At 64.6% G+C, this 136,371-nt stretch overlaps 3 protein-coding genes across 12 annotated transcripts in view; all 3 read left to right on the top strand.

Annotated features, from left to right (window-relative positions):
• The window catches only part of CLN8 (CLN8 transmembrane ER and ERGIC protein), a 19,318-nt gene extending 5,064 nt beyond the window's left edge, over positions 1 to 14,254 (top strand). Inside the window, exons 1-3 of one of the 3 annotated variants that reach the window (XM_084878363.1) lie at positions 3,639 to 3,788; positions 10,495 to 11,160; positions 12,790 to 14,254. In XM_084878363.1, coding sequence (XP_084734489.1) covers positions 10,618 to 11,160; positions 12,790 to 13,119 — 873 coding nt within the window. In that variant the 5' untranslated portion in view covers positions 3,639 to 3,788; positions 10,495 to 10,617 and the 3' untranslated portion in view covers positions 13,120 to 14,254. Of the gene's footprint in view, positions 1 to 3,638; positions 3,789 to 5,326; positions 5,459 to 10,494; positions 11,161 to 12,789 lie in introns of those variants that run through there. The other 2 variants (XM_084878362.1, XM_084878364.1) reach the window with 2 other exon arrangements.
• A 3,544-nt stretch (positions 14,255 to 17,798) lies between these two features.
• ARHGEF10 (Rho guanine nucleotide exchange factor 10) lies at positions 17,799 to 78,748 on the top strand. 7 transcript variants are annotated; one of them, XM_084878325.1, is made up of 29 exons: positions 17,799 to 17,819; positions 35,910 to 36,021; positions 40,822 to 40,977; positions 41,444 to 41,731; positions 42,722 to 42,785; positions 43,363 to 43,439; positions 44,312 to 44,368; positions 48,455 to 48,618; positions 50,439 to 50,555; positions 54,599 to 54,713; positions 55,164 to 55,270; positions 56,455 to 56,532; positions 57,220 to 57,399; positions 58,480 to 58,596; positions 59,566 to 59,658; positions 60,611 to 60,781; positions 61,638 to 61,783; positions 63,213 to 63,373; positions 65,044 to 65,159; positions 66,003 to 66,130; positions 66,586 to 66,686; positions 67,509 to 67,630; positions 67,994 to 68,080; positions 69,690 to 69,922; positions 70,601 to 70,758; positions 72,999 to 73,141; positions 74,997 to 75,171; positions 75,960 to 76,082; positions 77,811 to 78,748. In XM_084878325.1, exons 2-29 carry the CDS (start codon positions 35,949 to 35,951, stop codon positions 78,284 to 78,286), a joined length of 4,026 nt encoding a protein of 1,341 aa, XP_084734451.1. In that variant the 5' UTR covers positions 17,799 to 17,819; positions 35,910 to 35,948; the 3' UTR covers positions 78,287 to 78,748. The 7 variants fall into 7 exon arrangements, with proteins under 7 accessions (XP_084734451.1, XP_084734450.1, XP_084734449.1 ...); XM_084878324.1 differs by lacking the exon at positions 17,799 to 17,819 and adding an exon at positions 20,177 to 20,237; XM_084878323.1 differs by lacking the exon at positions 17,799 to 17,819 and adding an exon at positions 20,516 to 20,602 and having other exon boundaries at positions 57,223 to 57,399.
• A 5,716-nt stretch (positions 78,749 to 84,464) lies between these two features.
• Positions 84,465 to 134,385, top strand: MYOM2 (myomesin 2). 2 transcript variants are annotated; one of them, XM_084878319.1, is made up of 37 exons: positions 84,465 to 85,131; positions 89,312 to 89,430; positions 91,605 to 91,787; positions 94,514 to 94,676; positions 94,783 to 94,940; positions 95,029 to 95,121; positions 104,182 to 104,270; positions 104,376 to 104,426; positions 107,666 to 107,830; positions 108,348 to 108,509; positions 109,372 to 109,513; positions 110,601 to 110,800; positions 112,211 to 112,264; positions 112,964 to 113,091; positions 114,426 to 114,609; positions 116,158 to 116,332; positions 117,049 to 117,170; positions 118,512 to 118,699; positions 119,360 to 119,486; positions 120,282 to 120,460; positions 121,082 to 121,196; positions 122,147 to 122,303; positions 122,406 to 122,512; positions 123,022 to 123,066; positions 123,478 to 123,614; positions 124,195 to 124,339; positions 124,425 to 124,484; positions 125,998 to 126,065; positions 126,677 to 126,790; positions 127,294 to 127,381; positions 127,850 to 127,888; positions 129,475 to 129,580; positions 130,698 to 130,861; positions 131,331 to 131,367; positions 132,166 to 132,188; positions 133,122 to 133,177; positions 133,776 to 134,385. In XM_084878319.1, the coding sequence occupies exons 2-37, from the start codon at positions 89,324 to 89,326 to the stop codon at positions 134,091 to 134,093; spliced, it is 4,449 nt and encodes a 1,482-aa protein (XP_084734445.1). In that variant the 5' UTR covers positions 84,465 to 85,131; positions 89,312 to 89,323; the 3' UTR covers positions 134,094 to 134,385. The 2 variants fall into 2 exon arrangements, with proteins under 2 accessions (XP_084734445.1, XP_084734446.1); XM_084878320.1 differs by lacking the exons at positions 84,465 to 85,131; positions 89,312 to 89,430; positions 91,605 to 91,787; ... (1 more) ...; positions 94,783 to 94,940; positions 95,029 to 95,121 and adding an exon at positions 95,128 to 95,283.
• The last annotated feature ends 1,986 nt before the right edge of the window (positions 134,386 to 136,371 follow it).

Below are 136,371 nucleotides of genomic sequence, written 5' to 3'. Positions count from 1 at the left end.
AAATGGAGGATAGAGGATAGGGGATAGGGGATAGGGGATGGAGGAGGGAGGAGGGAGGAGGGAGGATGGAGAATGTGGAGGATAGGGGTTGGAGGAAGGAGGATAGAGGATGGAGGATAGAGGATAGGGGATGGAGGAGGGAGGAAGGAGGATGGAGGATGGAGAAGGGAGGATAGAGGATAGGGGATGGAGGAGGGAGGAGGGAGGAGGGAGTAGGGAGGATGGAGGATAGAGGATAGGGGATGGAGGATAGGGGATAGGGGATGGAGAAGGGAGGAGGGAGAAGGGAGGATGGAAAATGGAGGATAGAGGATAGGGGATAGGGGATAGGGGATGGAGGAGGGAGGAGGGAGGAGGGAGGATGGAGAATGTGGAGGATAGGGGTTGGAGGAAGGAGGATAGAGGATGGAGGATAGAGGATAGGGGATGGAGGAGGGAGGAAGGAGGATGGAGGATGGAGAAGGGAGGATAGAGGATAGGGGATGGAGGAGGGAGGAGGGAGGATGGAGTAGGGAGGATGGAGGATAGAGGATAGGGGATAGGGGATAGGGGATGGAGGATAGGGGATAGGGGATGGAGGATAGGGGATAGGGGATGGAGAAGGGAGGAGGGAGAAGGGAGGATGGAAAATGGAGGATAGAGGATAGGGGATAGGGGATAGGGGATGGAGGAGGGAGGAGGGAGGAGGGAGAAGGGAGAATGGAAAATGGAGGTTAGAGGATAGGGGATGGAGGAGGGAGGAGGGAGGATGGAGTAGGGAGGATGGAGGATGGAGGATAGGGGATAGGGGATGGAGGAGGGAGGAGGGAGGAGGGAGGAGGGAGGAGGGAGGCTGGAGAATGGAGGAGGCTGGCAGGTCACACACCTGGTGCTCACAGGAGGGAGGCGTGGGTGGGAGTCAGGCCTCCCGCTGCACCTGGGCGTTCGTCACCGGTGACCGTGGTGTGTCAGGTGGTGACTGTTGTCATGGCTGTAACCAGGGCAGCGTGCAGAGACAGCCTGCCCGATGACTCCCGGCCAGGGAGTCACCACATGTCTGACTGGAGGGCTCCTGGCTCTCCGCTCAGCACCTGACTGGGCCGACCTACCGCACCCTGCACAGCGGGGAGAGGCGGCGGGAACCTGCCCGCGCCCGCACGGAACAGCACCGTGGCATCCTGCGTGCGTGTGCGTGTGTGTGTGTGTGTGTGTGTGTGTGTGTGTACCGTGGCATCCTGTGTGTGTGTGTGTGTGTGTGTGTGAGTGTGTGTGGGCCAGAGCGGGTCTGCCATGGCGGCCGGTCCCGTGTGGGCTGTTGACTGTGTGCAGGAGGGATTCCGAGGTTCGAGTCCAGGTGATGTGAGGGCACGTTTGTGACGGCTGGGACAGCGAGACAGCGGAAAGGCAGCGCAGGCTCGGTGTTGTCATTGGGGGTGTTGTCATTGGGTGTTGTCATTGGGGTGTTGTCATTGGAAGGCCAGCATGGAAGGTCAGTCGAGGGTGGGTGGGCAGGCTCAACACCCGTCTCAGATGGTGGTTTAAGAAAACGGAATTTATTTAAGGGAAGTGTGTGTGTGGGGGGATATGCATGGGAAGGGCTGCCCAGCACCGGCCAGGGGGATGGGGCGGGGGAGGGACAGAAGCACCAGCAGAGCCTGGCGGCTGCTGTCCGCTCACCGAGGGTCAGAGAAAAGGGGGCTGGGGGTGGGCTCAGGGGTGAGCCTGGAGGAGCTGCCACTGCCCTGCCTGTGGCTCCCCCGTGGCTGGCTCCCGGGGCCCCTCAGTGAAAGGAGATGCCAGAAGCAGGGGAGATCTGGGGAGCCCAGGAGGGAGAAAGCGGGATGGGCTGGGCTGTCACAGGACGGGGATCCATCGAGCAATGCTCGGAGCACTCCGAGTCACCCGGTATTCGCCGGGGGCTCAGCGAACATGGATTCAAATTCTGAGCAGAGCTACAAGCAGAACTTCCCTCCTTAGAGAGCCAGCCCCGCGTGTGCTCAGTGGTTATCGCGCTGAAGCTGCTGGCCTTGAAAACAACACAGCTCTATCCAATTAAAACACACCAGGCGTGCGAGCGTGGGCGTGCCTAATCTCCGGCCTACAAGGTCAGAAGGCTAGTTTATCTTCCTTGTGATTCCAGCAGGCTAGAGCAGCTGGAAAGCAAAGTTATTTATTCGTTTGTTTGTTTGTTTGTTTGTTTATAGAATAGAGGCCGTCTAAAAAAACAGCAGCGAATTCCAAACAGAAGTTTTACAAAATAGGGGTTGGCCTTCCAGGGCTTTTAGGGGCGATCTTAGGGCCGGAAGCCCGGAGGGGCCCGTCTTAGTGGATTGGTCAGCGCCAGTCATTGCAGCTGGGGCAGGGGGTGGCGCCCTCACCCCTTCTCCCCGCCACCTCTTCCCCACCTCTTGTGGCTCTTCTGGGCCTGGAGTGGAAATGCAGAGCAGGCTCGGTGTTGTCATTGGGGTGTTGTTATTGGGGTGTTGTTATTGGGGGTGTTGTTATTGGGGTGTTGTATTGGGGTGTTGTCGATGAGGTGTTGTTGTTGGGTGTGTATTGGGGTGTTGTATTGGAGTGTTGTCATTGGGGTGTTGTTATTGGAGTGTTGTATTGGGGTGTTGTCATTGGGGTGTTGTCGTTGGGGTGTTGTCGTTGGGTGTTGTTATTGGGGTGTTATTGGGGGTGTTGTTATTGGGGTGTTGTATTGGGGTGTGTATTGGGGTGTTGTCGATGGGGTGTTGTTATTGGGGTGTTGTATTGGGGTGTTGTATTGGAGTGTTGTCATTGGGGTGTTGTCATTGGGGTGTTGTTATTGGGGTGTTGTATTGGGGTGTTGTGTGTGGAAGGCCAGGCCAGAGTGGAAGGTCAGCATGGGGGTGGGCGGGCAGGCTCATAAGCAGTCTCAGATGGTGGATAAAGAAAAACGGAATTTATTTAAGGGAAGGGGTGGGGGTGGGATATGCAAAGGAAGGGCTGCCTGGACTGAAATGAGGGAAATGGGGGAAGTGAGGGAGGCGAGGGGGCAGCCTGGGGCAGCCCCGGGCGCTGGGGCTCCATCCTCAAGTGCAGTCCCGGGCAGAAGCCATCAGGGTGGGTCTGGGCCGAGCTGGGCTGGGCTGCGGGGGAAGGGGGGGCGGGGCGGGGGCTCAGGTGCCTTCAGGGGTCCAGTCCTCCTGTGGCCTAACGCCTGTGTCCAGTGAGCTTTCCCGGTCCTGTCCTCCTGAGGGGAAGCCTGCATGAGGCCTGAGGGTGGAACTGCCCGCGGGCCTCACAGTTACCTCCAGGGAGGAAAGGTCAGGAGGAGGTCAAACCGCAGGAGGGGTGACAGGCCGGGGAGGACAGGCCCCCGGGGCCGTCCATCCCAGTTCCCCATTCCCCTTGCCGAGGACTTTCCCAGTTTAGGGTCGGGTGCCAGCCGGACCAGCGGCCACCGAGCAGCGTCTCGGTGAGAACGGGCTCCCCACCCCGAGGGCGGGTCATCCTAAGCCTCTTATCTGTCCCCTCGGTGTCCTGGAGCCAGGCTATCACCAGCCCCAGGGAGGGCCCGCCCTGGCCTCCGGGTCTGGCCGGTCTTCCATCCCAGCCTCAGGGGGCCCCCGGGGTGGTGACGGCCTTAAAGACGAGAGGCTTGGGTGACAATCTTGGCCCGGGCGCTGCTCAGGCACCGGGGGGTCCCTCCCGGCCAGCGGGGCATCCGAGCCCCACCCCGGGGAGTCCACACGGATCAGTGGGGTGCCGCGGTCCCAGCACAGCTCCCGCCTCAGCGCTGAGCCAGGTCTGACTCCAAAGCCAGTTTTCTCTGCCAGAAGGTGAGGCTGCGGGCTCCCCCAGGCCTGGCCAGGCACCTGCCCTCAGCCCAGCTCCAGGCCCCGGGCCGGCCCCGCTGTGGCTGCCTTTGTGCGGGAAGGGGGTGCAGACCGGCAAAACTCTGCTCTGTGCACAGAGCTCAGCTCACGGGGGCGGGGGGGGGGGGGTGTGTGCACCCGCCTTATAAACCTGGCTCACCCCGTATCTCAGATCAATTCCTCTTTAAATTAAGTGATAGGCGCTGAATTCCCACCTGAGGGCTGCTGTCCCCTCAGGGCAGTGCTCTGCGCGGGCACCTGCACTCTCCAGGGGACCTGGGCTCTGAGAGGTGGGGGCTGACAGGTGGGGGGCTGACAGGTGGGGCAGGGCTGACAGGCGCGGCGCTGCTGCAGATGCCTCTGTGCGGGATGAAGTGATGCAGTGGCTGGAAACCTCAGGCCCAGGGACCAGGGGGCATACTCGGGTTAACTGCCTTCTCCAGGGCCCTCCTGGGAGGGGCGCTGTGCTGGGCTGAGCTGGGCTGGGCCAGGCTGGGCAGGGCGGGTTCACTCTGTTAACAAAAAAAATATTGAAACCTATAAAGAATTTTTGTGAGTTTATTTGAGCCAAATTGTCGACACAGGCCAGGAAGCAGAATCTCAACGGATTGAGATAATGCTCCGAAGAATGGCGGGTTATATTTCTCTATTTATACACAGAAATCAAAGGAGGGACAGAGGTGGGTTACATGAAATTCATTGGTGATGGGTTAGGGAGGCGGAGAAAGCAAAGCGGTGGGAAACTCCTGGGATTGGATAAAAAGTAAAATGACGGACGTGTACTCAGGTGAGTGCAGGAACAATTAACATGATAAAGAAGGAATTTGAGGCATCTGTCCTGGTGCTCACCACATTTGGTTTTGCCCTGAGGGGTCTGGGGTAAAAGGAAGTTACAAACCCAGACATCTCACAGATATGTTATCTCAGAGGCGGGGAGGCAGATGGGCTCAGTAAAGATTTAAATTGATCTTTGTCAGGTGAAATATCTGGGACGTGACTACCCATTATAACCTGTTAGATATTTAATTTCCAAGCCATCTTTTGTGGTGATCTTAGGTCTCTGGGTTTGCAAGACTGCCACGCAGCCTCCCTGAGCTGCCAGGGCAGCGTGCGGCTCTCTTCGTTCACAGCGGAGCGGCGGGAGGACCGGGTCACTGCAGGTCACGGTCACGGGTCCAGGTCGGAAGTGAAACTGCAGCGTCAGGCTCTCCCAGGGCTGGTGGGGCGGCCCCATCGCCGCGCTCCGGTCTCCAGGGACTTGAGCAGCGGGGGCGGCTTCAGTGGGAGAGTCCATGCGTGGCGCCGGGAGCTCAGGGGTCACCGGGGCTCCCCGGGGACTCGGGGGGCGCGACTGGGGTGCTAGTGGGGTCCGCCCGGAGGAGCCCTCCGCGCAGAGCCCGTCCCCCAAGGGCCCCCCGCCCCGCCCGTGGTTCCGCCCTCTCTCCCCCCTGCCCCGAGAGCCAGTGGTTCCGCCCAGCCCCGCCCACCGCTCAGGCCCCGCCCACCGGCCTGCGCATGCGCGCCCGCGCCTGCCCCGGGGTCGCGATGGCGGGCGGGGAGGGCGGGGCGGCGCGCGCGGGTGACCGGCGCCGGGAGCGCAGCGGTGCGCGGGGTCCGCGCGGGGCGGCGCGCAGGTGAGGGCGCGGGGCCGGCGGGGAGGGCGCGGGGCCGGGCTCCGGGTGCCAGGGCGGAGGGCGGGGAGGCCCAGCGGCCCGGGCTCCGGGTCCGGTTCTGCTGGGGTCCGGGCCGCGGGCTCCCGGGCAGCGGGTCGGTGGTCCCGGGATAGGGGGTGCGGGGGTGCGGGGGCCGGGAAGGCCGCGGTGCAGCGGGTCCTCGCTGGGCATCGGCCTGGACTTGGGGGACTTGGGGGTGACAGGCGGCGGGGGGGCGGGTGCGGGGTGCCGGGGCGCTGTCTGAGTCACCCCCAGGGCCCCCGGGGGCTGGCCTTCCCCCCCCCCCACATCCAGGCAGCCCCTCCGGCCTTTCCGGGCAGTGGGAGCTGACGTTGAGCCCCAGTGAGCCCGCAGGCACCCGGCCCGGGCTGCTGAGAGCTGGGCGTCACGGCGTCACGCCCGGTCTGGTGTCTGAGTTTCCTCCATGGAGCCGGGATCTCCGGTCTGGGAGGAAACTCTGTTGCAATCTGTTAACGTTAAGGCTCGGGATGTTGCAAACAATTCCTGTGGCTGCGGGGAGCTCCTGCGGGCTGGCTGAGCCCATGGCGGGAGGAGGGAGCCCTGCGACCACTGGGTGAGGCCGGGCAGTGGGTGCGGGGTGAGGGCACCTGCGGGGAGCAGCCTCCGGGGGCAGCCTGGCGGGGAGCAGCGGGGTGTCTCGGGCAGGAACGCCCGCCCCTGGTCCTGTCCTGCAGGTCAGCCTCTGCTCCGCAGGCTGAGGTTGGCGGGCCCTGGCCAGTCCCGTGGCCCTCGGGGCTTGTTACTCAATAGTCCAGCGGGACATGGCACCGGCCTTTCTGTCCTGTTTTTTACTTCATTTCCAAGGGTGGGGTCCGTGTGCTCACCACTCACAAGTGCCGGGCGGTGTCCACAGCGATCGGGCGCCCTGTGCACCCACAGGTGTGTCCGGGACCCACAGGGCCTGCCCGTCTCATTTATTAAACATGCCCGGAGCGGCGGCCGCCGGGCCTGCAGAGAAAGGAGGCGCCATGGCTGTGGACAGGCTCTCCCGCCGAAATGAAGCTGCGGAGTCAGCTGCTTTCGCGTCTTCACTTCCCTCTGGGCTGCGGCTCCTCTACATTCCTTCAGTCCCAGAGCGGCTGCTGTGGAGGGGCTGGGCTTGATCCAAAGAGCGGGGTGATGCCTGCTGTGGGGTCCCCAGTGTCCCCTGGGAGGGGAACAGTTATCTGTAGGCCTACAGGGAGAAGCCCTACGTTGGGGCCTGGGTGAGGCGGGCATGCGGGCCCTGTCCCCTGTGCCGCCTAAGGTGAGGGATGTGGTCAGTGAGCAGCCAGAAAGGACACTCGGGGGCTCTGCGGCTCCAGGATGGCCGGGCGGGCCAGGGCGGGTCCAGCAGGGGCATGGGCGGCTCCGCTGGCCTGGCTGGGTCCCTGCGGATCCCCACAGCCTGGCCTCGTCCTGTGGCTCAGGCGCTTCCCTGGCCTGGGCATCGCTGCAGGTGCTCACAGCCCAGAAACCAGTGCGCGCAGCTGTGCAGACGCGGGAGGTCCTGAGCAAGGGTCAGCGAGGGAGAGGTTAGGGACTGAGAGGGGCAATAGGACTTGTAGCGAGTTGTGTCTGCAGCGAGTTGTACTGGTTGTGTCTGTGGGAGCTGTGTATGTGTGGCGCTGTGTGTGTCTGTAATGAGCACCATCTTCAGAGGGGCACCTACAGGCCGGACGCCAGTCTGGGGTTTCTCAGGGTGTGACCTGGAAGGACAGTGTATTCCTGGACTCCCAGTCCTTGGAGCCAGCTCCGTTCCCCCCTGGGGTGCTGGCCCCACCCCTGCCTTCCCCTGCCCTCCCTGCCTTCCCTGCCCTCGGTGTGGGCCTCTCACTGCCCTGGCACCTCCCATCCTGTCACAGGCATTGCACCATCAGACAGTCCAGCTTGTGGTTCAGAAACACGAGGGCCCCGTGCTGGGGTCCGTGTGCCGGCCCCTCCCGAGTCCTAGGCAGTCGGGGCAGCTGGTGAGTGGTCCCTTGTCTTACAGCCTTTGCTCTTGCAGTTTCCCTCGCCCGGCAGTCCACTTTGGCCACCTTCCCTGACCCCTGCTCTTGTCCCAGGGTCCACTGTGCTGTAGATGGGGGCTGGGGAGTCGGAGGAGGGGGCAGGAAGGAAAGGGAAGGGGGCAGCAGGGAGGAGGGGGCAGCAGGGGGACTGGGGAGGTCTGTTCGGAGCTCAGGACGGCCAGGCTTGGTGTGCTTGGTGCGTAGCTCACAGCGAGAGCCGCCACAGCAGGAGGAGACCCTTTGCCATCGTTTGGTTCTCTCACGGAGGAAGGGAGAAGCTGAGCTGTCCCCCTTGGGTCATAGGGCTTCACCCCAGGCGGCACTGGAGACCATGCCAGCTCCGTGGTCTACACCTGCCTGTGGGCACCGGGGGAGCCGTGGGCACTGCAGGAAGGCAGGCAGAGCTGAGTGCTGGCGCAGGGCCGGCATGGTCCTCAGGCACGGGCACAGAAAGCCGCAGCCTGGGCGGCCTCAGCGGCCCCAGGCGGTCCCTCATCCCTGGTCCCGCCCCTGCGGAGCCTGTGACTCGGGCCATCACCGTCACCAGCCTGTGCGTCTGAGAGCTGGGACCTGGTGCTCCGTGCTGAGCGGTGGGCAGTTGAACACGCTGGCGCGTAGCAGGTGCTGCATGTTAGAAATGGGCCCCCCAGCCTGCCTGTGTCTGTGTTTCTCATTCCCTGGCAGCCCTGACCCGGTGTGGGAGGAAATGTGTTCTTAGCTCCTGGACAGCAGAACCAAGGTTCGAACCCACTGAGCGGCTGCTCTTGGCTCCTTGGTCCCAGTGCCCTGGCGCCCTCATCCCGCCCCCACCAACAGCCCTGCTCTGGCACTTCCGAGGGGACCGGGTCGCGGTCAGCCTCCGGGCTCGGCCAAGGGCACGGTCACGCAACCGCGCAAAACGGGAACCAGCCCTCTCTGACCGTCAGGGAGAAGCCCGAGGAGAAGCTGAGGGCGCCGGGCGGAGCTCTGGGTGCGGGCAGGCAGCCCCTCGGGGTCACGAGGGTCCCCTGGGGGAGGGCTCCTCCCCACCCAGCACTCAGAGCCCCGCCCCGAGCTCACCTTCCCCAGCCTGCGCCCTGGGACCGCCTGGTGCTCGCCCTGCCTGGTGGGCGGGGGACGGATGTGCTGCACAGGCAGCTGTGCTCTCTGAGGTCCGCCAGGGCAGCACGGAGAGGCCGGCCACTACACGCGGGTCCCAGACAAGCACCTCATGGGGAGACTCGGGGGGTCGGGGGGTAGGGGGGGAGGTGGCAGGAGAGGGGAAGGTCGAGGCCAGGCCCTTTGGGGCTTTCCCGGGAGGGGCAGGTGGGCAGGGGACACGCGGGTGGCTGGATTGAGCAGTTGGGGGCCTGGGGCTGTCGGCGTGGCCCTGGTTGCCTGGCACCTGGCCTGGCCTCAGGTCTGGATGGCTGAGGGGGGGGCGGTCCCAGGCTGCCCAGGCGTGCTCCTGGCTGTGCTGGGGGATGCATCTCTCTAGCCAGGGAGGCGAACATCAGAGCCGGCGGGAAAACCCCACACCCACACCCAGAGCCGAGTGCTCCTGCCGCCTCTTAGCCCGGAGTCGCACCAGGTCTGTGTACAGAACAACTTTGTTTTATGTCAAACACGTTTTATTTCACGAGGTCACGTCCTGGGGCATGTGTCCACTCTGTACCTGACTGCTCCCCCGGCGGCTTCGCCAGGGCCACCTGCCTCCTGGTGGGTCCCGCGGGCGGATCCCCGAAGCAGGCGCGGCCGGAGCAGGTGGATTCGCAGGTGCCTTCAGGGTCACAGACGTCCCGTGTGCAGCCGGGACATGCAGAGCTGAGCCTGTCGCACTCCGCCGTGCCCGGGCGTCTGCGCTGCCCGCGGTGGGCCCCGAGGCGGAGGCTGTCCAGGCTGGCCGGGGGTCAGCACAGGGCAGCGTGAGCACGCTGGAGCCTCCGCTGGGGACGGTGGCCGGTGGGAGCTTGTAGGATGGCCCTTCCCAGCCCAGCGCAGCCCTGGCCTGGGAGGGCCTGGGGGAGGAGGTGGCAGCTGGGCCTGAGGGCGGGGAGGGGAGTGGGGACCCGTTAGGTCCAGGCTGGGGCCAGGAGAGCCCGTGTTTTCAGAAACTGGAGGTTCACTGAGCAGCAGCGGGGGAGGTGCAGGAGGCCGGGGGCCTGGGGCTCCAAGGTCAGGCGGTCAGGCTCTGACCTGCTGTCCTCACACAGGCTAGGCAGCCTCGGGCCTGCTGGGACCTCTGTGCCTCAGAGCCCGGCTCAGTGATCTCTGTCCGTCAAACCCAGGTCACTGAGAAGCGACGGTGTGAGGGCAGCATCGCAGGGCCGTGCGGGGCGGCCTGTGTCTGCCGAGGAGAGAAGCTGGTGCCGGGGAAGCCTGCGCACGGCACTCCCCTCCGTACCCTGCGGCCGCAGGAGGAAGTGCCTGAGCCGGGGCCGTGAACTCTCCCCGCGGTCCTCGTGATGCTCGGTTTAGCTAGGGGTGTTTCCCGGTTAGGTTAGAAGGAGGACCTGCTGTTCCTCTGTCCACGGGGTCACGGGGGCACCGACACCTACTGTGCGCCAGACCGGCTGGGTCCCCGGACGCAGCACCTCCGCGGTGCTCTCCGCAGAGCTGCCCGCTGGACGGCGGCTCCAGGACCTGGGCCGCTGGGCCTGCCCCAGGCGAGCCGGCTCTGTCCCTCCGCCCGGGGCCTGAGCTGGGAATGGGCCCGCAGACGGGGGAGCTGCTTGTAGGCCGGCCTTCCCCGCCAGGTAAGACGAGAGGCTGCATCCAGGGTAATGCCTGGGGTCTGGCCTGGGATGGCCTCCGAGAGGGGGCGGGGGCGGCCTGTCCCCGCTGGGCCTCCCGTCCTCGTGTGACTTCCTTTCTCATGCGTGACCGGGGGGCGTCTCCGTGCTGTGCCAGGGCCGCAGGCAGGCGTGAGGGTGAGGCGAGGCGGACCTGAGCCGTGTTGTCCCGCTTCCGGTCAGCCGACGTCAGGCCCTTGTCTCTCTTCCTCAGGCGGAGGGCGGATACATGAGGACCCCAGCGGCCGCGCTCCGGCCCTTCGTGTTGGATGAGACTCGGCGTGGGGCCCGGCGGCCCTGAGCTGACCGCGGGCGCCGCGACCGGGGACTCGGGACCATGAGTCTCGCGGGCGAGCAGGGCGCGTCCGAGAGCGTCTTCGACCTGGACTACGCCTCCTGGCCGGTCCGCGCCGCGCTGGTGGCCGCCGGCTTCGCCTTCTACCTGGGCGTCTTCGTGGTGTGCCACCAGCTGTCCTCCTCCCTGAATGCCACGTACCACGCCCTGGTGGCCAAGGAGAAGGTCTTCTGGAACCTGGCGGCCACGCGGGCCGTGTTCGGCGTGCAGAGCTCGGCCGCGGGCCTGTGGACGCTGCTGGCGGACCCGGTGCTGGCGGCCGACAAGGTGCACGCCCAGCAGAGCTGGTCCTGGTTCCACGTGGCCACGGCCACCGGCTTCTTCGGCTTCGAGAACGCGGCCCTGCACCTGTCGAACGCGCGCTTCCGCACCTTCGACCCCTTCCTGGCGCTGCACCACCTCTTCGCCTTCCTGGGCTTCCTGGGGCTGCTGGCCAACCTGCAGGCCGGCCACTACCTGGCCATGGCCACGCTGCTGCTGGAGGTCAGCACGCCCTTCACCTGCGTGTCCTGGATGCTGCTGAAGGTGAGCGCCCCCCGGGGGGCGTCAGGCGGCGCGACTGCAGGCGGCACCAGCAAGAGCTGTTTTTGGCTGAATTTAATTTAATTTAATTTAAAATTTGTTTATTGATTTCAGAGAGGAAGGGAGAGAGATAGAAACATCAATAATGAGAGAGAATCACGGATCGGCTGCCTCCTGCACACCCACTACCGGGGATCAGGCCCGCAGCCCGGGCACGTGCCCTGAGCAGGATCAGATCCGGGACTTTTCAGTCTGCAGGCCGATGTTCTGTCCACAGAGCCACACCAGCCAGGGCAAATTCTGTTCCTGTTAAAGAAGTGGTTTAAATGGGGCTGGGGAGCCTGCAGCTGCGGTGCAGCCCTTGACTGAGACAGACCCTCAGGTGTGCTGGACACAGAGGTGTCCAACGCTGTGTGACGGACACGGGCTGACCATGTGACAGTCACCTGCGGGGCCGTGGAGTGCTGCCTCCCCGTGCACACGCCTCCCCGTGCACACGCCTCCCCGTGCACACGCCTCCCCGTGCACACGCCTCCCCGTGCACACGCATTGGAGCGGTCCAGGTGGCAGCGGGTGAGGCTGAACAGGAGCCACGGAGCCCACTTCCCCTGGAGGCCACAGATGGGGTGCCGGGTCGGGTCCCAGTTCTGCTTTTGGAAGATGAAACCTCACACTTTCCCACTGCGGCTGCTCGGTGCTCATTCCCACGCCCCTCAGCACTGCCCTCCTCCTCCGGGGCCATCTGGCAGGGGGAGGCCCGTCTCGCTGGTCTGGAGGGCTTTCCTGACAGCCAGCGGCATCCGCGCTCTCTCACAGCTGTCATCGCTGTCCCCGTTTGTCTGGAAAACCCCTCTGCCCGGAGCCCGCTTTTCACCGATTCCTCCCTTTAGACTGTTAGCGGGATGGCTCTTCATCCGCTGAGACTGTCTCACCGGGTCCGTGGCCGACAGCCGTGCGCCGCCACCTCCGGCCTCCTCTCTGCTGGCTGTCCCTTTGTGAGGGGCCCGGCCGCCAGCAGCTGGCCTGTGCCTTTTATATCTGACGTTTCTGTGTTATGTACAGAGCTAGCACCTGTCAGAGGCAGATGGAGGTCTTGAGTGCCCCTTCTCGGAGGGTCACTGAGTGTGACTTAGCGAAGCCACGTCCACGCGCTGACGGGAACACTGGCGCACACGCAGGGCCGCACTCCCGGTCAGACCGTGGCCGGCTGAGCAGCCGCGCCAGAAGGAGCGCCCTGGCCGAGTGTCCTCGGAGGCTCCCGCGGAGTCGCTGGGGACCCGTCTGCTCTCTCTGCTGCTGTTGCCTACAGTCTGGGGTCAGAGGCCAGAAGTCCTGGCTGAGACCAGCATGAGAAGGGACCCTTAGCAGGCTGGCTCTGTGGTTTGGCTGCAGCCCTGAAAGCGAGGTGTCCTGTGAATAGAATGACCTCGGCAGGGTCACTCTGGCTCAGTCCCAGGGCATTGAGGTCAAATACACAAAAGCCCGTGGGCCAGGAACTGACCTTGCCCTGAGCGGCTCCTGGGCTGTCCCCCGGGGAGGGCTGTCCCTCTGGGCTGGGCACGGGGGTGGGGGAGGCCTGGGCAGGACACGTGTCCGTGCACGGCCGTGCTGACCGCTGTTGTGTCCCCGCAGGCTGGCTGGGCCGACTCGCCGCTCTGGAAGGCGAACCAGTGGCTGATGGTCCACATGTTCCACTGCCGCATGGTGCTCACCTACCACATGTGGTGGGTGTGCCTGCAGCACTGGGAGGGCCTGCGGGACACCCTGGACCCGCCGCACCTGGCGCTCTTCCTGCTGGGCCTGAGCCTCCTCACGCTGGTGCTCAACCCCTACTGGACCCACAAGAAGACGCAGCAGCTGCTCAGCCCCGTGGACTGGAACTTCGTGGCGCCCCCGCCGCCGCCCCGGTACCCCGCCCCGCCCCGGGCCAACGGCCAGCTGCCCCTCAAGAAGGGGCTGTAGCTGGGAGCCCCGCCTCCCACGCCTGGCGCTGCTCCCGAGGGACCGCTTGGTGTGGGTTAGTGTTAATTCCCAGGTCGCCACCAAGCCCTCCGAGTGATGGCCTCCCGTCCGCCGTCCGTCACGGTTCCTTCCCGGGAGCCCAGCCTGGGGGCGCGCTGCTCACAGAAGGTTCCGGGGAGGCGGGCTGGGTTCCGGTGCAGGCGGCGGCTTTCTCGCCCTCGCCTCGCTGGGCCGCACAGACGTGGCGTTTTCTCCAGCCGAGGGCCGGTCTCCCGGTCGGTCTCCACCGGCAGGAAGGTGGGAGCCGCGGTGCTGCCTGCTCACCTGTTGCTGTGGCCGAGCCCAGCCCCGCCTGCGAGGCTGCCTGGCTGACAGTCTACGGGAAATGCACGCACCGGGCTCCGCAGCCTGCACCTGCTGTCCCAGCCGGGCCTGTTCCCTGGGAGGAATGGCCCTGAGGGAGAAGCCTTGTCACCAGTTCCCCTGACTGTCCAGCGGGTGCAGCAGCGCCCTCTGGGGCCCATGCTGCAGCGGCACCGTGTGGGAGCACCCAGCCCCCTGGTGTGTTTGACAGGAGCCTCGCAGATTTTTTATCAAGAAGTTACAGGAAACCAGCATTATGTGTTCCCATGGAATCGCGCAGTTGATGAAATGAGGAAGATATTGAATCATCAGAACTGTCTAGATTTCAAAGACATCCCCATTTGACTAGGTTGCCAGCAGGTGCCGGAATGAGACCTGGTTCCTTGGCTCTTTTCTCTGGGTTTCACGACAAGGGGTGACGGCCCCCTGCGGGCTGCGGGCTCCCTGCTTCCTGGCTGCCTGGGGCCCGCCCAGGACGTCCGGCCCCTGCCGTGCCCGGCACCGGCACCCCCCGCCCCAGCAGTGTCCCCCCGAGAGGCCCCGGCTTCTGTGCTTGTCACAGTTGCCGTCCCATCGGAGGGACTGTATGGAAGCACACTTCTCAGAGGGAGCCTTGATTCCGGCGCTCTGACTTTATTGATCACGTCCCTATTTATCGCCCCTAAGAAGTGAGTTAAATCTAACAGCACACGAATCATGCCCGTGACTGACCGGTGCCCTGCGGGGCTGCGGCAGCCGGACGTCTAACGGTAATAAAGCAGCCGGTGTTTGCCGCGCCCGAGGGGTGACTCCTTTCTCAGCGCGCCCTCCCCTGAGGGTCTGTCACACCGCGTGACGGGGACCTTCGTGTTCACGGCCCCGTGTTTATCGATCTCCGCCGGGACTTCCTGTCTCAGTGAAGGCGCTGGGGCGCAGACGGCAGGCCCAGAGCAGGTGAGGGGTGGGGCCCTCCGCTCCCGGTGCTCCGTCCTGACCCCACTTCTGTCGTGAGGACCCCCACCCTCCTGGTTTGTATTGCTCCCAGGTGGTACCCCGAAATCCGGGCCCCTCCCCCGGCCCAGGTTCCCGCCGGCTGTGCCCTGGCTGAGCTGAGGGCCTCGGGCGACGGAGAGATGCCTGCGGGCTCAGGTGACATCCGCCATCCCCATGACACCGGCCCGAGGACGCTGCTTGTGTGACACGTCCGTGGAGAGAGCAGAGCTATGCGGGGGGTTCTGCTAACGATCAGAAGCGCTGGGTCTCCGGAAGATCGGGGGATCGGGCTGCGTCCCTCTTCGCGCCGAGGGTTCTGAGCGTTCCTGCTCCTCTCATTCGCCGGGTGCACCCTGAGGCCCGACACCTCCCCGCCTGTCACGTGGTCAGGTCAGCTGCAGCCCCTGCCAGGACGGCTGTGGGTTAGAGATGCTCCCACGTGCACATGGCTCCTCCTCACCCCACTGCTCCAGCAGCAAGTATGGGGGCAGGCCCTCGCAGGGTTCTGGCTGGGCGGGGGTCAGGCCTCACCTGGGAGGAGTGAGGAGCGGGCTCTGCCTCAGGTGGGCAGGTGGCGGGGGCTCCGATGGAAGGGCCCCGTGGGTGGAGCATCGGGGAGCCTGGTTAGTTAGGTCCGGGGGAGACTGCCTTCTCCTGACCAAAGTGGGGCGGGTCCCCACCCCCAGTCCTGCTCCACTGGGCGGGGCCGGCTGGGGAAGCCTGCCTCCTGCACACACCGCCCTCGGAGAGGCGCGAGGCTCCCGGGCTGACTGTGACAGTCACACACCGGCCGCACAGCCAGGCCGACAGCATCCGGTCAGTGAGTCAGTGAGGCGCTGCCTCCGCCCGCGCAGCCTCAGGGCAGCCCCAGGGCCCCCCATTCCCATTCCCACCGACACTGGGTCCCTGCCCCCCCCTCCTCTGCACCGCGGCGTCCCCACCGGCCATTTGGCAGGGACTGGTGGGCAGGTAGGCAGACGGGCAGAGCAAGCACGAGGGGCCGGGGCCAGCGGGACGAAAGCCGGGTGCCTGGCTAAGGACATTGTGGGGGAGGGGCCCGCCCCGGGTGACCTCTCCTCCCCCAGCACACCCCTGTCCTGTGTGTGCACCCCCGACCGTTCCCCCGGGAGACAGCGTCAGGGCCCAGAAAAGAGCAAAACCAGCCAGTGACCCCGTGGCTGCTGCAGGGCCGGCTGCATGGCCAGTGACCCTGCCCGGGCACCGGCCAGCCAGTCCATGAGACCCAGCCTGGAAGGACACACTGGCAGCCGACTGTTCTCCTGAGACCCCCCCCCCCCCCCGACCCCCCAAAGCCCTCCACCCGGACGGCCCTCGGGACCGAGGGCCAGCTCCCTCCCACCTCCACTCCCAAGTAGGGAGGAGTTTGGAAAACTAGACAACTGGGAAACAGTCATGTCATTTGGGGTGAGGGGTCACCGGTGTCCCACCTCGGGCCTGACTGGACGCCAGCGTGGCCAGCGTGCCCAGCCCCGAGACGGGTTTTCTCAGGGGAGTGCCCCTCCCAGAGGGGGAGCCTGTGCCTGTCGCCCAGAGGAGGTTTCAGGTGAGGCTGACTCTGTCAGCTGGTGTGGCTCAGTGGTGGAGCATCAGCCTGTGAAAATAGCTCTGTCAGCCTCTTCAGCCTGGGAACTGGAGGTGAGTCTGGGGGTTCACTGGCAAAGAAACAAAACGCATTTCCCCGCGGGGAGAAGGTCTGGGCGGGGAGAAGGGGTCTGGGGCGGGGACGGGCCCCAGCGGCTGCCTTGGTGCGGCCCAGGCTCCGGCCTCGGCCTGCTGAGCTCACTTCTCCGTGCTCGGGTTTTACCTCACCATAAAAAGCCAAAGCCAAGGTCGGACCCGTGCAGGGTAATCTCCGTGGGAAATTATTTTCGGAATTCTTTATGAGGCCAACAGAAAATTACTGTTTTGAAAAGTATTTTCTATTATTCCCGTTTCTGAACATCAGAGAAACGCACGCGGGTCCCGCAGTAAGCCAGGGGCTGTCCGTGCCTCCCCCCGGGCGCAGTGCAGGCCTCCGGCCCGGCCCACAGTCACGGCCGTCCGCATGTCCGCAGCGGCAGGTCTGCCCAGACCCCGGGGAAGCCATGGGCCTTCGGGCTTAGAGGCTCGCGAGTCCTCAGCCTCTCCGATTGCCGTGGCCCCTGCGGCTCGCGCTCCGCGTGCGCTGCCCCGGCCGGTTCCAGCCCGGGGGCCAGGCGTGGTGCAGCCCAGGGACCGCCCCAGTCACCACCTCCGCTCAGCCTGCGGCTGCCCCACAGCCCCAGGTGGCGGGGCGGGCCGAGCGTGTGCGGAAATGGCCGAAGGTTTAGGAAAGAGCCCAGGGCCAGGGAGGGCAGAGGCCGGCCGCGGGGAGGGCGGGGCCTCTGGAGGGCGGGGCCTCTGGAGGGCGGGGCCTCTGGAGGGCGGGGCCTCTGGAGGGCGGGGCCTCTGGAGGGCGGGGCCTCTGGAGGGCGGGGCCTCTGGAGGGCGGGGCCTCTGGAGGGCGGGGCCTCTGGAGGGCGGGGCCTCTGGAGGGCGGGGCCTCTGGAGGGCGGGGCCGCGGGGAGGGCGGGGCCGCGGGGAGGGCGGGGCCGCGGGGAGGGCGGGGCCGCGGGGAGGGCGGGGCCGCGGGGAGGGCGGGGCCGCGGGGAGGGCGGGGCCGCGGGGAGGGCGGGGCCGCGGGGAGGGCGGGCATGGTAGGTCCGGCCGGTCCCCTGCACCCGGAGCCGCCCCGCCCGCGGCCACCCCGGGAACCCTTGGGGACCGGACTGCCTTGAGGACCCGGCCGCCCGGCCTGAGCGCGGCGCCCAGACCCGCTCGGTCCCGCAGCCCCGGGAGGCCGGTGTGTCCGGGACGGCGCCCCCGCTGCAGGCGGCTGGCGGCCGGCCGGATCCCCACTGCGCCGGGCGGGCGTGTGCACCCGGGCCGGGCAGGAGGGAGTCGGGCGGGGTCTGTCCAGGCCTATGCCCATCCCCTAAGCTCCGGGCCGGACCCGCCGCGCCCAGGACCTCCCAGCGGGGCCCCAGCCCGGGCGCCCCCACTTCACCCGTTCCCACCTGCGCCTCCCCGGCACACCCCCGAGGCCGCGGCTCCGGAGGGCGGGCAGAGCCCAGTGGGCAGTGAGCCCAGGCAGCCCGGGCCGCCCCCGGGCTGGGACGGCGCTGACCTGTCCGAGCGGGTGACCACCCCAGCGAGGACCGCAGCCCGACCGCCAGGCTCCCGCTCCCCCGCCCGCCCAGAGCTGCCAGCGGGCTGGCCGCGGGGCTGACCGCAGGGCTGACGCTGGACCGGGCAGCTCTCCGGGGAAGACAACAGCGACCCCAAGGCCACGGACACCAGGCCCAGCCATTCAGAGCCAGGCCCAGGTGGACTGCATTCCGCCGCATAAGAACGGCAGATGGGGAACCGAGGGCTTCGGGGTCTACGGGCTGGGCCCTGGAGTCACAGCACCTCCTGCTCAGTGGCAGGAGGCTCCACGCCAGAAAGTACGGAAATTAGAGCTTGTGGCCCAGGCAGGGAAGAACCTTCTAGGTCACCCAGGAGTCCTGGTTCTCTGTCCCTTTGACATTTATTCCCAGACTTCCTTCTGCCAGAGGCTTGGTACCAGGGGAGGAGGAGGGAGGGAGGGAGGGAGGGACAGGGAGGGACATGGTGGGAGAGAGGGTGGGAGGAGGGACAGGAAAGGAGGGAGGGACTAGGAGGGAGGGGCAGGAAGAAAGGGAGGGAAGGAGGGAGGGAGGGACAAGGAGGGAGTGGCGTCCTGCGGTCCAGCCCTGGTGAGACAGACAGCCCTCTGGTCGCCCTCCATCCTCCGCGCTCAGCCTGCTGGGCCCCAGAGGAGCCCACACCCCATCATTCAGCTCAGGCCTTGACCTCCGCCGCTCCCTGCCTGGGGCCTGGTCTCTGGGTCCCGCTGCCTTCCTCTGAGAGCCCCCTCCTCCGCCCACGGAGAGGGACCGAGGGGAAAACAGGCCCATTGTTGTCCCGTGCCCGGCACAAAGGGACGCTGTGCGGGCTGGGAATCCCCTGCCCCCACTGGGCTGGGCGGCTGCCCATCTGACCGCTGGGTGCTGGCTGCCCGGCCAGGCCTCCTCTCCTCTTATCTCTCCCTTCCCTCCCCTCGCCCTGTGGCCTGCTCTCCCGCCTTTGTTATCGGGACAGGAATGTTCCAGTGAGCACAGCAGCCCCTGTGCTAGGACCTGGGGTGACCCCGCCCCGCCCCTGCTCCCCGGTGACCCTCTCCCCATCGGCCTCTGGTTCAGTCCGGGACCTGGGCTGAGGGTGCCTGCACAGACACCGCGGTCACCAGCCCTGGGGAGAGATGAGGTGCTGGGGTTTCCCAGGAGCCCCCGTCCTGGCGGGGACCACGGCCGGGGTAGTGAAGGGGGCAGGCTGACCGGGTGACGGGGTGCTTACCTGCCTGCCTGTTCCCTGTCTCCCACGTTCCCCTTCTGCAGGTGCTCCCCTCGGTGGCTGAGTCTGCACTGAGTGCTCTCTCTGCTGTCACCTGGTTCCAGTGACGAGGCTGTGGCTGTGGCCTCCAGCCAGGGGCATAGAGAAATGCAGCCCCTAGGAGACCGGGAGACTCATTGCTTATATGATACTTTATTTCCTTTTTCTATTTACTTATTTTAATATAGATTTTTTTTGTATTGATTTCAGAGAGGAAGGGAAAGGGAGAGGTAGAAACACCTATATATATATATATAAAAGGCTAATATGCAAAGTGTCCCTGTAGGCGTTCTACCCAGAGACTGGGAGTTCAATTGCTTGCTATGATGTGTGCTGACCACCAGGGGGCGATGCAGAACGAAGGAAGGTCCCAGCCAGCAGCTGGAAGGCCCTGATGGGCACTAGGCCTAGGGACCCTCCCTGTTTATGAATTTCATGCACTGGGCCTCTGGTCCATGATGAGAGAGAATCACTCACCAGCTGCCTCTGCAGGCCCCACACCAGGGATCCAGCCCACAACCTGGGCCCGAGCCCTGACCAGGAATCAAACCCTGACCTCCTGGCTCATAGGTGGGTGCTCAAGCACTGAGCCACACTGGCCGGTTCAGTTTCCTTTTTAATCGTAAACTAATAAAGGCTCTGGGCACAGACCAGCGGCCTCCTGAGCTTCCCCCTGGACCACTGCCCCGGCCTGCACCTGCTCAGGGTCCCACACCCACCGGGGCGGCACTAGGTTTGCAGGCCCCCGTGGCCTGCGCCCTGCGGGAGGGCAGAGGGGGCAGCCAGCGGGAAGGGGAGCATGCCTCCACCACCTCCCAGCAGCTCTTCCCGGCCACGGAATGCGGCCACTGCTCCCGGGAAGTCCCGGGAAATAGCTTGCGGCTCCGGAGCCTGAGCAACCCCTGGGGATTGTGTGAACCTGCACTCCCAGCCCGGGCTTGGCGGTCTGACCTCCCCGCAGCCGGCCGCCGGGGGCAGGGGGCAGGGGGCTGGGGCAGGGGGAGGGGCAGGGCGGGTCTGGGCGGGAGGGGCGGTGCTCCGGGGTCTGCTCCGGGGTCTCCCGCGCCCCCCGCCCCCGCGGGCGCCGCCGGGCGGGGCGCGGGCTCCGGGCCGCGGGCGGGGCGCGGGGGCCACGTGGCCGCTCAGGAATGCGCTGGCGCGGGGGCGGGGCGCGGACAGAGAACGGGCAGGCACCTCAGCCAATAGGCTCTCGGTGCCGCCCGGGCCTGCCAATCAGGACGCGGGGGCGGAGCTGCCTCCCCGTGGGCGGGGCCGGAGAGCATCCCCGGGCGGCGGGCAGAGGGGCGCCGGAGGGACAGCGGGTCCGGCGGGTGAGTGCGGCCCGGCGTGGGTTCCCTGTTTGGGGTCGCGGGCTGGGCGTCCCCCGGCGTGGGCGGGGTGCCCGCTGTCCCGCCGCAGGCCGCGCGGTTAACGGCCGCGGGCCGAGCCCGACTCCAGCCGGCGGCCCCGACGGCGGGCGGCGTGCGGGGAGCGGTCCCCCCGGAGCCGACCCCGTTTCCGGGGAGCCCTCCTCCCGGGCGCGGTGGGGGGCGGGGGGCCCCGGGCGGGGCGGGGCGTGGGGTGTGGGGGTGCGGGGGGAAGCCCGGGGGCCCGCGGGAAGCTGCGCGGGATGCGCGGAGGCGTTCGGGGCGCAGCCCTCGGGGTGTCGGCGGAGGCTGAGTCCGTGGCCGCGGAGGTGACAGCGTCACTGGGAGCAGCCCAGGTGGGTGCGGGTCCCGCCGGGAACGGCCCTGCGGCCCCGCGGCCCTGCCCGGTCCCCAGGCCGGTGCCTGCCCACCTGCCGCCCCTCCCTCCGGGGCTGCGTGCGGGGCGGGGCTGGCGGAGCGGAGCCCTGGCTTCTCCTGGGAGGTGGGATCCGGGGGCAGCGCAGGCAGTGCACAGCGGGGTGCACAGCGGGGTGCACGGCGGGGTGCACAGCGGGGTGCACGGCGGGGCGCACGGTCCTGCGGGAGCAGAAGGCTCTCCCCGGTCAGGCAAAGGGCGTCCTGCTTCCCTGCGCTGGGCCCACAGCCTACGGTCCTGCAGGAGCCACTCCCTGTCCCTCCAGGAAGGCCGCTGTCCACACAGCGCTTAAGTGCACGGCCTGGAAGATAACTCTTTTTTTCTGAAAAGTATATTTTATTGATTTTTTAGAGAGGAAGGAAGAGAGAGAGTTAGAAACATCGATGAGAGAGAACATCGATCAGCTGTCTCCTGCACACCCCCCACTGGGGACGTGCACGCAAGACACACGCCCTTGACCGGGATCGAACCCGGGACCCTTCACTGACACTCTGTCCACTGAGCCACACCGGCCAGGGCTGGGGGATGACTCTTATTGGGAAAGACCATTGAGAGGAACCCGTGTATGCTTCGCAGTGTGATGGCCGCCGAGCTCTGACTGTGGCTGGCCGGGGCCTGGGACGTGGTGAGTGGCCGTCCCTGGTCAGCACAGACGACCGATTGTGGTCAGCAGGAAGGTGGTGGTGGCAGATGCTGCTCATAATCAATCGGGGCGTGTAGCCAGGCTTTTTATCTGATAAGAGGGAAGGCTGACTTTCTGGTTTGCCCAACTTCACGTGCTGCTATTTTGAGAGGCAGTTCCCTCAGGAGGTATTTCTGCGGAGCGGTTAGAGGGGGTGAGGTTAGAGGGGACGCTGTGGGCATTGTGGGCAGAGGCGCCCTGTGGGGCTGGGGACTGCTGCCCTCCCGTCCGGGCATCTCAGACCCCCGCTTACCCCCAGCATGGCCGGAGGGCAGGCGTGTGAACGTGCTTCGCACAGCTAGAGCGCAGGGAGGTGCAGTGATTCCGGCTCACTCCTCTGTCAGTGACAGTTTGGAAAACATGCTACAGGCACCAGGAGCCTGCTGGGTGCGAGGTTGTTCTATTGCACAGGGGGCGTGGGGCTGCCGCCAAAATACTCACAGTGCTTCTTTAGGTGTGAAGCATTCCTCTTCCATGAACCGCTTCTGATACTAGACATGGCTTTTTATTTTTTTAAAAATATATTTTATTGATTTTTTTTTTTACAAGAGGAAGGGAGAGGGATAGAGAGTTAGAAACATCGATGAGAGAGAAACATCAATCAGCTGCCTCCTGCACACCCCCTGCTAGGGATGTGCCCGCAACCATGGTACATGCCCTTGACCGGAATGGAACCCGAGACCTTTCAGTCCCCAGGCTGACACTCTATCTGCTGAGCCACACCGGTTATGGCTAGATGCGGCTTTTTAAAGTAAAATACAGCGTCCCCGCTGCCATGCTGTGTAGTGGCGGTGGTGAGAGGGGGCGTGGGAAGGCCGAGCTTTCAGTCCCGCTCAGAGCGACTCCCTGGGAGCTGAGCCCGTGCTCCCTCCGGGGCTGCCACCCGGGGGGCACAGCCGCAGCCTCAGCCCTCCGCTCAGAGTCTCCTGGGAATTCCTGCACAAAACAGGACTGGCACCCTGCCCCCCGGCCCCATGCAGCGAGGCCTCCGGGGCACAGGCTGTGCTTTTAAAAAGTTTATTTAAATACATTTTTATGGATGTCAGAGAGGAAGGGGGAGGGAGAGAGACAGCAGCATCCATGAGGAGAGAGAATCATGGACTGGCTGCCTCCTGTACGCCCCCCCCCGGGGATGGAGCCCACAACCCGGGCCTGTGCCCTGACCGGGAATTGAACGGTGACCTCCTGGTTCCTAGGTCGGTGCCCAACCACAAGCCACGCCGGCCGGGCAGGCTGTGCTTCTGAGGGCGGGAGGCTGCTGTCTGGCCTTGGGGACGGGGCCCTCACAGGTGGATGTGGAAGCCCCTTCACGTCCCGCGTGGTTCAGGGTTCCGGTTCAGGGTCCGGGTACTGGAGAAGGCTGCCCACAAATGGAAAGAGACTTGTGAGAAGCATTAATTTGGGAGATGGGGGCCGGGATGGGAGGATACTCCTCGCTCTGACTTTCCCATCCCTTTTATTAAGATTAAAGTAATAGGATACACCCGTTTCCCCTGGGCGGGAAACTCCAATCACAGCCAGCCGGTGAATTTAGGACTAACCGGTGGGGGCTGCTTCAACTACCAATGTCTAGTGATTAGCTCTGACCCTTCAGAGCAACTATGGTGGACCAGCCCTGCGGACTCCCTGTCCACAGCTCTCTGCTATTAAAACAATCATCTGCTTCCGGCAGTGGTCATCATTATTATCTTATTATTTTATTATTTTATTTTTTATTTTTTTATAAATCTTTATTGTTCATATTATTACATGTGTTCCTCATTTTTTCCCCTCCATTGCTCCCCTCCACCAGGTTTCCACCCCACCCTCTGCCCTTTCCCCACCCCCCATTGTCCTCATCCATAGGTGCACAGTTTATGTTCAGTCTCTTCCCGCACCCCCCCTCCCCTTTTCCCTGAGAATCGTCAGTTCACTCCCCTTCCATACCTCTGATTCTATTATATTCACCAGTTAATATTGTTCATCAGATTTTTTTTAAATTCCCTTGGTTTTTAGATTCACTTGTTGATAGTTACATATTTGTTGTTCATAATTTTTTTTTAAATTTATTTTATTGATTTTGTACAGAGAGGAAGAGAGAGGGATAGAGAGTTAGAAACATCGATGAGAGAGAATCATCGATCAGCTGCCTCTTGCACACCCCCTACTAGGGATGTGCCCGCAACCAAGGTACATGCCCTTAACCGGAATCAAACCCGGGACCTTTCAGTCCGCAGGCCGACGCTCTATCCACTGAGCCAAACCGGTCCTGGCTGTTGTTCATAATTTTTATCTTTATCTTCTTCCTCTTCCTAAATACCCCCCTTCAGCAATTCATATAATTCTGGTTTGGCGGTGATGAACTCCTTTAGCTTTTTTTTTTTATTAGTGAAGCTCTTTATCTGGCCTTCAATTCTGAGTGATAGCTTGCTGGGTAGAATATTTTGGGCTGTAGGTTCTTGCTATTCATCACCTTGAATATTTCTTGCCATTCCCGTCTGGCCTGCATGGTTTCTGTTGAGAAATCAGCTGACAATTGTATGGGTGCTCCTTTATAGGTAACTACCTGCTTTGCTCTTGCTGCTTTTAATATTCTCTCTTTCTCTTTTGCTCTTGGAATTTTAATTATGATGTGTCTTGGTGTGGTCCTCTTTGGATTCCTTTTGTTTGGGGTTCTGTGCGCTTCCTGGACTTGTAAGTCTAATTCTTTCACCAGGTGGGGGAAGTTTTCTGTCACTATTTCTTCCAGTATGTTTTCATTATCTTGCTCTCTCTCTTCTTCTGGGACCCCCATAATTCTGATGTTGGTTTGCTTGAAGTTGTCCCAGAGGTTTCTTACATTATCTTCAACTTTCTGGATTCTCTTGTCTTCTTGCTTCTGCGGAGGAGTGTCTTCTGGCTCTTTAAGTTCCAAATCTTTGACTTGATTCTTGCGATCTTCCATTCTGTTCTTAGGACTCTGTATAATATTATTTCAGACAATGTATTCTTTATTTCTAGTTGATCCCTTATTATTTCTACTTGATTCCTTATTATTTCTAGTTGATCCCTTTTCATATCTTCATAGGTCTTGTTTATTTTATCAGCCTTTTCTAGGAAAGTCTTGAAAAACTTTATAAGTGTGGTTTTGAACTCTATATCCAGTCTCTTTTTGTCCTCCATTTCTTTTGTTTGTGATCTCTTTCCTTGTCTTGGCATTTTCACAGCTTCCCTGAGTTGGTAGCCTTAAAAGTCTCTGTGTTCAGCTTGGATGGGGCGGAGTTTCAGGGTGGAGCCTACAGCCTTGGCATCCAGTCAGCCATGCCCCATGAGGCTCCTGAGTCTCAGTGTTTCTCAGGGTCCTTTGGTACTCACTGCAAGCACCTCTGAGAGAAAGGTGCCCTTGAGTTTCGCCTTCTACCAAACAGTCTAGGTTTTCCCCCAATGAGCCCGGAACTGGGGTTCAGTTCAGTTGGAAGTGGAGTTCTGGAGCTTTTGTCTCCTTCCTGCTAGGGCAATCCAGCAGCACAGTAAACTGTCCGTTCTCTGCGTGCAATGTGTGCGCCTCTGGAACTTCCTTTCACTGCTCCCCTGAGTTTCCGCCTTACAGCCCAGACTCCCTCCGTATGAGCCTGGGTCCCCAGGGTCTGGCCTAGAACTGGGGTTCAGTGCAGTTGGAACTGGGGCTCAGCACAATCCGGAGCTTTTATCTCCTTCCCACTAGGGAACGCCATCCAGGCACTCAGCTTCCCCCTTCTCTCTGGCTCCGTCCTCTCCACGTGCGCACCGTGTCTCCGTACCTTGGGCTTTTACAGCTCCTCTGCTTTTCCTTCTGGTTTTCTCTTTCCTTCTCGTTGTAGAATTTCCAGTCAGTCGACTTTCCTGTAGTTCTGGGTAATGTCCATTTTGTATTTTAGTTGTATTTTATTGAAATTGTTGTGTGAGGCTGCTGTAAGGTGTTTACCTGTGCCGCCATCTTGGTTTCTCCTCCATCATTATTATTTTAAAGAACGCAGCGTGGACGGTCGGACCCCAGAGCCAGGTGTATGCGTGAGTTTTGCGCTCTGATCCCTCGCTGGGATGGACAGGAGCCGGCTGACAGGAGCGGCCGGAAGGGCGTCCGGACGGAAGTGCCAGTGCCGCTGCTGTCTCAGCCTGTGGACTGCCTTCGGGCTCGGATGGGGAAGCAGTGTGGCTTCAGCCGGTCCGGGCTCAGGACCCCGAGGCAGCGGCTGGAAGGGGTGTTTACCTCACGTGGGACTCGAGCCCATTGGAGAGGACCCTTCCGGCTGGTTGGACGGCTCTGTCTCTGGGGCCGCTTGGTGGGACCCCAATCCGCCATCTTCTTCCTTCCTTCCGCCCGGTGTCCCAGTGGCCTGAGCGCGTAGGGCACCCCCCGATCGGAGCCCTGGGGTCAGTGAGGCCTGTGAGCTGTCAGGACCTCAGTCCCGGGGTCAGTGAGGCCTGTGAGCTGTCAGGACCTGAGCCCCGGGGGTCAGTGAGGCCTGTGAGCTGTCAGGATCAGAGCCTGGGGTCAGTGAGGCCTGTGAGCTGTCAGGACCTGAGCCCCAGGCGTCAGTGAGGCCTGTGAGCTGTCAGGACCTGAGCCCCAGGGGTCAGTATGGCCTGTGAGCTGTCAGGACCTCAGTCCCGGGGTCAGTGAGGCCTGTGAGCTGTCAGGACCTCAGTCCCGGGGTCAGTGAGGCCTGTGAGTTGTCAGGATCGGAGCCCGGGGTCAGTGAGGCCTGTGAGCTGTCAGGACCTGAGCCCCAGGGTCAGTGAGGCCTGTGATCTGTCAGGACCTGAGCCCCAGGATCAGTGAGGCCTGTGAGCTGTCAGGACCTCAGTCCCGGGGTCAGTGAGGCCTGTGAGTTGTCAGGATCGGAGCCCGGGGTCAGTGAGGCCTGTGAGCTGTCAGGACCTCAGTCCCGGGGTCAGTGAGGCCTGTGAGCTGTCAGGACCTCAGTCCCGGGGTCAGTGAGGCCTGTGAGCTGTCAGGACCTGAGCCACAGGGGTCAGTGAGGCCTGTGAGCTGTCAGGACCTGAGCCCCGGGGGTCAGTGAGGCCTGTGAGCTGTCAGGACCTCAGTCCCGGGGTCAGTGAGGCCTGTGAGCTGTCAGGACCTCAGTCCCGGGGTCAGTGAGGCCTGTGAGCTGTCAGGACCTGAGCCCCGGGGGTCAGTGAGGCCTGTGAGCTGTCAGGACCTGAGCCCCGGGGGTCAGTGAGGCCTGTGAGCTGTCAGGACTTGAGCCCTGGGGGTCAGTGAGGCCTGTGAGCTGTCAGGACCTCAGTCCCGGGGTCAGTGAGGCCTGTGAGCTGTCAGGACCTCAGTCCCGGGGTCAGTGAGGCCTGTGAGCTGTCAGGACCTGAGCCCCAGGGTCAGTGAGGCCTGTGAGCTGTCAGGACCTCAGTCCCGGGGTCAGTGAGGCCTGTGAGCTGTCAGGACCTCAGTCCCGGGGTCAGTGAGGCCTGTGAGCTGTCAGGACCTGAGCCCCAGGGTCAGTGAGGCCTGTGAGCTGTCAGGACCTCAGTCCCGGGGTCAGTGAGGCCTGTGAGCTGTCAGGACCTCAGTCCCGGGGTCAGTGAGGCCTGTGAGCTGTCAGGACCTCAGTCCCGGGGTCAGTGAGGCCTGTGAGTTGTCAGGATCGGAGCCCGGGGTCAGTGAGGCCTGTGAGCTGTCAGGACCTCAGTCCCGGGGTCAGTGAGGCCTGTGAGCTGTCAGGACCTCAGTCCCGGGGTCAGTGAGGCCTGTGAGCTGTCAGGACCTGAGCCCCAGGGGTCAGTGAGGCCTGTGAGCTGTCAGGACCTCAGTCCCGGGGTCAGTGAGGCCTGTGAGCTGTCAGGACCTCAGTCCCGGGGTCAGTGAGGCCTGTGAGCTGTCAGGACCTCAGTCCCGGGGTCAGTGAGGCCTGTGAGCTGTCAGGACCTGAGCCACAGGGGTCAGTGAGGCCTGTGAGCTGTCAGGACCTCAGTCCCGGGGTCAGTGAGGCCTGTGAGCTGTCAGGACCTCAGTCCCGGGGTCAGTGAGGCCTGTGAGCTGTCAGGACCTGAGCCCCAGGGGTCAGTGAGGCCTGTGAGCTGTCAGGACCTCAGTCCCGGGGTCAGTGAGGCCTGTGAGCTGTCAGGACCTCAGTCCCGGGGTCAGTGAGGCCTGTGAGCTGTCAGGACCTCAGTCCCGGGGTCAGTGAGGCCTGTGAGCTGTCAGGACCTGAGCCACAGGGGTCAGTGAGGCCTGTGAGCTGTCAGGACCTGAGCCCCGGGGGTCAGTGAGGCCTGTGAGCTGTCAGTCCCGGGGTCAGTGAGGCCTGTGAGCTGTCAGGACCTCAGTCCCGGGGTCAGTGAGGCCTGTGAGCTGTCAGGACCTGAGCCCCGGGGGTCAGTGAGGCCTGTGAGCTGTCAGGACCTGAGCCCCGGGGGTCAGTGAGGCCTGTGAGCTGTCAGGACTTGAGCCCTGGGAGTCAGTGAGGCCTGTGAGCTGTCAGGACCTCAGTCCCGGGGTCAGTGAGGCCTGTGAGCTGTCAGGACCTCAGTCCCGGGGTCAGTGAGGCCTGTGAGCTGTCAGGACCTCAGTCCCGGGGTCAGTGAGGCCTGTGAGCTGTCAGGACCTCAGTCCCGGGGTCAGTGAGGCCTGTGAGCTGTCAGGACCTCAGTCCCGGGGTCAGTGAGGCCTGTGAGCTGTCAGGACCTGAGCCCCAGGGGTCAGTGAGGCCTGTGAGCTGTCAGGACCTGAGCCCCGGGGGTCAGTGAGGCCTGTGAGCTGTCAGGACCTCAGTCCCGGGGTCAGTGAGGCCTGTGAGCTGTCAGGACCTCAGTCCCGGGGTCAGTGAGGCCTGTGAGCTGTCAGGACCTGAGCCCCGGGGGACAGTGAGGCCTGTGATCTGTCAGGACCTGAGCCCCAGGGTCAGTGAGGCCTGTGAGCTGTCAGGACCTCAGTCCCGGGGTCAGTGAGGCCTGTGAGCTGTCAGGACCTCAGTCCCGGGGTCAGTGAGGCCTGTGAGCTGTCAGGACCTGAGCCCCAGGGGACAGTGAGGCCTGTGATCTGTCAGGACCTGAGCCCCAGGGTCAGTGAGGCCTGTGAGCTGTCAGGACCTGAGCCCCGGGGGTCAGTGAGGCCTGTGAGCTGTCAGGACCTGAGCCCCGGGGGTCAGTGAGGCCTGTTAGCTGTCAGGACTTGAGCCCTGGGAGTCAGTGAGGCCTGTGAGCTGTCAGGACCTCAGTCCCGGGGTTAGTGAGGCCTGTGAGCTGTCAGGACCTCAGTCCCGGGGTCAGTGAGGCCTGTGAGCTGTCAGGACCTCAGTCCCGGGGTCAGTGAGGCCTGTGAGCTGTCAGGACCTCAGTCCCGGGGTCAGTGAGGCCTGTGAGCTGTCAGGACCTCAGTCCCGGGGTCAGTGAGGCCTGTGAGCTGTCAGGACCTGAGCCCCAGGGGTCAGTGAGGCCTGTGAGCTGTCAGGACCTGAGCCCCGGGGGTCAGTGAGGCCTGTGAGCTGTCAGGACCTCAGTCCCGGGGTCAGTGAGGCCTGTGAGCTGTCAGGACCTCAGTCCCGGGGTCAGTGAGGCCTGTGAGCTGTCAGGACCTGAGCCACAGGGGTCAGTGAGGCCTGTGAGCTGTCAGGACCTGAGCCCCAGGGGTCAGTGAGGCCTGTGAGCTGTCAGTCCCGGGGTCAGTGAGGCCTGTGAGCTGTCAGGACCTCAGTCCCGGGGTCAGTGAGGCCTGTGAGCTGTCAGGACCTGAGCCCCGGGGGTCAGTGAGGCCTGTGAGCTGTCAGGACCTGAGCCCCGGGGGTCAGTGAGGCCTGTGAGCTGTCAGGACTTGAGCCCTGGGGGTCAGTGAGGCCTGTGAGCTGTCAGGACCTCAGTCCCGGGGTCAGTGAGGCCTGTGAGCTGTCAGGACCTCAGTCCCGGGGTCAGTGAGGCCTGTGAGCTGTCAGGACCTGAGCCCCAGGGTCAGTGAGGCCTGTGAGCTGTCAGGACCTCAGTCCCGGGGTCAGTGAGGCCTGTGAGCTGTCAGGACCTCAGTCCCGGGGTCAGTGAGGCCTGTGAGCTGTCAGGACCTGAGCCCCGGGGGACAGTGAGGCCTGTGATCTGTCAGGACCTGAGCCCCAGGGTCAGTGAGGCCTGTGAGCTGTCAGGACCTCAGTCCCGGGGTCAGTGAGGCCTGTGAGCTGTCAGGACCTCAGTCCCGGGGTCAGTGAGGCCTGTGAGCTGTCAGGACCTCAGTCCCGGGGTCAGTGAGGCCTGTGAGTTGTCAGGATCGGAGTCCGGGGTCAGTGAGGCCTGTGAGCTGTCAGGACCTCAGTCCCGGGGTCAGTGAGGCCTGTGAGCTGTCAGGACCTCAGTCCCGGGGTCAGTGAGGCCTGTGAGCTGTCAGGACCTGAGCCCCAGGGGTCAGTGAGGCCTGTGAGCTGTCAGGACCTCAGTCCCGGGGTCAGTGAGGCCTGTGAGCTGTCAGGACCTCAGTCCCGGGGTCAGTGAGGCCTGTGAGCTGTCAGGACCTGAGCCCCGGAGGACAGTGAGGCCTGTGATCTGTCAGGACCTGAGCCCCAGGGTCAGTGAGGCCTGTGAGCTGTCAGGACCTCAGTCCCGGGGTCAGTGAGGCCTGTGAGCTGTCAGGACCTCAGTCCCGGGGTCAGTGAGGCCTGTGAGCTGTCAGGACCTGAGCCCCGGGGGACAGTGAGGCCTGTGATCTGTCAGGACCTGAGCCCCAGGGTCAGTGAGGCCTGTGAGCTGTCAGGACCTCAGTCCCGGGGTCAGTGAGGCCTGTGAGCTGTCAGGACCTCAGTCCCGGGGTCAGTGAGGCCTGTGAGCTGTCAGGACCTCAGTCCCGGGGTCAGTGAGGCCTGTGAGCTGTCAGGACCTGAGCTCCGGGGGACAGTGAGGCCTGTGAGCTGTCAGGACCTGAGCCCCAGGGGTCAGTGAGGCCTGTGAGCTGTCAGGACCTGAGCCCCGGGGGTCAGTGAGGCCTGTGAGCTGTCAGGACCTCAGTCCCGGGGTCAGTGAGGCCTGTGAGCTGTCAGGACCTCAGTCCCGGGGTCAGTGAGGCCTGTGAGCTGTCAGGACCTGAGCCACAGGCGTCAGTGAGGCCTGTGAGCTGTCAGGACCTGAGCCCCGGGGGTCAGTGAGGCCTGTGAGCTGTCAGTCCCGGGGTCAGTGAGGCCTGTGAGCTGTCAGGACCTCAGTCCCGGGGTCAGTGAGGCCTGTGAGCTGTCAGGACCTGAGCCACAGGGGTCAGTGAGGCCTGTGAGCTGTCAGGACCTGAGCCCCGGGGGTCAGTGAGGCCTGTGAGCTGTCAGGACTTGAGCCCTGGGGGTCAGTGAGGCCTGTGAGCTGTCAGGACCTCAGTCCCGGGGTCAGTGAGGCCTGTGAGCTGTCAGGACCTCAGTCCCGGGGTCAGTGAGGCCTGTGAGCTGTCAGGACCTGAGCCCCAGGGTCAGTGAGGCCTGTGAGCTGTCAGGACCTCAGTCCCGGGGTCAGTGAGGCCTGTGAGCTGTCAGGACCTCAGTCCCGGGGTCAGTGAGGCCTGTGAGCTGTCAGGACCTGAGCCCCGTGGGACAGTGAGGCCTGTGATCTGTCAGGAACTGAGCCCCAGGGTCAGTGAGGCCTGTGAGCTGTCAGGACCTCAGTCCCGGGGTCAGTGAGGCCTGTGAGCTGTCAGGCCCCCAGTCCCGGGGTCAGTGAGGCCTGTGAGCTGTCAGGACCTGAGCCCCGGGGGTCAGTGAGGCCTGTGAGCTGTCAGGACTTGAGCCCTGGGAGTCAGTGAGGCCTGTGAGCTGTCAGGACCTCAGTCCCGGGGTTAGTGAGGCCTGTGAGCTGTCAGGACCTCAGTCCCGGGGTCAGTGAGGCCTGTGAGCTGTCAGGACCTCAGTCCCGGGGTCAGTGAGGCCTGTGAGCTGTCAGGACCTCAGTCCCGGGGTCAGTGAGGCCTGTGAGCTGTCAGGACCTCAGTCCCGGGGTCAGTGAGGCCTGTGAGCTGTCAGGACCTGAGCCCCAGGGGTCAGTGAGGCCTGTGAGCTGTCAGGACCTGAGCCCCGGGGGTCAGTGAGGCCTGTGAGCTGTCAGGACCTCAGTCCCGGGGTCAGTGAGGCCTGTGAGCTGTCAGGACCTCAGTCCCGGGGTCAGTGAGGCCTGTGAGCTGTCAGGACCTGAGCCCCGGGGGACAGTGAGGCCTGTGATCTGTCAGGACCTGAGCCCCAGGGTCAGTGAGGCCTGTGAGCTGTCAGGACCTCAGTCCCGGGGTCAGTGAGGCCTGTGAGCTGTCAGGACCTCAGTCCCGGGGTCAGTGAGGCCTGTGAGCTGTCAGGACCTGAGCCCCAGGGGACAGTGAGGCCTGTGATCTGTCAGGACCTGAGCCCCAGGGTCAGTGAGGCCTGTGAGCTGTCAGGACCTGAGCCCCGGGGGTCAGTGAGGCCTGTGAGCTGTCAGGACCTGAGCCCCGGGGGTCAGTGAGGCCTGTTAGCTGTCAGGACTTGAGCCCTGGGAGTCAGTGAGGCCTGTGAGCTGTCAGGACCTCAGTCCCGGGGTTAGTGAGGCCTGTGAGCTGTCAGGACCTCAGTCCCGGGGTCAGTGAGGCCTGTGAGCTGTCAGGACCTCAGTCCCGGGGTCAGTGAGGCCTGTGAGCTGTCAGGACCTCAGTCCCGGGGTCAGTGAGGCCTGTGAGCTGTCAGGACCTCAGTCCCGGGGTCAGTGAGGCCTGTGAGCTGTCAGGACCTGAGCCCCAGGGGTCAGTGAGGCCTGTGAGCTGTCAGGACCTGAGCCCCGGGGGTCAGTGAGGCCTGTGAGCTGTCAGGACCTCAGTCCCGGGGTCAGTGAGGCCTGTGAGCTGTCAGGACCTCAGTCCCGGGGTCAGTGAGGCCTGTGAGCTGTCAGGACCTGAGCCACAGGGGTCAGTGAGGCCTGTGAGCTGTCAGGACCTGAGCCCCAGGGGTCAGTGAGGCCTGTGAGCTGTCAGTCCCGGGGTCAGTGAGGCCTGTGAGCTGTCAGGACCTCAGTCCCGGGGTCAGTGAGGCCTGTGAGCTGTCAGGACCTGAGCCCCGGGGGTCAGTGAGGCCTGTGAGCTGTCAGGACCTGAGCCCCGGGGGTCAGTGAGGCCTGTGAGCTGTCAGGACTTGAGCCCTGGGGGTCAGTGAGGCCTGTGAGCTGTCAGGACCTCAGTCCCGGGGTCAGTGAGGCCTGTGAGCTGTCAGGACCTCAGTCCCGGGGTCAGTGAGGCCTGTGAGCTGTCAGGACCTGAGCCCCAGGGTCAGTGAGGCCTGTGAGCTGTCAGGACCTCAGTCCCGGGGTCAGTGAGGCCTGTGAGCTGTCAGGACCTCAGTCCCGGGGTCAGTGAGGCCTGTGAGCTGTCAGGACCTGAGCCCCGGGGGACAGTGAGGCCTGTGATCTGTCAGGACCTGAGCCCCAGGGTCAGTGAGGCCTGTGAGCTGTCAGGACCTCAGTCCCGGGGTCAGTGAGGCCTGTGAGCTGTCAGGACCTCAGTCCCGGGGTCAGTGAGGCCTGTGAGCTGTCAGGACCTCAGTCCCGGGGTCAGTGAGGCCTGTGAGTTGTCAGGATCGGAGTCCGGGGTCAGTGAGGCCTGTGAGCTGTCAGGACCTCAGTCCCGGGGTCAGTGAGGCCTGTGAGCTGTCAGGACCTCAGTCCCGGGGTCAGTGAGGCCTGTGAGCTGTCAGGACCTGAGCCCCAGGGGTCAGTGAGGCCTGTGAGCTGTCAGGACCTCAGTCCCGGGGTCAGTGAGGCCTGTGAGCTGTCAGGACCTCAGTCCCGGGGTCAGTGAGGCCTGTGAGCTGTCAGGACCTGAGCCCCGGAGGACAGTGAGGCCTGTGATCTGTCAGGACCTGAGCCCCAGGGTCAGTGAGGCCTGTGAGCTGTCAGGACCTCAGTCCCGGGGTCAGTGAGGCCTGTGAGCTGTCAGGACCTCAGTCCCGGGGTCAGTGAGGCCTGTGAGCTGTCAGGACCTGAGCCCCGGGGGACAGTGAGGCCTGTGATCTGTCAGGACCTGAGCCCCAGGGTCAGTGAGGCCTGTGAGCTGTCAGGACCTCAGTCCCGGGGTCAGTGAGGCCTGTGAGCTGTCAGGACCTCAGTCCCGGGGTCAGTGAGGCCTGTGAGCTGTCAGGACCTCAGTCCCGGGGTCAGTGAGGCCTGTGAGCTGTCAGGACCTGAGCTCCGGGGGACAGTGAGGCCTGTGAGCTGTCAGGACCTGAGCCCCAGGGGTCAGTGAGGCCTGTGAGCTGTCAGGACCTGAGCCCCGGGGGTCAGTGAGGCCTGTGAGCTGTCAGGACCTCAGTCCCGGGGTCAGTGAGGCCTGTGAGCTGTCAGGACCTCAGTCCCGGGGTCAGTGAGGCCTGTGAGCTGTCAGGACCTGAGCCACAGGCGTCAGTGAGGCCTGTGAGCTGTCAGGACCTGAGCCCCGGGGGTCAGTGAGGCCTGTGAGCTGTCAGTCCCGGGGTCAGTGAGGCCTGTGAGCTGTCAGGACCTCAGTCCCGGGGTCAGTGAGGCCTGTGAGCTGTCAGGACCTGAGCCCCGGGGGTCAGTGAGGCCTGTGAGCTGTCAGGACCTGAGCCCCGGGGGTCAGTGAGGCCTGTGAGCTGTCAGGACTTGAGCCCTGGGGGTCAGTGAGGCCTGTGAGCTGTCAGGACCTCAGTCCCGGGGTCAGTGAGGCCTGTGAGCTGTCAGGACCTCAGTCCCGGGGTCAGTGAGGCCTGTGAGCTGTCAGGACCTGAGCCCCAGGGTCAGTGAGGCCTGTGAGCTGTCAGGACCTCAGTCCCGGGGTCAGTGAGGCCTGTGAGCTGTCAGGACCTCAGTCCCGGGGTCAGTGAGGCCTGTGAGCTGTCAGGACCTGAGCCCCGTGGGACAGTGAGGCCTGTGATCTGTCAGGAACTGAGCCCCAGGGTCAGTGAGGCCTGTGAGCTGTCAGGACCTCAGTCCCGGGGTCAGTGAGGCCTGTGAGCTGTCAGGACCCCAGTCCCGGGGTCAGTGAGGCCTGTGAGCTGTCAGGACCTCAGTCCCGGGGTCAGTGAGGCCTGTGAGCTGTCAGGACCTGAGCCCCGGGGGACAGTGAGGCCTGTGATCTGTCAGGACCTGAGCCCCAGGGTCAGTGAGGCCTGTGAGCTGTCAGGACCTCAGTCCCGGGGTCAGGATCGGAGCCCCGGGAAGGTCTCCCTGCGCTGTGCGGCCTCTGGAGCAGACTGTGCTAGAGCCAGGCAGGTGCAGGCAGGAGCCAGCCACGGGGAGCCGCTGCCTCCAAGGGGCCGCGAGGGACCGCCTTCTGATGCCACCGCTGCCACGCTCTGCTCAGACTCCATTCTCCTGCGGCTGTGGGGCAGCCAGAGATGCAGAAAGAGAAACAGGCCGCTTGCAGAGACTGCGTTACGGGAGCAGCAGCCTCAGTCTCAGACCTGGGCAACCGTTCTTCACTCAGAACCCGCAGTGGCCCTGGCTGGTGTGGTTCAGTGGATAGAGCGTCAGCCTGAGGACTGAAGGGTCCAGGATTCAATTCTGGTCAAGGGCACATGTCGGATTGCAGGCTCGATTCCCATTTGGGGGCATGCAAGAATCAGCTATGGTTCTCTCTTATCATTGATGCCTCTCTGTCTCTCTTTCTTCCTTTCTGAAGCCGATCCTATATAATAAAAGCCTAATATACTAAGTGTCTGGTTGTCTTGTAGTCTGTTTAACCAATCAAAGTGACATCTGCTAATAATATGCTAAAGCCGCTCAACCACTCACAATGATGTGCACTGACCACCAGGGGGCAGACGCTCCAGCTGGTCGGTTAGCTTGCTGGTGGGGTCTGGCCGATAGATTGGGACTGAGCAAAACTGGCCAGACATGCCCTGGAGCCCTCCCTCCGCCCCTCCCCAGCTGGCCGACCTCCCACTTCCCGCCTAAGCCCCAGTCATGCACTGGTCAGGTTCCTTGGCCTGGCCTGCACCCTCTCCCAATCCGGGACCCCTCAGGGGATGTTGGAGAGCCAGTTTGGGCTCCGTCCTACAGGCCAGGCCGAGGGACCCACTGATGCATGAATTCGTGCACCGGGCCTCTAGTAAAGATATATTAAACAGAACCACACCAAACCCCACAGTGCTGGCTGGAGGAGGAGGAAGCCACACTGCACCCCTTGGCCTGTGTCTGGAGGAGGAGGGGTTCTGGGGGTGCCCCGGGCTGGTGGGGAGCTCTGGGGGTGACCCGGGCCGGTGGGGAGCTCTGGGGGTGACCCGGGCCGGTGGGGAGCTCCGGGGTGACCCGGGCCGGTGGGGAGCTCCGGGGTGACCCGGGCCGGTGGGGAGCCCTGGGGTGACCCGGGGCGGTGGGGAGCTCTGGGGTGACCAGGGCCGGTGGGGAGCTCTGGGGGTGACCCGGGGCGGTGGGGAGCCCCGGCTGCCGCTGGGGCTGGGCAGGGTGGGGACAGGACCCTGGATTCCTCCGGGTGTTTCCGGAGGTTCTGTCCTGTGGCCTGTGACCGGCAGGGGCTGTGACTGACCCCCCATCCCTACTGGCGCTGGCGCTGGTGCTGGGCGCCTGTGGGCTAGGGCAGCTCGCACCCGCCCTGACGGCCTCTCTCCTCCCACAGGGCTGCCCAGGGCCAGGCCGGGCTGCGGAGCCGCACAGCATGGACCCCCCGGAGCCGGAGCGGGAGCCGGAGCGGGAGCCGGAGCCGCCTGCCCCCGCTGCCGCTGCGGAAGGTAAGGCTGGGCCTCCCCGGGGTCCTCGGAGACTGCGTTCTCGCTGCGGGGCCTCCTGGCAGGCGTCGGCCGTCAGGGCTGCCGGGCCGGGTCTGACTGTGGCTGTTGAACTGGGAATGAGGGGGACCAGTGCTGCTCCCACCACCGCCCTCGCAAACGGACGGCCACCCCCACCCCCAGCGTGCCCTCCTGCGGCCTCACCAGGGGGCCTTCCCCAAACCACAGCTCGGGGTGCGGGACCCCAGGATGCCGAGCTCTGAGCCCTGTGGGGGAGGGGAGGGACTGGGCGGGCAGTGAACAGCATTCACAGCTGCCCCAGCTGTTCCTGCCCTGGGCGGGGGTACCCGGAGGTGTCACACTGAGGGTTCACTTCTGGCTCCGGTTCTGTGTGTGTGGGGGGTCTGCGTGTCCGTGCTGGTGCGGGTGCCGGGCAGCGGCAGCCACGGGGACCTCCGCAGGGAGCTCAGACCTGGAGGACAGCTGGGGGTGGGGTGTGAGCCAGCCCGGGGGCGAGGGCGTTAGGGGGTGGCCGTGAGGGCCTGGCCTTGGTCTGGGGGACCTCCCCTTCAGCACAGGCTGTGCCGGTGCCCCCGCAGCGGCTGCCACCCGGTGCCACCCGCGGCCAGGAGGAGCGGAGGACTGCAGCCCCTGTGGGAGGCCCAGGCCGCTCCTCCTACAACACTCCTTTGTTTAAACAATGGAAGATTGAGCAACAAAGTAGCCTTCCCCAGACAGGAGAAACACTGCATCTTAGATGAAACTTTCCTGCTAGAATGAACTCTGCTCTTAGGCCTCAGGGCAAGGTGGATGACTTTTATCTCTTCTCTCCCTGGTCCTCTCTGTGCTGAGCTGGGGACTGGGCTGGGGGCTGGCCTGGGTGCTGGCCTGGGGGCTGGGCTGGGGGCTGGGCTGGGGGCGGGGCTGGGGCTGGGGGCTGGGCTGGGGGCTGGGCTGGGTGCTGGCCTGGGTGCGGGGCTGGGGCTGGGCTGGGGGCTGGGCTGGGGCTGGGCTGGGGGCTGGCCTGGGGGCTGGGCTGGGTGCTGGGGGCTGGCCTGGGGGCTGGGCTGGGGGCTGGGCTGGGTGCTGGCCTGGGGGCGGGGCTGGGGCTGGGCTGGGGGCTGGGCTGGGGCTGGGCTGGGGGCTGGCCTGGGGGCTGGGCTGGGTGCTGGGGGCTGGCCTGGGGGCTGGGCTGGGTGCTGGGTGCTGGCCTGGGGGCTGGGCTGGGTGCTGGGTGCTGGCCTGGGGGCTAGGCTGGGTGCTGGTCTGGGGGCTGGGCTGGGTGGGCAGTAAGGCTGTGAGTGGGCGGAGCCGCCTGGAGGGCTGTGGGCACAGGGGGTGGCCTGTCCCCGCGGAGCCCTGCTGTGGGCGCTTGCTGGGGGCCAGGCCTGTGTCACAGGCCAGAGGGGACACTGGAGCGTTGGCTGCGGGTCTGGCTGGCTCAGGCACGGGGCAGCTGGGCGGGCTCTGGCAGACGGATGCCCACGCCCTCCCCGGCTTTGGGCTGCCCAGAACCCTAACGGACTAGCACCCCTGGGATCGGAAACGTGGCATTTTCACTGTGTGACTCACCGTGGGAAGCAGAAACCTCTGTGCCACTGAACTATGCCACGGGGGCCGGCCGGTGTGGCTCAGTGGGTTGAGCGTCGCCCCTCACCAAGAGGTCGCTGTTGGGTTGCCAGTCGGGGTGCATGAGGTCCCCGCGAGCGAGTGAGTGAGGCACGGGCTGGGCCTGGGGTCCCCCCCCCAGGACAGGGATGCGGACAGCAGTGTGCTCTGGGGCAGCTGTGTGAGCTTCGTGCTCCGGGGGCGGACTGGGGGTGCAGCGGCCGCCCCACAGCTCCCGCCGTCCTCCGTGGGCAGGGACAGCGCCCGGCGTCCAGGCCCGGCCCCTCGGAGGCGCTGCGCGAGGCACGTGGTTTAAAGGAACTTAAACCTTCGGGGGAATTTCTTATCACTTTCATTCTGATTGGGATTCTACTTGGAGTTCTATTGGGGGGGAAATTAATGTTCGTGGTGGGAAGATATTTGAAACCACTCATCTGCTCCTCCTTCATTCACTCACTCATTCAGGCACTTGTCACTCTCTCGCTCATTCATTCACTCATTCATTCATTCACTCATTCATTCTTCATTCACGCACTCACTCACATATTCACTCACTTATTCACACATTCACTCAGTCACTCACTCACTCACTCACTCATTCACTCACTCACTCACTCATTCACTCATTCACTCACTCACTCATTCACTCACTCACTCATTCACTCACTCACTCACTCGCTCACTCACTCACTCACTCAGTCATTCACTCACTCAGTCACTCATTCACTCATTCACTCACTCACTCATTCACTCACTCACTCATTCACTCATTCACTCATTCACTCACTCACTCACTCACTCACTCCTTGCACAAGTGCCTGGGGAGTGAGCAGCCGGCAGTCCAGTCTCACCGGGAGCTGCGTGGCGAACAGGGCAGCTGTCCTCAGGTGTGACTCACAGAGGCGCTGCCTCCTGTTTGGGGGGGTGGTGAGCATCCCCACGTAGACCTGAGGACACGGGCACACACCGTCCCCTTCATGGGGGGTGCGTTTTAGGGCCCGAAGCTCACTCTTCCCTTCCTCCCTTCACAAGCGTTTAGGAGCGGTTTTGGGCCTCACCTTTCAAAGCTCCGTCTGTCTAAGAAAGTTTCCTAGGAACCACTTGGGGGTGTGACTGTGCTGGTACATGAGTGCGAAGAGACACATTACAAACGCGTTCTCGTAGCTCGTCAGGAGCACCCTCTGAGGTGCCAAGCACCTTCAGCTGCAGCTTTGTCGCCCATAGCAGCTCATTGCAGGTGTCCTAGCCCCGTGGTCGGCAAACTCGTTCGTCCACAGAGCCAAGTACCAGCAGCACAACGATTGAAATTTCTTTGGAGAGCCACATTTAAAAAAATATATATTTTATTGATTTTTTTACAGAGAGGAAGGGAGAGAGATAGAGAGCTAGACACATCGATGAGAGAAATACATTGACCAGCTGCCTCTTGCACACCCCCTACCGGGGATGTGCCCGCAACCAAGGACATGCCCTTGACCGGAATCGAACTTGGGACCTTTCGGTTGGCAGGCTGACGCTCTATCCACTGAGTCACACCGGTTTTGGCAAGAGCCACATTTTTTAAACAACTTCTTCTCACGCCACTTCTTCAAAATAGATTCCCCCAGGCCGTTGTGTTTTGTGGAAGAGCCACACTCAAGGGGCCAAAGAGCCGCGTGTGGCTCGTGGGCCGCAGTTTGACAACCACGGTCCCAGTTGGAAAGACCACCTTTCATCGTAAGACCTCCGGTTCTTCAAACCTGTCCCTGCACTCACGTCTCCTCACGACTCCAGCTGTTTCCCGGAGACGGTGCCCGGCGACGGCCACGGGGAGGGACGCGCACGGAAGGCTCTGGGGGGGGGGGGGGGGCGGCCGTGGGAGGCCGCACGCACACGCCTCTCGGACTGGGCCTTTCGGACCCCTGTCCCGTGTGTGTCGTCGTTGTAAAGCACGGGAAAGCGGGAGCGTGTTCTGGAATGTCCCGGGTCCTGTGTGCCTCGGACCGGTGGGGGGGGCCGCCCTGGGTCCCGGTCCCCTCCCCGGGGCAGGGAGGGCGGACTCTGCCCCCTCTCCCGGCGGACCTCCCTCCTCCGCCGGGAAGGAAGTGTCTGCTTCCTCCAACGCCGGGAGGGCCCTGCCTCCTCCAGCGGGAGCCTCCGGACGGTGCTCTTGCTGCTGTGTGTGTTTTCTTTATTTTTATTGATGTCGGAGAGGAAGGAGAGGGAGGGAGAAACATCCCTGTTGAGAGAATCGCTGGTCAGCCGCCTCCTGCACGCCCCACCCTGGCGATGGAGCCCACAACCCGGGCCTGTGCCCTGACCCGGGATCCAGCCGGGACCTCCTGGTTCCCAGGCCGATGCTCAGCCACGGAGCCACTCGGGCCGGCTGGAAGTTTGTACCTTTGGATGCCCTCACCCACTTCTTTTTAAAGAAAATACTTATACATTTAAAATATATATATATATTTTATTGATTTTTCACAGAGAGGAAGGGAGAGGGATAGAGAGTTAGAAACATCGATGAGAGAGAAACATGGATCAGCTGCCTCTTGCACACCCCCTACTGGGGATGTGCCCGCAACCAAGGTACATGCCCTTGACCGGAATCGAACCTGGGACCTTTCAGGCCGCAGGCCAATGCTCTATCCACTGAGCCAAACCGGTTTTGGCAATACTTATACATTTAATCTTAAGTGTTTTTACATGTTACACACAGAACACCGGTCACCATAGAGGCGTGCAATGCCACTGTGCCCCCTTTCAGTTCCAGGCATGCATTTCCCACAGGTTTTTAAAGAGCCCGCTCTGTGATCGGGATTGCGGCCACATAGTTCGTGGAACCTGTGGTTTGTGCTATAAAAGCTGGCACAGCCACAGGCCTTTGTCCCCCCGGCCCCACCGCCCCCCGGCCCCCCGGCCTCCCAGAAGAGCAGCCTGGACAGAGCTGCCGGGGGTGACAAAGCTCTTGGCCCAAGTTCCACCTGAGGGTCCTTGTGTCCCAGGGACGGGAACCAGGGAGGTAAACTGAGGAAAGTGCCCTTCCTCCTCCTCCCGCGGGGAGCTTGGGGCCCCTGAGAGGACGCCAGAGCGCCGACCCCCAAGCCCAGCCCGAAGGTCCCCCGCACAGGGCGGCCGGCACCTCGAACCCAGCCGTCTGTCCTGCTGGAAGGGGTTCTGCTGGAAACACCTGTGAACACGTCGTCTGTCAAACTGCAGGAAACGAAGTGAAACACGACACGAACAATAACGAGGAGGAGGAGGAGGGAGAGCAGTTCGACTTTGACAGCGGAGATGAGGTTCCGGAAGCGGACAGAGGGGCCCCGGGCGCCCCCGAGGCCGGGCCCATGGGAGCCGCCGCCCCCACCAGCTCCGGTGAGTGCCCGGGGACCCCGGACCCAGGCCGCCTGCCCCCTCCCTCCGGGGCAGGAAGGCCCGCTGGGCCGGGCCTGGAGCCAGGTGTGCCGTCTGGGATGTGGCTGGGCACTTGAACTCGCCGCTTGCAGACTGCCAGTCTCGGCGATGCCCGCTCCTCGAGGGAGGTCAGTGTTCCTGGCGTCCATGAGCCGGCCTCCCAGGTGCCGCTGCCCGCGGAGGGCGGTCCAGCTGCTGGGGGACCCGAGGCGGGACTTTGCCTGTTGGCACTGAGGGGCCTGGTCCGTCTGTGCCCGGTCCCAGCCTTGTGCTTCCCTGTCTGTAGCAGCCTCTCAGCGGCCACGGCCTCCTGCCCAGCGCTCACCTCCCGTCCGTCCGCCCAGAGGGCCCTCCAGAGCCCTGGCACTAGGAGGGGGCGGGGGGACACTGCTGCCCGGGTGCGGGCCTGACGCCGGGTTGCCTCCAGGCGGGGAAGACGGGACGGGCACCGACGTGGCCGCCCCTGTGGAACCGGCGAAGCCTGGGGCCCCAGCGAGAGTGAACCCCTACTCCGTCATCGACATCACGCCCTTCCAGGAAGAGCAGCCTGCGCCCCCGGAGCCCGAGGCCGAGGAGGAGGCCGGGAGCCCGCCCGTGCCCAGCGGGTACTCCGTGCCCGTGCCCTGCGGCTACGCCGTGCCCTCCAGCCTGCCCGCGCTCCTGCCCGCCTACTCCAGCCCCGTCATCGTGCGTGCCGCGTCCCCGGACGAGGAAGGTGGGCCCTGCCCCTGCCCCGTCCCCGCGCGGGACGGACTTCGTGTGCACACGCGTGTATGCATGTGTGTGTGTGTACGCGCGCGGTGTGCAAGCATGGGGGTGTGGCTGTCAGTGTGAGTTTGTGTAGGAGTGTGGAAATGTGTGTGTGCACGAGTATGTTTGTGCAGAGGTGTGTATGTGTGCATGCATATATGTGTGGTTGTGTGTGTGTGAATGTGTGTGTGCATGACTGTATATGGTATGTGGGAATGTGTGTGTGTGCACGTGTGTGTGGCTGTGTATGTGTGAGTGTGTGTGCATATGTGAGAGCAGGGACGGTTTGGTTGTCCACTATCACCAACTTAACACCCTGCAGGCCAGTAGTTTCATTGCCAGCTGTACCGAGTGGCCAGGTAAGTTTCTATCGAACGAGTACAAAAAACGTTTTACATACGTGTTAACGGCACGCTTTAAATTACATGCCGGATGCATTTTGAAGTTATTTGTTACATGTTCTTACAAGCTCACATCTCTTTAAAGTATGAGACTCGTACAGCACCGTGTGACGTGAAAACACGAGTGCTCTCGTGACCCGTCCGCAGTGTGAGCATTTCTGCCTGGGACTGAGGTCACACGCAGACACCCCCAATGCGCCCCCTCGTCATTCCCGTGGGATGTACGGAACGGAGGGCCTCATGTCCTGTGAGCGCCCTCCGGAGGAGCAGCTGGACAGGGGCCTGTGCCCCAGGGTCCGACACACACGCACACACCACGTTGGGTGTCCTTTTACTTCTGGCTGTGTCCGACGCCCCGGGCCATCGCTCTGCGTGTAACCCCACGTGGAAGACATTCCTAAAACCCAAAACCCCTCGAACCCATCACTCACCCACCTTCCTGCTAAGATACGCTGATGGTTGGTCAGAAACAAAGCAGGAAATCATTTTGGGGTGAAAATCAACTTGCATTTTTATCGGCCTCCGGCAACACAAGTACTTCTCTCTCTCGGCAGAGGCCCCCGAGGCGGTGGAGGACGGCCAGTGCAACTCCCTGAGTTCCGAGGAGCCAGCGAACAGGTACCCGACGGCCCTCCCGAGGGTCCCGAGCCACGACCGGCCCCTGGCGCCCAGACCGTGGGCCGGCGCAGGGAGGGGCCGGCCGCCCGGGCCCCGGGGTGCCTCACCGCTGTCCGTCAGCCTCTGCCCGCGCGCCGGGGCCCACGTGGTCCCCCTGAACACGGGACTGCGAGACGCCCGTGCCATTCCGTGTGGAGGCGAGCGGTGAGACCTCGGCCGAGGGAAGGAGCCGGGCCGGCCTGCCTCCTCGGCGAGGCGCCATGGGCCCGGTGTCGCAGAGGCTCAGAACCCTCGGGGGAAGAGAAGGGTTTTAACTTGTTTGAGCCAGATTTCACCGAGCCCTCCCAGCTGGTCCACTGACCGGCCTTCCTCTGCCCGGGGTGCCGGGAACCCTCCTGCGCAGACTCCTCTCGCCCCGCGGCCGGGCGGTCAGCGTGGGCAGCGCGCTCAGAGCCGGGGGCCGCGGGCCCGTCTGGGGAACGGGCCACGGGCACGCGGGTGACGCATGTGTACTTCGGGGACGCTCCGCGGCCGCGGGCGGGAGGACAGTCTGGGTGACATGCCGTCTGCTCTGCAGCGAGGACCGGGCCCAGGCCGAGGACAGCGCGCTCGCCCGCTGGGTGGCCGACCCCGCCAACACCGCCTGGATGGACAGTAAGCCGCCCGCCGCCCGCCAGGGCCGCCCGCGCCCCGGTCCTCGCCACTCCCCTGCTGTGCCAGGCTCAGCCCCTTAGCCTCGTGCCCTGCCTCGGGGCTAAAGGTTCTGACATCCGCCACTCACTCCGTCCTTCTGTCACTGGGAGCGCTCCCGGCAGCACGGCGCCCCCTGGTGTTTGTGAAATGGCTGGGGGTTCCTGCCCCAGGCCCCAGCCAGCAGCCCCACCAGACACTGAGACGGCCTCCTCCCGCCAGCTGGTGCCTCTCCCTGGGGGCGGGTGCAGCCACCACGGACCCACGGCGGCCAGGCCTGGCCACGTGTGGTTAGAGAGGGCAGCTGTTTTCGCTGGATTTACTTGTTGTTTTTCGTTTTTTATTAATCCTCACCTGAGGATAGTTTTCCATTGATTTCCAGGGAGAGTGGAAGGGAGAGGGAAAGACAGAGAGAAACACCGATGTGAGAGAGACTCACTGGTGGGCTGCCTCCAGCATGCACCCTGACCAGGGTCTGGGCCCGGGAGGAGCATGCCACTGAGGTACGTGCCCTTGACCGGAACCGAACCCAGGACCCTGTGGTCTGCAGGCCGGCGCTCTCCCCACTGAGCCAACCCGGCCAGGGTGATGCACTCGTTTTTAAATTGTTAAAGGAAACGCGAACTTGCTTTTCCAGCCGCCTCCTTCCCACCGGCTCATCGGCGGGGTGGTTTCCTTCAGCCCGAGCCCACGCCCTGCCCTCCCCACAGTGCTCACGCGTGGCAGGTGCGTGTGCCTGGCCGATGGCTGCGGGACGGCCAGCTCCCTGGGGACGGGCCCTGCCCCAGAACCTGTGCTCGGTGGTCAGCTGTCCTCACAGGCCCCTCTCCCTGCAGACGCCGAGGAAGCCGTTTACGACGACGTGCCCAGGGAGGAGTCGGACTCCGAGCCAGGTGGGCCCGTCTGCGCTGCGTGTCCGGAGACGGGGGCCGTCTCTCCCGGCGGGCAGATGCCGCCTGAATACACTCCTCTCTCTGCGTGCGCCTGTGTGTCAGTCCATGTTCTCTGTCTCACAGTGTCCCTGGATCCGTGTGGGGGGCGCACCTGTGTGTGTTCACAGCACAGCACTTCAGAGAGGGTCGTGTCTTCTTTAAATATATCTATAGTGATCTCAGAGATGGGAGCAGGAAACGTCAGTAAGGAGAGGATCATTGACCAGGTGCCTCCTTCACGCCCACACTGGGGATTGAGCCTGAAACCTTGGCTGTGCCTGCTTAGGCCTGATCGATCCCAAAGGGCCCACAGGGACCAGAGGACTTAACTTCAGGAATCGAACCTGGGATCCTTCAGCCCATAGACTGACGCTCTGACCACCTAGCAGCACTGGCTGGGACTAGAGGGTCATCTTAATTTCTCTAAAGAAGCAGAAGGAGTTGAAATGTGAGATGTATGAATGAAAAGGCGGGGAACATGTAGGTGAGATGCACCAGCGTACATCTAACAAATGAGAAAGTAGAAGACAGGACTAAGAACGCTCTAGAATTAAAGGAAGACACACGTTCCCGGATGGCAGGGCTGCGGCTTCGGAGTGGGCCACACCCGGGCCCGGCGGGTGATGCTGCAGCACCGTGTCCCGACGAGTCCCTAACAGGCCGCAGGCGGGCGGTGCCCCGGGAGCCGTGGTTGGGGGGGGGAGCCTCTCCCAGGAGCGATGGCGACGGAGCCCTCCCCGCCAGGCTCTGGAGAAACACCCGATGTCGTTCCGGTCCAAGGGAAGGGACGTGGAACACCAAGGGAAGCAGGAGGACGGTGAGCAGCTGAACCGGCAGACAGTGAGTCCTGGGAGCCGCACCGAGCCGGAGGGGAGCGGAGCCTCAGCGAGGCCCACCCGGATCCGCAGTCCGTGTCCGTGCGATGTTCCGGAGAAGCACGTAGACGCTGGCTTCTATGTGCCAGGCCAGGCCTGCCGTTGGTGGGCGCCGCTGAAAGGTCATAAAGAGAGGATTTACCTTCAGGATTGGTGGAGTGACACCCACCTGGCGCCAGCAAGAACACGTAAAGTGAGATGGCACGGCGAACGGCGTGGCAGGAAGATGGCAGAGTGAGCCCAGCGTATTGCTACTCACAGCAAATACCAGAGGCCCGGGGCCCGGTGCATGAAAATGGTGTAAGAGTAGGCCTTCAGCACCAGCTTCCCCCTGGGACGCAGGACTGGGCTTCCCTCCGCCCGCTTGTCTGGAAGGACGTCTGGTCTAATTAGCATATTGCCCTTTTATTAGTCTAGAGCACATGTGTCAAACACAGGGCCCGCGGGCCAAATCCAGCCCGCCAGGCCTTGCAATGTGGCCCGCACCGCGCTGTCATCACTGCACTCCGCTGTCAGTTTATGACATTGTCAGTTTATGACTGTTCAGTAAACCATTCGGCCCGCGATTTAGGCTGGATTTTAGATTTTGGCCCCTTCTCTGATTGAGTTCGACACCCCTAGTATAGATGATTGGGCTCCAGTCACCAGGAACAGAGGTTCCTGGGTTGGATAACATAGCAAAGCCAGACACGTTATGAGAACTATGTAAGGACACAGGACATTTGTACGGAAAAAGGAATATAAGCCAATGCTCACGACTACACAGCCAGTACTACTGGATAATATATGGTGTGTTAGCGATAAAACATGGCTAGATAGAGATTCCTCCACAGAGAACGATGTCACAGTTCTGAACGTGTGTGCATCCAGTAACATGGCCTAAAACATAGAAAACAGCCTGGCCAGTGTGGCTCAGTGGTTGAGTGTCGACTTATGAACCAGGAGGTCAATTTCCGGTCAGGGCACATGTCCAGGTTGTGGGCTCCATCCCCAGTTGGGGGCGTGCAGGAGGCAGCCAATCAATGATTCTCTCTCATCATTGATGTTTTTATCTCTCCCTTTCCCTTCCTCTCTGAAATCAATAAAAATATATTTAAAAAACCCAAAAATATGTATAAAGCAAAAAGATCAGTACATAATTGTCTACTGTTGACTGGGAAGCCACACATGGGATCCTGAAGAGAATAGTTTCAGGACGCACAGCTTTTCAAATACCTGGGCGCTTCTGAAAACTGACTGCGCAGTAGTATGCCCCAAAGCAGATATTAATAAGCACACACATTTGACCATTAAAAGTCACATGACCTGGCCCGTTTGGCTCGGTGGATAGAATGGTCTGCGGACTGAATGGTCCCCAGTTCGTTCCAGTCAAGGGCATATGGCGGGGTGTGGGCTCTATCCCCAGTGTGGGGTGTGCAGGAGGCAGCCAATCAATGATTCTCTTTCTTTCTTTTTTATTTTATTAAATTATTATCTGTGTACATATTTTAACATTGCCCCTCCCCCAATACATACTCAATGATTCTCTTTCATCATTGATGTTTCTATCTCTCCCTCTCCCTCTCTGAAATAAAATTTTTTAAGAAGTCACATGGCCACACACACCCCATGGCCAAAGATGGAATTAGAGTGGAAGTTAGGAGATGTTTTAACTTGAATAATAATGAAAATATTACATAAGAACTTATAGCGTGGATTTAGAATAGTTAGAAATTAAAGAGATTATGGCATCTGTTAAAAAAAACCAGAAAGACTGAAAAATAATGAGCTCAGCATCCGACTCGGCAGAGTCAGAGAAGGGGAGGGAAGAAGTAAAAAGGACATGCACACTGGAACCAGGAGACAGAAAACAGAAGCGAGGACCCACCAAACGCAAGTGTAATTCTCTGAGAATGCAGAGCAGGAGTCCCTGTGAGGACAGGCTTGTCATTGCCTTGGCGTGTCCTTCACAAGTCAGAGGGGCTGAGGTGATAGAGCCCTTTCAATCTGGGAACAGATTATTTATAGTCTTATTAAGCCATTGACCCATCTATCCATATACCCATCCATCTATTTATCCACCCGTCCATCTATCCATCCACCCACTCATCCATCCATCTAACCATCCACCCATCTAACCATCCATCTAATTGTCCATCCATCCATCTAACAAGCTACCTATCCACTATCCATCCATCCATCCATCCATCCATCCATCCATCCACCCATCCATCCATCTACCCATCCATCCATCTATCCATCCATCCATCCATCTACCCATCCATCTATCTACCCACCCTTCCATCCATCCACCCTTCCAACCATCCATCCATCCATTCACCCATCTAACCATTCATCCATCTCTCCACCCTTCCATCCATCCATCTATCCATCCATCCATCCATCCATCCATCCAACCATCTACCCGTCTAACCATCCATCTACCCTTCCATCCATCCACCCATCTAACCATCCATCCATCCATCCAACCATCCATCTAACTGTCCATCCATCCATCCATCATCCACCCACCTACTCTTCTATCCATCTTCCCTTCCATCTGTCTACCCTTCTATCCATCTATTTGTCCTTCCATTCACCCACCCTCCCATCCATCTACCCATCCATCCATCTAACCGTCTATCATTCATCCATCCAATAATCCATCCATCTAATCATCCATCCATCCATCCATCCACCATCCACCCATTCATTATCCATCCACCCATCCACCCAAAACATTTCTATCCCTTACATTTATCTAAACAAAAAATTTTCTCCGTGGGAAGGTCTCTGTGACCAATAATCATTGTTGTGACTGGGTTTCGTGTCAGTGTGAGTGTGGATTTCGTGTTGGTGTGAGTGTGAATTTCGTGTCGGTGTGACTGGATTTTGTGTCGGTGTGACTGTGAATTTCGTGTCGGTGTGACTGGATTTCGTGTCGGTGTGAGTATGGATTCTGTGCAGCACCAGGGCCTCAGGATACAGATGGGGCTGAGTGTCAGAGCTTCGGGAAGACCTAGGCATCTCCAGTCCCCCAGGTCCCACATAATGCCTCCCGGAGGGGCAGCCCGAGCCGGCCCCGCCCGCTGCTTCTCTGAAGTGGCCCCAGCCACGCGGTGAAACGAGGACCTGCAGGACTCGGTGGCGGGTGCGGGATGCGCTCCTAACTCCGTCCTGTGCTCGCCCTCAGATGAGCTGATCTACGACGCCGTGGAGAACGGAGACGAGGGTGGAAACAGCTCGCTGGAGTACGGGTGGAGCTCCAGTGAGTTCGAGAGTTACGGGGAGCAGAGCGACTCCGAGGGCAGGAACGGGGTCCCCCGGTCCTTCCTGCGCAGCAGCCACCGGAAGCAGGTGCGTGTGCGCCGTCGGCTTACGGCATGTACCCGGCCGGCCGTGGGATGCCGGCTCACGGGACGGGCACATGAGCGTTTTAGGTGCCGGTGGGCAACTCGAGGTGAGCATAGGTGTTGGCAGAAGAGAAGGGGCCCACGTTGCGGCAGGTGGGAGCGCACGTGTGGAGCCCTGCGTGTCCCAGCGAGCTCAGCGCCGTCCTGTGGTGACCGGGTGCTCGGTGATCTGCCTGCTGCTGAGGGGGAGCCGGGCTGCCGGGCAGTGACACTCGCTGTCCCTCAGGGGCGTGGGAGTCTGGTGCCCACCACAGGCAGGAAGACATAACATAGTCCTGTGACAGGACAGGCCCGGGCTGCCCACAACCACGCCGGAGCGGGGTATGTGTGTGTATGTGACCTCAGGGCCCAGCGGGGGACGCAGGATGGAGGCCTGGAGTCTGGGACGGGGCCGAGGCAGCTCAGGTGTGTGAGGTCTCGGGTTGCCGTGGTGACTGGCTGTGCCACATCCCCTCTGGTTGCTGGGGTTTGGTGCTTTGTTCTGATGTCTGCAGTGATGGCAGCGTCCTTGTGTACTTTGGAGGTTGAGATGCAGCCCGTGTGTGACCTGGTGGGAGGGACAGACACAGCCCGGTGTGACTGGGTGGGAGGGACAGACACAGCCGGGTGTGACCGGGTGGGAGGGACAGACACAACCCGTGTGTGACCGGGTGGGAGGACAGACACAGCCCGGTGTGACCGCGTGGGTGTGACCGGGTGGGAGGGACAGACACAGCCCGTGTGTGACCGGGTGGGAGGACAGACACAGCCCGGTGTGACCGCGTGGGTGTGACCGGGTGGGAGGGACAGACACAGCCCGTGTGTGACCGGGTGGGAGGACAGACACAGCCCGGTGTGACCGCGTGGGTGTGACCGGGTGGGAGGGACAGACACAGCCCGGGTGTGACCGGGTGGGAGGGACAGACACAGCCGGGTGTGACCGGGTGGGTGTGACCTGGTGGGAGGGACAGACACAGCCGGGTGTGACCGGGTGGGTGTGACCTGGTGGGTGGAACCCAAGGACCAGGCTCCTGGCTGGCTGAGAAGTCAGGTGAGGACCACCCTGTGGCAGCGTCCATCGGAAAGGACCTTATGGAGTTCTCGCCGGTACTGTGGGCGTGCTGACTGGGAGCGGGGTCCTGGCATAGCAATGTGGACACTGGTCACACTGAGACCTCCCCGTGTCCCACCTGTGAGCCCCGCTGGCCGTCCCCCTGCGAGCCCTGCAGGCCGCGTCCAGGGTTCTTCCGCGTGGAGATGACGGACAGACGGACGGACGGACGGACGGACAGGTGTCCTTCCCTGCAGGCCTCCCAGATCGGCCACTTACCTCATCCCGATGGTGGGACGGGGCCAGGCCTCCATGTGTGTTTGCCGGCACGCACAGTTCTCCCGGCCGGCTCACCAGGGGTGGCGTCTGTCCCGAGCTGCTGTCATCACACGTGCTTATTTTTATTTTTTTAAAATGTATTTTATTGATTTCAGAGAGGGAGGGGCGGAGAGGGGGAGAGAGAAACACCAGTGATGGGAGAGAGTCATGAGCCGGCGGCCTCCTGCACGCCCCCCACTGGGGATGGAGCCCACCACCCAGGCCTGTGCCCTGACGGGGAATCCAGCGGTGGCCTCCTGGGTCCGAGGTCAGCACTCGGCCACGGAGCCGCGCGGCCGGGCGGCAGTCACTGTGTTTACCTCGGGGCTGGCGGCGTGGCGGTGGCTCCCGGAGACCGTCAGGGTAAGTCTGCGGTCCCCGAGGGCGCCTCGTGAAAGATGTCTCTCTGTGCCCAGCTGTCCCACGACCTGGCGCGGGTGAAGGCGTGCTATGAGAGAAAGATGAGAGAGCTGGTGGCCAGCACAGTGGGCGCGGGGGAGATGCAGCAGCTAAAGCAGAAGCAGGAGCTGAAGGTAGTGTGGCCCCTCCCCTCCCGCTGTGTCCACAACGCGCCCGAGGCCCTGGGGACCTGGGGACGGCTCGGCCGCACCAGGGAACAGTCTCCCCCGGCCGCCCGGACGCTCGCAGCCTCCTGTCCAGCTGGGGGGCCATTGGCCTCCCTTCTCCCCCTCGCTCTCCCACCGCGGGCAGAGGGGTACCTATGGGCCCCCAGGTGGGCATCCCAGCCCCTGGAAGGCAGGCCCAGCAGCCTGCGACCAGCGCCTGCAGAGCGCCCCCTGTGGTGGGGAAAGACAGTGGCTTTTGGCGAAGACCCATGAGGGGTTATGAGGACATCTCAGTGAGGATCAGTGGAAAGCCTTCAGTTCCCCTCAGCGCCCGAGGCTGCAGCGGGCACAGGCGCCGGCCCAGGTGCAGGGCGGCCCGGCTCCCTTGTCCCGAGCGGAGCAGGTCCTGACCCGGGTGTGAGGGCTGCGTTTGGACGTGTGACGGCCACCGGCTCCTTGAGATGTGTTTCATTCACTTGTTTACTTTTAAAATATATTTTTTAATTGATTTCAGAGAGGAAGGGAGAGAGACATCAATGATGAGAGAGAATCACGGACTGGCTGCCGCCTGCACACCCCCATCTGGGTATGGAGCCCACAACCCGGGCCTGTGGTCTGACGGGAATGGAACCGTGACCTCCTGGGTCATGGATCGTCACTCAACCACGGAGCCACGCGGCCGGGCCATTGCGCTGTTTTAAAGGCCTGTCTCGTGCAGCTTCCTTCAGCCCGGGCTCCCCCCGTGTCCTGTGGCCGTGGCCGTGTGCTGAGTGCGCTTACCTGGAAGTACACGTCTGCCTGGCATCGTCCCCTCCCCCGCTGCTCTGTGCCCAGCGTGTGTGTGCTCTGTGCCCAGCGTGTGTGTGCTCTGTGCCCAGCGTGTGTGTGCTCTGTGCCCAGTGTGTGTGCTCTGTGCCCAGCGTGTGTGTGCTCTGTGCCCAGCGTGTGTGTGCTCTGTGCCCAGCGTGTGTGTGCTCTGTGCCCAGCGTGTGTGTGCTCTGTGCCCAGCGTGTGTGTGCTCTGTGCCCAGCGTGTGTGTGCTCTGTGCCCAGCGTGTGTGTGCTCTGTGCCCAGCGTGTGTGTGCTCTGTGCCCAGCGTGTGTGTGCTCTGTGCCCAGCGTGTGTGTGCTCTGTGCCCAGCGTGTGTGTGCTCTGTGCCCAGCGTGTGTGTGCTCTGTGCCCAGTGTGTGTGTGCTCTGTGCCCAGTGTGTGTGTGTGTGTGTGTGTGTGTGTGAGGGGGGGGGCAGCATGTCTGTGTGGGGACATTGTGTGTGTTGGGACGGTGTGTGTGTGCTGGGTGTGGGGACGGTGTGTCTGTGCTGGGGCGGGAGCAGGACCAGGGCCATCAGTGAGGCTCGCTCAGTCAGGGTCCGGCAGGTCCCTCAGTGGCCATGTCTGGGCTGGGTCGTCCCAGGCGAGTACAGGGTCTGGCGGGTTCGGGAGCCCTGTTAGTCAGCGGAAGCGTGTGAGGATGGCTGGGTCCTGGAGCGGTTTGGAACCGGCGGATGGTCGGTCAGGAGCGGCAGGGCCCCGGGGAGGCGGGCACGTGGGCAGCCTTGGGGGTGGGTGGGCAGGTACCCGAGGGCCTGCCGGCTCCTCCCTCTGGCCAGACAGAGGCTCTCCTCTCCTCTCCTCTCCTCTCCTCTCCTCTCCTCTCCTCTCCTCTCCTCTCCTCTCCTCTCCTCTCCTCTCCTCTCCTCGCCTGCAGTGCCTCCCCAGCTCCGGGCCAGGCCTCCTGTCCCTGCACATGCAGGGTGGGGGGACGGGGAAAAGGGAGGGGGTTGGCCTCCGACAGACGGAGCCGATGGGAACGGGCTGGACGAGCACAGCGGCCGGGTCGGGGGAGGAGAGTGGGCTCGGGGAGGAGAGTGGGGTCGGGGGAGGAGAGTGGGGCTCGGGCGGGGGGTCGGGGAGGAGAGTGGGGTCGGGGAGGAGAGTGGGGCTCGGGCGGGGGGTCGGGGAGGAGAGTGGGGTCGGGGAGGAGAGTGGGGCTCGGGCGGGGGGTCGGGGAGGAGAGTGGGGTCGGGGAGGAGAGTGGGGCTCGGGCGGGGGGTCGGGGAGGAGAGTGGGGTCGGGGAGGAGAGTGGGGCTCGGGCGGGGGGTCGGGGAGGAGAGGGGGGTCGGGGAGGAGAGTGGGGCTCGGGCGGGGGGTCGGGGAGGAGAGTGGGGTCGGGGAGGAGAGTGGGGCTCGGGCGGGGGGTCGGGGAGGAGAGGGGGGTCGGGGAGGAGAGTGGGGCTCGGGCGGGGGGTCGGGGAGGAGAGGGGGGCTCGGGGAGGAGAGTGGGGCTCGGGCGTGGGGTCGGGGGAGGAGAGGGGGGTCGGGGAGGAGAGTGGGGCTCGGGCATGGGGTCGGGGGAGGAGAGGGGCTCGGGCGGGGGGTCGGGGGAGGAGAGGGGGGTCGGGGAGGAGAGTGGGGCTCGGGCGGGGCGTCGAGGGAGGAGAGTGGGGGTCGGGGTTGGAGAGTGGGGCTCGGGCGTGGGGTCGGGGAGGAGAGTGGGGCTCGGGCGGGGCGTCGAGGGAGGAGAGTGGGGGTCGGGGGAGGAGAGTGGGGCTCGGAGCCATGGAGAAGGGAAGCCTCGGGGGTGTCGGGGTGCACCGTCCACAGGATGCTGTGGTCGGTCGAAGGGATGCGGGAGCCAGGGGCCCAGCGGCTCGCAGGGTGGACGGGGAGGGGGGTGGGGGGGGCAGAGGGGTTCTCCGGCTGCGGAAGTGGGGCCTGCTGGGCGCTGACGCGGTTCAGTTCGGGGTGAGCGTGGTCTTGGTGGACGGCTTTGGGAGGCGCCTGCGGTGGGGCGGGGGGGGGGGGGAAGGGCTTGCAGGGACGGTGGGCTGGAGGTGCACTGTGTGATGTCACCTGGGAGCCGCTGGGGGGGGAGGGCGGGGGCCGGCATGCTCACACCGGAGCCCCAGTCTGCAGGCACAGGGCAGCCCCGGCCGATCTGGAGCGCCAGCCGCCCGCCCTGGGCTGGTGGCAGGTCCGGGGCAGCAGGGCCCGGCCAGCACCTCTGCAGGGCGCACAGCCGGGCCTGAGGCCGGCGGTGCTGGTGGGAGGCAGGCGGGCGGCAGCCCGGGGGTACCTGAGCCTCTCCCGGGACCAGGAGGCGGGTCCCAGGTCACTCGGAGGGTGCTGGGCCTCCCCTCAGAGGCCGCCCACGTTTCTCTGGAGGAAGCCCTGGTCCCCGAGGCCAGCCCTCAGACCTGGGCCCTTTAAGAACCGGACGTGCTCTGCCGGCCGCTCTGAGACGCTCGGGGGGACTCGGTCAGCGAGGCTCACGGCCGGGGCAGCCTGTGGCCTCAGGTGTCCGCAGAGGTGTGGAGGCCGGCCTGGTCCTGCCCCCGCTGTCCCTCTGTCCTTCCTGCCTGTCCCTCTGTCTGCCTGCAGTCACTGTGCAGCGCTCTGTGCCGTGGGCCGTGGTTGTGGGCAGTGAACATGGCTGTGGGCCGTGGCTGTGGGCCGTGGACGTGGCTGTGGACCGTGGACGTGGCTGCCCGAGGCTGGGGTGGGCTGTGGAGCGCCAGGGCTGGCGGGCGGGCTGGTATGCTCTCTCCGAGGCCGAGGCTTTCCCCGCCTGCTGCTTGTCCCACCGGCCGCTCTGCCGGCTGCTTGCACTGCCGTGTTCCCAACGGAGATGTAAACAGAGGGCTCTAACTCGTCAGTCACAGGAGGCTCTGAGCTAGTTTGCTCTTCCCTTTAAAATTTATTTTTTTATTTTTTTTATTGGCTTCAGAGAGGAAGGGAGAGGGAGAGAGTGAAACCTCCATGATAAGAGAGAATCAAGGACCAGCTGCCTCCTGCACACCCCACACTGCCTCCTGCGAACGGGAATCGAACTGTGACCTCCTGGTTCATAGGTCCACGCTCAGCCCCTGAGCCCCGCCCGCCGGGCTGCTTGTCCCTGGTTCAGGCCCGCCAGGCCGTCCGGGGCTGGTCCGGACCGGCCGCCTGTGCTGGTGGGCAGGCGGGGACCTCGCCGGGGGAGCACGGAGCCGCTCACGCCCCTCGCCCGCAGGTGCAGAAGCTGATGAAGGCGGCCAAGGAGGGCACGCGGGACGGGCTGGAGAGGACCAAGGCCGCCGTGAAGAAGGGCCGCTCCTTCATCAGGACCAAGTCCTTCATCTCCCCAGGTGAGCGCTGCAGAGGAGATGGAGCGGCTCCGGCCGCCGCCGCGCTGGCCAGCGAGAGCCCGGCTTCCGGCTGAGCGGCGCCCGCTGTGGGAGCGCACTGACCCCCAGGGAACCGCTCCTGCGCCGAGCCTCTGCCCCCTGGTGGTCAGGGCGTGTCATCGCGACTGGTCATTCTGCTGCTTGGTCGATTTGCATATTAGCCTTTTGTTAGATTGGATCACATAGCACAGCCTCTTCCAGTTCACCGTCAGGCACTAAACGCCCCCTCTGCCCTGGGAGGCGGGCTCCAGGGACAGCATTTCAGCACCAGCAGCCCCCTGTGGGAAGGGTGTGTGGCCTGGGTCGTCGTAGGGGAGTGGGCGGGAACGGGAGACCGCGATTGGCTGCTCCCCGATGCGGGGGCGTGGTCTCCGGGTCCCACCGTGTCACACCCGCTCGCCCCCTCCTTAGACCCCAGGCCGGGCCTCGAGGAGGAGCAGAGCGTGTTCATCGACGTGGACTGCCGGCACCCCGACGCCGTGCTCACCCCGATGCCCGCGGGGCTGTCCCAGCAGCAGGTAGGGCGGGCCTGCGGGGTCACCCAGTGGGGGCCGGGGCCTGGGCAGCGGGGGCCTGGGGGCCGGGGCCTGGGCGGCGGGGACTGGGGGGCCGGGGCCTGGGCGGCCGGGGCCTGGGCGGCGGGGACTGGGCGGCGGGGCCTGGGGGGCCGGGGCCTGGGCGGCGGGGCCTGGGGGGCCGGGGCCTGGGGGGCCGGGGCCTGGGCGGCGGGGACTGGGAGGCCGGGGCCTGGGCGGCCGGGGCCTGGGGGGCGGGGCCTGGGCGGCGGGGACTGGGGGGCCGGGGCCTGGGCGGCGGGGACTGGGAGGCCGGGGCCTGGGCGGCCGGGGCCTGGGGGGCCGGGGCCTGGGCGGCCGGGGCCTGGGCGGCGGGGACTGGGCGGCGGGGCCTGGGGGGCCGGGGCCTGGGCGGCGGGGCCTGGGGGGCCGGGGCCTGGGCGGCGGGGCCTGGGGGGCCGGGGCCTGGGCGGCGGGGCCTGGGGGCCGGGGCCTGGGGGGCCGGGGCCTGGGCGGCAGGGGCCTGGGCGGCAGGGGCCTGGGCGGCAGGGGCCTGGGCGGCCGGGGCTTGAGGGGCGGGGACCTGGGCTCGGACTGCCGGTTCCTGAGTGTTTGAGTCTCCCGGTGGCTCTGAGCCGGCCGTGCAGAGCGCACACCGGGGCGTTCCTTCTGGTGCGGGCAGACGGCGGGTTCGCCGAGAGAGAGGCAGCATGTGTGGTCACGTCTGCGAAGGTTTCTCTGGTCTCATTCTTGTGTTTTTATTAACTTGTTTTGTGTCGGTGCCAGTCCTTTGTCCGACACGTGAGGACTATCTCAGGACTTAGAAAAAGACGCGGAACTCCCAGGTCGGACCCCGAGTGGTCCCCTCCGACGGGAGGCCGCACCATGATGGGATGGTGGAAGGCTGGCCGCGGTTTGACCCTCTGCCTGTCTGAGGCGGGGGTGACTCGGACCCGGGACCCAACTCCGTTCTGAGGGTCGGCAGAGTCGGGCACATTACGTGGAACATGTAGCTCAGAGTCAGACATGTTACATGGAATGTGTGACAGAGTTGGCGTGTGTGTGCCTGCGTCGTGGTGGCAGGCGTCGGCGCTGTGGCTCCGTGTCCGCCTGTGGTCAGTGTGCCGTGAGGGTGAGAGGGCGCTGCGGCGAGGGAGGGTAATGCCCTCGCTGTGCCCCGCCCCCAGGTGGTCCGGAGGTACATCCTGGGCTCCATCGTGGACAGCGAGAAGAACTACGTGGACGCCCTCACGCGGATCCTGGAGGTGCGTGTCCCTCCCGCCCGCCCGGCCACCGGCCTTCCCGTCGGCCTTCCGCTGCCCCGCCGCAGACGCCCTGCAGGAGGGGGCGCTGGGCTGTGGTGGCTCCCCTGGAGGAACGGCTAACAAACGTCTTTAAGCCAAAAACAAGTTAGCCCTGGCCAGTGCGGCTCAGTGGGTAGAGCACCGGCCTGCGGTCCAAAGGGTCCCGGTTCAATTCTGGTCAAGGGCACCTGGGTTGCAGGCTCCTCCTTGACTGGGCCTTGGTCGGGGCTCATGCAGGAGGCACACGGATGTGTCTCTCTCACGTCTGTGTCTCTCTCATGTCGATGTTTCTCTCTGTCTTTCCTCTCTCTTCTACTCTCCCTGAAAACCAATGGGAACATACCCTCAGGTGAGGATTAGGCATAAATAATAAATAAGTAAAAACACGCGGAGTGGTGCGTTTTGGAGTCCCTATATGGACACCACACCCCCCCCCACACACACACACTTCACCCCCCACCCTCCCCTCTGCCCCCCCGTCCCCTCACACTCCGCCCCGTCCCCCCACACTCTGCCCCGTCCCCTCTGCCCCCCCGTCCCCCCACACTCCGCCCCGCCCCCCCCACTCCGCCCCGTCCCCTCTGCCCCCACGTCCCCCCACACTCCGCCCCGTCCCCCCACACTCTGCCCCGTCCCCTCTGCCCCCAGCAGTACGAGCGGCCGCTGGCGGAGACGGAGCCGCGGGTGCTGAGCGAGCGGAAGCTGCGGGTGGTGTTCCACCGGCTGCGGGAGGTGCTGCAGTGCCACCGCCTGTTCCAGATGGCGCTGGCCAGCCGCGTGGCCGAGTGGGACGCGGTGGAGATGATCGGCGACGTCTTCGTGGCCTCGGTGAGTGCCGCCGGCCGCCCGGGGCTGTGGGCCCGGCAGGACGCCACGCCTGCCCCTCCGGCGGGCTGGGGCGGTGCTGGCTGCGCCCGTCCCTGTGCTGGCGGGGTGGTCGGGAGCCTGCGTGAGGCCCTCCCTCTCTGTAGCCCGTCTCCTCCTGGGCACTGGGGAGCTGGCCAATACACCGCCTCCCCTCAGCCTGCGCTCCGAGCCCGGAGCTCCTGTGCGGACGCTGGGCCCCTGGGCTGGCAGGGGGGCGGGGAGGGGCGAGGGGAGGCGGGCTGCAGTGGCTCCTGGGCACGGGCCCTCAGGCAGCTGCCTGGAGGTAGCTCTCGTTATTGCAGATGGCATGATATTGTGCATAGAAAACCCTAAAGACTCCACCAAAAAAACCCACAAAACAACTAGATTTAATAAATGAATTCAGCAAAGTAGCAGGAACAGAATCCACGCCCCAAAATCTATGACTTTCTTGTACACCGATAATGAATTCTCAGAAAGAGAAACTAAATAATCCCACTTACCATTGCATCCAAAATAACATACTTGGGAATACACTTAACAAGGAGGTAAAAGACCTGCACTCAGAAAACCACAGGATGTTGAAAGAAGAGGTAGAGGAAGACATAAACTAGTGGAAGAGTATACCATGTTCATGGATCGGTAGCATCAACATCACTAAAATGTCCATATTACCCAAAGCAAGCTCCAGATTCAATGCAACCCCTATTGACATACCAGCGGCATATTTTATAGATCCAGAATGAACACCCCAAAACGTATACGGAACCCAAAGAGACCCTGAAGAGCTGAAGCATCTTGAGAAAGTAGAGCGAAATGGGAGGGATCACAGTATCAGATGCTAAGTTACACTACAAAGCCACTGCCCTCAAAGCAGCCTGGTCCTGGCACAAGAGCAGGCGGGTAGACCAGCGGAACGGAACAGAGTCCCCGGAAACCGACCCAGAAAGTCCCACGTGGCGGAACGGAGTCTGTTTCGTGGAGCGTGGCCGTGGCGGGGGTCACGCAGGTCGGGAGGCCCCTGGGCCCCACGTTCCTCACGTCTCTCTCGTTCGATTTCAGTTCTCCAAGTCCATGGTGCTGGACGCCTACAGCGAGTACGTGAACAACTTCAGCGCGGCCGTGGCCGTGCTCAAGAAGGCCTGCGCCACGAAGCCCGCCTTCCTGGAGTTCCTCAAGGTGGGCCTCTTCCCCATTCCGGTTTTATTATTATTATTATTATTATTGCTGATTTTTTACAGAGAGGACGGGAGAGGGATAGAGAGTCAGAAACATCGATGAGAGAGAAACATTGGTCAGCTGCCTCTTGCACACCCTCTACTGGGGATGTGCCCGCAACCAAGGTACAAGCCTTTGACCGGAATTGAACCCGGGACCCTTCAGTCCGCAGGCTGACGCTCTGTCCACTGAGCCAAACTGTTCAGGGCCCATTCCAGGTTTTGACGCCTCTGATAACAGGCTCCACGTGGGAGACCTGATGATGAGCCGATGCACCCTCGCCTCCCTGTGCCCCGTGCCGCTCACTGTCACCGCTTTGAACCAACAGCGCCCTGGGTGTTGGATCGATGCGAGAAAGAGAGATGCATTTTTAGGGGTAACATAGCTTTTACTTTTAATAATTTATTTTATTATTATTTCGTTAATCCTTGCCTGAGGATATTTTTCCCATTGATTTTTAGAGAGAGTGGAAGGGATGGGAGAGAGAGGAGAGAGGGAGGGAGAAAGAGAGAGGGAGAGAGAGAGAGGGAGAAAGAGAGGAGAGAGAGAGGGGAACATCGATGTGAGAGAGACATCCATTGGTGGCCTCCCCCTCACACTCCAACCGGGGCTGGGGATCAAACCTGCAAACCAGGTACGTGCCCTTGACTGGGGACTGAACCTGAGGTCCTTCGGTGTGCGGGCCAGTGCTCTAACCACTGAGCACATTGGCCAGGGCCTGAAGCCAGCCATGCTCGCTGTAGGCCGGGGCGGAGAGTGGGCCTGAGGGACAGGTGGGGTAGGGGAGGAGGTGGGGGGACAGGCAGTGGAGGAAGTGTCTGCAGGCACGGACGCAGGCCCTGCGTGGCCGTGGCCCCCCCCCGAGGCTGGTGCCGGGGGTGGACAGCGTGGACGGCCCGCTGCCCGCGGTGAGTGACCCTCTCCTCGCAGCAGAGCCAGGAGTCCAGCCCGGACCGCGTCTCGCTCTACAGCCTGATGACCAGGCCCATCCAGAGGTTCCCACAGTTCATCCTGCTGCTCCAGGTACGGGCCCCCGACCCCTGCTGACCCCGGTAACCCCAGTGACCCCTGTGACCCCTGAACCAGTCCTCCCTGTAGCCTCAGCCCCTCCTCTCCTCCGAGGGGCCCCCACCAGCCTGCATCCTGTGTTTGGCTCAGCTGACAGTCCCCGAGCGTCAGCCCTCGGACCCAGGCCCATCCACGTCAGGCGCCAAGTGCAGTAGCGGCCACAGCTGCCCAGCTCGGTCCCACTGGGCTGCCCAGCCGGGTCCCCACGCCCCACAGGCTCAGGAATGGGCTGGCGGTGCTGGCGGGGCTCAGGAAGGCACTGGCATTTGCGGTTTATAACTCGGCCGCCAGATGGACGCCCAGGGGGAGGGGCCTCGGCTGCCGGGCGCTCACCGCCCTCCTAGCACCACGTCCCCGACCCCGGCCCTCCCCAGCCCTGCCTGTGGGTTTCCGTGGCGGCTCCCTGCGGAGGCAGACGGATGGCCTCACTGGCCAATGGGACCTCTCGTCCCGCAGGCCCCTCCCTGGAGGTCCAGCCTCCAATCCTCCTGGTTCACAGGTCGATGCTCAGCCTGAGCCACACCGGCCGGGCCGGGGCCTCGCAGCGGGCAGGGCCGTGGAGTGAGCTCACCTGGTTTTGGGGAAAGGCCCAGTCAAAGTGTCAGTCAGGCTATGACTCACCCGGTTTGCATCCTTCCTGGTGGGTTTTTATTCTTCCCAGACAGCTGACCCCACGGCATCCACTGCGGGCAGCCTGGGTGCTGGCCCGTCTGCAGGTGACCACGGCCCTGGGCCCCCACCCGGGCAGCCATACACACGCGCGCACACACACACACACACACACACACACGCATGCACGCACACACACATGCACAGGCGCACACACACGGCCTCGGCCCCCACCCGGGCAGTCACACACACACATGCACACGCACACACACATACACACATGTACTCTCCCCAAAAGGACATGCTGCGGAACACGCCCCGCGGGCACCCCGACCGGCTGCCCCTCCAGATGGCGCTGACGGAGCTGGAGACGCTGGCGGAGAAGCTGAACGAGAGGAAGCGCGAGGCGGACCGGCGCTGCGAGATGAGGCAGATCGCCAAGGCGGTGAACGAGCGCTACCTGAACAAGGTGGACAGACCCTGCCTCCGGGCCCCTGCTCTCACTAACCCGCCGCTATCCGCCGCTGCCACTAACCCGCCGTCTCCACTGCGGTCTCCGCCGCCGCCGCCTCCGCCGCCACTAACCCGCCGCCTCTGAGGCCCTCGGCTCTCTAACCCACCACCTCCGCCGCCGCCTCCGCCTCCATCGCCGCCGCCGCCACTAACCGGGCCTCCTGGGGGCCCCCACGCCGCGGGCCCCCACGCCTCAGTCCCGGCTCCTCAGATCGGGTGACGGGCTCAGCGGACCCCAAGGGGACCCAGGACCCCGCACAGGAGGAGAGCCGCTCCTCTGCGGAGTTCTGCTCTCCGATGTGGGTGTTAGTTTGGGTGCTCAGAGTTAAAGCTCTGTGGTGCAGTTTATTTCTATTTTTTGCATCTTAAAGGTATACGTGTTGATTTCAGAGAGAGGAAGGGAGTGGGAGGGAGAGAGAAACATCAGTGAGGAGAGAGAACCATGGATCGGCTGCCTCCTGCTCACCCCCTGCTGGGGATGAGTCAGCAAGCTGGGCCTGTGCCCTGAGCGGCATCGAACCCTGACCTCCTGGTTCATGGGTCCATGCTCACCCCTGGGCGTGGCCGGCGTGTCAGCGGCTCAGCCTCGGCAGCGTGTCCCAGGACACGGTCCCTCCCGCGTGGAGAGGACCTGAACCGGCCGGGAGCTTTGGGGAAAGCCGCTGTGAGCCCGGCGCTGGCCTGCGTGTGCAGGGTCCTCCCTGAAGCCGCGTCTGAGACCCGCGGTCCCTGCCCGCGGACGCTCCCCCCCCCCCCCCCCCCCGACACCGGAGCGAGGTGGCAGCCGTGTCGAGCGTGACGCGAATGTCCAGCTTCTCAGCAGCGGGAGCCGGCACCTCATCCGCTCGGACGACGTGATCGAGACCGTGTACAACGAGCGCGGGGAGGTGCTCAAGACCAAGGAGCGGCGGCTGCTCATGCTCACCGACGTGCTCATGTGCGTCACCGTCAGCGCCCGGTAAGGACAGCCTGGCCCCATCCCGCCCGGCGCCTGGCCCCATCCTGTCCGCGCCCAGTAAGGACCAGCGTCCCCATCCCGCCCGGCCCCACCCCGCCCGGCCCCATCCCGCCCGGCCCCATCCCGCCCGGCCCCATCCCGCCCGGCCCCATCCCGCCTGGCCCCATCCAGGAGCGGCGGCTGCTCCTGCTCACCGACGTGCTCATGTGCGTCACCGTCTGCTCCCGGTAAGGACCGGCCGTCGGGCCGCCTGGTGCCACGCGCAGTGACCGCCCATGGGGCGGGGGACACGCTTCGAACCAGCCACAAACCAGGCGGTGCCCTGGAGCCGTCACGGCCACGCTGGCAGAAATTAGGGCGGACGGGGCCGTTTCTCCTCACACACACACACACACACACACACACACACACACACGCTTTCATTCCTGCGTTCTCCCGGCCGTGTGTGTGTGCTGTGCACTTCTGCGTGTTGGCTCCTCGTGTGACGAAGGAGAAAGCGGTCTGTGTGGGCCAGGCGATGTTCTGAGTGTTTAATTGCTGTGTATGTGATGAGGGTGTCCTTTGCTGCTGTAATCCTCACCTGAAGATGGTTTTTCCATAGATTTTTTTTTTTTTTAAAGAGCGTGAAAGGAGGGGAGAGAGAGAAACATCGATGTGAGGGAGACACACCCGTTGGTTGCCTCTCACCCGTGACCCGGCTGGGGCCAGGCATCGAACTGAGACCCAGGTGCATGCCCTTGACCTTGACCGGGCATCGAACCTGTGACTTTTCCATGCGGGGCCGATGCCCTACCCACTGAGCACACCAGCCAGGGCCTCGGCGTATTTTGGTCCCGGAGACTGTGGTGTGATTGGACGTTACTGACGTGGCTGTGCTGTGCCCGGGAGTGAAGAGGAGTGTGAGCGTGAGCCCTGGGCGGCAGTGAGGAGGGCTCCCTAGGAGGTTCCCGTTGGCAGTGTTCGGGGCACCTCGGCGCTGGGCTCTGTGGGAGGTTGCCCCGTCCCTCCCCCCCCCCGGGCTCTGTGGGAGGGCGTCTGGTCCCCCCCCGGGCTCTGTGGGAGGGCGTCTGGTCCCCCCCCGGGCTCTGTGGGAGGGCGTCTGGTCCCCCCCCCGGCTCTGTGGGAGGGCGTCTGGTCCCCCCCCGGGCTCTGTGGGAGGGCGTCTGGCCCCTCCCCCGGCTCCGCGGGGCCGACCGTGGATGGAGCCGTCCCGCTCGCCTGCCGGGAAGCCTCGCCGAGCAGCAGGTGGTGCCGGCTCCCGGGAGCCCCAGGGCTCGGGGGCACCGCTCCGGCCTCCCCGGGGAGCCTGCGGGAGGGAGGGGCTGTGGCCTCACACGTGGCTGCCGTGGCCTCACACGTGGCTGCCGTGGCCTCACACGTGGCTCACGGCTGCCGTGGCCTCACACGTGGCTTGCGGCTCTCGTTGCAGGCCGGGCCAGGACAGCCACGCGCTGCTGCCGGCCGGCCAGCGGCACCTGCTGAAGTGGAGCGTGCCGCTGGGCCACGTGACGGTCGTGGAGTATGGCCACCCCGAGGGCGCCGCCGAGCACCCGCCCGAGAGCCTGGCCGTGGTGGCCAACGCCAAGCCACGTAAGGGACCCGCTCGCGGTTGGCGTGGGCGGAGGGGGAGCTGTGTGGGTGACGCCACCGTCAGCGTGGGCGGCGGACAGGCTGGCCTGCTGGATTGGGTGCTGACCGTGGACTGGTCTCTGGGCGGGCCGTGGGCACCCAGGTTCCTGGCCGGCTCCGTCCCCTGGGCCGGTTCTGTGCTGCGTGTCCGTGGCAGTCAGGACGCAGGTCCCGCCCTGTGTGTGCACCGACTCAATGGACAGCGAGGCCGGCCGGCTGGCTCTGCCGTGGGCCAGCACCAGCGCCTCCCCGGCCATGGAGGACAGCATCACGTACTATGGAAACGCTTCAGCTGTCGCATCCTGTTTACGCTTATTGTTTATGAACTAGAGGTCCGGGGCATGAAATTCATGCACGGCAGGGTCCCTAGACCTGGTCGGCGATCGGGACCGATCTGTGGAGCAACCAGCGGGGCGATCAGAGGGTGAGGGGGCACCCCTTGCTGGCACCCGCCTTGGCTGGCCTGGGGCTTGTGGGCTGGGGGCAGCCCTGCGCTGAGCGTCTGCCCCCCGGTGGTCAGTGTTTGCATCTTAGTGACTGGGCGTTCCACTGTTTGGTTGATTTGCATATTAGGCTTTTATTATATAGGACTAGAGGCCCGGTACATGAAATTCATGCATGGGGGGGGGGGTGTCCCTCAGCCCAGCCTGCACCCTCTCCAAACTGTGACCCCTTGGGGGATGTCCAACTGCTGGTTTAGGTTCGATCCTCAGCTGGCCTGGTTGCCCACAACTACCCTCCCGTGCTGACTGTCTTGTGGTGGCCATCTCTCACCACATGGGGGCGGTCATCTTGTGTGAGGGCATAAGGGTCAGTTTGCATATTACCTCTTTATTATATAGGATAGCCTTCAGACTATAGATTTTTAAATTTACTTTTTAATATATATAATATATATTTTAATATATATTTTAGAGAGAGGGAGAGAGACAAACATCAGTGATGAGAGAGCATCGTTGATCGGCTGCCTCCTGCATGTGCCACCCTGGGGATCAGCCCACAAGCCTTATGTGCCGGGCTGTGCATTTCCACGGAAAGTGGCTCTGTGAACGGACGGTCTGAGCTCAGGTGCCCCCGGTCCAGTCCCATGGGGTGGTTTCCGTGGTGACAGAGCGAGGTGCTGAGGTTCTGAGAGTTTTTAACCTCAGGAGTGCCAGTCCTCTGTAAATCTGAAATTAGCCTAAATAATAAAAGGCGGATATGCAAATCAGCCAAACGGGGTACGACTGGTTGCTGTGATGTGCACTGACCTCCAGGGGCAGACGCTAATGCGGGAGGTGCCCCCTGGTGGTCAGTGAGCTCCCACAGGGGCCGCCGCTCAGCCAGAAGCCAGTCTCATGGCCGGTGAGTGCAGGTGGCGGGAGCCGCTCCCCCCTCTGAGGCAGTGGTAAGCACCCCTTGGGGGTGTCCGCCGAGGGGACCCGGACTGGGAGAGGGCACCGGCCGGCTGCGGGACCCCCTCAGTGCACGGATGTCATGCACCGGGCCTGTAGTTTGAAAATAAAAAGGAAGGCCGGCATTTCCCAGCGCCTGAAGGTGCTCACTGTGTAAAGACGGGAAGCGAGCGGCACCCATCCGCCGTCTTCCTCCGGTGGTGCGGCCGCAGCCCGGCCCCTGTGCGTGCTTTGCAGACAGAGTCCACGCGGGGCCCGGGCAGCTGTACCAGGACCTGCAGAACCTGCTGCACGACCTCAACGTGGTGGGGCAGATCGCCCAGCTCGTGGGGGACCTGCGGGGGCACTACCAGGTGAGGCCGGCCGGCGCGGGCTGTCTGCCCCGGCTGCGGTCGGCGGGGCCCCGGGTGGTGCCAGGCGAGGCTGCGGTGAGACCAGAGTGGACATGTCTGCCCTGGCTTGGATGGGGTGGGCAGGGGGTGGGGGGTAGACAATGTCCCTTTGCAGACCCCAGGGGTGAGCTGTCATGGAAACGCTCAGCACCTCCGCACGGCCGCCTCCCGGCCTCTCTTTCTTGTTCCCCCCAACACCCCCCACCGCCCCCGCCTGGCCCTTCTCACTCAAAAATGCTCCGCGTCTCCCAGCGCTCCCACCCCAGCCCTCTGCTAAGGGAGATAAGCCGTCAGAGAAAGACAAGGGTCACATGGGCTCACTCATACTGATGAACAGAAAATATCCATGCCCTGGTTGGTGTGGCTCAGTGGATGGAGTGTCGGCTGCGGACTGAAGGGTCCCGGGTTTGATTCTGGTCAAGGGCACGTGCCCGGGTTGTGAGCTTGATCCCCAGAGTGGGGCGTGCAGGAGCAGCTGACCAATAATTCCTTCTCATCGTTGATATTTCTCTCTTTCCCCTTCTCCCTTCCTCTCTGAGTTAAATACAAATATATTTTTAAAAAATACTCAGAGATGCATGGAACAGGCTCAAATCTCAGAGGAGAAACAGGGAGGGTGGGAAGGTGGGAGAGAGCAACGAAGACCTCTTGTGCACATGTGCATGGCCCACAGGCACGGGGACAGGGTGAGGGCCGGGGCGGGGGGCAGAGGGGGCACAGGGGTGGGGTCAGGGCGGGGGGCAGAGGGGCCTCTGTCACACCACCCGCAGAGAAGATTAAAAGGGAAATGCCGTGCCCGCCCAGAACCTGAACCAGGCCGTGGCCCACGACTGGGCGTCGGGGCTGCAGCGGCTGGTCCTGCGGAAGGAGGAGGAGATCCGCGCGGCCGACTGCTGCCGGCTGCAGCTGCAGCTCCCGGGCAAGCAGGACAGGTGAGCGCCCGCGGCCGGGCACGGGGCTACGGGCACTGGGCGATGGGCACGGGGGGACGGGGACGGGGAGGACGGGGACAGGGAGGACGGGCACAGGGGGACGGGCACGGGGGGACGGGCACGGGGGGACGGGCACGGGGGGACAGGCACCGGGGGGACGGGGACAGGGCAACGGGCACGGGGAGGACGGGCACGGGGGGACGGGGACAGGGCGATGGGCACGGGGGGACGGGCACGGGGGGACGGGCACAGGGGGACGGGCACGGGGGGACGGGCACAGGGAGGACGGGCACGGGGGGACGGGCACAGGGCGATGGGCACGGGGGGACGGGCACGGGGGGACGGGCACGGGGGGACGGGCACGGGGGGACGGGCACGGGGGGACGGGCACGGGGGGGGGGACGGGCACAGGGACCCGGGCACTGAGGCCCCAGACCTGAGCCCTCCGCCCGCAGGTCCGGGCGGCCCACCTTCTTCACGGCCGTGTTCAGCACCTTCTCGCCCGCCTGCAAGGAGTCCTGGCTCAGCAGCCTGCAGATGGCCAAACTCGCGCTGGGTAAGGCGGTGCCCAGGCCAGGCGTGTCCCCAGACAAGGCGTGTCTCCTAGGAGAGGCGTGTCCCCAGACAAGGCGTGTCCCAGACCAGACATGTCTCCTAGGAGAGGTGTGTCCCCTAGACCAGGCGTGTCCCCTAGACCAGGCATGTCCCCTAGACCAGGCGTGTCCTCTAGGTGAGGCGTGCCCCCAGACCCAGCGGGTCCTAGCTCCCTGCTTCAGACAAAATAAGTGCCCGAGAGACAGATAGTCCGGTGGGGGAGGAGGCCCTGGACCATGGCCATACATCCCTCTGAGAAAGGCTTTTGTTTTGTTTTTTAAAGATATGTTTTTATTGATGTCAGAGAGGAAGAGAGAGAGAGAGAGAGAGAGAGAGAGAGAGAGAGAGGGAGAAGCATGGATCGGCTGCCTCGTGCAAGCCCCCCACTGGGGATGGAGGTCACAACCTGGGCATGTGACCTTGACCAAGAATCAAACCCTGACCTGGTTCATAGGTCAACACTCACCCCTTGAGCCACGCAGGCCAGGCCCCCTAAGCATGTGTTTAAGCAAAGGCTCACCAGCAGGAGGGAGGGTCGCCCAGCAGGAGGGAGGGTCGCCCAGCAGGAGGGAGGGTCACCCAGCAGAAGGGAGGGTCACACAGCAGGAGAGAGGCTCACCCAGAGGAGGGTCACCCAGCAGGAAGGAGGCTCACCCAGCAGGAGGGAGGGTCACCCAGCAGGAGGGAGGGTCACCCAGCAGGAGGGAGGGGCGCCCCGGCGGAGAGGGGGTCCCGCTCCGGAATGAGGGGAGCCCTCTTCTCACCCTCGCCCCTCCCCGCACAGAGGAGGACAACCACCTGGGCTGGTTCTGCGTGGAGGACGACGGCAACCAGGTCCCCAAGGACCGGCACCCGCTGCTCCTGGCGCACATGCCTGTGCCCGTGGCCAGGCAGCAGGAGCTCAAGGTGCCGTCGGGGCCCCGTCCCGCTGGGGGGGGGGTCTTCTCGCCCCGTTAGGGAGGGGATGGGGGCTCATCACCCTGCGGGGGGAGTGAGGGACGGGGCGGGGCGGGGGGCAGTCCAATGCTGAGTGCTGGGTCCCCGGTCAGCGGGGTCACTCCCGCTCTGGGGTCAGCAGTCGGGCCCACGCGGGATCCCCTGGTCCGAAGCTGTGCCCGCCGTGTGTGGCACTGGGTGCTGGGGTGTGGAGCCGGGTGCACCCACCCGTGGATGCTGTGCCACGTGGGACCACGGCCTGGGCCTCTGGCTCAGGGAGCCTGCCTTTGTGAGACCCGCCCGCCGCCCCCGCTCACCGCCCCTCTCCCTCAGATGGAGTGTGCCGTCTACACCCCCGAGCCCCACCCCGGCCGCGCGGGCCGGCCGGACCCCCCCGGCGCAGCCCGGGGCTTCCTGTGGGTGAGTGCCCCGCGTCCACGCGCGCGGGCGGCCTGCGGTGGGAGGGGCCGGAACCGCAGGCCTGGGTGCCCCGTGGAGCCGTGGCTCCCGGCCGTGTCTGACCGTGGGCGTCCCCGCGGCCTGGCCCAGCCCTCCGGGCCTCCGGGCGCTGCGGGCTCTCGGGAGGACGATGCTTCTCTCCTCCCTGAAGCTGCGGTCACACGGTGCGGGGACAGCCGCTTCACTCACAGACTCTTAGGCAGAGTCAGCGGCTTCACCCACAGACCCGCCCGGATCTCTCGTCCTCGGTGTTCAGTGCGTGGGTCCCCCCGCCCCCGCCCCCAGCCTGCCAGGTCCTGCTGGCTCTCTGCTGGACACAGCAGTGGAAGGCCTTCGTGCGAAGGAGACGCGGCCTGTGGTTGTGCCGTGTGGCAGCGGCGTTCCGGTCGGTGCATGGGAGGCGCCCTGTGCCCCTGAGCACCCAGCGTCCTCGGGCGCCGTCCCAGAAGGCCGGCCGCTGGCCGAGCCCTTCGCTCCGCGGGAGACGGACAGGCAGGCGTGGCCCTCGGGGTGAGGGCGTTAGGAGGAGTTCTCCGAGAGCGGGGCCTGCAGCTGGGGCTGCCTTCCTCTCCCGCCCCCTGGTCTCCTGTCCCGGCTCCCCACCCCCCCGCCCCAGAACCGGCCGGTGACGTGCCTGTCCCCGAAAGGCTGTGGAGCAGGAAGCCGTCCCTGGCAGGAAACGCAGGAAGCAGCACAGGCGTCACCGCATCCCAAACCGGGAGAGGGAAGCCGTCCATGCAGCACAGCACCCCCTCTCCCTTTCCGTCCGCTCTTGTCCAACGAGGCCTGACTCTGTCCCACTGAACAGCAGCTGCATTTCCGTTCATGTCGGGAGGGCCACGGGTCGGGCAGCAGGCCAGCGTGGGCAGGGCCACGGCACCGCCAGGTAGACGCTGTGGCCACCTGGGGCCTGCTTATGACTTCCCCCCTCTTTTAAAAATCCTTTTATTGATGTCAGAGAGGAAGGGAGGGCGGAGAGAGAAACATCCCTGATGAGAGCACCATGGATCGGCTGCCTCCTGCACACCCCCCACTGGGGATGGAGCCGCAACCCAGGCCTGTGCCCTGACCCGGAATCGAACCGTGACCTCCTGGCTCGTAGGTCGATGCTCAGCCCCTGAGCCACGCCGGCCGGTGCTTCCCTCTCTGAGCAGCTTTCCTAGTTAAACGGCGGTGAGGTTCCCTAAAGTTGGAATCAGTCTGCTTCATGTGACTTTACGCTGTGTGTGAACATCCTTGTTCAGAGTGAGGGGTGTGGTTTCCAAAGCACAGGAGATAGGATTAAAACATAAAAACTCTGTTCTTGTTATCCACATTAAGAGAAAAACGACCTACTTTTTAAAAAACAAATCTTTATTGTTGAACACATTAGGTATGCCCTCCAGGCCCCCACTGACCCCTCCGCCCGCCCCCGGCCCGGCCTTCCCGCCCGATTGTGGAAAAACCACCTCGTTAATACGGGAAAGCGGGCTCTGTGAGCGGGCGGCTCCGGGCGCTGCCCTGGTCCCCGTGGTCAGTGCCGGTCCCGCGGGCTGGGCTGTGGGTGCCTCACGCCCTGTTCTCCCCCCAGATTGGCAGCTGTGCGGGCCAGATGGGCCAGGTCGCCATCGTCTCCCTCCACGACGCCACGCCCAAGGTCATCGAGTGCTTCAACGTGGAGTCCCGCATCCTGTGCATGGTGCACCTGCCCGCCGGGCACGGCCCCCCGTCCGGCCCCGCCCTCGAGCCCAGGGCCACGGCTGGGGCCACCGCGGGCACCGCGCCGGGCGTGCCCACCGTCTGCCTGGGCACCGAGGAAGGGAGGTGGGTGCCCCCGGCCCCCGGCCCGGCCCTGGGCCCTGATCACAGTTCCCCTGCGGGTCCTCGTCCCTTCGCGGGGCCAGGGTGAGGCCGCGGTCACGCCCGTCGGTGAGGCGTGTGCGGGAAGTGGAGGCGGTGCGGGTCCCGCGTGTTTGGGGACAGACAGCCACAGTCTGTGTGGTCACGGACGCCCACGGACACGCCTCAGGGAAGGCTGACGTGGCTCCTGATGCGAATTCCCCACCCACATGGGAGGGACTGGCTTCTTTGTAGCCCAATATTTCTCCTCTGCTTTATTTTTTGAAAGATTTTTGTTGATTTCAGAGAGGAAACAAGAGATAGAGAGATAGGTCTCCTAATGAAGAGAGAGAATAACTGATCAGCTGCCTCCCGCACGCCCCACCCTGGGGATCGAGCCCACAACCCAGGCCTGTGCCCTGACCGAGAATTGAACGGTGACTTCCTGGTTCATAGGTTGATGCTCATCCACTGAGCCACGCCGGCCGGGTTAAATTTCTCCTTTAAAATGGCAGAGAGAGGCCGGCGTGGCGGAGTCTGTAGACACGGCTCGCGTTTCCGGAGGAGGGGGTGGGCGTCCGTGGAGAGCTGGGCCCGGCCGCGGCCCTGTGTGGGCTCCGTCCGCGCGGCCGGCGGCGGCTCACGCTCGCCCTCCGCCCCCAGCATCTCCGTCTACAAGAGTAGCCCGGGCGCCAAGAAGGTGCGGCTGCAGCAGTTCTCGGCGCCCGACAAGGCCGCGGTGCTGAGCCTGGCCTGCTCGCCGCACAGCCTGTACGCTGGCCTGGTGGACGGGGCCGTGGCCGTCTACGCCAGGGCTCAAGGTACGGGCCACGCGGGCGGGTGGCTGCACGGCCGATGCCACAGGCGGGCACGGGGTCCGGGGGCTGGGAGTCCGGGTCCGGCCGCTGCTGCCTGCAGAGGGCGCAGTCCCTGTGGCTCACGGCCCCTGGTGCTCCCGTCTCCTCCTGTTCCTGTAAGGCGGCGGGGCGGGGGGGGCGGCGGGGGGGATGACGACGACACACACACACACACACACACACACACACGTCTGGCCTGCGGGCCATAGAAGCCCCCTGGAATCATTTGGTCTGGCCCTACCACGTTATCGGGGTGAGTTAATTAAATGTGTGACCACACAGAGCAGCTCATTTTTAAGTTGGTCACTTTGTATGGCCTGTGAATCTATACATTATTAAAAAGGGTAATACGCTAATTAGTCCGACTGGATGTCTTTCGGACAGCCTTCCTGACAAAGCCAGGGCCCGGGCGAAGCCACTGGGAGTCCCAGGTGCCTGTGGCCGGCCAGAGGGAGGGAAGCCTGGGTCTCAGGTGCAGGGGCCAAGGCAGAGGCAGTTAGAGGCGATCAGGCCAGCAGGGGAGCAGTTAGGGGTGATCAGGCCTGCAGGGGGGCAGTTAGGAGCAATCAGGCCAGCAGGGGGAGCAGATAGGGGTGATCAGGCCAGCAGGGGAGCAGTTAGGGGTGATCAGGCCAGCAGGGGAGCAGTTAGGGGTGATCAGGCCAGCAGGGGAGCAGTTAGGGGTGATCAGGCCAGCAGGGGAGCAGTTAGGGGTGATCAGGCCAGCAGGCAGGCAAGTGGTTAGAAGCAAGCGGTTCCAGATTGCAGGAGGGATGTTCCAGTAGTCAGACATCACCTGAGGAGTTCTGGATTGCAGAGGGTATAGGTCGGGCTGAGGGGACTCCCCCCGCCCCCGCCCACACACAAACAAATTTCGTGCACTGGGCCTCCAGTGATGTTATAAATACCCACATGGCCCTTAGCAGAACAAAGGTTCCCTCCTGCCTGGCTCAGTGGTTGAGTGCCGACCTAGCAACCAGGAGGTCACAGTTCGATTCCAGGTCGGGCATGCCCTAGTTTTGGGCTCCATCCCCAGCAGGAGGCAGCCAATCGATGATACTGTTTCACCATTGCTGTTTCCATCCTTTGCTCCCTCTCTGCTCCTCTCTCTGAAATCAATAAATTATATTTTATTGAGGAAGGGAGAGGGAGCGAGAGAGAGAAACATCTGTGATGATGAGACTTGATGGGCTGCCTCCTGCACGCCCCCGGCTGGGGTTCGAGGCCACAACCGGGGCAGGTGCCCTGACGGGGAATCGAACCCTGACCTCCTGGTTCCCAGGTCGATGCTGAACCCTGGAGCCACGCAGCCCGGCTGAAGGGATTTTTATTGTTCTTCACGCTGTCTCACCACACCCGGGTGAGGCACCTCCTTGCGGTCTCTGCAGTGTACTGAAGCCGGAACACTCACTGTGTCCTGGGTTTCAGCCCTGAAGCAAGTCCTTCATTTTCCGTGGAGATGTGTTTTCTCCCCATAATACAGTCCATACCAATGCATATTTTTAAATAAAAGCAGGAATGGGGGTGTTTAAACATTTTCTGGATTATGTTGGGTACAGTTCCCCTTACGATGACTGAGTCACGTCATACATATGTGATTATTGTAAACTAGAGGCCCGGTGCATGAAATTCCTGCACAGGCAGGATGGTTAGGCCACCAGGACCGATCAGGTTCCCGCCTCCCTGCCTCCCTGCCTCCCTCTTCCCTCGCCACCGCTGGTCACCGCCATGTTCCACACCGTCCACTGGCGGTCAGCGCAGGTCATAGTGAGCCATCGACCTCCCGTTCTCCCGGTCAGACTCCCAGGGGACACTGTGTGCCAGGCTTTTACACACACAGGCGGTGGTCTTTGTGGATCGCCTGTCTGCCAGGCCTGTGCTGGCTTTTCATTGCATTATCGTCCCTTCTCACCACAGCCCTTAAGGCACGTGGCAGCACTGTCCCCCTCTGCTGAGGCGGGAGCTGAGGCTGAGGGCGATAACGTGTCTGGGACACACCAAGGGCTGTGCGGGGTGGGCACGGCCAGCTGTCCAGGTTGCCGTGACAACGGTGCCCACCAGGGACTTGAGACCTCAGGGTCCCCTGAGCGGCGGGCCAGGGCGGACACTTAGGCTCTGCTCATTAGGACCGTCCGGACCCTTCCCCCGCCCCGTGCACGGCTCGCCGCCCGTGAGTGAAACTAGCAGACACACTTCCTTTCCAGACGGGTCCTGGGACCCGGAGCCCCGGAGGGTGATCAAGCTGGGCGTGCTGCCCGTGCGGAGCCTGCTGGCAGCCGAGGACACGCTGTGGGCGGCCTCGGGGGGCCAGGTGTCCGTCATCGGCCTGGAGACGCTCGCCGTGGAGGTGAGCGGTGGGAGCGGCTGTGCCGAGGGGGTGCCCCCGGGGGGTCCCGGCTCCACCGCCTCCCGCCCCCATCGCCCCCCCGGGGGGTCCCGGCTCCACCGCCTCCCGCCCCCATCGCCCCCCGGGGGGTCCGCCCCCATCGCCCCCCCGGGGGGTCCCGGCTCCACCGCCTCCCGCCCCCATCGCCCCCCGGGGGTCCCGCCCCCATCGCCTCCCGGGGGGTCCCGCCCCCATCGCCCCCCCGGGGGTCCCGGCCCCATCGCCTCCCCGGGGGGTCCCGCCCCCATCGCCTCCCGAGGGGTCCCGCCCCCATCGCCTCCCGGGGGGTCCCGCCCCCATCGCCTCCCCGGGTGGTCCCTGCCCCATCGCCTCCCGGCCCCATCGTCCCCCCCGGGGGGTCCCGGCTCCACCGCCTCCCCGGGGGGTCCCGCCCCCATCGCCCCCCCGGGGGGTCCGCCCCCATCACCCCCCCGGGGGTCCCGCCCCCATCACCCCCCCCGGGGGTCCCGGCCCATCGCCCCCCCCGGGGGGTCCCGGCCCCACCGCCTCCCCTGAATTAAAGATTGGGGAAACACGTGCTCGTGTGCTGCCTCTGGGGCTGGGAGCATATGTTCTCAGAATAGGAGAAGTCTTCCTGAGCTGCAAACAGAGAGACCGGCTAACAGACCTGGTCACCGAGGCCCGGTGATGTTTAGCGGGGCCTCAGTGATCAGATCTGTGCAATGGGGACAAGCCTGCCTTCTCGGGTGGTTTTGTGGGTTAAGGAGGTTTTTAAAAAAGTCCCTACCAGCCAGCCCCCTGGGGGGGTGCGGCCGGCTGTCCCCGTCTTCGGCAGCACCGAGCGTCTCTGGCAGCACTGAGCGCCCAGCCCGGGTGCTGGGCCGTCGGGTTGTCCGAGCCCAGGGGTGGGCGGGGTCCTCCAGCCGTGCACAGCGTCCTGGGTTCGGGCGGGAGGGTCTCCTCTCCCACCTCCCGGGCTCCGCCGGGCTCATGTGACGCCCCTAAAACGCCCTGGACGCGCCCGGCTCCGGGCTGACCGGCGCCTCTGGTCCCGGCCGCTGTGGCCCCGCAGCCCGGCCTGTAGCGGGCGGTCCCGGGGCCTCACCGGGCGGAGGGAGACAGGACGGAGGGAGACGGACAGAGGGAGAGGGACGGAGGGAGAGGGACGGAGGGAGACAGGATGGAGGGAGACGGAATGAGGGAGAGGGACGGAGGGAGACAGGACGGAGGGAGAGGGACGGAGGGAGACAGGATGGAGGGAGACAGGATGGAGGGAGACAGGACGGAGGGAGACAGGACGGAGGGAGACAGGACGGAGGGAGACAGGACGGAGGGAGACAGGACGGAGGGAGAGGGACGGAGGGAGACGGACGGAGGGAGAGGGACGGAGGGAGAGGGACGGAGGGAGACAGGATGGAGGGAGACGGACAGAGGGAGACGGACAGAGGGAGACGGACTGAGGGAGAGGGACGGAGGGAGACAGGACGGAGGGAGAGGGACGGAGGGAGACAGGACGGAGGGAGAGGGACGGAGGGAGACAGGACGGAGGGAGACAGTCAGAGAGAGATGGACTGAGGGAGAGGGACGGAGGGAGAGGGACGGAGGGAGACAGGACGGAGGTCCCTGCTCTGCCCGGAGGGAGGTGGACGAGGTGAAGGAGCCGCTGAGGCTGAGGAGGCCTCTCCCCCTGAGAACGGAGTCCTTGCAGAGCTGGCCCAGGCCCGCAGGCAGACGGGCCCTCACAGGCACCCAGCCACGCCCCATGCTCCCCCAGGCCTCGGGCCATGGCCTCGGGCGGCAGGACAGAGACGCCGGCCCTGCCCGCGATGCCCGCCCACGCCTCTCCCCCCGGCAGAGCCAGCTGGAGGCGCACCAGGAGGAGGGCATGGTGGTCTCGCACATGGCCATCGCCGGCGTGGGCATCTGGATCGCCTTCACCGCCGGGTCCACGCTGCGCCTCTTCCACACGGAGACCCTCAAGCACCTGCAGGACATCAACATCGCCACGCCGGTGCACCACCTGCTGCCAGGTACGGTCCCCCAGGCGGAGGGGGATGGAGACGGGGCGGGGGGCGTGGAGAGGGGAGCGGGGTGGAGAGGAGGGTGGGGGCGGAGCTGGGCTTAGCCTGTCTCGGTTTCGTGTGGGCCTGTCCTGTCAGGACAAGGACCCTGCGTTGCCAGGCGGCCTCTGGATTGGTGGAGTCAGATCCAGGGCTACTGTGCAGCCACCCATCCAGAGGGGGACTCTCAGCATTAACTCCCGGGCTGGGCCCCGGGCAAGGCCTGCAGCGGAGCCAGAGGAGGGAGACTCCCTGGGGGGCCCTCAGGGTCACAGGCGGCACCTCCCTCCCTGGGCATGTGTGAACGTGCATGTGGGTGAGCCATATGTGTTCATACGTGTGTGTTCATATATGAGTGCATGTGTGCCCGCATGAATATGTATGTGCACAGAGGTATATGCATGTGTGCGTGTGTACGTGTGTGTGTGTGTGTGCGTGTGTGTGTGTGTGTGTGCGTGTGTGTGCGTGTGTGTGTGTACGTACGCCTCAGGACTCCTTGCTTGCTAACAGAGTACATGGTGCAGGGATGACCTGTGGCGTTTGCGTTGCCCGGAGGGTGCCAGCGGAGCGAGGCGGAGGGCGGGGCCCAGCGGGCTCTGCGGAGGGGCTGCCGGGACACGCTCCCAGGGCCGTGGGCGGGGTGCGGGTGGTCGGAGCTCCCTCTCAGTGCCCCCTGGAGGCTGGCCGTGGACACGGCTCCGGGGTCAGGCCCGTCACGGCTCAGCACGCCGGCCGCCCGGCCGCCCTCCCGTCCGCAGGGCACCAGCGGCTCTCGGTGACCAGCCTGCTCGTCGGCCACGGCCTGCTGATGGTGGGCACCAGCCTGGGGCTCCTGGTGGCGCTGCCCGTCCCCCGCCTGCAGGGCGTCCCCAAAGTGACAGGTGAGCCGACGCTCCGCCCTCGCCCGCAGCTGCCCCTCACGTGCCGGGCTCAGGGTGCGGGGGGCTGTGCGAGTGTTCCAGACCTCCGTCTTCCCTCCCGCCGCGAAGGAGCGTGTGCTGTGATTGTGTGTTAGAGCACGCAGGTCCTTACACCGCGTGCACACGCTTCCCCGGCGGCCTGGTTTCTGAGCTGCGTCCCGTCCCGCGTGTGGCCGGCCCTCGCTCAGTGCCGGGCGGTGGCCCGGGCTCCGTGCCTCACGGTCATCCCCCGGTCCCGGGTCCCGGGTCCGGTGCGGCGCCTCTGCGGCGTGGCACAGCTCCCGGGGGGGAGTGTCGGGCGTGGCGTCGCGGGAGGAGGGTGCAAGCCGCTCGCTCAGTCACCAGGTGAGGCTCAGGCCCCTCCCCCGCCCCCTCCGCGTCCCCGCGTCCCTGATGGGCGGCTCTGAGTTTCCCGCTGTCCCTTGAGGAGAGGCCGCTGGCCACGGCCAGGGACCTGTAATGAGCCGTCGGCCTGGTCACCAGGGACACAGGTGGGCCCGCAGACCTGGCTCAGCCGAGGCACGTGGCGGCAGGGACGCGGGTCCCGGGCCAGCCCCCCCCTCCCCGGGGAGCCCTCCAGGACGGCCGGGGGAGTCGGCGTGCAGGGCCCGGCTTCAGAGAAAGGCCTGGAACGTGGATCCATCACGGTCTAAGGGAAAGTCCTCCCAGAACTAAAGCCGCGGGAGCCTGCCTCCGCCTCACACCCTTCTGTAATGAGGACGGCAGGAAGGCGGGCGTCTTGTCCCTGAAGCCGACACGTTTCAGATGCATCATGCTCCATCCGGACTTGGGGAGCTGTGTCTCCTTAGGGCCCGGGGAAATAACTGTTTTATTGCTTTAAAAGCGCCACTTCGGCCCGGCCAGTGTGGCTCAGTGGTTGGGCACCAACCCATGAACCAAGAGGCCACAGGTTTGATTCCCTCCCAGGACACAGACCCCGGTTGTGGGCTCGATTCCCACTGGGGGTGTGCAGGAGGCAGCTGATTGACAATTCTCTCTCATCATAGGTGTTTTCTCTTTCTCCCTCTCCCTTGCTCTCTCTGTCTCTAAAATCAATATTAATAAAAGGGTAATACGCTAATTAGACCATGAGACCTTCCAGATGTCCTTCCAGACAAAGCCATGGTGGCGGGGCTGAGGCAGAAGCAGTTAAGGGTGATCAGGCCAGGAGGGGAGGGCAGGTGGGGGTGATCAGGCTGGTGGGGGGTTGGGCGACAGGGTACAGTTGGGGGCAAGCAGGCCAGCAGGCAGAGTGGTTAGGGGGATCAAGCAGGCAGGCCGGTGAGCGGTTAGGAGCCAGTAGTCCCACATTGCCAGGGGGAATGTCCGACTGCCGGTTTAGGCCCGATCCCATAGGGGCCCCAGATTGGAGAGGATACAGGCCAGGCTGAGGGCCACCCCCCCCCCCCCGCCCTATGCATGAATTCCGTGCACCGGGCCACAGGTAAAAAAATGAAAGCACGAGATACTAGAACCGACACTGTTGACCAAACCCATCCCCGTGCTCCCGGCCGCCATGCTGAAGCCCCCGAGAGCCTCCCCTGGGAGCTGTTTTAACCGTCACTGTCGCTCAGGCCGCAGGGTCCGTGCAGGACGTTGTTGGGGGACATGGAGACAGGGGTGGGCCCCGCCGCTGTCCCCCCGCCCCCCGCCTCCCCCCCGGCCACAGTGCACCCTCTCTCCCCGCAGGCCGAGGCATGGTCTCCTACCACGCGCACCACGGCCCCGTCAGGTTCCTGGTCATGGCCGCCGCCGCGCCCAGCACCGACAGGGACATGGCGGGGGACAGCCCGCCGCCCGGCCCGGAGCCCCCCGAGGAGGCCCAGGGGGGCGCCGCCCCCAGCGAGGGCCCCGAGGCCGCCGTGTGGCTGGGGGGCTCGCCGGGCCCCGGGCCGCTCAGGAGCGAGCCCGCGGGAACGGGAACGGCGGGGCCGGCGGGGGCCCCGGAGCCCCGGCCCCAGGACAGCCTCCTGCAGGACCTGCTGCGCCACCCCAGCGCCCCGCCCGGCGGAGGCCGCCGCGCCCGCAGGCCCAGGGTCAGCTCGGTGCTGGTGGCCTGCGGGGGCCAGGGCCACCGGCGGGTGGGCAGGCGGCCCCGGCAGCAGCGGCCGGAGGAGCCGGCCTCCTCCCTCATGGTCTGGCAGATCCCCCTGCTGCTCGCGTGACACGGACGGCCAGGCCTGCACCGACGGGACAGCTCACACGGCTTCGGGAGAAACGTGCAATATCGCGGGGAGGGGGCGTCCCGCCTTCTTCCTGCCGAGAGGCGGACCGGCGAGAAGGCAGGAGACGAGGCTCTGGGGCTCCCCACGCTCCCCCGCCCCCCACCCCGGCCGGCGCCTCCCTCCCTCCCTCCGCCCTTCCCACCCGCCACTTGGGGGCCTTGCGGGCTGAGCTCCTCGGACTCACAGCCCTCGCCAGGCCTTCGCTCAGCGTTGCTGCTTATTTATGTCTGTGTCTTCCTTCCGGGGTGGAGCCTGTGATGGTGACGGAAGCCGGGGGCGGGGTGTCACTGGCTTTCCGACGTGAGCGGGTGTCCCTGAGGGGCGTCAGGCGCCCGCTGTACGTGTTAACAAAGTAGTATTTTTATATTGCATTTTTCTATTAAAGTTAACGGCTAATTCTCAGCGAACGTGTTATATGGAACGCTGCCTAGATGGCGTTTGCTTTGGACCAAAACGCCTGTCCAATCCACGGCCTGGCGTCCAAGGCCGTCTCCCAGCAGGAGCAGGGGGACCCCCCCCACCTCCCCCGTCTTCTCAGCGCCCGGCCCCTGTCCACACGGAGCCAGTGCGGCCAGCGGTGCCCGTGGGGAGGACGCGGGCAGGGCCGTCCCGCCTTCCCGGAGCCGGGCGGCCTGTCCTCCCCATGACGACACATCCCTCTCTCTGCTCCTGTCGGAGGCCTTCCCTCGCCGAACCCCTCTCCCAGGGCCAGCTGTGTCCCCCCCTCCGGACACCCCCCTCTCGGCTGGACACCGAGGCCCCTCCGTGCCGCCGGCCTCGCAGCTGCGGGTCCGCCCAGGCCGGTCCCTGCCGCCTCCCGCCCGCGAAGGCCTCGGAGCGGGAGCTGCGCCGGCCTGCTTCTCTGAGCACACGGCGGCTCCAGTGCTCCCCGAAAACCTGCCCGGCCCAGCGGGACGGCTCCCCCAAACCTGAGCAGGGACGGCATCCTGGGGCTCAGTACAACCTAGGAAACAGTTTCTCCGCCCCCCTCCCCCCGGGGTGGGACAGCACCTGACACCGTCTGATGAGCTGGACACGGGTTTCCTGGGAACAGAGGTCGGGTCAGGTTCCTCTTCCAGCGTCTGGCGGCCCAGCGGCTGCCGCGTTCACAAGTGTTTGCTCTGAAAACGGGGCCTGTGGTATGTGGTTCCAGGGTCGCCCCACGATGGTGAGGCCACCGCTGTGCTCGGAGCTCAGTGTGAGGGACTGGGGTCTGTGGGGAGCAGTGGGTGGCTCACTGGGGAGGGGAGGGGCCTGCAGGGTGTGGGAGCAGCGGGCGGGCTCACGGGCCAGTGCTTCCTGGTCCTGAGGCCGCCGGGCAGGGCAGCCGCCCCCACCAGGAGCCGGACGCGCGGGAACCCCCGGAGGCCGGGGCTGGGCCCTGGCAGGCTCTCCGCGCCCGGCGGGGATGGCTGTGCTTCCTCCGGCTGTTTGTCCCCCGTTCCCGCTTCCTGTCCCGAAGGACACCGAGCAGGACCCCCTCCCGGAGCCTCTGTGCACAGGTGTCCCTCTTGCTGGTCACACGGCCCAGAGGGACAGGGCCTGCTGTCTCCTGCCTGCCGCAGACAGAGGCCCTTTCTCCCGCTGACCTCGCCCTGGCGGGCCAGTTCCCTGCGTTCCCGCCCCGCTGGCGGGGCGAGGAGGGAGCGGGGAGTCCCGGCGCCCTCTGCTGCCGAGCGGGGGCACTGCAGCGGGCCGAGGTGCCCAGCACTTCCTCCTGTGTCAGGATCAGTGGAAGGTCCCTCACTGCTCACCGCTTTCTCAGGAGAAGGTCTGGGGCCCAGTAACCGAGGGGAGACGCATGTCTGGAACGGAGCCACACACCTGCTCACTGCCGTTTGACAGACACCTGAGCATCGCGCCCCGCGCGGACACAGACAATCACGTGCATGTGTGTGTGCGCGGACACAGACAATCACACACACACACACACACGTGCACACACACACCTGGTTTTTGAACATTTAAAAATAATATTAATTTTTTTCCAGTTAGAATTGAGGTTCAGTGTAATGTCAGGTGCACAGCCCCGTGATGGGCGTCTATCCGCCCAGGACATTCTCCCGTTGGCTTTGAGGGGCGTGGGGGGGAGAGGGAAAGCAGAGAGACACCCACGTGAGAGGGGCACACGGATGGGTGCCCCCTGCCTGCGCCCGACGGCCGGGCACCGAGGACGTGCCCTTGACCAGAATCCAACCTGTGACCCTGCGGTCCGAGGGCTGAAGCTCTACCCACTGAGCAAGACGGCTGCAGCACCAGTAGCTGTTCTTGCCGGCACAGTGTGTGGCCCCCTCCGGGCTCGTAAGCCCTTAAGCACGTGGGCCGGGGTCCTGTCGGCACGGCGCTGGGGCCCTGGCCCACGCCGGGCCCTGCCCAGCCGCAGACCCACCTGCCGGCCGTGCCTCCCGGCTCGGCTCGGGAGGGAAGCTGCCACAGCGGGGCTTAAGCGAGGATCCTCTAATCCGGCCTCATTTACAGCCGGAGGCCGGGCGGCGGGGCCGGTGCCGGGTCACGGAGCCCTGCCCAGCCGAGCAGCCGGAGCCTGGCCTGGCGGGCGCTCGAGGACACCGGGGAGATAAACCGCCGCTAATTGAGGCCGGATCTGTCAGCGCAGCTGCAAATAGCGCCAAGGGCAAAGCCGTCCGCGCAGGCATACCCGCGGCCTCTGCTGAGCCTGGTGCTGCCGGCACTGAGCGAGGCACGGGCGGCCCCGGGCGCCACGCTGAGCCCGTCACGGCCACCGCAGGGCGTGGGAGAGCAGGCACGGCCCGGGGGAGGGCTCAGGTTCCACACACACACACACACACACACACACACACACACACACACGATCACCCCGGGGGAGAGCAGGCACGGCCCGGGGGAGGGCTCAGGTTCCACACACACACACACACACACACACACACACACACAGAGTCACACACACACATACACACACACGATCACCCCGGGGGAGAGCAGGCCACGGCCCGGGGGAGGGCTCAGGTTCCACACACACACACACACACACACACACACACACACACACGATCACACTGGGGGAGAGCAGGGCTCAGTTCCACACACACACACACACACACACACACACACACACGATCACCCGGGGGAGAGCAGGCACGGCCCGGGGGAGGGCTCAGGTTCCACACACACACACACACACACACACAATCACACACACGATCACCCCGGGGGAGAGCAGGCACGGCCCGGGGGAGGGCTCAGGTTCCACACACACACACACACACGATCACACTGGGGGAGAGCAGGGCTCAGGTTCCACACACACACACACACACACACACACACACACAGAGTCACACACACACATACACACACACGATCACCCCGGGGGAGAGCAGGCCACGGCCCGGGGGAGGGCTCAGGTTCCACACACACACACACACACGATCACACTGGGGGAGAGCAGGCCTCAGGTTACACACACACACACATACACGATCACACTGGGGGAGAGCAGGGCTCAGGTTCCACACACACACACATACACGATCACACTGGGGGAGAGCAGGGCTCAGGTTCCACACACACACACACACACACACACACACACACACAGAGTCACACACACACATACACACACACGATCACCCCGGGGGAGAGCAGGCCACGGCCCGGGGGAGGGCTCAGGTTCCACACACACACACACACACACACACACACACACGATCACCCCGGGGGAGAGCAGGCCACGGCCCGGGGGAGGGCTCAGGTTCCACACACACACACACACACGATCACACTGGGGGAGAGCAGGGCTCAGGTTCCACACACACACACATACACGATCACACTGGGGGAGAGCAGGGCTCAGGTTCCACACACACACACATACACGATCACACTGGGGGAGAGCAGGGCTCAGGTTCCACACACACACACACACACACACACACACACACACGATCACACTGGGGGAGAGCAGGGCTCAGGTTCCACACACACACACACACACACACACACACACGATCACACTGGGGGAGAGCAGGGCTCAGGTTCCACACACACACACATACACGATCACACTGGGGGAGAGCAGGGCTCAGGTTCCACACACACACACACACACACACACACACAGAGTCACACACACACATACACACACACGATCACCCCGGGGGAGAGCAGGCCTCGGCCCGGGGGCAGGGCTCAGATTACACACACACAGTCACACACACACACAATCACACACACACACACACACACAAACACACACACACACACAATCACACACACACACATACACGATCACCCGGGGGAGAGCAGGCCTCGGCCCGGGGGCAGGGCTCAGATTACACACACACACACACACAATCACACACACACACACACGATCACACTGGGGGAGAGCAGGGCTCAGGTTCCACACACACACACACACACACACACACACACGATCACCCCGGGGGAGAGCAGGCCACGGCCCGGGGGGAGGACTCAGATTACACACACACACACACACACACACAATCACACACACACATACATGATCACACTGGGGGAGAGCAGGGCTCAGGTTCCACACACACACACACACACACACACACACACACACACACACGATCACCCCGGGGGGAGAGCAGGCCACGGCCCGGGGGGAGGGCTCAGATTACACACACACAGTCACACAGTCACACACACACACACACAATCACACACACACACACACACACACACACAGTCACACACAGTCACACACACACACACACACACACACACACACACACGATCACACCGGGGGAGAGCAGGCCTCGGCCCGGGGGCAGGGCTCAGATTACACACACACAGTCACACACACACATACACAGTCACACCGGGGGACACATTGCGCCCACGTCCTCAGGTGGAGGAACCGGCGGCCTCTCCCCAGCGCCCTCCTCCCACGAGGCCCCTGGCTTCCTCTCGGCGAAGACCCTCGGCACCGCTCAGGTCCGATAAGCTGCGAGTCCAGAGGACCCTCTCCCCTGTGTGGCCCCGTGGCCCGGCACGTGGCTCCCAGCACCGGCCCTGGCTGGTCCACGAGGCCATGTCCACAGCACAGGGAGCCTGCCCTGCGCGGTGCTGCGTGGCCGCCGTGGCCGCCGTGGCTGTGTGGCCGCCGTGGCCAACGTGGCCGCCGTGGCTGCCAGGCTCTGGACGTGTTTGGAGTCACAGACCCTGGGAGCGCTCCGGCTCCGGTCCAGACGCGCCGGGTGACCGGGCACCGGGGTGTGTGGGGGTAACTGCTCTCACCGCCCCGGCTCTCGCTGGCGGTCAGGGAGGCGAGGCACAGGGCTTTGCTTTATTGGTTCAGAGAGATGCCAGCTGGGGGCGGTGGGAGCCCCTGGGGGTAGTTTGAATCCTCACCTGAGGATGTTCTTTCCCATTTATTTTTATTTTTATTTTTATTTTTAGAGAGAGTGGGAGGGAGGGAGGTGGGAGGAGAAAGAGAAACATCGATGTGAGGGACACACACCGATGGGCTGCCTCCCGCACATGAGCCGACGGGGGCCAGGGATTGAGTCTGCAACCACGGTACGTGCCCTTGGCTGGGAATCGAACGATTGAAGTTTCTTCTGAGAGCCACGTTTTTTAAACCTAAACTTTTTCCAACGCCACTTCTTCAACACAGGCTCGCCCAGGCCGTGGACTTTTGTGGAAGAGCCACCCTCCAGGGGCCAAAGAGCCGCCTGTGGATCGCGAGCCGCAGTTTGCCGACCACGGGTGTAAGCGATTCACTCGTCAGCCTGCACCGCTGGCTCTGGCCGAGCTTCGGATGCTCACGCCACAGGCACACGGCGGGGTGCGGGCTCCCAGGACCCAACACACGTTATTTCTCCAGCTCCGGCCACACACGTGCCCGGCCGCTGCTATTACAGAGGCTTTGCAGGGGAGCACGGAGCCGGCCACAGGCCCAGGGCCAGCCGCGCGGTGCCAGGCGGTGTTATTTATATTTGCACATGTGCTGGGCAGGGCGGACGCCCGGCCGCTGCGGGGGGCAGGGAGGGGTGAGGCGGTGCACAGCGTCCGTCTGAGGCAATAACTATAAATAAGACGGCGCTGCCCGGGCGTGGCTCCCTCGGGCCGGCCTCGCTAAGTCCACCGGAGGAAACCGGGCGGCTGTTGAAAGGAAAGCAGACAAAACTCACTAGTAGCCACGGAGGCCCCCTCCCAGCCCTTGGGTGCCGGTGGCCCTGGTCACCATGGTGACCGGGTGAGCCTCTGTGTGTCCCTCTGTGTGTCTGTCCCCCTGTGGGTCCCCCTGTGCCCGGGAGCCGTCCCTCGACCGGACGGGAGGAGGCTGAGCTTACGTGGGAAGGGGGCGGAATGCCCTCTGGGCGCCAGCAGAGCCGCCCGTCCCGGGGAGAGGGGAGCCCCTGTGAGGCCCCTTTTCCATGGATTTCCCTCCAGAACAGCCGTGTCCGCCCAGCCCGGCTGTGATTTACGTCCCTGTCACTGTGGGCGAGAAGCCCTGTGTCTATATATGGCAGGTCCTTGGCCATAAATGGGGCGGGACAGGCTCTGCCCAGACGCCGGGCACTGCTTCCTAAGCTGGGCACTGTGTCCTGAGCCGGGCACTGCCGTCCTGAGCCGGGCGCTGCCATCCTGAGCCGGGCACTGCCGTCCTGAGCCGGACTCGGCCGTCCTGAGCCGGACTCTGCCGTCCTGAGCCGGGCACTGCCGTCCTGAGGCGGACTCGGCCGTCCTGAGCCGGACTCTCCTGAGCTGGGCTGGGCTTTGCATCCTCAGCAGGGCACTGCTTCCCCTTGCACCGTCCTGCCCTCTCGGTGAGTGTCCTCCTTCCCCTCCTGGTCTCGCCTTTCGGGGGACGGGGCCTCGTACCAGGCTGGGTGCCCCCAGCTTCCCGGGACCGGGTTCAGGTGGAGACCAGTTAACCTGCCCGGCCCCGAGGGCTGAGTTTCTGGGTCAGATGTTAACATCGTCCGTATTTCCCGTCTGGTTGTGTCTGCTGTTAGTGTCCCCGAGTCTCTCCCTGCACCCCACGGGGACCCGGATCTGGAGCCCCACAAGGTCCCCAGTCCGTGCACTGAGGTTGGAGGCTGGGGTCTCAGAAGGAAAGGGCTTGTGACGAGGGTGCAGGCGGGAAAAGGGGGGTTGAAATCGGATGTTTTCCTAAGACGGTGGTCGGCAAACCATGGCTCATGAGCCACAGGCGGCTCTTTGGCCCCTGGAGGGTGGCTCTTCCACAAAATGCCACGGCCTGGGTGAGTCTGTTTTGAAGAAGTGGCGTTAGAAGTTTAAGTTTAAAAAATGTGGCTCTCCAAAGAAATGTCAATCGTTGTGCTGTTGGTATATTTGGCTCTGTGGACTGAGGAGTTTGCCGACCACGGGCCTAAGAGACCACGGAGCTGGGTGTCTGCCGGCCCAGACGGCAGCCAGGGGACGCGGGGTGGGACAGGTGCCACCCTGGTGTGTCCGCGCCCGGAGCGACCGCTGGCTGCCGGCTCTGCCGCGGGGTCACCACAGAGGTCAGCTCAGTGCCCGGAGCCGGCTCCTGGTCATGCTCCGGAGCCGGAGGGGGGTCCCTGCACCCGAGGGCTGGGGGCAGCGAGGGCCGGGGGTGGGGGGTGGAGGGGGGGTGTGGGGAGCAGCGAGGGTGGGAGTGGAGTGCAGGGAAAGGGGTGCGGGGAGTGGGGTGCGGGGAGAGGGGTGCGGGGAGAGGGGCGTGGTCAGTGGGTTGCGGGGAGAGGAGCGTGGGGAGCGGCCAGGCCTCCGCCCTCCCTCCTGGCCTCGGTCCTCTGAGCAGGGGCCAGCCATCGAGGAACAGGTGACGCAGAGAGACTCAGGGACGGGCCTGGGATCCGGTGCCAGGCTCTGCAGATGCGGACGCTGCGGGAGGCTGCCCCCGCGCCCCCCCCCCCCCGCCCGGGGCAGTGGGAGGGGTCACAGAGCCCGTCTGCTTTCGTCCTGCCATTTGTGGACTGCCTGGTCTGAGTGCCTGGGTCTGAGCCTGAGCGGTGACAGCCTCCTGGGCAGGTGCCCTGCTCCAAGGTGACTTGGGGGGGGGGGATGCAGAGTGGGGGGAGCTGCCAGAGCGCACAGCGCCCTCCCCGGGCGGCACGGCCGATGCTGTGAGAGCCATTTGCTCTGCCGGGCTCGGGAGGAGCGTACAGTACAGCCACAGGTTGCAGGTTCGATTTTTGATGGTGCGGTTTCAGCCCCGGTCAGGGTGCATATGGGGGGCACCGACTGATGCCCCTCCCTCCCTCCCCAAACCAGTGAACACCTCTCCTGGTCACTCTGTGCTCCGTCCTCTGTCCTCGGGGGAATTAGTCTGGAGAAGCTTTGGGGCAGCAGCTCCCATAAGTGACTGAGGAGCTGGTGGTGCTGGGGCCCAGGGCCGGTTACCTGGGGCTGGTTACCCAGGGGTCTGGTTACCTGGTTACCCGGGGGCCTGGTTCCCTGGGGGCCTGGTTACCTGGTTACCTGGGGGCCTGGTTCCCTGGGGGCCTTGTTACCTGGTTACCTGGGGGCCTGGTTACCTGGGGCCTGGTTACCTGAGGGCCTGGTTACCTGGGGCCTGGTTACCTAGGGCCTGGTTACCTGAGGGCCTGGTTACCTGGTTCCCTGGGGCCTGGTTACCTGGTTAGCTGGGGGCTGGTTATCTAAGGACCTGGTTACCTAGTTCCCCGGGGGCCTGGTTCCCTGGGGCCTGGTTCCCTGGGGGCCTGGTTACCTGGTTAGCTGGGGGCTGGTTATCTAGGGACCTGGTTACCTAGTTCCCCGGGGGCCTGGTTCCCCGGGGCCTGGTTACCTGGTTACCTAGTTTCCCGGGGGCCTGGTTCCCCGGGGCCTGTTTCCCTGGGGTCTGGTTCCCCGGGGCTTGGTTACCTGGTTACCTGGGGGCTGGTTATCTAGGGACCTGGTTACCTAGTTCCCCGGGGGCCTGGTTCCCTGGGGCCTGGTTCCCCGGGGCCTGGTTACCTGGTTAGCTGGGGGCTGGTTATCTAGGGACCTGGTTACCTAGTTCCCCGGGGGCCTGGTTCCCCGGGGCCTGGTTACCTGGTTACCTAGTTTCCCGGGGGCCTGGTTCCCCGGGGCCTGGTTCCCTGGGGTCTGGTTCCCCGGGGCCTGGTTACCTGGTTAGCTGGGGGCTGGTTATCTAGGAACCTGGTTACCTAGTTCCCTGGGGGCCTGGTTACCTGGGGGCCTGGTTACCTGGGGGCTGGTTATCTAGGGACCTGGTTACCTAGTTCCCTGGGGGCCTGGTTCCCTGGGGCCTGGTTCCCCGGGGCCTGGTTACCTGGTTAGCTGGGGGCTGGTTATCTAGGGACCTGGTTACCTAGTTCCCTGGGGGCCTGGTTACCTGGGGGCCTGGTTACCTGGGGGCTGGTTATCTAGGGACCTGGTTACCTAGTTCCCTGGGGGCCTGGTTCCCTGGGGCCTGGTTCCCCGGGGCCTGGTTACCTGGTTAGCTGGGGGCTGGTTATCTAGGGACCTGGTTACCTAGTTCCCTGGGAGCCTGGTTCCCTGGGGCCTGGTTCCCTGGGGCCTGGTTACCTGGTTACCTGGGGGCCTGGTTCCCTGGGGCCTGGTTCCCCGGGGCCTGGTTACCTGGTTAGCTGGGGGCTGGTTATCTAGGGACCTGGTTACCTAGTTCCCTGGGAGCCTGGTTCCCTGGGGCCTGGTTCCCTGGGGCCTGGTTACCTGGTTACCTGGGGGCCTGGTTCCCTGGGGCCTGGTTCCCCGGGGCCTGGTTACCTGGTTAGCTGGGGGCTGGTTATCTAGGGACCTGGTTACCTAGTTCCCCGGGGGCCTGGTTACCTGGGAGAGGCCGCCCGCAGGTCCCGTGAACCCCCGGTTCTGGGAGAACAGCTGAGTTGGGTGTGGACTTGGGTGTCTCGGTGGCCGGTGTGTGTCTCGGAAATGCAGCAGGCGCTGCGTTGACATGCTTCCTGAGAGTGAGTCCCTTCTCGGCCGTGGGAACGGGTCCGGGCGTCCTCACAGGAGGGGTGAGGCCTCGGCGTGTCACAGACGCGCCTTCCCGGGAGGATGTGAGGAGGAGAGGACAGGCTCCGGCTTCCCGTCGCTGCCACAAACGCCAAACGTGCGGCCACGCCGGGGCGGGGAGTGGGGGTGGGGAGGGGGGGAGTTCTCACCTCTGAGTCCTCCCAGGTCCGGTGGAGAGCCGGGCCCGACAGGCTGCGGTCAGCCATGGGACCGCGGGCGACCTTGGTGCCTCTGGTGCTGGGTGGCCAGTGCTCTCGAAGGCGTGTGGCCTGACCGGGGCCACTGCCCACACAGCCCGTTTCTGAAGGGACAGGAGCCCCATTTCTCGGCAAAGCCGGCCGCGGCCGGGCCCCGGGCCCCCGGGCTGTGGGCGGGAGTGGCCCGCCGGCAGAGCTGTGGGAGGACATGGCAGTGTCGGAGGTCACTCTCCTTGGATGACGGGGTGCGTTCTGGCGGCTGCTGGGCCCCAACCCCCTTTTCTTTCTAACGCCGCAAGTCGTCCGTACACAGCGGGTCCGGTCCATCCCGGGGTCCCTCCTGAGGGCTGTGACTCCAGGGCGGCGGCTCCGGCCTCTGCTGGGCCCACGGAGCCCGCTTCCCGGGGCTGGTCTCCTGCCGGGGGCCTCGGGGGCACCGGGCAGTCCGAGAGGCGAGGGGCGAGGGCCGGCACTCCCAGGTGGCCGAGGTGTTCTCAGCTGCTGGTCCTGCCGTGTGGCGGCCTTGGGCGTGACATTGGTGAAAGCCGGCGAGGGCAGGGGCGTGGAGGACCGGGGGGGGGGGGGGCGTGGAGGACGGGGGCGTGGAGGACCGGGGGCGAGGAGGACCGGGGGCGTGGAGGACCGGTCGGGATTATTCAGGCGTGTACCCTCCATCCCTCCCGCCCCGCGGGTGTTGCTGATGGACCTGATTCCCCTTTGCCGTGTGCTTGGCGGCGGCGCTGGGAGCCGGTGGACTCTGCCCGGGAAGGGCTCACGTGCGGTCCCTCTCCGTTCGCAGGTGAACGCCAGGATGTCGCTGGTCACCCTGCCTTTCTACCAGCGGAGGCACAAGCACTTCGACCAGTCGTACCGCAACGTGCAGACCCGGTACCTCATGAATGAATACGCAGCCAAGCTGTGAGCGGATTCACGGATTGGACCAGGGCGGGGGGGTGGGGGGGGTGTGTGTGCACCAGGGGGAGGAGGAGGAACCCTTTCCTGCCGAGGCCAGGGGGCATTTACACCGCCTACGGCCACACAGAATTATCCACTTAGAAACCACCTGCTCCCTTTGGCCAAACACTGAACAAACTCACCCCACGCCTTGGCAGGGCCGGGCCCGAGGACTGCAGCCTCATGTGGCCCTCAGACTGGGCGTTCCCCACCCGCCTCAGACACGTAGAACTTGAATTATGGGCGTCCCCGTTCAAATGCAGGAGCTTCGCCTGCTCCCCTGGAGCCCGGAGGGACGTGACTGGGGAGGGTCACGGTGGCCATGATCCCCGAGGCCCATCTTCAGGGCCAGAGGGGGATGTGGCTCATCTCTGGGCAGGGAACGATGTGTGGAGTGCTACTGGCATCCGGGTGGACCCTGGTAGAACTCGCTAGGCCTGCTAGATCCTGGTAGGTCCTGGTGGACCCTGGTAGATCCTGGTGGACCCTGTAGATCCTGGTGGACCCTGTAGATCCTGGTAGATCCTGGTGGACCCTGTAGTTCCTGGTGGACCCTGTAGTTCCTGGTGGACCCTGTAAATCCTGGTAGGTCCTGGTGGACCCTGGTAGATCCTGGTGGACCCTGTAGATCCTTGTGGACCCTGTAGATCCTTGTGGACCCTGTAGATTCTGGTGGACCCTGTAGATCATGGTAGATTCTGGTGGATCCTGGTGGATCTTGGTAGATCCTGGTGGACCCTGTAGTTGGTAGATCCCGGTGGACCCTGGTGGATCCCAGTGGACCCTGGTAGATCCTGGTGGATCCTGGTAGATCCTGGTAGACCTCGGTGAACCCTAGTGGATCTGATAGATCCTGATGGATCCTGGTGGAGCCTGGTAGATCCTAGTGGATCCTGGTATACTGGCTCTGACCCTGGGTTAGATCAGAAGGGGTGGGGACTTTTTAAGGAAGTGTTCATTGACTTTATCCTTCTTCATGCATCTTCCAGATCAGGAGTTTAAAAGCCACCAAAAACTAAGGGCGGCGGGAGGGAAGGCAGTGGGGAGACCCAGCGGCAGAGAGATTATGGGATGGCAGAGTGGCGATGGGTGGGAACCGCTGCACCAGCAGCAAATGGAACAAGAAGTGAAGTGACTGTGTCAGAGGCGGGGTCAGGCCCAGTGTCCTCTGGGAGTTTCTGAGGTCCAGCACCCTCCGGGCCCAGCTCCCGCCCCGGGGACGGCACGTGGGCAGCCGGGGCCCAGTGGGAGGCTGGGCTGCGAGGAGAGCTGCTGGTGTTGGACATTCCTGGCGCGTGTCGCCGCACCTATATTTAGAACCGCCTGGGGTCCTCGCGTCCCGTTGCTGTCCCCATAGCAACAAAGGCAAACACCCGCTCCGGCCGGCCGCCTCCGGGCCTGGCGTCCGCGGATATATATAACCCTGGTGCCCGGCCAGGCCGTGGCACAGGCGGATATATATGATCCTGGTGCCCGGCCAGGCCGTGGCACAGGCGGATATATATGATCCTGGTGCCCGGCCAGGCCGTGGCACAGGCGGATATATATGATCCTGGTGCCCGGCCAGGCTGTGGCACAGGCGGATATATATGATCCTGGTGCCCGGCCAGGCCGTGGCACAGGCGGATATATATGATCCTGGTGCCCGGCCAGGCTGTGGCACAGGCGGATATATATGATCCTGGTGCCCGGCCAGGCCGTGGCACAGGCGGATATATATGATCCTGGTGCCCGGCCAGGCTGTGGCACAGGCGGCCCCGGGCAGGGCGGTGGTGGGGGAGCTCCGGTCCCTGAGTGGGGGAGCCGGGTGCAGAGGGATGTAGGTGTGCGTGTGTGCATGCATTTATATGCATGTACATAGCACGTGTGCACACGTGTACGTGTGAGTCTATGCACACAGTGTGTACGTAAGCACACACATCTGTGAGTGCACACACAAGAGTGTATGTACATATGCATGTGAGAACGCACACACATGCACTCACTTGCATAACTCAACACACAAAGGTAATGTACAGGCATGCACGTTCATGTGTGTACATCACCGTGTATGTGTGTGCAAGAGTGTGCATGTGTGTGTGTTTCCAGCGTGGTGTGGTGGGCGGGAAGAGCGGTTCCCTCACTCTCCGCCTTCGCAGGAGCTCGTCCTCCCGGTCCTCCCGGTCCTCCTCCCAGCAGTCCCGCAGCGAGCAGACCCAGGCGACCTCCCAGCGAGCGGCCGGCCAGCGGCTGCTGGCCCAGGGCTCCGTGTGCCGGCTCTGCGCCAAGAGGCTGAGCTCCGAGCAGGAGGAGAGCGAGCACGAGCATGAGAGCAAGAGGAGGTACACCGGCCCCGCAGGCCGGGCTGGGCGCAGGCCCCTGACTAGACAGGGCCCCTCACATACCCGGCCCGGGACAGCCCTCCCCTCCCCGCCCGGGACAGCCCTCACCTCCCCGCCCGGGACAGCCCTCACCTCCCCGCCCCCCCCCCCCCCCCGGGACAGCCCTCACCTCCCCGCCCCCCCCCCCCCCGGACAGCCCTCACCTCCCCGCCCGGGACAGCCCTCACCTCCCCGCCCGGACAGCCCTCACCTCCCCGCCCGGGACAGCCCTCCCCTCCCCGGACAGCCCTCCCTCCCCGGACAGCCCTCACCTCCCCGGACAGCCCTCACCTCCCCGCCCGGGACAGCCCTCACCTCCCCGGACAGCCCTCACCTCCCCGCCCGGGACAGCCCTCACCTCCCCGGACAGCCCTCACCTCCCCGGACAGCCCTCACCTCCCCGGACAGCCCTCACCTCCCCGGACAGCCCTCCCCTCCCCGGACAGCCCTCACCTCCCCGCCCGCCCGGGACAGCCCTCACCTCCCCGCCCGGGACAGCCCTCACCTCCCCGGACAGCCCTCACCTCCCCGCCCGGGACAGCCCTCACCTCCCCGCCCGGGACAGCCCTCACCTCCCCGCCCGGGACAGCCCTCACCTCCCCGCCCGGGACAGCCCTCACCTCCCCGGACAGCCCTCACCTCCCCGGACAGCCCTCACCTCCCCGGACAGCCCTCCCCTCCCCGGACAGCCCTCACCTCCCCGGACAGCCCTCACCTCCCCGCCCGCCCGGGACAGCCCTCACCTCCCCGCCCGGGACAGCCCTCACCTCCCCGGACAGCCCTCACCTCCCCGCCCGGGACAGCCCTCCCCTCCCCGGACAGCCCTCACCTCCCCGGACAGCCCTCACCTCCCCGGACAGCCCTCACCTCCCCGCCCGGGACAGCCCTCCCCTCCCCGGACAGCCCTCCCCTCCCCGGACAGCCCTCACCTCCCCGGACAGCCCTCACCTCCCCGGACAGCCCTCACCTCCCCGCCCGGGACAGCCCTCCCCTCCCCGGACAGCCCTCACCTCCCCGGACAGCCCTCACCTCCCTGCCCAGGACAGCCCTCACCTCCCCGGACAGCCCTCACCTCCCCGGACAGCCCTCACCTCCCCGCCCGCCCGGGACAGCCCTCACCTCCCCGCCCGGGACAGCCCTCACCTCCCCCCCCCCGGACAGCCCTCCCCTCCCCGCCCCGGACAGCCCTCCCCTCCCCGGACAGCCCTCCCCTCCCCGGACAGCCCTCACCTCCCCGCCCGGGACAGCCCTCACCTCCCCACCCCGGACAGCCCTCACCTCCCCGGACAGCCCTCACCTCCCCGGACAGCCCTCACCTCCCCGCCCCGGACAGCCCTCACCTCCCCGCCCGACAGGGCCCCTCACCTCTCCGCCCGGGACAGCCCTCACCTCCCCGCCCGGGACAGCCCTCACCTCCCCGCCCAGGACAGCCCTCACCTCCCCGCCCGGGACAGCCCTCCCCCCCCCGCCCGGGACAGCCCTCACCTCCCCCCCCCGCCCGGGACAGCCCTCCCCTCCCCGGACAGCCCTCACCTCCCCGCCCGGGACAGCCCTCCCCTCCCCGGACAGCCCTCACCTCCCCGCCCGGGACAGCCCTCACCTCCCCGCCCAGGACAGCCCTCACCTCCCCCCCCGCCCCCCCGCCCGGGACAGCCCTCACCTCCCCCCCCGCCCGGGACAGCCCTCACCTCCCCCCCCGCCCGGGACAGCCCTCACCTCCCCGCCCAGGACAGCCCTCACCTCCCCCCCCCCCCCCCCGCCCGGGACAGCCCTCACCTCCCCCCCCGCCCGGGACAGCCCTCACCTCCCCGCCCGGGACAGCCCTCACCTCCCCGCCCAGGACAGCCCTCACCTCCCCGCCCAGGACAGCCCTCACCTCCCCCCCCCGCCCGGGACAGCCCTCACCTCCCCCCCCCCCCGCCCGGGACAGCCCTCACCTCCCCCCCCCGCCCGGGACAGCCCTCACCTCCCCCCCCCCCGCCCGGGACAGCCCTCACCTCCCCGCCCAGGACAGCCCTCACCTCCCCCCCCCGCCCGGGACAGCCCTCACCTCCCCGCCCGGGACAGTCCTCACCTCCCCGCCCGCCCAGGATGGGCAGGAGCAGGCAGGGCCGCTGACAAGAGCCGGAGAACAGCAGGCGGCGGGTGAAATCAAAGCTGCTCAGTCCAGGTTCCTCTCGGCCCTGAGAATGGACACCCGGGGCCGGAGTCCACACCCCACGCCCACCCCACCCCCAGGCCCCACCCCACGCCCACCCCACCCCCATGCCCTACCCCCCCCCCCCCCAGGCCCCACGCCTGGTGCCTTGGCTTTGGTCTCAGGTCTGAGCGGGCCCGCCCGGCACTCAGCCTCGCCAGGATGTCGGGAGGGTCCCGCAGATGGCAGCAGGACCAAGCGTGTGGAGTTTAGCTGGAATTTTCACCACCAGCCTCGTGTCTTGGGAATCCCTCCGGTGAGGGTGGGGGACTCACAGCGGCCGGGGTCCGCCCCCTCGGGGGCGGGAAGGAGGGGACAGCGGGGCAGCTGAGCGGTGGCTCCTCCACTCCCACGCGGTGTGAACACGCCCTGAGGCCCCTCGAAGGAAAGACAGAAGGGGCTGGCTTTTCCGCTGCCCGCTCAGACAGCGCGGGCCGGGCGAGCATCCGGTGAGCAGGCCGGGCCGGTGGCTGAGCGTCCCTCCCCGCAGGTACGAGTCGCAGACGGCGCTGTACGGGGAGGCCAAGCGGGAGCGCTTCCTGCGGGAGCTGGCGGGGCTGGAGGACGACGTGTACCAGGCGCGGGCGCAGGCGCGGGCGCAGCTGGACCGGTACGCCATGCAGCAGGCGGACCGGTCCGACCGGCAGCAGGCGGTAGGTCGGCGGGGAGCAGGGCCTCGGGCCGAGCCGCTGCCCGTGCGGACAGGGTGGTTCACGGGGTTCCGGGAACTCACGCTCTCCCCGCGGCCCGGCCCCGCAGGCGGAGGACGCGCTGACCTGGGAGCGCCGGGTGTTCGAGGAGCGCATGCGGCGGGCGCCGGAGATCCTGGTGCGGCTGCGCTCGCACACGGTCTGGGAGCGCATGTCCGTGACGCTGTGCTTCACCGTGCAGGGCTTCCCCACGCCCGTGGTGCAGTGGTGAGTGGCCCCGAGCGTGCCCTGGGCGGCGGCGTGGGCGCCGAGGAGGGCACACCCAGCCCCTCGCATGGCACGTCTCCTCCTGCAGGTACAAAGACGGCGTCCTGATCAGCCAAGCCGCCGAGCCCGGCAAGTACAGGATCGAGAGCAAGTACGGAGTGCACACGCTGGAGATCCACAGGTGAGCCGTGTGCACACGCTGGAGACCCCGGGTCAGGGCCATGTGCACACGCTGGAGATCCACAGGTGAGCCGTGTGCACACGCTGGAGACCCACAGGTGAGCCGTGTGCACACGCTGGAGACCCCGGGTCAGGGCCATGTGCACACGCTGGAGATCCACAGGTGAGCTGTGTGCACACACGGGAGATCCACAGGTGAGCCGTGTGCACACACGGGAGATCCACAGGTGAGCCGTGTGCACACGCTGGAGACCTCGGGTCAGGGCCGTATGCACACGCTGGAGACCCCGGGTCAGGGCCATGTGTACACGCTGGAGACCCACAGGTGAGGGCTGTGTGCACACACGGGAGACCCACAGTGAGCCGTGTGCACATGCTGGAGACCCACAGGTGAGGGCCGTGTGCACATGCGGAGACCCTGGGTCAGGGCCGTGTGCACATGCTGGAGATCCACAGGTGAGCTGTGTGCACACGCTGGAGACCCACAGGTGAGGGCCGTGTGCACATGCGGAGACCCTGGGTCAGGGCCGTGTGCACAAGCCATGATGCACAGGAGGGCTGAGGTTGGCCAGTGTCCACACTCAGGCCGGGCCGCTCTCCGTGGACGGGTGGCCCAGACCGTGTGGTCTCTGAGTCAGTGCACGTGGCTCCGCCTCAGGGCCAGGCCAGCGGGCGCCCCTCACTAGCCCCTCTGGGCTCCGGGAACGGCCGAGGGGCGGGGAGATGGTCCCTGGCGCGGCCGCGTGGGGCGGAAGGCGGAGCGCACGCCCGCACACCGGGAACCGGGAACGTGGCCGCGTCCGGGCTGAGCAGGCTGAGCTCACGCTCTTCGCAGAAGCCGGCCTCGGTTTTCTCCTCGCGGTGAGATGGAAGATGCAGGAAGCAGAGCTCAGTAAGAGGAAACAAAAGCTAGTCACATGCCCACCCAGCGGCTTTGCTTTCCCCTGACAGCACACAGGGTCCGGCTTTTTAAACCAACGTGAGGTTCTCTTGTTCTTTATTGTTTGTTTTTACAGAGAGGAAGAGAGAGGGATAGAGAGTTAGAAACATGGATGAGAGAGAATGATCGATAAGCTGCCTCTTGCACACCCCCTACTGGGGATGTGCCCGCAACCAAGGGACATGCCCTTGACCGGAATTGAACCTGCGACCTTTCAGTCCTCAGTCTGACGCTCTATCCACTGAGCCACACCGGTTTTGGCTCTTGTTCTTTTTTAAAAAATGTATTTTTATTGATTGCAGAGAGGAAGGGAGAGATAGAGTTAGAAACATCAGTGATGAGAGTCACGGATCGGCTGCCTCCTGCACGCCCCCTGCTGGCAGAGGAGCCCACACCCAGGCAGGTGCCAGGACTGGGAATGGAGCCGGGACCTCCTGGTTCACAGGGGGACACTCAGCCCCTGAGCACACAGGCGGGTGCCTGTGTTTGGTCTGGTCCTCTGTGAGCACAGTTTTGTTTTTACAAAAAGGTCCTCACATGATGCCATCCACCCTTGCTCTCCCAACCCCATCCCTATCCTCCAAAACCTGACGCTCACCGTCCCGCAGTTCAGACCAGTGCTGCTGCCTGGGCTGGGCCCGCGGACCCGTGACCCCGGTCACTTCTGTCTGAAAGTGATGGCCGAGCTGGGTCATAAAAGTGTCAGCTTCTCGGTGTGCTCTTCTCACGGTGAGACTGACACAGAACGCGCCTTTACACGTGCTCTATAAACACACAGAAATCGCGTGCACAGGAAGTCCTGTCAGATCCTTTTCGGGAGAGAGGACGGTGCCCGTGTAGATAAGTCAGGTCCGGGGCCGAAGCCATGACGCTGACTTGGACGTCTGTGAAAAAGCTGTTTATTTTTAGATCTCAGAGAGGAAGGGAGCGGAGAGGGAGAAACACCAGTGCTGAGAGAGAGTCATCGACCAGCTGCCTCCTGCACGCCCCGCCCTGGGGATGGAGCCCGCAACCCGGGCCTGTGCCCTGACCGGGAATCGAACCCTGACCTCCTGGCTCCTGGGCCCGCATCACCGGCCGGGCTGTGTGAACAGTTGTTTAAAGAGAAAAGCTGTTCCCTCTCGGTCTGAAAGGCATGGCCCCCTGCAGAGGCCTGTGGGCCGGTGCCGGGCCGGCCGTGGGTGGCAGCTCGGACCCGGGCCCCATGCACTGGGCTGTGCACGGCAGAGGAGCCCCGAGCAGAGCTCTCAGAGCGCTCCTGTCTGAATTGGGGTGTAGGTGCGGAGCAGGACGGGGCGGGGGGAGGGGAGGAGGATGCATGGGCTGTGCTCAGCTGTCTCCCCGATGTGCTGAGTCCCCGACATCGGATCGGAGGGCCCGGCCGGGGGTGCGGCTGAGGGATGAGCCTCTGTGACAGGAGTGACATGAGCTCCCAGGAATGTCCTGAGGCCGCGGCCCGATTCCTGAGGCTCTGGGAGCAGCGGGGGCCCTCGTCCCCGGCCGCTGGGATTCCGGCCTCGACGGACACGGGCGCCTGTGCTCAGACCCGCTCCAGACTCCCAGGGCGAGTCCCGTCTCCCACGGAATTCTAATGGCGCCTCACAGGGGCCCGGAGGGCCCGGGACCGTCTCCTTGTTTCACTTGGAGCTCCCTCCACCCCTCCCACCTCACCCCACTGCACCCTACCCCTCCCTCCACCCCCTCCCACCTCATCCTACTGCACCCCTACCCCTCCCTCCACCCCTCCCACCTCACCCCACTGCACCCCTACCCCTCCCTCCACCCCTCCCACCTCACCCCACTGCACCCCTACCCCTCCCTCCACCCCTCCCACCTCACCCCACTGCACCCCTACCCCTCCCTCCACCCCTCCCACCTCACCCCACTGCACCCTACCCCTCCCTCCACCCCTCCCACCTCACCCCACTGCACCCCTACCCCTCCCTCCACCCCTCCCACCTCACCCCACTGCACCCTACCCCTCCCTCCACCCCTCCCACCTCATCCCACTGCACCCCTACCCCTCCGTCCACCCCCTCCCACCTCATCCTACTGCACCCCTACCCCTCCCTCCACCCCTCCCACCTCACCGCACTGCACCCCTACCCCTCCCTCCACCCCTCCCACCTCACACCACTGCACCCTACCCCTCCCTCCACCTCTCCCACCTCACCCCACTGCACCCTACCCCTCCCTCCACCCCTCCCACCTCACCCCACTGCACCCTACCCCTCCCTCCACCCCTCCCACCTCACCCCACTGCACCCTACCCCTCCCTCCACCCCTCCCACCTCACCCCACTGCACCCCTACCCCTCCCTCCACCCCTCCCACCTCACCCCACTGCACCCTACCCCTCCCTCCACCCCTCCCACCTCACCCCACTGCACCCCTACCCCTCCCTCCACCCCTCCCACCTCACCCCACTGCACCCCTACCCCTCCCTCCACCCCTCCCACCTCACCCCACTGCACCCCTACCCCTCCCTCCACCCCTCCCACCTCACCCCACTGCACCCTACCCCTCCCTCCACCTCTCCCACCTCACCCCACTGCACCCTACCCCTCCCTCCACCCCTCCCACCTCACCCCACTGCACCCTACCCCTCCCTCCACCCCTCCCACCTCACCCCACTGCACCCCTACCCCTCCCTCCACCCCTCCCACCTCACCCCACTGCACCCTACCCCTCCCTCCACCCCTCCCACCTCACCCCACTGCACCCCTACCCCTCCCTCCACCCCTCCCACCTCACCCCACTGCACCCTACCCCTCCCTCCACCCCCTCCCACCTCATCCTACTGCACCCCTACCCCTCCCTCCACCCCTCCCACCTCACCCCACTGCACCCCTACCCCTCCCTCCACCCCTCCCACCTCACCCCACTGCACCCCTACCCCTCCCTCCACCCCTCCCACCTCACCCCACTGCACCCTACCCCTCCCTCCACCCCTCCCACCTCACCCCACTGCACCCCTACCCCTCCCTCCACCCCTCCCACCTCACCCCACTGCACCCCTACCCCTCCCTCCACCCCTCCCACCTCACCCCACTGCACCCTACCCCTCCCTCCACCCCTCCCACCTCACCCCACTGCACCCCTACCCCTCCCTCCACCCCTCCCACCTCACCCCACTGCACCCCTACACCTCCCTCCACCCCTCCCACCTCACCCCACTGCACCCCTACCCCTCCCTCCACCCCTCCCACCTCACCCCACTGCACCCTACCCCTCCCTCCACCTCTCCCACCTCACCCCACTGCACCCCTACCCCTCCCTCCACCCCTCCCACCTCACCCCACTGCACCCCTACCCCTCCCTCCACCCCCTCCCACCTCATCCTACTGCACCCCTACCCCTCCCTCCACCCCTCCCACCTCACCCCACTGCACCCCTACCCCTCCCTCCACCTCTCCCACCTCACCCCACTGCACCCCTACCCCTCCCTCCACCCCTCCCACCTCACTCCACTGCACCCTACCCCTCCCTCCACCCCTCCCACCTCACCCCACTGCACCCCTACCCCTCCCTCCACCCCTCCCACCTCACCCCACTGCACCCTACCCCTCCCTCCACCCCTCCCACCTCACCCCACTGCACCCCTACCCCTCCCTCCACCCCTCCCACCTCACCCCACTGCACCCTACCCCTCCCTCCACCCCTCCCACCTCACCCCACTGCACCCCTACCCCTCCCTCCACCTCTCCCACCTCACCCCACTGCACCCCTACCCCTCCCTCCACCTCTCCCACCTCACCCCACTGCACCCCTACCCCTCCCTCCACCCCTCCCACCTAACCCCACTGCACCCCTACCCCTCCCTCCACCCCCTCCCACCTCATCCTACTGCACCCCTACCCCTCCCTCCACCCCTCCCACCTCACCCCACTGCACCCCTACCCCTCCCTCCACCCCTCCCACCTCACCCCACTGCACCCCTACCCCTCCCTCCACCCCTCCCACCTCACCCCACTGCACCCCTACACCTCCCTCCACCCCTCCCACCTCACCCCACTGCACCCTACCCCTCCCTCCACCCCTCCCACCTCACCCCACTGCACCCTACCCCTCCCTCCACCCCTCCCACCTCACCCCTCTGCACCCTACCCCTCCCTCCACCCCTCCCACCTCACCCCACTGCACCCCTACCCCTCCCTCCACCCCTCCCACCTCACCCCACTGCACCCCTACCCCTCCCTCCACCCCTCCCACCTCACCCCACTGCACCCCTACCCCTCCCTCCACCCCTCCCACCTCACCCCACTGCACCCCTACCCCTCCCTCCACCCCTCCCACCTCATCCTACTGCACCCCTACCCCTCCCTCCACCCCTCCCACCTCATCCTACTGCACCCCTACCCCTCCCTCCACCCCTCCCACCTCACCCCACTGCACCCCTACCCCTCCCTCCACCCCTCCCACCTCACCCCACTGCACCCCTACACCTCCCTCCACCCCTTCCACCTCACCCCACTGCACCCCTACTCCTCCCTCCACCCCTCCCACCTCACCCCACTGCACCCCTACCCCTCCCTCCACCCCTCCCACCTCACCCCACTGCACCCCTACCCCTCCCTCCACCCCTCCCACCTCACTCCACTGCACCCCTACCCCTCCCTCCACCCCTCCCACCTCACCCCACTGCACCCCTACACCTCCCTCCACCCCCTCCCACCTCACCCCACTGCACCCTACCCCTCCCTCCACCCCTCTCACCTCACCCCACTGCACCCCTACCCCTCCCTCCACCCCTCCCACCTCACCCCACTGCACCCTACCCCTCCCTCCACCCCTCCCACCTCATCCCACTGCACCCCTACCCCTCCGTCCACCCCTCCCACCTCACCCCACTGCACCCCTACCCCTCCCTCCACCCCTCCCACCTCACCCCACTGCACCCCTACCCCTCCCTCCACCCCTCCCACCTCACCCCACTGCACCCTACCCCTCCCTCCACCCCTCCCACCTCACCCCACTGCACCCTACCCCTCCCTCCACCCCTCCCACCTCACCCCACTGCACCCCTACCCCTCCCTCCACCCCTCCCACCTCACCCCACTGCACCCCTACACCTCCCTCCACCCCCTCCCACCTCACCCCACTGCACCCCTACCCCTCCCTCCACCCCTCCCACCTCACCCCACTGCACCCCTACCCCTCCCTCCACCCCTCCCACCTCACCCCACTGCACCCCTACCCCTCCCTCCACCCCTCCCACCTCACCCCACTGCACCCCTACCCCTCCCTCCACCCCTCCCACCTCACCCCACTGCACCCCTACCCCTCCCTCCACCCCTCCCACCTCACTCCACTGCACCCCTACCCCTCCCTCCACCCGTCCCACCTCACCCCACTGCACCCCTACCCCTCCCTCCACCCCTCCCACCTCACCCCACTGCACCCCTACACCTCTCTCCACCCCTCCCACCTCACCCCACTGCACCCTACCCCTCCCTCCACCCCTCTCACCTCACCCCACTGCACCCCTACCCCTCCCTCCACCCCTCCCACCTCACCCCACTGCACCCCTACCCCTCCCTCCACCCCTCCCACCTCACCCCACTGCACCCCTACCCCTCCCTCCACCCCTCCCACCTCACTCCACTGCACCCCTACCCCTCCCTCCACCCGTCCCACCTCACCCCACTGCACCCCTACCCCTCCCTCCACCCCTCCCACCTCACCCCACTGCACCCCTACACCTCTCTCCACCCCTCCCACCTCACCCCACTGCACCCTACCCCTCCCTCCACCCCTCTCACCTCACCCCACTGCACCCCTACCCCTCCCTCCACCCCTCCCACCTCACTCCACTGCACCCCTACCCCTCCCTCCACCCCTCCCACCTCACCCCACTGCACCCCTACACCTCCCTCCACCCCCTCCCACCTCACCCCACTGCACCCTACCCCTTCCTCCACCCCTCTCACCTCACCCCACTGCACCCCTACCCCTCCCTCCACCCCACCCCACCCCACCCCACTGCACCCCTACCCCTCCCTCCACCCCCTCCCACCTCATCCTACTGCACCCCTACCCCTCCCTCCACCCCACCCCACCTCCACCTCACCCCTAGTCCTACTTCCACCCCTACTCTACTCCCACCTCCACACGGGGACTCCGGGGCCCCCGGGCCCTTGGACGTCTGCCTGGCCCCTGCCGTCCTGGGAACCGTTCAGCCAGGAACATGGCCGTGGCTGTCACCGCCTGCTGCGTTTCTCCCAGGGAGCTGAGCTGGGCGGCCTCGGCGGGGGAGCACAGGTCCCAGTGCGGGGAGGCCCGTTCCAGCACCCCGTCCCCAGGGCAAGCTGCTTAGTTAAGCAAAGTGCCCTCAACATCCGCCCGCCCTTCCCACTCCCGCCCTCCCGCAGCCCAGGGCCGCCCTCCGGGCACCCAGGCCAGGGTGTGGGCTCCCGCCCGCACAGGGGCGTTTATTTATAGCCGCCCTGACCTCTGCCGCCGGGCCACACCGCGCACAGCCGTCGCCAAACGCAGAGGGAGCGGCAGGCCCCCAGAGCCTCCTGCCCCGGGGCGGGGCGGGGGCGGGCAGACAGGGGGTCGGAAGGCTTGGGGGCTGTGGCCCATGCACACGCCGGCGGGGGCTGAGGGCCCGCCCCTTGCAGGGCCACGGGCACAGGCGGCACAGGCCCTGCACGGAGGGGGGGGCCGGCTCCCAGCTGCCGGCCCAGCTGCTCCTCACTCCGCCCGCCCGCCCGCGGGGCGCTAATTGGGAGCGCCCGGTGCTAATTGGGGAGCTCTGGTGCTGAGTGCTAGGGCTCTCCCCGGTAACACAGAGCCGGGTGCAAAGCAGGTTACACCCCAGGAGCTGGGGCGGGGATTCCGGGAGCTTAGCAGGGCTCCTCCTGGCTCCCTGAGGCAGCTCTCTCCCCCACGGCCCTCCTCGCACACCCTGGGGGCGGGGGGGCGACAGGAGCCATGAATCCGGGCCTCAGAGCTCCGAGACCCGTCCCCCGGGCTGTGGAGGCCGTGGAGGCCGTGGAGGGGACGGAAGCGCGTCTTTGAACTTGGGGGCCAGGAGTTCAGTGGGTGCTTTCTATGAAGGACAGGCAAGAACCATACAGCCCGGCCTGGGTGCTCAGTGGGTAGAGTGTCGGCCAGCGGACCAAAGGGTCCCGGGTCCAATACTGGTCAAGGGCATGGACCTTGGTTGCAGGCTCCTCCCTGGCCTGGGCCCTGGTCTGGCCTGTGCAGGAGACAACCAATCAGCGTGTTTCTCTCACATCGGCGTTTCTCTGACTTCCCCCCTCTCTGCCAGTCTCCCTAAGAACCAATGGACAAGTATCCTTGGTGAGGATTAACACAAACACACATTAAAGATGCAGAGCATTTTCAAAGGCATTGTTTTGTCTAATCACAGAGTCCCCTGAGTGAAGTGAGGTACTCAAGGTATTCGAGCAGCTTTAGATACACACTGTTTAGTCCTGGCCAGCTTGCTCAGCGGTTAGTGCCCTGGCCGGCAGACTGAAGGATTCCAGGTTTGATTCTGGTCAAGGGCACGTACCTCGGTTGCAGGCTCCATCCCTGGCCCTGGTCCGGGTGTGTGTAGGAGGCAGCCAATCATGGTGTCTCTCTCACATCCATATTTCTCTCTCTGTCTCTCCCCCTTCCTTCCACTCTCTCTACAAACAAATGGAGGAAATATCCTTGGGTGAGGGGTAACAAAAACAGCACCTACTGTGTAGCCTATAGAACAAAGGGCTAATATGCAATTGTCCCTTTGGGAGTTTGACCGGGAGACGGGGAGTTCGACCACCAGGGGGTGGCATGGACCATGGCGGTGACCAGTGGTGGCCATGGCAGGGCACTGAGGGAGTGAGGGAAGGAGGAGGCAGGGAGGCGGGGAACCAGATTGGCCTGATCGCTGGCCAGGCCTAGGGACCCTGCCTGCGCATGAATTCATGCACTGGGCCTCTGGCTTGCTATGAAGTCGGTACCTCACCGGTGTGGGTACAGACACATGGTCTAGGGACAGAGCTGGCGCGTTCTGAGGCACGGCTTTCGGGAACGAGGACCAAGGCTGCCTGGTGGCTTTTGGGACGCTGTGTGCAGAGGCAGGGCCCTGCTCCTGGGGAATGGCCGACGCTGGCTCTTTCTCTCCCAGGGCGGACTTCGATGACACGGCCACGTACTCTGCCGTGGCCACCAACGTGTACGGGCAGGCGTCCACCAACGCGGCCGTGGTGGTGAAAAGTGAGCGAGTGCCCGGGGACGGGGAGGGGGACGGGGACAGGGACGGGGAGGGGGGCACGCCCCCACACCCTCGGCCCTCTCTGCCCACCCCCCGTTGCCTTGCAGGGTTCCGAGGGGAAGAGGAGCCGATCCGCTCGATGGGACTCCCGATCGGTTGTAAGTTGGCTTTTCCCCCTTTTAGGCAGAAAAGTATGTCCTGACACAACACTTCATTTAAATTTATTATTATTATTATTATTATTATTATTATTAATTATTTTTACTATATAGATTTGTGCTGATTTCAGAGCGGAAGGGAGAGGGAGAGAGAGAGAGAAACATCAGTGATGAGAGAGAATCACGGACCAGCTGCCTCTTGCACGCCCCCTACTGGGGATGGAGTCTGCAACTGGGCCTGTGCCCTGACTGGGAATAGAACCATGATCTCCCGGCCCATGGGTTGACGCTCAACTATCGAGCCACGCTGCCCGGGCTAAAGAGTTATTTTCTAAAGGTCAATTTTTTTTCGGAAGGCTCTCCAAGCCGCAGCGTCTGCTGGCGGGTGCGCAGTGCCGCCCTGTGGGAACCATGGTGCTTTCCGTTGGGAAAAGCTGGAACCCACATCCTTGTCCTGGACACGGGCCGTGGCCGCCCTCTGGGAGGATAGTTTTCCTTTCCCCAGCCCGCTCACTGTCAGACGCGGCAGAGCCGACCCTGAGCCGCACCGGCCTGCCTGGACGGTCCTGGGCGAGGCCCCCACGTGGACACACCTGTGTCCACCGCCTCCCGCCCATCGCTCACGCCACGGGTTCCCTTTCCTCTGCAGCCATGTCCCAGGAGGACGTGGGCCTGTGTCCCCGTGTCCCAGGCGGACGTGGGCGTGTGTCCCCGTGTCCCAGGCGGACGTGGGCGTGTGTCCCCGTGTCCCAGGCGGACGTGGGCGTGTGTCCCCGTGTTCCCGGAGGACGTGGGCGTGTGTCCCCGTGTCCCAGGCGGACGTGGGCGTGTGTCCCCGTGTCCCAGGCGGACGTGGGCGTGTGTCCCCGTGTCCCAGGCGGACGTGGGCGTGTGTCCCCGTGTCCCAGGCGGACGTGGGCGTGTGTCCCGTGTCCCAGGCGGACGTGGGCCTGTGTCCCCGTGTCCCAGGCGGACGTGGGCGTGTGTCCCCGTGTCCCAGGCGGACGTGGGCGTGTGTCCCCGTGTCCCAGGCGGACGTGGGCGTGTGTCCCCGTGTCCCAGGCGGACGTGGGCGTGTGTCCCCGTGTTCCCGGAGGACGTGGGCGTGTGTCCCCGTGTTCCCGGAGGACGTGGGCGTGTGTCCCCGTGTCCCAGGCGGACGTGGGCGTGTGTCCCCGTGTTCCCGGAGGACGTGGGCGTGTGTCCCCGTGTCCCAGGAGGACGTGGGCGTGTGTCCCGTGTCCCAGGCGGACGTGGGCGTGTGTCCCCGTGTCCCAGGCGGACGTGGGCGTGTGTCCCCGTGTCCCAGGCGGACGTGGGCGTGTGTCCCCGTGTCCCAGGAGGACGTGGGCGTGTGTCCCCGTGTTCCCGGAGGACGTGGGCGTGTGTCCCCGTGTCCCAGGCGGACGTGGGCGTGTGTCCCCGTGTTCCCGGAGGACGTGGGCGTGTGTCCCCGTGTCCCAGGAGGACGTGGGCGTGTGTCCCGTGTCCCAGGCGGACGTGGGCGTGTGTCCCGTGTCCCAGGCGGACGTGGGCGTGTGTCCCCGTGTCCCAGGCGGACGTGGGCGTGTGTCCCCGTGTCCCAGGCGGACGTGGGCGTGTGTCCCGTGTCCCAGGAGGACGTGGGCGTGTGTCCCGTGTCCCAGGCGGACGTGGGCGTGTGTCCCCGTGTCCCAGGAGGACGTGGGCGTGTGTCCCCGTGTCCCAGGCGGACGTGGGCGTGTGTCCCCGTGTCCCAGGCGGACGTGGGCGTGTGTCCCCGTGTCCCAGGAGGACGTGGGCGTGTGTCCCCGTGTTCCCGGAGGACGTGGGCGTGTGTCCCCGTGTTCCCGGAGGACGTGGGCGTGTGTCCCCGTGTCCCAGGCGGATGTGGGCGTGTGTCCCCGTGTTCCCGGAGGACGTGGGCGTGTGTCCCCGTGTCCCAGGCGGACGTGGGCGTGTGTCCCCGTGTCCCAGGCGGACGTGGGCGTGTGTCCCCGTGTCCCAGGCGGACGTGGGCGTGTGTCCCCGTGTCCCAGGCGGATGTGGGCGTGTGTCCCCGTGTCCCAGGCGGACGTGGGCGTGTGTCCCCGTGTCCCAGGCGGACGTGGGCGTGTGTCCCCGTGTCCCAGGCGGACGTGGGCGTGTGTCCCCGTGTCCCAGGCGGACGTGGGCGTGTGTCCCCGTGTCCCAGGCGGACGTGGGCGTGTGTCCCCGTGTTCCCGGAGGACGTGGGCGTGTGTCCCCGTGTTCCCGGAGGACGTGGGCGTGTGTCCCCGTGTCCCAGGCGGACGTGGGCGTGTGTCCCCGTGTCCCAGGCGGACGTGGGCGTGTGTCCCCGTGTCCCAGGCGGACGTGGGCGTGTGTCCCCGTGTCCCAGGCGGACGTGGGCGTGTGTCCCCGTGTTCCCGGAGGACGTGGGCGTGTGTCCCCGTGTTCCCGGAGGACGTGGGCGTGTGTCCCGTGTCCCAGGCGGACGTGGGCGTGTGTCCCCGTGTCCCAGGCGGACGTGGGCGTGTGTCCCCGTGTCCCAGGCGGACGTGGGCCTGTGTCCCCGTGTCCCAGGCGGACGTGGGCGTGTGTCCCCGTGTCCCAGGCGGACGTGGGCGTGTGTCCCCGTGTTCCCGGAGGACGTGGGCCTGTGTCCCCGTGTCCCAGGAGGACGTGGGCGTGTGTCCCCGTGTCCCAGGCGGACGTGGGCGTGTGTGTCCCCGTGTCCCAGGCGGACGTGGGCGTGTGTGTCCCCGTGTCCCAGGAGGACGTGGGCGTGTGTGTCCCCGTGTCCCAGGAGGACGTGGGCGTGTGTCCCCGTGTTCCCGGAGGACGTGGGCGTGTGTGTCCCCGTGTCCCAGGCGGACGTGGGCGTGTGTCCCCGTGTTCCCGGAGGACGTGGGCGTGTGTGTCCCCGTGTCCCAGGCGGACGTGGGCCTGTGTCCCCGTGTTCCCGGAGGACGTGGGCGTGTGTCCCCGTGTCCCAGGCGGACGTGGGCGTGTGTCCCCGTGTCCCAGGCGGACGTGGGCGTGTGTCCCCGTGTTCCCGGAGGACGTGGGCGTGTGTCCCGTGTCCCAGGCGGACGTGGGCGTGTGTCCCCGTGTCCCAGGCGGACGTGGGCGTGTGTCCCCGTGTCCCAGGCGGACGTGGGCGTGTGTCCCCGTGTCCCAGGAGGACGTGGGCGTGTGGCCCCTTTTTCTCCTGTGGAGGTGAGCGTGTGTCCCGTGCCTGACCGTGGGCCTTCCCGTGACCGTCCCTCCCTCCGCAGTGCCCTTGCCGTCCGTGGTTCCGTACACGCACTTCGACGTCCAGTTCCTGGAGAAGTTCGGGGTGACCTTCCGGAGGGAGGGCGAGACGGTCACGCTGAAGTGCACGCTGCTGGTGACGCCGGACCTGAAGCGCGTGCAGCCGCGGGTCGAGTGGTACCGGGACGGTGAGTCCGGCAGCCGGGGCCTCCCTGCACGGGGGAGACCAACACTCGAGTTGCTGTTAATCCTCATCCGGTGATATTTCCCATTGACCTAGAGAGAGCGGAGGGAGGGGGAGAGACAGACAGAGAAACACGGTGAGAGAGATCCATCAGACCGGAGCCGGGGGAGAGCCTGCCGCAGAGGCAGGTGCCCTTGTATGGAATCGGGCCCGAGACCCTCCGGTCCAGGGGCCGGGGCACTGTCCACTGAGCCACACGGGCCAGGGCTGGGGAACCACGTGGACAGGGGCCTCGCTCTTCTGCCGGCGTGGCCCTCTGCCCGTGCGGCGTCCCGGGAACCCACCGAGGCCTTGCTTCCCCGAGGCTCTGGGACCCGGCTCTGGGTCCGTGGAGCCGGGGTGTCCCATGTGGGCATGGTGGGCACGGCGGGCCGGGGTCCAGGGGCCCGGGGGCGGGGCCCGGTGCGGGGGCGGGGCCCGGTGCGGGCGCTCCTGGCTGACCCCCCCCTCCGTCCCCGCAGACGTGCTGCTGAGGGAGTCGCCGTGGACGCGCATGTTCTTCGGGGAGGGCCAGGCGGCGCTGTCCTTCAGCCAGCTCAGCAAGGACGACGAGGGCCTCTACACCCTGCGCGTGCTGTCCCGCGGCGGCGTGAGCGAGCACCGCGCCTTCCTCTTCGTCAGAGGTCCGGGCGGGGGGACCCTGGGGAGGGGGGCCCCGGGGAGCGGGGGCCGGTGGGCTCCGGGCCTGGGCCGGGGTGGGGAGGGACCCCGGGGAGCGGTGGGCTGGCGGGCTCCGGGCCTGGGCCGGGGGGGGGGCGGGGGGGGGGAACCCGGGGTGAGGCAGGCGGGTGGCAGCGGTGGTGACGGTTACCTGTCCCAGGCGCCTGGGAACTCTGAAAGGATATGTTGGCTCCGTGTCCAGAGCCTCAGCTTCCAGTCGCTGAGGACGGAGCAGGACCAGGAGGCTCAGGGTGGGGGGGGGGGCACCCCAGGTCCCCGATTCCCATGGACTGGGCACTGAGGTCTCCATGGTTCCGGGGGTCCCCAGCTGTTGTTCAGCTTCAGAACGGCCGGCCTCCCTGCACCGGCACGCCCAGCGGGATGAGTGAGCGGAGGGCGGGTGGCCCACACGTGTGCTCAGAACTCTCTGAAAACAGCTCAGCGGGTTCCTGTCCTCCAAGGACTTTGAAATATCTAAGCTTCCATGGTCTCACTCCCAGCTGCTGAAAAGGCCACATTTTTGCTATTGTTTCTTCTGTGAATTCCCCCCATTTTTATTTTTGTTTTTTTGAGAGAGAGTGGGAGAGGGAGAGACAGAGAGAAACACTGGTGTGAGAGAAGCACATCGATTGGCTGCCTCCTGCAGGCCCCGCACTGGGGATGGAGCCCACAACCTGGGCGTGTGCCCTGACCGGGAATCAAACCATGGCCTCCTGGTTCAAAGGTCGACACTCAACCATGGCCGCCACGGGGCCCAGCTCACCAGAATTTAAGATGTCCCATCCAGAGCCTCTCATCACAGCCCCCTCCCTCCTATCCCCCCAGATGCGGACCCGCTGGTCACAGGGGCTCCGGGCGCGCCCGTGGACGTGCGGTGCCACGACGCCAACCGCGACTACGTCATTGTCACCTGGAAGCCGCCCAACACCACCTCCGAGGGCGCCGTCATCGGCTACTTCGTCGACCGGTGAGTGCCTCGGCTCTCACGGGCGGGTGTTCCTGAATGTTCCACGAGGTACACGGACACGGTACTGGACCAGGTGTCCTACAATCGGCGCACGACACCATTCTCCAAATAGATTTGTAAATTGATGTCAGGGAGGAAGGGAGAGGGAGAGGGAGAGAAACATCCATGAGGAGAGAGAATCATTGATTGGCTGCTCTTGTACGCCCTCTACAGGGGATGGAGCCCACAGCCCGGGCCTGTGCCCTGACCAGAATCAATTAACCAAGCTCCTTGTTTAGCTAAAATGCTCGTGTCAGGGTGTATTCCCATCCCTGGAGTCAGACCTGAAGCACAGCGGGGGTCGGTCAGGGTTTACCTGGAATTAGAAAAGCAGAAAACAAGAGCTGTTTTCGGTTTTCCTGCGACGTTTGATCATTTCCCCAACTCTCTGGCCATGTGGCTCCATGCACCTTCCCGGGTAATAATCCCCCATTAGAAAGATAAAGACACAGCCCAGCTGGTGTGGCTCAGTGGCTCAGCGTCGACCGATGAACCAGGAGGTCCAGTATCAATTTCTGGTCAGGGCACAGACCGGGCTGTGGGCTCAATCCCCAGTGGGGGGCGTACAGGAGGCAACCAATCTATGGTTCTCTCATCATGGATGTTTCCATCTCTCTTCCTCTCCTGCCCTCTCTCTGAAATCAGTAAAAACATATTTAAAACCCCCCGATAAAAGATAAACCGGTTTGACTCACTGGACAGAGCGTCTGCCTGCGGACTGAAGGGTCCCAGGTTCGATTCCGGTCAAGGGCATGTACCTTGGTTGCAGGCACATCCCCAGTGGGAGGTGTGCAGGAGGCAGCTGGCCAATGTTTCTCTCTCATCGATGTTTCTAATTCTCTATCCCTCTCTCCTCCTCTCTGTAAAAAATCAATAAAATATATTTTTAAAAACAAACACAGAACTCGGCTGCAGCAGGTTAGCACGTGTGGGTCAGAGGACTTTTTCTCTAATTAGGGAAAAGAGAGTGGATTCCTTTTTAAAAAAAATACATTTTTATTGATCTTTTATGATGCTGCTGCTACTCTCGCCTCTCTTCTCTCCGAAGGTGTGAGGTGGGCACCAACAACTGGGTGCAGTGCAACGACGCCCCCGTCAAAGTCTGCAAGTACCCGGTGACGGGGCTGCTGGAGGGCCGGTCCTACGAGTTCCGCGTCCGGGCCATCAACAGCGCTGGCGTCAGCCGGCCGTCCCGCGCCTCAGAGGCCGTGGCCGCCCTCGACCCCGCCGACCTCCAGAGGTTACACGGTGGGTCCCTAAAGGGTCAGGTCCGGCTCGGACCGGGGCACAGGGGGCCGTGCTGTGTGCGTCTTCCTTTCTCCCTGCCCTGACGGCGTCTGAGCCTCAGGACATGGTCATGGGTGGGAGGGCCAGAGAGGGCCAAGGTGTCCCGTGGTCTCCCGTGGCCTCCCGTGTCTCCCCTGGCACCCCATGGCATCCCGAGGTCTCCGTGGTGTCCCGTGTCTCCCGTGGCCTCCCACGGCCTTCGTGGTCTCTCGTGGCCCCCCATGTCTTCCCTGACATCCCGTGGCCTCCCAAGGTCTCTGTGGTGTCCTGTGGCCTCCGTGGTGTCCTGTGGCCTCTGTGGCCTCCAGTAGCCCGTGTTTCCCGTGGCCTCCCATGGCCTCTGTGATCTCCCGGCCTACCATGTCTTCACTGGCATCCTGTGGCCTCCCGTGGCCTCCGTGGTGTCCCATGGCCTCTGTGGTCTCCCGTGGCTCCTGTGAGTGTCCTGGGGGCGTGGAGGCAGGCCACGGTGTATTCCTCAGGGCGCCCTCCTGCCACTCTCCACCGGAATCCGGTTCCCGGAGAACCGGGCTTTGCCAGGCCCACGGAGGGTGTAGTTACATCACAGGAGGGGGCAGGGGTGGAAACCTAGCCCCTCTGTTCTGGAATTTCAGTTTTACACAATGCAGGCTCCCTAATGGGATGGGACCCCAGTTATGCTCTTAAGGGAGCCCCTGCGTGTCCCTTACCTGCATGGCCTCTCGAGTCCACTGTAAAGAGCTGCAAGTGCTGCCCTGACCGGTGTGGCTCAGTGGATGGAGCATAGGCCTGCGGACTGAAAGGTCCCGGGTTCGATTCCGGTCAAGGGCATGTACCTTGGTTGTGGGCACATCCCCAGTGGGGGGTGTGCAGGAGGCAGCTGATTGATGACTCTCTCTCATTGATCTTTCTAACTTTCTATCCCTCTCTCTTCCTCTCTGTAAAAAATCAATAAAATATATTTTTACAATAATAATAATAATAATAATAATAATAATAAAGAGCTGCAAGTGCTGAATGTTGTCAGAACCATTTCCCCCGAGGACCTCAGGGCAGCAGCATGCCGTCCTCATCGGAGCAAAGGCCACGCGTGCCTCCTAGCAGTGAGGGAGACGGTGCTTTTTAAATGTTTCTGTTGATGTCAGAGAGGAAGGGGAGGGAGAGAGAGAGAGAGAGAAACATCCGTGATGGGAGAGAATCACTGACCGGCTGCCTCCTGCACGCCCCCTTCTGGTGATTAATCCCGCAACCCGGGCCTGTGCCCTGACCGGGAACCACACTGTGACCTCCTGGTTCATGGGTCAACCTCTGAGCCACACCCGGCGGGCGAAATAGTGCTTTTTTCAAGGGACCTTTGGGTGTCAAACTTAGCATCACCCTTTCTCTCTGCAGCCGTCCGCCTGGGGGAGGATAAAGAGATTGTGATCTCTCAGGATGAGCTTGAAGGTAAGCCGCCCGCACCCCCCAGGGACTGAGGTCGCCATTGGAGGCAGGAGAGAGGGGAACGTGCTTGTGTGACAGGGACAGTCGTACAGGCGAATTAGCACCAGGGGCCCGGCCTGCAGGCTTAAGGCCGGGAAGCTGGAAACCACGCCAGGCAGAAGGAGGGAGCGAAGATGGAGTCCATGTGGCCGCCGTGGACACTCACTGCCGTGTTATGTGGGGTCCAGGGACGCATTCCTTTGGGGACGAGGAGAGAGGCCTGAGGGTGGCGGGAGCCCGCTCCCCTCTCACTCCCTCCGGTCCTGGGCGAGGGCTCAGTGCTGCTGGGCAGAAGCTTTACTTCTAACATTTCCCTAAGCGGACTGGCCTTCCCGTCAAATCCTGTCCCTGTGAGCCGACACGCTTCTTCACAGTCCTCCCACGGACGTCCTGAGAGGTTGACTTCCCGAGAAGGAGCATCTAGTGTTATTGGTCTGAATCCCAAAGATTTCAGTTGGGCCCAGAGTCAGAGGACAAAGCATGAACGTCCTATGTAATAAAAGCCTAACATGCTAAGGGTCCGGTCGTCATTGGCCGTTCAACCAATCAAAGTGACACATGCTAACGATATGCTAAGGCCACTCAACCGCTGGCTATGACGTGCACTGCCCACATGGACGCTCGGCCCCTCCTCACCCGCGCTCGCCGCTGTCTCCCCTGCAGGCGACGTGCTGATCCCGGGGCCGCCCACCAACGTGCACGCCTCGGAGGTCAGCAGGACCTACGTGGTCCTCAGCTGGGATCCCCCCGCGCCCCGGGGCCGGGAGCCCCTGACCTACTTCATCGAGAAGGTACGCCCCATCCCGACACCTCCTATCTCTGGGCCGCGCTGCCACGCGGGGGCCTCAGAGACGGGCCGCTCCTGAGTCCGTCACAGAGCCGTCTGTCCGTTCTGGGCGGGAGGCTCCTGCCGGCACCTGTGGGCGGTGAGCGAGGTCCCCGGCCTCCGGGAACTGGCCCGGCTCTGCCCCCCTGCCCCCCACTGCCCCCTTCCCCCCCTCCCCAGCAAGCCCGCCCCGCCCCTCCTGTCAGGAGGCTGAGTCCCCACCTATAGGGCGGCCCTGGACATGGTCTTCCCCCAAACACCAGGCGGCCGGGCCCGGGAGGATTTGTTCAGAAGCCGCATGGCCATGGTGGTGGCCAATAGAGGGTCCACACTCCCGTGGCCGCGGCCAGGCAGCCGCTCTGGTCAGACACAGACCAGCTGGGGCCCTGAGCGGGCGTTCTCAGTGTTAGAGTGTCCGCCCGGGGACCGGAGGGTTGTGGGTTCGATTCTGGTCAAGGGTGTGCACCTCATTGCAGGCTGGATTCCCCCTCTGGTTAGGGTGCTTGTGGGGAGGCAGCCAGTTGATGTGTCTCTCTCTCATCGATGTTTCTCTCCCCGCCTTTCCACACACTCCCTAAAAAACAATGGAAAAATATCCTTGGGTGAAGACGAACAACAGCAGCAAAAACAACAAAAAAGGAAAAGAAATAGCCGGTGTGTTGTGGCCCTGGAACACACATATGACACACAGACACACATGCACACACACACACAAATACATGCACACACACACCCATACACATACACACATACACATGCATGCACACACACAGAGGTACACACATGCACACACACACACACACACACACACACCCAGCAAACCTCACACCCTCTGCACATGCCGTGGACCCACCTCCCGCTGTCTGTCCTTTGTGCTCGAAGCGTGGTGTCAGCGGCTGGCATGACTGCCCTGGCTGCGGCGCCTTGGCAAAGCCTCTGCCGCCACGAGAAGCCGTGGGGAGCCAGAGTCACGTGACAAAATTATTTGCTCTCGAATGAGAAGTCTGTTGGCCAGCATTTTCCACTTTAAGTAATTCTCACCTCTCACACCGGCTTCCCTTTCGTACACACCACAGAAGGTGTTTGAGGGCCCGGTGTCGGAGGCGGGGATGGGCACCCCACTGTAGGATGGGCAGTTCCTGGTTCCCTCTGACCAGCTCGGGGGGGGGCGTCACGGCCCCGTCACAGCCCCTCTCCCCGCAGTTTATGGTCACAGCCCCTCTCCCTGCAGTTTATGGTCACAGCCCCTCCTGCAGTCCATGGTCACAGCCCCTCCACGGTCACACCCTCTCCCCGCAGTCCATGGTGGGCAGCGGCAGCTGGCAGCGGGTCAATGCCCAGACGGCGGTCCGGTCGCCGCGCTACGCCGTCTTCGACCTCGCCGAGGGGAAGCCCTACGTGTTCCGGGTTCTGTCTGCCAACAAGCACGGGCTGAGCGACCCGTCGGAGATCACGCCCCCCATCCAGGCCCAGGAGACCACGGGTGAGCGACCACACGGCTGGGCTCAGGATGGGCCTGAGCAGTGACCCCCGGCTGGGCTCAGGACGGGCCTGAGCGGTGACCCCCGGCCGGGCTCAGGACGGGCCTGAGTGGGACAGGGCGGGGCCCGGGGTCAGGACGGGCCTGAGCGGACGGGGCGGGGCCCGGGGTCAGGATGGGCCTGAGCAGTGACCCTGGCTGGGCTCAGGACGGGCCTGAGCGGACGGGGCGGGGGCCGGGCTCAGGACGGGCCTGAGTGGACGGGGCGGGGCCCGGGGTCAGGACAGGCCTGAGTGGACGGGGCGGGGCCCGGGGTCAGGATGGGCCTGAGCAGTGACCCTGGCTGGGCTCAGGACGGGCCTGAGCGGTGACCCCCGGCCGGGCTCAGGACGGGCCTGAGCGGACGGGGCGGGGGCCGGGCTCAGGACGGGCCTGAGTGGACGGGGCGGGGCCCGGGGTCAGGACAGGCCTGAGTGGGACGGGGCAGGTGTCCAGGGTTCAGGTGGCCCTGAGCGGGATGGGGTGAAGGCCCGGGCTCAGGACGGGCCCTGAGCGAGATGGGGCAGGGCCCGGGCTCAGGGTCCCTGAGTGGGACGGGGCGGGCCCGCGGCTCCGGGTGGTGAAAACGCTAGCCCTGCACAGGAGCTGTCATTCACGTGACCAGAGAGGAGCTCCCGGGCCTCACTTTGGCCATTTCTCAGCGTTTCTCCCGAGCCTCATCGTGGGAACTGAGGAATGGGTGACACGCTTAGTCAGTGGTCACTTAAAAAACCCAGTCCCACCGGGCTGGCATGGCTCCGGGGCTGAGCATCAACCTAGATCCCCCGTCAGGGCACAGGCCCGGGTGGCGGGCTCCATCCCCAGTGGGAGGCGTGCAGGAGGCAGCCGATCCGTGATTCCCTCTCATCATAGATGTTTCCCTCTCTCCCTCCCTCTCCCTTTCTCTCTGAAGCCAATAAAAATTATGTTTATAAAAATCCCAGTCCCTGGAGGGACTGGAGTGTTTGTCTGTCTGGTTGAGGTCCCCACTCTGGCGATGCCAGATGCCAGATGAGGTGCAAAGCCCTAGGCCAGTGGTCGGCAAACGGTGGCTCACTAGCAGTGGTTTGCCGCTCTGTGGACTAGCGAATTAGCCGACCACCGTCCTGGTGAACTCGTGGTCTGAGTCTGAGTTCCGTCAGCGATGCCCAGGACGGGTGGTGACGGGCTGGCTTGCCGTCGGCATCTTCTATTTCAGCCAAGTTCCTCCCCGCTCAGCCAAAGCGCCCGTGTCCCCGGAAGGTCCCTCACCATCCGGGTGGTTCCATGATTGTCCCCCCTTTTCCGTGGGGTCCGGCGGGGCCTCGGAGGACGGAGACGCCCGGCAGGCACCCCTGGGCCCTCCGAGGGTTCGCCCGCCCTTGCGTTCCTCCTCCTCGTCCACGTTTTATCTGAAGGCCCGAACGTGGCCCGCCACTCCCCGTGGACGGAGCGTCGTGGGCTGGGAGGCCGTGGCATGTCTCCCGGAACCCCAGGATCCCTGACCGTGTTCCCGTCCGTCTCCCCGCGCAGTCACCCCCTCGGCGCCCGGCCGGGTCCTCGTCTCCCGGGACACGAAGACGTCGGTCGTGGTGGAGTGGGACCGGCCCAAGAACCACGAGGACCTGCTCGGCTACTACGTGGACTGCTGCGTGGCCGGCTCCAACGTGTGGGAGCCCTGCAACCACAAGCCCATCGGCTACAACAGGTGCGGCCCTTCCCGCTCCCCACCTCCCGAGGCCCCGGGCGGAGGGTTACCGATGGTTACCATGCTGCAGGCTCCACAGATCCATGGCACTTTATACATTGTAATTTAAATGACGAATTATACATTTACTGAGCTCTTGCCACAGGCAAAGCACCTGAGCTGAGGTCTTTAAAAAATAATATATATCTATACACACACACACACACACACATACATGTACACTGAGTGGCCAGATTATTATCTCTGAACACAAAATAATCTGGCCACTTAGAGTGTGTGTGTGTGTATGTGTGTGTGTGTGAATTCATGCACCGGGCCTGTATATTAGAGGCCCTCCTCTAATATTAGAGGCCCAGTGCATGAATTCATGCATAGGTGGGGTCCAGCCAGCCTGGCCAGGGGGAGGGGACATGGGCGGTTGGCCGGTATGCCTGCTGGTCAAACTCTTGGTCAAGGGACAATTTGAATATAAACTTTTTATATAGGATAGACACCGAGTGGCCAGATTATTATGCGTTCAGAGATCATCATCATCTGGCCCCTCAGTGTATATATATTTTAAATATATTTTCATTGATTTCAGGGAGAGATAGAGATAGAGATAGAAGCATCAGTGATGAGGGAGAATCACTAACTTATAAAGCCCTCCCGAGCCCCATGGCGGCTGTCTTGGTGAAGGGGGGAGGCCACGCCGCTGCCACGCCCTGTCTCCCCAGGTTCGTGGTGCACGGCCTGACCACGGGCGAGCAGTACATCTTCCGTGTGAAAGCCGTGAACGCCGTGGGCACCAGCGAGAACTCGCAGGAGTCGGACCCCATCAAGGTCCAGGCCGCGCTCAGTGAGTCCGCCGGCTCCGTGTCCTCCTGCAGGGGGGTGGGGGGGGCGGGGCTTCTGCCCACACACACGTGTGCTGCGTGGGCAGCGTCACCGAGAGAGGGCGGCGTGAACCGCCCCAGAGAACGTGGGGCTCTGCGGGACCCGCTCACAGGCCCCTGTGTGCGGATGAGGATAACAGTTCGCAGCCAGACAGCTCAGGGCACCCGGGGAGCCGAGGAGCATGGCTATGTTCTCACCCTGTACCCCGGGAGTTGGGAGCTGAGGGCCAGGGTTAGGTTCTTTTTTAAAAATTTTTATTTATTTTTTAAAATATATTTTATTGATTTTTTACAGAGAGGAAAGGAGAGGGATAGAGAGTTAGAAACATCCATGAGAGAGAATCATCGATCAGCTGCCTCTTGCACACCCCGTACTGGGGATGTGCCTGCAACCAAGGCACATGCCCTTGACCGTAATCGAACCCGGGACCTTTCAGTCCACAGGCTGATGCTCTATCCACTGAGCCACACCGGTCTCGGCAGGGGTTAGGCTCTTGTCCTCTGATAAGAGGAGCTTGCTGGCAGCTCACCTGAGTCTCAGGGAGCAGAGGGCGCCCAATGTAGCGACTCAGCGTAGGGTGAAGGGGAGCAGAGACACCTCCTCTCCGCCTGTGAGAGAAGAGGCCCCCCCCCCCCCCCAGGCGGGGTTCTCACGGGAGCCCCGACCTCCTTCTCCCCGGAAGCCTGAACCTGATGACCCTGCAGGACAGGGAGGTTCTCTGGGCCCTCTGGCCGAGGGCGGCTGCCGCCCCTCACGGGGTTGGGGGGAAGGGGATGGGGGAGAGGCCCGGGGGAGGGGAGGGAGGGGCCAGCCCCCTGGCTTTACTCGTCGGCGGGAGAGTCCTGTTTCCGTGCCCAGGCCACTCTGATGCCATCATCGCCCGGGAATCTTCCAAGTAGTCGAGGGGAGGGTTGTTGGGAATATATGTGAGAGGACTTTAATAGGTTTTATTGATTTCAGAGCGGAAGGGAGAGGGAGAGAAACGCCATTAATGAAGGCAATCATGGATCAGCTGCCCCCTGCACATCGATACTAGGGATGGAGCCCGTTACCCAGGCCTGAGTCCTGACCGGGAACCGAACCCTGACCTCCTGGGTCATAGGTCACGCTCATCCCCTGAGCACGCCGGCTGGGCTCTGAGAGCATTTCCCAACTTTCCCGGGAAAGAGAGAGAAACAGAGATGGTGACGAGGTCGCCGGGAGAGGGGCGAGGGCCGTGCCCACGGCCACGTCCCGCGGCTGCCCGTGGGCTGCGGTGGACGGCCACGGGCCGTGGCCGTGGTAAAACGTGGTGTCCCCACAGCCGTGCCCTCCCACCCGGTCGGGATCACGCTGCTGAGCTGCGACGGCCACTCCATGACGCTGGGCTGGAAGGAGCCCCGGTTCAGCGGGGGCGCGCCCGTGCTGGGCTACTTCGTGGACAAGCGCGAGGCCCAGCACCACAGCTGGCACGAGGTCAACGCCGCGCCCGTGCGGGAGCGGCTCCTGACGGTGCGTGCCGGCGTCGGGCTCCGCGGGGCGCATGGGAAGCTGGCGACAAACCCGGTTACACACCGCCACTTCCTGGGGCTGTGGGGCCAGGGCCGTGGGGTTGGGACTGTGGGGCCGGGCTGTGGGACTGGGGCCATGGGACTGGGGCCGTGGGGCTGGGTCTAGGGGGCCATGGGGACATGGCCTGGGGCTGGGGGCCGTGGGGCTGGGGCTGTGGGGCTGTGGGCTGTGGGGACATGGCCAGGGGTGGGGGGCTTTGGGGCTGGGGCTGTGGGACCGTGGGGCCGGGCTGTGGGACTGGGGCCATGGGACTGGGGCAGTGGGGCTGGGGCTAGTGGGCCATGGGGACATGGCCTGGGGATGGTGGGCTGTGGGGCTGGGGCCATGGGGCTGGGCTGTGGGTCTGGGAGGGTCTCGGGCGTTTTCCTTTCTCTCTGAGAAGCAGCGGGAGGAGGACAGGCAGGTGAGTGAGTGGGGGGCAGCCCGGTGGTGATGCTGAGGATGGTGATGGGTGCCTAGGGCCCGGCGTGGCCCCGGCAGGTGCCTGATCCTGGATGGGGCAGTCAGGCAGCTGGCAGCCCCGCCTCGCGGTCACTGTCTCCATGTCCAGGCCAGTGGCCGGCGCCTGCCCCGCGGTGGCTGACTCTCCCCACCTGACAGGTGGAGGGCTTGACCGAGGGAGCGTCCTACGAGTTCAAGATCGCCGCCTCCAACCTGGTGGGCATCGGGCAGCCCTCGGACCCCAGCGAGCACTTCCTGTGCGAGGCCTGGACGGCGCCGGAGCCGGGTAGGGGTCGCTCCCCCAGACCCCCCCTGCCTCGCACCCGGGACCACCAGGGGGATGGCCAGGGGGACCGTCAGAGGGGACGGCCAGGGGGACGGCCAGAGGGGACAGTCAGGGGGATGGCTAGGGGGACGGCCAGAGGGGACGGCCAGGGGGACGGCCAGAGGGGACGGCCAGGGGGACAGTCAGGGGGACGGCCAGAGGGGACAGCCAGGGGGACAGCCAGAGGGACAGCCAGAGGGGACGGCCAGAGGGACAGCCAGAGGGGACGGCCAGGGGGACAGCCAGAGGGGACGGCCAGGGGGACAGTCAGGGGGACGGCCAGAGGGACAGCCAGAGGGGACGGCCAGAGGGACAGCCAGAGGGGACGGCCAGGGGGACAGCCAGAGGGGACAGCCAGGGGGACGGCCAGAGGGGATGGCCAGAGGGACGGCCAGAGGGGACGGCCAGAGGGACAGCCAGAGGGGACGGCCAGGGGGACAGCCAGAGGGACAGCCAGATGGGACGGCCGGAGGGGACAGAGGGGATGGCCAGAGGGGACAGAGGGGACAGCCAGAGGGAACGGCCAGGGGGACAGCCAGAGGGACAGCCAGATGGGACGGCCGGAGGGGACAGAGGGGACGGCCAGAGGGGACGGTCAGGGGGACTGCCAGGGGGACAGTCAGGGGGACAGCCAGAGGGGATGGCCAGAGGGGACAGTTAGGGGGACGGCCAGAGGGGACGGCCAGGGGGACTGCCAGAGGGGACGGCCAGAGGGGACGCCCTGCGTGCCAGGGGCTGACCGGTCCCCTGCTCCAGGCCCCACCTACGACCTGACCTTCTGCGAGGTCCGGGACACCTCGCTGGTGTTGCTGTGGAAGGCGCCCGTGTACGCGGGCAGCGGCCCGGTGACCGGCTACTTCGTGGACTACCGGGAGGAGGGCTCCGAGGAGTGGACCCCCGTCAGCGAGGCGCCCACGGCTAACCGCTACCTGAAGGTGAGGCGCCTGAGCCACTGCCTCCGGGAGCGGGCTCGGTCCGTGGCCACAGTGCCCGGGGGACCCTCAACGCCGCGGCCCTGGGGACCGTGTGCGAGCTTCCTTCCTGCCCCGAGCACGGCCTGGGCGCCGGGCGGCACTGAGCGAGGGGGGGCTCAGACCGGCCTGTGTGCGGGCGCCGACCACGCCGTCACACTGTCCACGGCATCCACGCCGTCCACGGGGCGTGGGTATCGATCGTTCTCTCCGCCCAGGCCCCGCACTGACTGCTTAGCTCACGGGTTGCTAATAAAGGCTTTTGAAGAAAATGTTTTTATTGATGTCAGAGAGGAAGGGAGAGGGAGAAACACCAATGATGAGAGAGGATCATGGACCAGACCAGCTGCCTCCTGCACGCCCCTCTCCTGGGAATGGAGCCCGCAGCCCAGGCCTGTGCCCTGACCGGGAATCGAACCCTGACCCCCTGATTCCCGGGTCGATGATCAACCCCCGGCCATGCCGGCCGGCCGGGCAGGAACACATTTATTACTATTTTTTTCGAGAAAGCATGTTCACCACAAGCTGTGGACAATAGCACAGCTCCCTTCTTTTCTCTCCTCCTGGCGTCCCCCGCCCCTCCAGGTGTGTGACCTGCAGCAGGGCCACAGCTACGTCTTCCGCGTGCGGGCGGCGAATGCCAGCGGCGTGGGAAGGCCGTCCGAGCCCTCGGAGCCGGTGCTGCTGGAGGCCCGGCCGGGTGAGCGGGGGCGGGCGGCCGGCTTCGGGAGGGACCCCGAGTGACCCCGAGTCATGGTGTGAATGTGGACGAGTCCCCGGTCAGACCCCGGTCAGGCCCCGTCAGGCCCCGTCAGGCCCCGGTCAGGCCTCTCGGTCAGACCCCGGTCAGGCCCCGTCAGGCCCCGTCAGGCCCCGGTCAGGCCTCTCGGTCAGACCCCGGTCAGGCCCCGGTCAGGCCCAGTCAGGCTCGGTGTCAGGCCCGGTCAGGCCCCAGTCAGGCCCCGTCAGGCCCCGGTCAGGCCCGGTCAGGCCCCGGTCAGGCCCCGGTCAGGCCCAGTCAGGCTCGGTGTCAGGCCCGGTCAGGCCCCAGTCAGGCCCCGTCAGGCCCCGGTCAGGCCTAGTCAAGCACCGGTCAGGCCCCGGTCAGGCCCAGTCAGGCCCCGTCAGGCCCCGGTCAGGCCTCTCGGTCAGGCCCCGGTCAGGCCCCGGTCAGGCCCAGTCAGGCTCGGTGTCAGGCCCGGTCAGGCCCCAGTCAGGCCCCGTCAGGCCCCGGTCAGGCCCGGTCAGGCCCCGGTCAGGTCCCGGTCAGGTCCCGGTCATGCCCCGGTCAGGCCTCTATGTCAGGCCCGGTCAGGCCTGTAGGTCAGGCCCGGTCAGGCCTGGTCAGGCCCGGTCAGGCCTCTCGGTCAGGCCCCGGTCAGGCCCCGGTCAGGCCTGTAGGTCAGGCCCCGTCAGGCCCCGGTCAAGCCTGTAGGTCAGGCCCGGTCAGGCCCCGGTCAGGTCCCGGTCATGCCCCGGTCAGGCCTCTATGTCAGGCCCGGTCAGGCCTGTAGGTCAGGCCCGGTCAGGCCCGGTCAGGCCTCTCGGTCAGGCCTGGTCAGGCCCCGGTCAGGCCCCGTCAGGCCTCTGCGAGGAGGCCCACAGGACAGTGTCCCTCCATCGCGGGGTCACCGGGTCCTCGCCCTGCAGGCACGAAGGAGGTCAGCGCGGGGGTGGACGAGGAGGGCAACATCTACCTGAGCTTCGACTGCCCCGAGATGACCGACGCCTCGCGCTTCACCTGGTGCAAGGCCTACGAGGAGCTCGCCGACGAGGACCGGTTCCAGGTGGAGACCGCCGGCGACCAGTAAGTCCAGCGGGTGGGCCAGCCCCGCAGACACGGACGGGCACCTGACCCCGCAGACACGGACTTGCGGGCCCCTGACGCCGTCTGGTCTGCTTCCCGCAGCTCCAAGCTGATCTTCAAGAACCCGGAGAAGGGGGACCTGGGCACCTACTCGGTGTCCGTGAGCGACACGGACGGGGTGTCCTCCAGCTTCGTGCTGGACGAGGCAGGTAGGCGTGCGGGCGGGAGCGGGGGCTCTGAGGCCAAGGATGCGTTTCCCTGGGAACAGGGGTGTTTGGGGAGGGAGTGGAGACCGTGCGGAGAAGCCCCCGCTCACAGAAATGACACCAGCTCCCAGGCTGTCCTTGTCCTGCACTTGGCGGCGTGGGCAGTGGGAGGCGCACTAGCCGCACATCCTCACACGGATGCTAGGCCCACGGGGAGCCAGGGGGAACTCATTGTGCCCTACCCCACGCCCCACCCAATGCCCCACCCAGTCCACCTCCACCCACATGCCCCCCAAGTCCGGCCCCACCCACATGCCCTGCACCACGTGCCCCGCCCACGAGCTGGGCCCTGGCAGGTGTGCGCGGTCCCTGGTCAGTGGGCACTGGCTCCTGGGGCCGCCCCGCCTCCTCTCCCTTCTGGTTCAATGTGGGGCGCCCCCTGCTGGGCAGCCTCCTAACCGCGGGCACGTCTGGGCCGGAGTCCACGCCCACAGCACGCTCTCTTCCTGCAGAGCTCGACCGTCTGATGGCGCTGAGCAACGAGATAAAAAACCCCAGTACGTGAGCTGGTGGACACTGCTGCGCGGGCGGGTGGGCCGGGGTGGGGTGGGGCGCCCGGCTTTGTCGGGGAGAGCCCTTTCTGCTCAGCCCCCCAGCTGGCCACCTGCTCACTTACACCAATGCCAGCTTTGACTGTAGGTCATAGGAACCTTCAGGACATTGCGAGTTTTGAATTTGGGGTTCGGGTGGCTGCTGGGCTGAGGGGATCCTCGGTTACTGAATCCACGGGACACAGAGGCACCCTGGGGGCAGGGTCCCCGAGAAGGCTGCCTGCCTGGAGCAGTGGTGGGCTTGGCACGGGACCGTCTGTTTCTGGGTGCCCAGCACCCACCCCCCCTCCCGGGCTCTCTGCTGGGGCCTCCCAGCCGCAGGGCCTCCCGCTGAGACCCCCCCCACCCTCCCCACAGCCGTGCCGCTCAAGTCCGAGCTGGCCTACGAGGTGTTCGAGCACGGCCAGGTGCGCTTCTGGCTGCAGGCCGAGCAGCTGTCCCCCGACGCCAGCTTCCGCTTCGTCATCAATGACCGGGAGGTGTCCGACAGCCCGGTGAGTGCGTGTGTGAGTGTGCATGTGTGTGTGTGTGTATGTGAGTGTGCACAGGTCCCTGTGTGTGTGTGTATGTGTGTGAGTGTGCACACGGGTGTGTGTGTGTGTGTGTGAGTGTGCACACGTGTGTGTGTGCGCGTGCCCGGTGCCTGTGTGTGAGTGTGAGAGAGTGTATGGGTGCCTTGTGTGTGCATATGTGTGAGTGTATATGTGAGTGCATATGAGTGTGAGCACAGTGCCTGTTTGTGTGTGAGTGTGTGTATGAGTGTGTATATGTGTGAGTGTATATGTGAGTGAATGTGAGTGCATGTGAGTGCGCACACACAGGTGTATGTGTGTGTATGAGTGAGCATGTGTGAGTGGTGTCAGGTTTGGCGAGTGTCTGGGATGTGTGTCCGCTGGCCGCCCCCCACCCCCATACACACTGGCCTGGGGTCCCCGGGGGCACACTGTGTCCGGGTTTGGTGTCTGGTCACCATGGCTCAGTGGATCCATCCCACCGTGATTCCGCGTGTCCGGCCCCAGGCCGGGTGGAGGGGCGGAGTCTCACTGTGGGTCCTGTCTCCCCCGTGGCCTCCAGACGCACAAGATCAAGTGTGACAAGGCGACGGGCGTCATCGAGATGGTGATGGACCAGTTCACGGCGGAGAACGAGGGCACCTACACGGTGCAGATCCACGACGGGAAGGCCAAGAACCAGTCCTCCCTGGTCCTCATCGGGGACGGTAGGCCCCGGGCGCCCGCGGGGTCCCAGGCCCGTCCCGCTGGCGGGAAAACCATCTCACGTCCCCCCTCTCCTGTCGAATGCAGCGTTCAAGGCCGTCCTGGACGAGGCTGAGTTCCAGCGGAAAGAGTTTATCCGGAAACAAGGTGGGTTAGGCCCGTGGTCGGCAAACTGCGGCTCGCGAGCCACAGGCGGCTCTTTGGCCCCTTGAGTGTGGCTCTTCCACAAAACACCACGGCCTGGGCGAGTCTATTTTGAAGAAGTAGGGTTAGAAGAAGTTTAAGTTTAAAAACTGTGGCTCTCCAAAGAAATGTCAATCGTTGTCCCGTCGGTATTTGGCTCTGCTGACCGATGAGTTTGCCGACCACGGGGTTAGGCCCACACCGCGAGGCCTGGTGTCTCAGTGCAGCCCCGGGGGCCAGGGCTCCGACGTCTCGGCTCCGGACACGTGGGGCCTTTTCTGTCCTTCGCCCTTTTCCCAGGAACCTGCTGTTTTACTGAAAACCGGGGGAGCGTTTTGACTTTCACATGTTTTAGCTGCAAACAGTTCGTGTTAAGTGCATTTTTAAAAACATGCGTGCTCACCATATACAAAGTAAAATGGATGCATCAAGGGCTTATTTTTTCAATGGGGTGTTTATGTGGGGTTTCTCTGCCTTTGAAAAACATTAGAACATGGATAATGAAATATACCATCAAGACGTTCTTTTCAAGTTCATTGTTTTCAGTTATTTTTATTTATTTATTTATTTTAAATATATTTTATTGATTTTTCACAGAGAGGAAGGGAGAGGGATAGAGAGTTAGAAACATTGATGAGAGAGAATCATCGATCAGCAACCAAGGTACATGCCCTTGACCGGAATCGAACCTGGGACCTTTCAGTCCGCAGGCCGACGCTCTATCCACTGAGCCAAACCGGTTTCGGCTATTTTTATTTTTAATAGTCAAACATACTTTATTGTACCCCTTTGTGCAGTATGAACTTTTTAACTTTGTGGGATATGTTTATTGGAGGAATTCGGTAAACACTTTGTATATCTGCCTCGCATGTGTGTGTTGAATGGGCTAATGGCCTTGCTGTTAGGGTGTGAATTACTTCTAAGTTTCCTTAAACAAACAGACTGTTTTAAAAGACAGATTATCACGTTTGAATTGAGAACATGATGTGTTGACGACGTTCTCGTCGCCTCACCCCCCCCCCCCCCCCCCCCCCCGCTCACCTCTGTGGTGAGGGTTTTGCTGTGGCCGTGGCCGCAGTGGGCAGGGGTCTGGGGAGGACCTAGGGTTCCGCCTGCTTTCCGAGGAGCAGAGGAGGCAGGAGGGCGGCAGGAGAGGGATCGCGCTGTGCACACGTCCATTTCAAAGCCTGGAAACGGGCTTTCCCGGTTCATGTGGAACAGCTGCTCCCTTCGGCTTGAAATGCACACAAGTATGCACAGACACGTGCACACACACATGCACACACGTACACAAACACCCCCACATACACATGCACACAAACACACTCATGAAACACACCCCCACACCTACACACGAAACACACATGTCTATACACACACACACACTCACTCACACACATACGTATGCACACACACACATGTACACACATACACACGTGTTACTATATAATGTGATTCCTCTCCCTCTGCCCCCCAGGCCCGCACTTTGCCGAGTACCTGCACTGGGACGTCACCGAGGAGTGCGAGGTCCGCCTGGTCTGCAAGGTGAGCGGCCGGAGGAGCGGCTCTCCCTCGGGGGCCGGGGCGGCGGGAGCTGGGGTGAGCGCTGGCTGCGGGGCAGGCAGAGCAGGCGGCAGCCCTGGGCCCTCGAACGCTCGGTTCTGAGGCCGTCTGTGTGGCCCGGGACGGAGACCCTGCACGGGGCCGACTGGGGGGGCGTGCCTTCCCCCGTGGCTACGTGTCAGGATGTCACTGCCCCGGGAGCAGCCCCAGCCGGGGTCCTGGCCCCGGAGAACGCTCCACGCGGTGAACCACGTAACATGCACTGCCACGGCTCGTCCCATCCCACCATCCTGTCACCGCAGGCCGTCTCCCCAGGGGCTCCCTCCACTCCAGAGGCCGGGCCTCGGAGACACGTTGGCCACCGTTCGGACCCACGGCCTTCCTCCCTGCAGGGCTTTTCCCTGATTTTAGAGAGACAGCGGGGAGCAGGGAGGGCCAGGCTGATGCTCTGACCGGGAGCACACAGCCACAGGCCTGAGCATCCGCCACCTCCATCGAGTGTCTGATCACACGGGGTCCTCTGAGGCCAGGAGGGGATGGAGAGCCTCTTGCCCATGATCCTCTGGCTCCACCTGACCTAGCTCTGTCTCCAGGTCGCCAACACCAAGAAGGAGACGGTGTTCCGGTGGCTGAAGGACGACGCCCTGTACGAGACGGAGAGCCCGCCGGACCTGGAGCGGGGCGTCTGCGAGCTGCTGCTCCCCAAGGTGCGTGGCCCCTGCCCCGCTCACGTGGCCCCGCTCACGTGGATCCATATGTGGCATCGCTCGCGTGAATCCATCACGTGGGCCCCCTCACGTGGCTCCCCCTCATGTGGGTCAGAACGGGCTCTCGGGCCAGTGGGCCCTGCCTTGTCCCTGGGTTGCAGCCTGGTTCCCGTGGTTTGGTTTGCAAAGTAATCCTGTCAGCAGGGGTTCCATTTCATTTCATTTTTAAAACTTGTTTTTATTGATGTCAGAGGGGAGGGGAGAGGGAGAGAGAGAGAAACATCAATGATGAGAGAGCATCTTCCATCGGCTGCCTCTTCCTCTCCCTGCCCCGCCCTGTCCCACACTGGGGATGGAGCCCACAACCCGGGCCTGTGCCCCGACCAGGCATCGACCTGTGACCTCCCGGCTCATCGGTGGACGCTCCGCCCTGAGCCGCCGGCCGGGCAGCAGGTATCCGTTCACACGGTGGCTTTCACACCACACGCTGTGCTTCCTCGCAGCTGTCCAAGAAGGACCACGGGGAGTACAAGGCGACCCTGAAGGATGACAGAGGCCAGGACGTGTCCACCCTGGAGATCGCCGGCAAAGGTATGGGTGCCCGCTGTCCGCCGAGGAGAGACCATTCACCTCCGGGGAGGCCCCTCCCGCGGCCGGCCGGAGCACGCAGGGCCGTCAGCGGCCGCCGCGAGAGGAACAGGCCTGTCCTTGCGCTGCGCGTGGGCGGTGCCACGTGTGGAGCAATGCGTGGCCGTCCTGTGGGCGGCAGCCATGTCACCGCGGTCCTGCCCCGGACAGCAAGCCTCACCCCGCCTGGCGTGGCCGTGATGGCCTGCGGGAGGCGGTCCTGCTCCGGCCGGACGCAGGGGAGCGAGCGAGCCTGTCCTTGTTTATGAAGTGGATGGGGGGGGGCTACCCCACACCCGCCGTGGTGGACACATATCTTTCCACACGCACGTGGCCATGTCCCGTGGCCATGTCCCGTGGCCATGTGATGACACGTGAGAGGGCCACACCGATCCGATGCCGTGCAGTAATTGTGCGTCTGCTCTCCCGCAGTGTACGAGGACATGATCCTGGCGATGAGCAGAGTCTGCGGTGAGTCAGTGCCGCCTGGCGTTGGGGTCGTTTGGGTGGGAGTGTCACTGAGGGGGGGACAGGATGGGGACAGGGTGGGGGAGACCCAGGTGCCCGCCCTGCTGGGGCCCCGGCGCAGTGGCAGCGCAGCCAGCGGGCGGCGTCCGAGGGCTCCTCGGCGTTAACTCCCTGTGAGCGGAGTGTCGCCACGCTCTGTGCTCTCCGTGGGAGCTGATGGAGAAGGGGACGAGGGGCCACAAAGCAGGAGGCGCCCACATAACTAGAGCGGGAGAATGGGATCCAGGAGCCCCCTGGTGTTAATTATTATTTTCTCCCCTTTTCGTTAAGTGGATGGGGAGAGATCGGTCAGTCCGCCCATGCAGGTGTGGGCTCTGTTATGGGATCTATTACCCACTGTGCTCCACCTCTGTGGTTGGCAAACCGTGGCTCGAGAGCCACATGCGGCTCTTTGGCCCCTGGAGTGAGGCTCTTTCACAAAATACCACGGCCTGGGCGAGTCTATGCTGAAGAAGTGGCGTTGGAGACGTTTACGTTTAAAAAATGTGGCTCTCCGAAGAAATGTCAATCGTTGTGCTGTTGGTATTTGGCTCTGGGGACTGAGGAGTCTGCCGACCACTGCCCCACCCCAGGGGCCCGTGGACTGTGCAGAGTCTTAGGAGCGGCCACGGGAGTGTCCAGTCACAGGCCGTGTCCCGGGGACGGGCAGTGGCTCTCCTCACCCCGGGAGCTCCCAGCGTCGAGGGCACCTGCCGCCTGGCCCCTCGGACACTCGGTCCCGTAACTCACGTGGGCTCTCTCCTCTCCGCCCACCGGCATCCTGACAGCATCACTCTCCGCCCTCGGCCTCGGCAGCCGCCCCAGTGCACAGGGCTCCCCAGAGCGCGCTGCTCCCCGAGGGGCCAGGCGCACGGCACGCCGTGGTTTTGAGTGGGTGGGACTCGGAATGTCTGACCGAGAGCACAGAAACCGCTGACGCAGCGGGTGCCGTGGCCCCAGGATGGGCGTGGACTTCCTCCCGTGGTGGCGTGGACGATGGTCTGACTGGCGGCATGCTGGTTGGGAAGAGCAGACGTGCCCCGTGCCCCCGGACGAAGGCCGCACACGGTACCGTGGACGTGGAACCGGAAGGGGGCAGGCCTCTTGGCACTGCGCCCGGTCTGGAGGGCAGCCTCCCGGGCTTGGGCTCCTGTGGTCCGTCCGCTGGCGGATGTCCGGCTGGCTGGGCTCTGGATCAGTGAGCACAGCACTTCCCGGGTCACAGTGTGATCCACCTGCTTCCCCCGGTCAAACACTGAGCTAAGGGCAGGCAGGACTCTCTCCGTACTGTGTTCAGTGATTCGGTCATGGCAGGTGATTCAGGCGTGGCAGGGGACAGTGTGAGGATCTGAGGCTGACAGACAGATGCACAGGCGTGGGAGCTCATTTGCGCTGCTGGGCGAGGACCTGCCTACAGCACTGTCCCCCCTGACTCAGTCCCCCACGTGGCTCCCGCTCGCGTGGCTCCCGCTCTCGTGGCCTCCTATCACGTGGCTCCATCTCACGTGGCAGGGTGTGTTTGAGGTCTGAGTGTGCCCCGCTCTCTGCAGGCTTGTCTGCGTCTCCTCTGAAGATACTCTGCAACCCAGACGGGATCAGGCTGCAGTGTTTCATGAAATACTTCACCGAGGAGATGCGCGTGAACTGGTATCACAAGTGAGTCCCAGAGCTGGGGACGGGCCGTCCGAGGCGAGGACCAGGGCGGTGCCCGCGTCCTCAGCCCCCGGAGTGCTGAACAGTGACAGGCCTGGCGGGGGTGGGGGGTGGGGGAAGGGAAGAGGCAGGAGGCAGGTGCGGAAATGCCTGTGGGGGTCAGAGGCCGGTTCCTCGCCCTCGGTGTGGACAAGGTGGTTCCCGGGTGGCGCCTGGCGTGGGCACTCAGCGGAGGGCTGGCCGGGGACCACATGCCCAGTGTCCGCCGGCCGCCTTGCCGGGAGGCAGCCTGTGGAGAGAGGACCACGTCAGCCCGGCTTACGCCGGAGGAGGGCAGCCGGAGCCTGTGGGCGGGGCAGGCGTCCTGCCCGGGGTCCCCAGCCTCCCCCGGTGGGGTGTCTCCCGGGAACCCCCCCCTGACCTTCCTGACGGTGACAGCACTCGCCCAGGCTGCCGCCCCACCGGTGGGGGCCGCTCTTTCCCGCCACCCCAGCTCATCCCCAGCAGTCAGAGCTCCAGGAGAGGACGGGCGGGCACAGGGCCCGGGGCACCCACTGGCCGGGCCAGGGACATGGTGACACTGTCAGCTCAGCTGTCAGCGGGGTCCGCGCACCGACTGTCCCGCTCCTCCCAGACCCAGCCCGGCGCCTCCTCTGCCTTTATTTAATTTTCAACGTATTTTTATTGATGTCAGAGACAGAGGGAGAGGGGGACAGAAACTTCAATGATGAGAGAGAATCTTGGATCGGCTGCCTCCTGCATGACTGAGACTGAGCCCACAGCCCGGGCCTGTGCCCTGACTGGGAATTGAACCGTGACCGCCTGGCTCCTGGGTCGATGCTCAGCCCTGGAGTGTGCTGGCTGGGCTGCATAGGGTATCAGAGTCCACTATGCCATGGCCCACAGCAATCTGTCTTTAAACGCCAAGCATTGGGTTTAACCTCAGAAGGCGTCTGGGTCTGAGTGACGGACGTGGAGGATACATTACTAACACCCGGAGAGCCCGCCCCACACAGACGCTGGCAGCCGGACATGCTCCCGCCACGCCGGCCGCCGCCCCCGGGGACCTGCATGGGGCTGGGGTCCGGACTCTCACGGTCCCGCTGCCCTTTCTCGTCAGAGACGCCAAGATCGCGTCCAGCGAGCACATGCGGGCGGGCGGCAGCGAGGAGATGGCCTGGCTGCAGATCTGCGAGCCCACGGAGAAGGACAAGGGCAAGTTCACCTTCGAGATCTCGGACGGCACCGACAACCACCAGCGCTCGCTCGACCTGTCCGGCCAAGGTCAGCGTCCCCCGAGGCTCGGGCTCGGTGTGTGGAGGCGTGTGGGGATGTGCAGAGGCATGTGGAGACGTGTGGAGATGTGTGGAGGCATGTGGAGATGTGTGGAGACATGTAGAGATGCGTGGAAATATGTGGAGGCGTGTGGATATGTGTGGAGGCATGTGGAGATGTGTGGAAACGTGTGGAAATGTGTGGAGGCGTGTGGAGACACGTGGAAACGTGTGGAGATGTGTGGTACCATGTGGAGGTGTGTGGAGGTGTGTGGATGCGTGTGGAGATGTGTGGTAGCATGTGGAGGTGTTCCGAGGCGTGTGGCCCGCGGGCGGACAGCCCTCGGCGTGGGGATCCCATGGGGGGAGTGAAGGGGAGGTTTCTGAGTCACCGGCCCGGGCGTGCTGCCGGCCGGCGTCCCCGGGCAGAGCGCCGGGCGGGGGCAGCAGCCGTGGGTGACGTGTGTGCTTCCTTGCAGCCTTCGACGACGCGCTGGCCGAGTTCCAGCAGCTCAAGTAAGACTCGCTCGCTCGCGGCGAAGGCGCGCCCGGGGTCGGGCCCTGTGGGCGGCCAGGGGCCGGGGCCGTCCCTCCCGGGCTCCGGGTGTGAGGGCAGCGTGAGCCGTGTCTGTGCAGACGCAGGCGCTCTCCGCACGTGAGCGGGTGCGGCCACGGCTGAGGCGTGGGCCCCCCGTGTGGTTTCAGCGAGGAAAGCGATGGATTTATTTTCTTTTTTAATATATATTTTACGGATTTCAGAAAGGAAGGTGAATGGAGAGAGAGAAACTTCAGTGATGAGAGAACCACGGATCGGCTGCCTCCCGCACGCCCCACACTGGGGAATGGAGCCTGCAGCCCGGGCCTGTGCCTGACTGAGTTATCGAACCCGGGACCTCCTGGTTCCCGGGTCAGCGCTCCGCCACGGAGCCACACGGGCGGGGCAGTAAGTCAGCGTGAACTTTAGAGCCTCCCACACCGGCACGGCAGCACCGGCCGCGCAGGGACTGTCTGAGATGGTGAGGGGAGCGAGATGGTTAGGACCAGCGCATCCCAAGCGCTGAACGCTCCGGGGCATCCGAGGAACCAGCCGGGGAGGAGCTCCTGTGCCTCAGAGTCTGAACGAGCCTGTGCCTCTGGGCAGCCGAGAGACAGACGGGGCGTCCCCTCTGGGGGGGGCGGGGGGGCATCGGGAAAGGCGTGTCCTCCAGAGAAAGCAGGCGCCCCCTGCCCCCCAGCCGCCCCTCCCCTGCGGGATGTGTGGGTGCGTTTCCTCACGACTCTCTTCTGCTCTCTCTCCTCCCCATTGACCTCCAGGGCGGCTGCGTTTGCAGAGAAGAGTAAGTACTGGGGGCGACAGGAACATGGGGCACCCTCCATGCCTCACCCCCTCAAATCCGCCCCCCTCACCCCTGCCCCCCTCACCCCTGCCCCCTCACCCCTGCCCCCCTCACCCCTGCCCCCTCACCCCTGCCCTCTCACACCCGCTCCCCTCAACCCTGTCCTCCCCACCCCTGCCCCCCTCACCCCTGCCCCCTGCTCCCTCACCCCTGCCCCCCTCACCCCTGTCCTCCTCACCCCTGCCCCCTCACCCCTGCCCCCTCACCCCTGCCCCTTCACCCTTGCCCTCTCACACCTTCCCCCCTCACCCCTGCCCTCTTCACCCCTGCCCCCCTGAGGCCTCCAGCACCCCTGGCCACCTGTCCTGCCACCACCCACCTGTTCTGTGTTGTTTTGCAAGGTAGTCAGGCAGGAGGCTGCAGGAGACAGAGGCTAGGGCACAGGTGCTAGGACAGGCTGTGTGGGGAGCACAGGGTGGGGTCCGGAGGGGAAGACAGGATGGGGGAGCAGACAGGCCACGCCCTCGCTGGGTTTTTCCGGTGCAGCGGGCGGGCGGGGACACTGGGGCGGCTGGATCGCACCATTTGGGGCTGTGGGCTGTGGGCGTGGTCCCTGGTGGCCCGGCCCCGGGCCCTGGGCTCAGGCTCTGTGGCTGGTGGGTGAACCGCAGGCCCCCCCAGGTCCCCAGGCCCCCCTTCCCTGAGAGGCTGAGTGACAGCCGGCTGTCTCCCTAGTTCAGCCCCAGGGGCCCCTCCTGTGCCCCAGCTCCCACCCAGTCCCTCCCGGCCTCCAGCCTGCCCTCGGTGCCGCCCCCGCGCGTGGCTGAGCACCTGTGTGCACCTGTGTGCACCTGCGTACAGCGGGCTCAGCGGGGGCCGGAGGGGGGAGGGGGACACCCGCTGAGGGTTCTCAGCCGAGTCCCTCCATTACAGACCGCGGCAAGGTGATCGGCGGCCTACCCGACGTGGTGACCATAATGGAAGGCAAGGTGAGGCGGACACAGGGCCCCGGCTCGTGGCTCAGCCGTGGCTGGTCCCGCAGAGGGCCACGCGGGGCTGGGCGCGTGCCTGTCACTCCGCCTCCGGCCCTAGCTCCCCACCCCCTGCTGGGCCTGGGCTCCCCTCCTCCCCCCTGCTGGGCCTGGGGTCCCCACCCCCCTGCTTGGCCCACTGCCCCCGGTGACCCTGTGCTAATACCTGGGCCTACCACACAGTCCTGTGCTGGGTCCTCCAGGGTCTGGGCCCTGGTCCTGGGTTTGGGGGGAGGAGGGGCCATCGAGGTTGGGGAGGCCACCCCCACGCCCACAAGACGCACTTGCCCGGAAGGCGGGGCTGCCCTGAGGCTCCGGCCCTTTGGAAAGTGAGCGGGCGCCGTTGGCCGCGCGGTGACCGGTCCCTGTCGGCGGGATTGCTTATGACGCCGCCCCTGTTTGCGTCCTGCTGCCTGGGGCCCCCGGGGCCTGGCGTGGTGCTCACGTGTGTAAAGAGCATGCTGACTCCATGGCTGATGCACAGGACCACGAGGAGGGTCAGGCCATTCGGGGGGGTCTGACCTTCTTCTCCTACCTCTGCCCCCCTCTCCCGCAGACCTTGAACCTGACCTGCACGGTGTTCGGGAACCCCGACCCCGAGGTGGTGTGGTTCAAGAACGACAAGGACATCGAGCTCAGCGACCACTTCTCGGTGAAGGTGGAGCAGGCCAAGCACGTGAGCATGAGCATCAAGGGCGTGACGGCCGAGGACTCGGGCAAGTACAGCATCAGCGTCAAGAACAAGTACGGGGGCGAGAAGATCGACGTGACGGTCAGCGTGTACCAGCACGGCGAGACCATCCCCGACGTGCCGCCACCCCAGCCGGCCACGCCCAAGCTCATCCCCGCCTCCGCCTCCGGCGCGGCCCCGTGAGGCGGCGCCGCGGGCGCGGGCCGTGTGCCGTGTGCCGTGTGCGTGTGCCGTGCCCAGTGCGTGTCGCCAGCTGAGTGACCCCACGCGTGTTTGGCTTTGGCGTTTGTTCCGTCTAGTTTAGGGCCCTGGAGGCGGGACGCCAGGGTTGTGTGGGGTGTCCTGTCCTCCACCCCGGGGTGGACCCCTGTGCCAACGTGACCCAGCACCCCAGCTTCTGGATGGAGCCCTGTAGGCCGTGCTCCTGCCACTGTGTGTTCTCTTGTTTCCGACGAATAAAGCTTTACGAGGCTCTCGTTGTGGTTCTGTGCACCTGGTCACCCTCACCGCCTCCCCTCCGCCTTCCATCACGATGGTCGGGCAGGATGCAGCCCACAGGGACCCTACACTCTGAGCACCTGGGGGGAGGGCCCTCCCGAGCTGAGCCGGTTATTGGAGGGATTTTAGGAAGATCTAAAGCACGAGCCAAGATAGGCCATTCGCATGGATGAGCGTGGGTGGGCCTGCACGTGGGTGGGACAGGGCCTCAGGGAGTCACTAGGGTGGGGAAAATGGTGCGAGCCAGGCTGGTGGCGACTCCCATTGGGTGCCCACCTGCGGGCTCTGTGTGTGTGTGTGAGGGGAGGCTCACGGAGGAACACAGCGCTGCCGCCCTTCTGTCTGAGAGAGACCTGCCCCAGCCTCACCCCGATGCCAGGTAACTCAGCGTCTCCCCATGTGTAACCTTGTGAGCTGCTGTCCCGATGCTGGAGCTCAGAGGGAGTGAGTCCACGCTCCGGCCCTTTAAGAGGAACACCTGGGACTCCAGCTGCCTCCGCCTCCCTCAGCCTTCACCCCTGCTGGGTTTTACAGCCGGAAGTCAAGGGACTTCTCTCCCTGATGCCGGAATCCGGGCTGGGAGGACTGGCGTGGGGCTGGGGCCCCTCATCCTGCAGGGGCCCCTCTGCCCCCGAGATGCCCTCCCGATGTTCACACGCGGGCGTGGGACCCGCTGCTCCCCTCCCGCCTCCTGCCCGCTCCAGCTGGCTGCTGTTTGTTCTCCTTGTAACCCTCCCCTGAGGATGTTTCCCCGCTGAGTTCTAGAGGGAGTGGGAGAGGAACTTCCAGGTGGGAGACACACGTCGGCTGAGTGCCTCCCACACACGCCCCCAGGCCCGAGGAGCCTGCCGCCAGGTACGTGCCTGTGTCTGGGAGCCCAATCCATGGTCTTGCTGCCACGGGCTTGTTTTTTGTTTAGCCATCCGAGGGAACGGAGGACTGTGCCCGGCTAAATGAGTGTCGCGTGTTTGAGAGCCCTGCGGCCCGGACGGCAGTCGCTGGTTTGGGGTATTTTCTAGGTCCTCAAGGCCCGTTCATGCTCGGCGGGATGGTGCTGTGTTCCCCGGGTAACCAAGGCGACCCCGAAACTGAGTCTGTTCCTGGAGGCCAGCCAGCTGGCAGGGGAGGGGCGGGGAGGGGCAGGGGAGGAGCAGAAAGGACAGGGAGGGGCGGGGAGGGGCAGGGAGGGGCAGGGAGGGGTCAGCGAGCCCGTTTGGAAAGACTTGCACCCTCTCTGGGGCCCAGGCCTAGGTGCGGCCGGCGGGCTGCTCGCTCTGGGCGGGGAGGCTCCCTCGTGGCCTGGGCAGCGAAGGCTGGCATTTGTAATCTGACTATTGCGCTAAAGCAGAGCGCCTGCTTCCGTGGAAGTGGCCCTTTTGTGTGGCATGGGGAAGAATGGAACTGCTTTGCATTTCTTTGAGTCAGGATATTTGAGCAGATTTTAGTTTTTGAGCAGTGTGAGGGCAACATTGAGAGTGAGTTAGAGATTTCGCACACACCTCCTGCCCCCCTGGGCACAGCCTCCCCGCCATCACCCCCTCCCCCCCAGGCGATGACCTGACTGACCACGGTCACCCCCAGTCCACAGCTCACCCAGGGCCAGCTGGGCTGCACATCCGGGGCGCTGTGACCCCTGCCACCTCTAGGTGGCGCTGAGAGAACAGGGATGAGCAGGAGGGCCGGCTCCATCCTCCCCTCCTGGTTACCGAAGGCTCCTGCTGACCCGGCCCTGAGGACAGGCCCGTGATGTCAGACGTGGTTTCTGCTCTGCAGCGGGGCCTGCCGAGCCTGTAAGAGGCGCGGCCTTGCCAGCCTGTGACGCGAGGGAAGCTGCCTTTTCCCTCGGAGCCGTTAGAACAGCCCCAGGTGGCGCGGGAGGAGCCTGCGGGGCCTGTGCCGGAGCCTGGACCGGGACGGTGTCCCGCCCGGCAGTGGGGGGGGGGCGAAGGTGCTGGGGCCGCGC

This window comes from Pipistrellus hanaki (genome assembly GCF_964339955.1).
Source record: "Pipistrellus hanaki genome assembly, chromosome: 3".
Lineage (NCBI taxonomy): Eukaryota > Metazoa > Chordata > Mammalia > Chiroptera > Vespertilionidae > Pipistrellus > Pipistrellus hanaki.
Note: the sequence above shows the minus strand (reverse complement) of the source record. Positions and strands in the feature narration are given on the sequence as shown.

Excerpts from the sequence above, each read along its gene's own strand:
- ARHGEF10 (XM_084878321.1), top strand. The coding sequence starts at position 20,537 with ATGCGCGGAGGCGTTCGGGGCGCAGCCCTCGGGGTGTCGGCGGAGGCT. Across the intron at positions 43,440-44,311 it reads CAACACCGCCTGGATGGACA|ACGCCGAGGAAGCCGTTTAC; the intron begins GTAAGCCGCCCG and ends CTCTCCCTGCAG. Across the intron at positions 57,400-58,479 it reads GCGACGTCTTCGTGGCCTCG|TTCTCCAAGTCCATGGTGCT; the intron begins GTGAGTGCCGCC and ends GTTCGATTTCAG.
- MYOM2 (XM_084878319.1), top strand. The coding sequence starts at position 89,324 with ATGTCGCTGGTCACCCTGCCTTTCTACCAGCGGAGGCACAAGCACTTC. Across the intron at positions 94,677-94,782 it reads GGTCCGACCGGCAGCAGGCG|GCGGAGGACGCGCTGACCTG; the intron begins GTAGGTCGGCGG and ends CCGGCCCCGCAG. Across the intron at positions 126,066-126,676 it reads AGGTCCGCCTGGTCTGCAAG|GTCGCCAACACCAAGAAGGA; the intron begins GTGAGCGGCCGG and ends CTCTGTCTCCAG.